Here is a 119,704-nt window from a genome sequence, read left to right as displayed (position 1 = left end):
AGCAGGACTTTTTATGTCACCCAATAACCCAGAAGATGAGTCTCTCCCTCTGGAGATTATTGGATAGACTCAAAACTTTTTTTGGTATTTTGCCCAGCAACATTGCTGACTATCCAAAATCCAGAGTACACACACACACACACACACACACACACACCAAATATTTCTGGCATAGCATCTCAGCCAAACTTATGAATGCAAACACACAAAGCCCCCTCATTCTATACAGCCAGATACTGCAACCCACAGAGAACATTTGAAGAACACTTTGGCTGAAATCCAGTCTCCTGACAGCTGAGTCTCTTTGAGAGTGCCATGAGCCTTGTCATAAGCACAGTCCTTGACTGACAGATGTAAAAGAGCAGCGCAAAGTAGCCTAGCAGAACATTTGACATTGTTCAGTTAGTTAAAAAAAAATTACTGGTGAAACAATGATCCTTCAGCAGATGAGCAACAAACTATGCGTCACAAAAGATGCACTTGGAAAATAAAGCTACCATGTGGATGCCAGTGCTCCATAGGCCCTCCATTCCACTGTCAAACAGTTCTTAGTATCAGAAAGTTCTCCCTGATGTTTAGTCAGATTCCCTTTCTTGTAACTTGAAGTCATTGATTTGGGTCCTACCCTCTGGAGCAAGAGAAAACAAGCAAGACCCTTGATCATCTTGGTTGCCCTCCTCTGCACATGTTCCAGCTTTTCAATATCCTTCTTAAATTGTGGCACCCAGAACTGGACACAGTACTCCAGGTATTGTCTGCCCAAGGCAGAATAGTGAGACTATTACTTTTGGTCTACTAAAGTCCCTAGATCCTTTTCACAGGTGTTCCCCAGCTTATAGTTGCGCAGCTGGTTATTCTTGAAAAAGTGCAGAACCTTACAAAATGAATGGCAATAGGGATAAATGTAAGCTTGGGCCCAGTTCTCTAATCTGTTAAGGTCATATTGAATCCTAATTCTGCATTCCGTGGCATTAGCTACCCCTCTCAGTTTGGTGTCATCTGCCAATTCGATGAGCAGCTCCTCAAATTCAACCACATGCCAGCAAACTCAGGTTCTGCATTTATAGTTGATTGGGAGGCCGTACACAGCATACCTGTTTCCCCGCAAAATCAGAATTTTTGCAGTAAGGAAAGTGACAAGAAAATGCCCTGGAAAGTGTGGAACAACACTTGCTTTGATGGAATTTCATCTGATCTCCCTGCAAACAAACAAGAAATGCTCACTGAATAGTCAACCTTGCCTGATCTCCCTGCAAACAAAACAGGATGAGAATGTTCAATAAACAGATTGCCAGGAAGTGACCTCACTCCCAGTTTTCTGATTTTCTTTTTCAAATGACACTCAACATAGCAATCAACCCTGCTCAACTTTCATTGGAGGGGAGAGTGCTCTTTCCCCCCCTCTTTTTCTTTTTTGCATTTCTGCAAATTTGGGAGTTCCCCTGAGCATGCTGATACTCTCATCTTATTTCTCAGTGATCTGTTATGGCTGCAGTACTGTTATGGCTGCAGTGCACTCATCACCTGAGTCCACTTTTAAGAGAGTGATGCTCCTTATCCGGCTTCCAGCTTAAACTGTTTTGTGGCAGCCCACCAGTATCAGAGATGGAGCTTTAAGACTGGCACACCATGTTTCCCAACTGAGAATCAAAGGCTCTTCTACCTGAACAAGGAGTAACATCCCTCCACAAAGCAGTCTCTGTGTTGCTATGAGATAGCACATTCCCTGTGGGGATTGGGAAACACTTGGCTTTGTCTTCCCTCCATGAAAGCCAGGGAGCATTACCTCATGGTATTTCGAGGAACCCTAAATATGCTATTCCTGTGACAGTATGACATACAAAAATAAACTGCTTCGTTGTTATAAAGAAGCATTAATTCATCCAGCTCTCCCCCGCCCTGCTGAAAAGGACGGCAGAAACTGAAGCAGCCCGTTTGTTAAATATCACACTCCTTACTGTACCTGGATTGGGGATTGTTCATCTTTCTGTGCATTGCATATTCATGAATTATGCACATGTATCTCTTATGTACATGTGACTTTGCTTATGTGCTATTTATTATTCATAAGCACCATATTTTAGATTTGAATGTAAATACTGTATGATCTTTGAGTTCTGACTGGTCCTGCGTGTCTCAAATCTTCACAAACACATATTTTAAAAGCATGGAGGAACATGTTTACTTAAGACTGAAATATTTTATTTGAGTCACCCTCCAAGGATCTTAGGGGAGGGTTCCCCCCTCCCCTCTTTTTGTCCTCGTAACAACCCTGGGAGGCAGGTGATGCTGGGAGATTGTCACTGACTCAACATCACACATTCATGGATGAGTGGGGATTCGGAAACAGGCCTCCCCAGGCCAGGTCTGGCACTAAATGCTATGCTGCCCAGACTCTTTAAAAACAAACACAACACCACTTCTCCCACATTCCCCACTCCATGATTTCTATGCCCAGAGATTTAATGTCAGATTTGCAAAATAACAAGAGCATTCTAAGTTTTCTGGGCATGAGCAATTGTTCTCATGCAGATGCTGCCATTACTGCAAAAAATGCAAGAAAATACAGACACTGGATTTTTGTTTTATTTGTGGTAGCTGTGCAACCCCATGCCTAATTCACTAAATCACAATAGGTCTCATTTCAGGTAACACAAATAAGAATACTGAATCACTGGGAAGCATTGGCAGAAAATTAAGTGTCCCTTGCACCTATTCCTGCCTTCACACACACACACACACACACACACACACACACACCCCACTATAGCTTACTGGTAGTGGCAGAACATGTGATTTGTATGCAGAAGATCCCAGGTTCAATCCCGGGTGTCTGCAAGTAGGGCTTGGGGAAAACTCTTGCCTGGAAAGTTACCACCAGTCAGTGTTGACAGTACTGAGCTATATGGACTCTGGTTTGACTTGGTATAAGGCAGCTTCCTGTGTTCCTACATTAAGAGGTAGGAGCATGTGAAATTCCCATAATACAGTGGTACCTCTGGATGTGAATGGGATCCGTTCCGGAGCCCCGTTCGCATCCTGAAGCGAACGCAACCCGCGTCCGCGTGCGTGCACGTTATGTCATTTTGAGCGTCTGCGCATGCGCGAGTGGCGAAACCTGGAAGTCACGTGCTCTGTTACTTCCAGGTCGCCACAGAGCGCAACCCGAAAATACTCATCCTGAAGCTACTTCAACCCGAGGTATGACTGTAATCCTCTTCAATCAAGAGTTTTAAGGCAGGTTCTTGAGCTGATAAACTGCTACACAATCTCCACTTGTCTGGCTCCCTGCCCTGGCTTGTTTTCTCCAGACTCCACAATGGGTTCATCTGTACTAGGACAGGATAGCAAACAGAAATCTTCTGAAGATGTAGGGTTGACTAATGGTGAAATAGAAACTTGTTTCCCCCCACAGACAGGGGCCAACAGATGCAGCAAGTGAAGATGGTTGGAATATAACCTAACTGTTCTGTAAAAAGTCTTGTTCTAGGAGCTGCTGCCTTCAAATATGAAATAACTAGGGAAAGGACCTTATGACTTATGGTATACCAGCTGTGGAACCCTCTCCCTAAAACTACTCAGCTGGTGCCTAGTTTGCTAATTTTTTTGGCACCAAGAGGTGGAGACAATTTGCCTGTTTGCAGATGATTGCTTTGATTCTTGCTCTGTCTGCTTTTGTCAGCTGCTTACACTGCTGTTTTTGATTTTAATTTGAATATTAATTGTTGAATTTTAAATGTTTATTGCTAGCATCCTTGGAACCTTTTGCTGAAACGTGGGATTGAAATATTTTAAATAAAGGGAAGAAGTGTTGCTGGAAAGAAAAGCAGTAATGATTTTGCAACATAGCTCTCCAAACAGCTGTTTCTCATGCTCTGGGTTAGGCGCATTTTAAAAATTCCAGCACCCTGTGATTTCATCGGTGTATGTGTTAATCAAGATATAAATATACGTGGGGGGAATGCTTCTAAAATAAACAATCTCTGTAAAGCTGCCACTGTATGCAAATGAGATGCTAATCAGAGCTGCTGTGATAAGGTAATGTCATTGCAAATGGTCTTATTTACACTACAGAACAGAACCATTAAGCAAAATCCAAATAAGAGCTTTAGGATGAAAACTGCATTCAGGCCCTAACCTGAATGAAAATGGCATTTCGATTTCTGCTCTGTCTCTTGATTTAGATTCCAAAGAGTTTACTCTTTACCTCAGCTGTGGGGTGGCTGCTCATTCTCCATCTTCAAACTCTTGACAGAGGTGAGAGAACAGATATGACTGGGAGGGACAGACAGGTAGACATCACCAAGCAGAGATTCAGCAGATAGAATGGCTTGTTCTGAACCTGCAAATTCTCTAATTTGGCCCTGAGCATTTGGAAATCACGAGTCAGGTATAAAACAAAGCAGACTCCAAGACGGGGGACGGGGGACGGACTAAGGTCATTTCAAACACAATATATTTCCCTACATGGAAAGCACAGCATGTATGCAAAACAAAATATATGAAGCAATAAGAAAAGTTTTGCTGCATCAGACATAAAGCCCCTCTAGTCCAGCATTCTGGGTGATACCAACATCATAACAGAATAAACCCATTAAAACCAATGGATTTATCCACTGATTTCAATGTACAGTCGTACCTCGGAAGTCAAACACCTTGCGACTCAAACATTTTGGCTTCTGAATGCAGGAAACCTGGAAGTGAGTGTTCCAGTTTGCGAACATTCTTAGGGACCCAAATGTCCAACGTGGGTTCCACAGGTTCCGATTGGCTGCAGGAGCTAGCTTCCTGCAGCCAATCGGAAGCTGTGCCTTGGTTTCTGAATTTTTTGGAAGTCGAACAGACTTCTGGAACCGATTCCGTTCAACTTCTGAGGTACGACTATATTTCAAATTGGTTTTCACATTGTTTGCACAGCAGCCAATCAGCTGCCCATGGGAAGACCACAAAGACTTGAGTCATTAGTCCTCTGCTGCTGTTGTTCCCCAGTAAATGTTACTCTAAGGCATGATGACTTTGATCAGGAAGTACTGTAGTATATAGGCATTATGATTAGCCGCTACTGATAGCCTTATCCTTCATAAATTTGTCTAATCCCCTTTAATTTAACCAGCTATCCCAGTTGGTTGCCATCACATCATGTGGTACAATCCCCATAGTTTAACCATGCACAATGTGAAGGAGTACTTTATCAGGCTTTGGTGAAATGGAACTGCCTACTGTTGCTTTATTTTATTACTGCCCTGCACAACTGCACGAGGCTGAACATTTCAGTCTAGTTAAAAGCTTCCTGGTTGTGCTATATATTTGGAATTCCAGTTGGCATAAACTGATTGTTCCCGAAGTGAAAACAAGGTTTATGGGGTTTTTTTATAGAAAGGGTTGTGGTAAATCCTGATTAAAGAGCAACTCCAGCTTAAATTTTTACCCTCCAAACAGAATATTGCTTACAGTTTGTGGTAATTTCAGTCTTAAAGTTCCAGGCAAATCCACAACAATGAGATTTTTGTTGGTTTGTCCTGAGCTGCTACTTCTTGAAAATCAGCCCCTATGATGGCCAAAAACACACCTTGTAACAAAGCATTTTTATTTATACAAAGAGAATCTGTTTTGCTCAGGTTTTGCTACGGTTGGCCAATGTGAGGACAAACTAGGTGGGTCTTTGGCCTGCCATAGCAGGCTCTTATGTTCTTAAAGGGGGACTCCAGCAAATGGAAAATGGAAAAAAACTTTAGTCATTTCTCCTCTTGAGTTATCACATCCTAGTTAGACCTTTCTCTATCAGTTACAGCAGACACAGCTCTCTCTACTGCTCTGTTATAAAGAAGAATGTATTTGAACTCTGAAAACACAAGTGGCACTAAAGTAGCAAGCAATAACGTTGACAAAAATGAGAGTATTGGAAAATAATATCTCTAGGCTGCAAAAGGTATAAAGCAGCATTATGCATGATGGTGACCCTGAGGGGACTATAGTATTGCTAGTCAGCTCATGCTCAAATGCTATTAGGAAGTCAGCAAGTCTTTCCCGACTCAGTGGTGACACTGAATACATTTATATGGGTTTTAGTTTAAGCTGCTTTCTCCTACAACCACAAATCCAGGAAGGAATCGATATTGGTATTTCTGAAAAATATTCATTTGGCTCACTCTGAGCAATTCTGATCTGGAATAATGCTGAAATTTTTAGATACCAAGCAAGCATTGAAAACAACTGCAAGCAATTTTGTTGGTGTTCTGATGCAAAATAATAGGAGTACTGTACTCTTTTTTGCAGTTCAGATTTGAATGAAAATCGGCATACCTGAAAAGCAGAGCAAGAAAACCTGGTCTAAACTCCGAGAACCATTAACTTCAAAGTTTTAAAACTTTTAGAAACCTGCAGATTTTATTCTTAAAAGCCTTGGGAGTCTTGAATTGAACCACTCCCATGTGTTCTTTAATGTACCATTTTCATGAGTCAATATAGTATAATATTATGAAACTGCTCCCCAAATCTACCGCTATTATTCTGAACTGTAAGAGTCCAGACTCCATAATTTATATATTGGCTGTTGATTAGGTCAACTAACTTAGTGAGAGAGAACTGTTCCTTAAAAAGAAAATACTTCATTAAAATGCTTTCTGGCCATGTAATTGTTGTTTGAAGGAAAAAAGAGAGGTATAAAAAGGAGAATTTCTGGATCCGAAGATCCAAGTACTCTTTGCTGAGAGAACCTCAGCAGAGATATAAAATCAAAAAGTATGCAGCAAAGTAAAGCATGGAAAGTTAAAAATGGTTTACTTACAAACTCTCCAAAGGTCAGATTCATGCACTTTTCCATACAGCATTCAGAAAATGTAGCACAGGCAGTAACACTTGGCTTAGTTACTGTGATGAAAGTTCCTAAATTATTGGTATACAAACTCAATAGTGGCTTGTGAGAGTCATGTGGTGAAGATGGAGCAACCAGTTTAGCCTCTTCACATGCTGAGTTCATCAAGTAGACTCAGGGGGAACAAAGACTTGACTGCCTAGTCCCTCCCAAGGTGAGCTAAGCTTAGCAGGACAGCTTACTTTATGGTCTTAACCATTTCATGCATTAATTACACTTAAGCAGGTTGGTTATATCAGGCTGGTTACACCACAGTAATATGCAGATTACCTTAGACCACCAGTAAACCACAGAACACAAGCTGGTGAATGGAGGAAATCCCATTCCAGTCACTACTAGTCTGCATGGTTTTAAATAGCCACAGAAACCTAAGATCCCTGCACCAGGTGTGCATCTTCAGCTTGGTAGCTATCATCCTACTAATAGTCTTAGATACCACATTTGGAAGCAATCAATATGGAAGCAAGTCCTTATTAGGGCAAGACATTTAAAGGACTTTGGAATTTTTCTTAGAGACTAACAGAGCTACCTTAACTCTTGAAATGATCTAGTCTTATTTCACATGCTTCACAATTTCTGATCCTTTGGCACTTTCCCAATAATTTCACAAGTTTCTCTCTACAGTCCTGAGGACTAGAAATGGGATTCTCAGGATGCTAACAAGATTTTCAAAGGTATGTCATTAGAACTGGGCATAGTAATACTACTTCTTGCTTATATAGAACTGTAAAAGTGTTCTTCCAAGCTGCCCCCTGACTTAGTATGAAAACAATGTAAGGTAGCTCATTATCTTGATAAGGAAAAATGCAGCTGAGGATGACCTGCCTTACTTTAGGTCACCTAGAGCACTTCTAGACAACACCAACAATAAAAGTTTGATACTTTTATTATTTTCCTATAATTGTGCCTTACAGTTCCCAGATGAAGGACACAGTGCTTGTTTTCTCTACTCCTACCTCTACCAGCAGCCAACCCTGCTTCATCCTGCCCCTTCTCCCCAAGAAAAGCATATGGGATACAAAATAGGGTGGTAAATTTGTGATAGCTGCTTGTTACCCTCTCTGGGCTCAGCAGCCCTCATCCTTTCCTAGTGCTCACCGTGTGGTGGCACCGATGGGGTTCCCTCTGTAGCAAGTTGAGCCCTGCCTTAAAATCTCAGTGCCAAAGAAACTCTCAGTTCACAGATGTGAAAGGTTGGACAAATAGATCAGACCTAACTCAAATAATAAATTTAAAACCTTCTGGTACCAAGTTTACACAGAAACCCCTTCTATCCCACATGCACAGAAAATTTCCTTTGCAGAGAATTGTGTGCATTGCACATGTGTTTTCCTATCTAGGTTCTTGCATACTGTATTTCAAAGGAAGTCCTGGCTGGCAGCATGTTCTCACATGGTATGGTGTGGCTCTATTTTTATGCACGCAATTTCCTACATAGAAACAAGTGTATCAGTGTAATTATCAATGTGCTTATAATTCTTACACTTTAAAACATTTCCATGTGGGAATTAACACACTTCATAGACGGTGTCAATTGCTCACATGTAAATTTGGGATTCACTTCGGTTTCCAGAGTTTGTGTGTCTGATCAGCACCAGCATACACTCAAAGCATTCTGTTCTGTAGGGGATGTCTTTTTAAAAATGTTTGCTACTAGATTTGCCATTCTGTCTGTATGAATGTCCCAAGTATTTGGACATTAACAGGGAATTCTGTGGAATTTACTCCCAGTTAAATATTTTGACTGGGTAGTAGAATTTTGCCTCGAGTGCACATACATGTTAAATGCACATACATAAACACTAAGCTATTAAGTAGTCACATCCTGCCCTTTCAAATGCTGCAGGCAGCTGATGAGATTCAGTCTGAACTTTGTATATTTTGCTAGTAGCCAAAAGCAAAACAAACACGCAAAACCCAGACACGTTCTCTTTGCTTGCAAATCAATACTGGGCAGGCTATGACAGAGTAAACAGCAATCTATCAGAGCATCACTCGTGTAAAACACCTGGCCAAACGCAAAACAGAGCGACTGGAAAGGGACTCAGGTAGGGGTTCTTGGGGTGCAGATACAGTAAGGATCTTACAAGCGCACAAGAGCGTCCCCATTTCCACCCGTGAGGAGCTGGAGGAGGGCGCCCCTCAACACACGCGCGAGTCTCGCGTTGATCCTTTTCTTTTCTTTTCCTTAGACGGAAACTCTTTCCCCGGAGGAATTTCGTAGCGTGTGAAGCTGCCCTGGATGCGTGAGGAGGAGGAGCAACCACAACCCCCGGCAAGGCGGGAGGGGTGGACTTGGGTGCCGTCGGCGTCAATGAATGAAGGCGAGAGCGTCTCCGCAAGGCGGGATGAGGCGCCCCTAGTGTTTCCTCGGCGCTGCAAGCGGCCGGCTCGGGCTGCTCCGTCCCCTCCGCAATCCGAGCCGCGTCCCCTCCTCTTCTCCAGCCTGTGACCGAGCCGGGCCCAGCTCAGGGAGGAGGAGGAAAACAGGGAGCAGGAGGAGGAGCAGCCGCCGCCGGATGCGGCGAGGAAAGAGCTCCGGCTCCCCTACGCAGCGCTGCCGGCCACTCACCTGAGCGCGCCGCGGCGGGAGGAGGAGGAGCCGGCCAGGCTGCTGCCGCTGCCGCCGCGGTAATCCCGGCCCAGGGGGCGGCGGCGGGCGACCCAGAAGCCATGGCAAGGGCTCCGGGAGCCTAGAGGCGGGCCGCCTCAGCCTCGCTCCGAGGAGCCGCGCCGCAGAGGCCTGCGAGTCCAGGGCGGCAGCGGCGGGCTCGGCCATTCCCAGCTTGGCCCGGGCCGGCTCTGCAGCAGCGCCTCTCCCGCGCAAGATGTCCACCCGCACGCCGCTGCCCACCGTCAACGAGCGGGACACCGAGAACGTGAGTGCCGCCGCCGCCGCCAGTGCCTTGAGAGCCCTTCTACTCTGCCAGCCGGCGCGGGGCTCGCTCAGGCCGGAGTCGCCCTTCTTGGCCTCGGCCGGGCGGGTTTTATTTTGGGGGGGGGTTGAGAGGGAGAGCAGGAGGGGGCTTGGCGGCCACGGCTTCCCCGTCTCGCGTGGGTGAGGGACCACCTTGAGGTCTCGTTTTCCTTCCCCGCCTTCCTGGGGCACTTTAGGAACCAGGCAGGGGCTGAGGGCAGCCCCTTTCCTCTCGCCTCCCTTGCCCAGCCAGGCCTCCGCCGGGTGGCCCCTTGCGCGCCTTTGCCTGCACTGCAGCCACGCCTCAGTGGGATGCGCTCTCTCCTCCCCATGCCACACCCGGGGGCTGCTTTCTCCTTCTCCTGCTTTTCCGTTCCTTCCTTTATGCAAGGCACCCCCAAGCCAGCCCAGGCAAAGTGCCTTCTTTGCATGTCTAGTTTGCAGCCAGCCTGTCTCTTGTTTTCACACAGAGCTCTATCTGTGCTTTCAGGTAAACTTTCCACATGGCTTCCCTCTCCATAGGGCCGGCCTCCCCTCCCTGACTATACTCTCTTCTTCTTCTTCCTGCCCTGCCCTGCCTATTGCCAGGCTTGCATCCTTCCCTGGGCCCGGCCGGTGACCTCCAAAAGCCAGGCTGCTCTGTCAATCCATCACTCGGGGCAAGCGCAGGATCTGCCTTCACTTCCGCCTGCCCCTCGCCCCTGCTGGTGATGTCTGTGCACGAAAGCTTCTTCTGAACTTTGCTCCTTTTGTTCTGGTCTTTCTCCCTTAGATCCTTCTTTTTTATTTTATTTTTGGTGGTGTTGTCCTAGTGGACTTCCTTCTCGGTGGGGTGACTGGAGCTTAAGATAGCAGCCAGAGAAATTATAAAGCAGGGTGATTCTCTTCCAAGGGAAGGTTGTTATAGGAACAGTACAGAACAGGAAAATGAGAACGGAAAGCTTTGTAATGACCAGGGTTCAGTGCATGCAAGTGCCTTCAATTGCTCTCTATTTTGTAAATACAAGCATAACCCAGGATGAAAGATGTTGGGGCTTTGGGGTAGCGAAAACATGTCTGGAATGCCTATTTCACATGGTTAGTAGCAAAGGGAGACAGAAGGTTTAGACTCTGTAAAATCTGGCTTTATGTCTGCACGTGCTATTTCTGGTAGGCATGATTAATGGGAAGTGAACTGTGTGTGGGAGGGAAAAGACATATTTGTAGTGAAGTAATCTAACGGCCTGAATTGAAGCAGACTTTACTATGTTAATGTGAAATGGGATACAGTGTGAACAGGCCCATTGACTTCACTGGCGCTGTTGACAATGTTCACTTTTCTAAGCAAGCAGTGTTTATCCTTTCCTGGGGACACTGTGTCAGTGTCCTAGGCACTATTCACATACTCTGGTTTGGAGAGTTGGATTTAAGGTGAAAGTGTATGACAACGTGAGGAAGGAGACAAAAGGCAGATTATGAAAATCGTGGCTTCTGTGGATTGTGCAATTTCAGAGTTCCATAGTGCTATAATAAGAAATGCTGTCCAAAGAAACTGCATTGAAACATATTATAAATGATTATTATATCAATTCATGGAGTTTTTAAATGTAAGCTAAAAAGTGTACATTTTAGTATAGTGTAAATACATCACACACCTCCAATAATTCTCTCCCTATTAAGTTCTTATAGAAGAGATGTTTGAAAGATTTTTATAGGATATAGAGCTAACAATATGTCTTTATTTCCCCCTTGTAATTAGTGTGGGAAAGTTATTGGTGCAGGAGAGACATTCACCCCAGTAAAATGTGACCTTAAATGGGCTTTTTGAAATATCTTCTTTAATGGCGCCAGAATGTTTAGCAATGCTATCAATTTGTTTGAAGAGTGTTAAGAGGCTCTCTAATTAATGATCTTTTTATCGCTTCTTTTAAAAAAATCTTTGCCTAACACTCCCGTGAAGTGAAACTTTATTGGAATGTATAATGTGTAGGAATATTTTTAGGGAAAAATTCATTGGGAAGAACCCCCCCCCCCCATCTTTTAAAATTCTTTTTTAAACTCTGCAATGATGCATTGTGATTTAGGCCTTGGATGAATTTTTAAGGGAGTAAAAATGTGCTGTAGTTGCCAAGTTGCAACCAGAAAATATTGTCCTCCCTCCCATTATGCCTTTTGGAACAAATGGGTCTGAAATTGCCCCACAGCAGGCGGATCTGTTAAGGAAACAGGCATAATCACTTGGTTGTGACTTGACAATCCTTGGGTGAGTTGAATTTGTTTTGCTTTATTATTTTGCTACTCCGGCTGTTCATTTTTACAGTAGATAAATATGCAGGCATAGAGTCACTCAATTTATGCGATTCCCTTATCACATTGGATATAGAGCGGATTATAGGTCTATAGTGAGAAAGAGTGTGATTGTCTTACCCACTGCGCCCACCTTTTCTTATATTCACAGAGTGAGTCAGCAGGTGGTAGAATTACTGAATAGGCCAAGCAGTTGTTCCTAAAGTACATTTTCTCTTCATTTTTACTTTTTGTCTCTTTCAACTTGGCATTCTTTTTGAGTATTACTTTTCGTTTGTGCTAGATCTTTTTGCTGATGGGTTTTGGGATTTAGTGTATTTTTGGTTTCTATGGAAGCTGCCCAGAGTGGCTGGGGAGGCCCAGCCAGATGGGTGGGGTATAAATAATAAATTATTATTATTATTATTATTAAGAGCAAACCAAATTGTGTGCTGGAAGAGAATATTTCCATATGCCTGTACTCACTGCAGTTTCTTCTGCAAGGAAGAATGAAGGACCATTGTTTCTCTAGCCACAATGCTCTTAAATGCAACCCCTTCCAGAGGCAAAAATCTCTGTAAGTTCTAAAGAGGTGCTGTTTGTATTTAGGCTGAACATAATATTTTGGATTTTCAATCAAGCCTGTAATTGGAATAGGTTTTTTGCTCTGACACAGCATGTTTTGACATAATGTACTTGAGAAATTGAATTTTATTGCTTCAAAGTTTGAGCTGATAGTTTACATGCATAACAGTACTTTACAGTAACATCAGGTTTTGTTTGTTTGTTTTGGTAAAGCAAATAAAAGCACATAGATGTTTAGGCTTGTTCAAGTGAGCTTTCTTTGGAGTCCTATATCCAATTTAAAATGGGTTTCTTGAGTAGTTATACTTAACTGCATTATGGTAACTTGTAGGAACTATAAATAAAGAACCAGGCCTTGTGGAGAGGATATTGAAAAGAGGGAGAAAGTAGTTGGTATCTTAGGTTGCCTTAGGGAAAGAATATTGGGGAAGCAAAATAGTATTTGAGGATCACAAATAAGGATATGATTTGGGAAAAGTTCTTACAACATATATGTGCCAGCAGTACCAGAAGTCGCAATTTGTAGGCATTGAAGTAGTATTTGATTAGTGACCTAAAGCTAAGGTCTGGCTTTTGTGCCAAATGAATGTTCTACAGCTGTTATTATAAAACTACTTCCACAGACCGGGCCTGCTCTTAAGCTACTGGAGCTATGTGGCAGGAAATCACATTGGATGAACTATTAATGTGTTTCTTGCAGCAGTGCTGCCTACCTCCAGGTAAAGCAATAGCGGTATAGGGAACAATCACTTTGCAATCCATCTCATGTAATTTCCTGTATACAGACATGACTGGAGCAGTACAGATGGAGCCACAGGGAAGCAGCTGCCTCACTGTTTTGGTAATGTTAGAATGAGCCCTAGCAGATACACTTCTGGATTTTTTTGAAATAAGTTTTTTCCAGGCTTCAGAGCAACCAAGACATTGACAGATAGATGTATGGACACCCTTATGGGCAAAGGTTGGCATTCTGATACGTTATAGAACAAACAGTGGCATTTGATGGTGAATATCTTCTCTGGTGATGTTTGCAATCTTGATTTAATTGATTCTTCTTCTTCTCTAATTAACTCAGGATAACTGTGCTAGTTTACCCAACTGTCGCTCCATGATAACCAAAGTGGCAAGTACTGGCAAGGCAAAGTTGTTGAAGATGTTTAATGAAATGGAGATTGTTGTAGGATTTGGGCAAGGAATAATAACCACTAGAAATAGTGGCTGTTTATGCCAGTGATAAAATAATTAACTTTGTCAGATGACATGGTTGGGGCTAAACAGGTTTGAATGTGTTCTGGGTTCTCTCATTGGAGGTACAACTTCAGAAAGGGCCAGAGGAAGGCAGTGGCACAATTCCTGGTCACATTGCACTGAGTTTGTGTCCCAGTGGAATGAACCACTGAAGTGTTTTAAGTGGGATAGCTCAGTCAGTAGAGCATGAGACTCTTAGGGTTATGGCTTTGAGGCCCATGTTGGGCAAAAAGATTCCTACATTGCAGGGGGTTGGACTAGATGACCCTTGTGGTCCCTTCCAATTCTGTGATTCTCCAGAGTGCTACAATAGGGCAGTGGAATCACTATACAAAAGGAGTTGCTTTGCCCCAGCTGGTGCAGAAAGGAGTTTGTTCCAAGACAACTGTAAAGATCAGAAATGTCATAAACGATTGGCAGGGAGGTATTATCCTTTCAGACCTGTTATACACAGTTTTATGCCAAATTTTCTGAATTTCTCTAAAATGTAGAATAGAACATTATTCCTTTAGAAACTCCTTCATCATATTTTGTTAAATTGTTTCATGGCCAGGAGACTGTACAGTGGTACCTTGGGTTACAGACGCTTCAGGTTACAGACTCTTCAGGTTACAGACTCCGCTAACCCAGAAATAGTACCTCGGGTTAAGAACTTTGCTTCAGGATGAGAACAGAAATGGCGCGGTGGCGGTGCGGCGGCAGTGGGAGGCCCCATTAGTTAAAGTGGTATCCCAGGTTAAGAACAGCTTCAGGTTAAGAACGGACCTCCAGAACGAATTAAGTTCTTAATCTGAGGTACCGCTGTACATGTAATTTATATATAGCATGTAAATTTTGATCTAAAGTCTTACCATAAGCAAGGTTAACTGTCAGGGACTTTCAGGGCTCTGAAGAGTGTGGGGCAGAGGCAGAGGACCCAGGGGAGTATCTCAGGAAATGAAACCAGCAATTTATGGGGTTTGACACTGCCTGCAAGGCAGGAGCCAGAGCGGGGGGAGGAGGAAGAGTCAGGGTAGTCCAAGACAGAGGAAGGCACACAGGCTATGGCAGAAGAAGTAAAGAGGCTGCTCAGATGACAGATGCGTCTCCTAAAACCCCTCTGCCTCCTAAAACCAAGAGAAACTTGAAGCAGCAAGAACAACTACAACTTCTGTGCAGGAGAAGTCTCAGACTGTTGGTGCATCAGAGGAAGGTGTATAACCAGGCCAGGCGGAGGGGGCCTCGCTTTTGCTGCAGGGGGCAGTCGCCTAGTGGCTAGAGCAGACAAAGGCGAACTCGGTCCTCCAGATGTTTTGGCGCTACAACTCCCATCATCCCTAGCTAATAAGACCAGTGGTCAGGGATGATGGGAGTCCCAAAACATCTGGAGGGCTGAGTTTTCCTATGCCTGGGCTAGAGGCATGTGTGTGCGTGTGTCTCTGGAGCACTGCAGGAGTTGCTGTAAGTGCTTCTTCTGTACATAAAGACTTTGACAATCAGACACATGCTTGCCTTAGCTGGGGTGGGCCAGGACACTGACATATTGCTACTTAAGCAAGAGCATCTTAAGCCTTTGGATCTTCAATTTAACTTAAATTTGTTTGTCTCTATACTAGGATATTATTTCATGGTAGCTTTAAAAAAACTCATGATTTTTCTGCTATAGACATGGTGTACGTGGGAACAGTTTAGACTGAAAAATCTGCGCGTCTCAAGAATGACATCATATAAGACAGTTGGTAAAGCAGTTAGCTGTCAAAACAGGTAGGGATAGTAAACAAATCTCTTTTTTGAGGAAAGGACAAAGGTTTAATAATGGGTATGGTTAAAATGTAGAATAAAAGTTGAATGGCTATATTTATAAAGTTAATAATATCTAGCTTTGCTCCCGTGTAAGAAAGAATGGATCAGATATGAAGAGAGGAGTTGTGGGAGACAATTCTTTCTAAATATTTTCTTTCACTGCCTTGAGGAACATATGGCCTAGTTTTTAAGCATTCCAGGTTCAAAGTAGAATTGCTGTTTGCCAATAGATATAGAGTGGTTTGGTGATGGGTGATAGCATGTTTTTCCCTTGATATCCAAATGAATTGATCCAGACTAAATTTCTCTGAAACAACTGCTAGTTGGCTTGGGGCCAGGAATCCTTCTCTTTTCTGCAGTGAATAACTTGTTTTTACACAATAAAATACTTGTGATAAAAGCTCATCTGAATAAAGCTTATGATTGTTGGGAAACCTCATCTGGTAAGATTTTTTGTCTTGAAATTTTGAGTTTGAGTGAAGACTAAGAGTAATCTCATATAATTTCTGTGCTACCTTTTATTCCTCATTTAATTCAGGGAACTCCAGATTTGAAGAAATATCTGACAGTGAGTTCAGTTGTGTGTGGCAATCTACACAACTGGACATCTGTGTTGGGTATTGAGGTCACTTTGTGATGGATATAACATTTGGTGTTGGCATCTGTCTGTCTCTGGAGACAATAGATGAGTATGCCTTTGCAGGTAAAGTCAAACCGTTGGAAGATTACAACGCCTGCTGTGGCTGTAGAGACCACAGAGATACAGTGGTACCTCGGGTTATGTACTTAATTCATTCCGGAGGTCCGTACTTAACCTGAAACTGTTCTTAACCTGAAGCACCACTTTAGCTAATGGGGCCTCCTGCTGCTGCTGCGCCGCCGGAGCACGATTTCTGTTCTCATCCTAAAGCAAAGTTCTTAACCTGAAGCACTATTTCTGTGTTAGCGGAGTCTGTAACCTGAAGCGTATGTAACCCGAGGTACCACTGTACATGTTTAGTTGCAGCTGGGGCAGATGCACCATGGCATTTCTTCTCTCTGTGCTTCTCCCAGCAGTCATTCCTCCTCTGGCCACTGCTATGGATGCATGACCTGATTGGCTGTCTCCAGGCACCACAATTGTCTTCAAGAGATTCCCACATGGTGGGGTTGGCATTGCCAGCCTTCATGTCACGATTGCAGGTATCTTTGTAACACAGAGAGTTGGTCTGCCAGCGGGCTTAGTTCCTGAAGCCAGCTCCCTGTAAAGCACATCCTTGGGGATCCCGCCAGCTTTCATTCTGTGGCCATGACCAAGCCAGCATAGATGTCGCTGAGACAGGAGTGCAGACATGCTAAGACTGTGGGCTTGGGAGAGCACACCTTTGTTTGAGACTCTGTCCTGCCATGTGATGCCCAAAATCTTCCTGAGGCAGCACATGTGGAAGGCATTGAGGCGTCGCTTCTGGCAGTTGTAAGTTGCCGACAGATAGTGTACTCAGCATACAAGCCTGGTAAACCTTCTTCTTGGTACTAGATGTTAGCATCACATTCTCCCATACCCTTTTGGAGCAACATTGAGAAATACATATATAGTTTGTTGCAGATGAGATGGCGGGGCGGGGCAGGTTTCATTTGAAGACTGAACTTTAACCATAGAGTTGTAGCCCATTCTCACACATATTTTGTGTGACTACACAAGTTCACTTGAGAATGGGAGATATTGTGGCATTTTTGTTAACACTTCTACAGTGATGGATGGCTTCGGGATATGTTAAGTTAAAAATATTAGTGTGTAATGAGGTTTCTCATTTTTATTTGAACTCATTTCCCCCCTCATGAGATTAGCTGCTATTTTGCTGGAAATAAATTAAAATGCTTTAAAATGCAGTAAACATACCTTCTGGAAGTAAGCATTCCTTCTTTAATTTGTCTTCTGACATAACTGAGGTTTGGGAAGGTATATGCCAATCCTGTATTTATCTGACAAATTACATATAATTTAAGCTGCTAATGGTTTCAGCTCTCTACTTACTTGAGTGTGCCATTTATCTAAACATACATGCATTTCATTATCTGAGTGATACTGAATTAGGCTGTCAAGACATACTGGACACTGATATTCTCAAAGGCATATGGAAGAGTTTCTGTGTTGCCGAAAATATTTATCATAAAAAACCATGCTATCATAAAAATAGCTTTCATGGTGGCTTACAAAATTTTAGAAAGAAACAAAATACAAGAAATGGGAAGGAACACCATCATAAAACAAAATGTAAAATCTTGGGAGGATAAAAAGGTCTTTGCCTGGCACTGGGTAGATAGTATCATGGGTGCCAGGCAAGCTTCTAGTTCCAAAAATGGAGTGTCATAGCTAAAAATCCATCCCAAATTGCCACATGCCTCAGCTCAGATAGCAGCATACCCAGAGGAGAACTTTGGCATCTGATCTCAGTAAATGAGCAGGTAAAAGGAGTGATAGGCATTCCTTTGATTCCAGGTTGTGGCAGAAATGGTTCTGAGTGCTCAAGTTGGAAGAGAAGAAGAATGGAACTGCCTGCTCAAGATACATGCTTGTGTAAAGCCAATTATTTTCTGTGGCTCATGGAAAGGAAGGACCAGGAGAAATAGTGCTGTTGGTTGCAGAGGGTTTTGTTTAAATCAATTAACACACAATCCAGTAGTCCAGTCAGAGCCTATAATTGCTGGCCTTCTCCCCTTGATTTTTGTGCACTTCCAGTTTCCTCATCTGTGTTGCACTGACGTAACTCTTCTCTGTTGTGCTATATTTCTGGGCATCCAGCCTCTACTATATTCAGTGGTGAAGTTTCTGTGCGTGGATCCCCATATTGGATGCTATAATTGTATTCTACAAATGTATTCATATTTCTCCCTTTGCTTTTATAAAACTTCGATGGGTGGGGAGTTCAAATTCTGAAAAGCTTTAAATAAGAGCTCAGAATAAATAATTCAAATGAAACATTAAATGAAAAAATCGTTTCATTTAGTTCAGAATGTCCTTTTTCTTGTTGGATCTTGAATTTCCTTGGTACCACACGAGAGCAACTCTTTATACAGCACACAAAATATACAGATAGACAGCACTTTAATACTTATGCTTAGCATAATCATACTGATTTCCTGATTTCATTCCTTGGGGTATCAATATTGATTATACATTTTGTTAAATAAAATAAACTAGTGCATGCTGTTTGTTTTTAGCTGCATCTAAGCAACTTACCTCTCCATCAACAACTGATGTAACTTTGTGTCTAAGAGTTTGAGATGAAATTTTGCTAGATGACTTTAGCAAGTCTCTGTTATCAGCTTTGTATCAGCTTCCTATCTGCAATATGTAGGAATATTATTGCTGGATTGTCTTACAGAAATATGTTGTAAAGAATGCTCAGTCCTGAGCTACATGCCGTGGGGGGGTGTGGGAACTACCAAACTACATCCCTCCTCTCTCAATGTATAGTACAGGGTGTGTTTGTGTTTGTAGAAATGTGACAGTGACATCATGTTAGTGTTTTACAGGTCTGCTTAATTGGCTGCCACTTGTAGGGGCAGGGAAAACATGAATGTGATGTCATCTCATACTTTTTCCATCTGCACATTATGGGGGAGACATGAATCCGTTCTCTTTAAGACATTTATGTACAAGCACCAAACCAGGAGATTCCTGAAATCACCCCTCCCCTCCGAAATCTGCAGTGAAACTGGGTTGTCTCTTGTTATCTTCATGCTTTCTGGTTGGAAGTAGCAGGTAATGGTTGAATTGTGAAGCTGGATTAAATCTTTTGTAATTCAACAGATATTACTAGGGTATTTGGGTATCCTTTTCTCACTTTAAATCTACTTCATTAAGAGCAGATAGAGCCTTCTGTGTGAGATATTTCTGATAATGAAATGCATAGATTGCTGTAACATGAGTGTGTATAGCTGCAGAGCAGCATTTTTTTGTCCATTGGGAGATAAGACTGCTTCCATAGTATTGCCCTCCTGCAATGTCTTTTTATTGTTTATATGTAGGAGGGGTGAATGTAATTTCAGAATTTACAATCTTTCCAGGCACAATAACTACCTGAAGGTCATTTCTGATAAGGCTGGAAAATTAAGAAATCATTTTATAAAATTGGCTTTTTTCATGGTTTATGAACAAAGCAGTATTGAAGTGTTGGAAGTGAAACAAAATGGTTTTGCACTGTGCATTAGAATATGTTTGAACGATTGCTACTATTCTGTAGGTATGAGGCAGGCTATATTGCTATCATCTGCATAGGAAGTTGGTTAGGAATATTGGGATTTAAAAATATGCCTAGAAATATGCTCAGTGAGAGAATAGGAAATAAATTGCCTTGTTGTGTTAGTTTTGGTACATGATGTGTACACAACCACAACTACTTTGAAGTTGCATACTGATGAATACTGGAGTTGCAAACAACCTTAACTAGAAGAAAGCTGGGTTGTTGCTGTACCAGGCTGTCTTCTTATCTGACTTTTTCTGCCTCAAGGATGACTTGCTCTATAAGGCAGAAGGAACTTGGGAAACTTGGCATGTGGCCTGAGATGGCAGTGGTCCTTCTCAGTTAACAGCCACCAGAGCACCATGCTGTGTTTCCCAGATATTCAACACAGTGGGGAGTTTGGGTTTGCTACTTTCTCCCACTTCTTCTCTTGGCCTCTGAAGGCAGCCCTGTTTAGGGAAGTTTTATTCTGTTTTTAATGTTCTGTTGAAAGCCAAACAGCGTGGCTGGGGAAACCCAGCCAGTGTAGAAATAATATATTATTATTATTATTATTATTTTATTTTATTTTATTTTATTTTATTGATTGGCCAGGAACTACAGAAGGATGCTCTGTTAACTGGAATTAGTCTGTAAGGCAGACATTGGTCATGTTCGTCTGTGACTTAGGTCCAAGCTATCTGAAAGACCATATTCCCTCATATACACCAGCTTTGGTTTTGAGATTCAGGAGAGGCCCTTCTCTCAGTCCTGCCATTCTCACAAACATGCTTTGTAGGGGCACGGGAGAGTTGTATTGGCTGGGCATAATTATATGAAAATCGAATGTGTGAGAATTTTCTGTATGTATCTTCATAAACCTACAATGATAACTATTGCTTTGGAATTTATTTTTTGTTATGAAGAAAAGTCTCTCTGTTCCTTTGATGTGCAGTGTAGAGAAGCAGTAGCTGACTGTAAAACAAGTTCACATTGCTAATGAATCAAATAACTTTCCTCCCTCCTTTCAAGTGTTATCGTTCCGCAGCTTCTATAAAACTGTGTTTTGACCCAGATGCTATGCTTTATTGGGCTTTTTTTTCTTAAATTTAACTAGTCCTAGACTGATGTCTCTCTATGAAAGACTGGAAAGAGGAGGTGAACCAGGCTGCAGAGAATTCTGGCTGGAGTATAGGGTTGCTATCCTACCTACAAACTTCCCTTGCTCATGGATTGCAGCTAAGGATATCTACTACTACACCCATGGCATTGGTGTTGGCTCAAAACTGCTAATAAGAACTGGTTAGCAAAAACCGGGAAAACCACATATCAGCCACCCTCAGACATAAAGTTGAAAAAAGTACACAGGGAAGACAAGTAGAGCAAAAGAGTGCTTGCTCTGGCAGCACATGTACTGAAAGTGGAACGATACAGAGATTAGCACAATTGTTGTTGTTTAGCCGTTTAGTCGTGTCCGACTCTTTGTGACCCCATGGACCAGAGCACGCCAGGCATTCCTGTCTTCCACTGCCTCCCGCAGTTTGGTCAAACTCATGCTGGTAGCTTCGAGAACACTGTCCAACCATCTCGTCCTCTGTCGTCGCCTTCTCCTTGTGCCCTCAATCTTTCCCAACATCGGGGTCTTTTCCAGGGAGTCTTCTCTTCTCATGAGGTGGCCAAAGTATTGGAGCCTCAACTTCACAATCTGTCCTTCCAGTGAGCACTCAGGGCTGATTTCCTTAAGAATGGATAGGTTTGATCTTCTTGCAGTCCATGGGACTCTCAAGAGTCTCCTCCAGCACCATAATTCAAAAGCATCAATTCTTTGGCAATCAGCCTTCTTTATGGTCCAGCTCTCACTTCCATACATCACTACTGGGAAAACCAGTTAGCACATTAGCACAATTAGAGCAGCAGAAACCCACCTATGGAGGAGGGAGTCCGCATGATGTTGGACTCTTGATTCCCATCAACCCCAGCCAGAACAGCCAATGGTCAGAGATGATGGCAGTTGTAATCCAACAACATCCAGAGGGCTACAAGTTCTCCGAGCAATGCTGATGCAGGAAGCTCATCCACTTAGCACCCAGTTGTGTGGTATCCATTGTCTCTTGGAGGGCTTGCTGGGTGTGGAAGTCAAGGGTCCAGAGGGAAAAGAAAGAAGAAAAGACCTGGAAAAATTGCCTCTTAAAGTCTCCTGAACATGAACACCCCCCTTTTCTTATTGTCAGTTGAGCTGCCCGCTGTATGCACCACAGGAAATATGTAATAGAAACTAGCACTAAGATCTCTGCAGATTATTTGACTTAACGTTTTCTTCCCTCACATGGGCCAGTGCATCAACGATACCTGACATGCATCCCTGCTAGGAACACACCCTTTGAAAATGTATTGATCTAAGAAGATCGTATTGATCTAAGAAGATCCTAAGGCAACTGAGCAAGAGATGCCTGCGATGGTGGGAGTGGTAGAGGCCTTTGACAAGCAGCTTCACTTGATTGTTTCATGGGAAGAAGCTTGTGTAATCCAAGTGTGTGGCTGGATCTTAATTAACAAAGACTGCTGTGTCTCCCCAGGTTTTCAACTGGCAGAGAGCAGAAGGACTCCGGCTACTTCCTGGCTGCTTTTTAGCTTCTTGTTTGGACAAGACGGATGGGTCCTTAGGATGGGTGGTGGGTGCACCACCATTTTCCCCCCATTTAGTATCCATCTCATGAAAATGTACCTTTCTGTAGAGGAAGACTATGCACTTTCTACTGATCTAAAGGGGATATGTCAGAGAGATTTTGGATGCAAGCTGATGGTAGGCCAGACAACCATGAAATCCCAGAGCCAGTACTACTATGACCAGTGGGAAGAAAGGCAGGTTCATTTGCCTGTAAAGTTGTGGGGATTTTTGCTTCCTGCACATCTTTCATTAAAAAAAAAGTTCTTAGACCTTATGGCTATGAAGAAGTGTAGTGTGACCCAGGACCACCTACAAGTTTTATACTTTTTTACAACCTAATGTACTGTGTCCATACCTTTTTTAGTTTTGGGAGTTTTATTTCCCCCCCCCCCCCCCATTGTATTGGATGTTGTGTTGTAATAGTGTTTGCTTTCTTGGGAGGATAATATCTAGAAAGGCAGCTTATTAATGCTTGAAATAAAACAAATGAAAATAAAAACCCCAGAGCCAACAGGCTTTTGCTATTTTGCAGTACAAATCAGTGGTATCCTTGGGATTTGGTGGATCTGAAAATGTACCCAGCTGACCAAACTAGTCTGTCTATCTTTATGGACTTGCCACATTCTTTGACAGATATTATTATTAATATTGTTTGTTTGTTTGTTTATTTCTGGCAGAGTTGTTTGCCTGTATTATCTAACTTATTGGTATCATTTACTAGTTAGAATATTGCTGATAACCTATTTCTTGGTTTCCTCTGTATGTCTGTCTGCCAGTGACTAAAAATAGCCCTGGCTCCAATTACTTGTAGACAGTTGTTGAATCTAAGACTTTTTTCTTTTATTAGGTCATGTGCTATTAAGTTGTTGTTAATCTGGGGCCATTTTTAGTTAGATCATAACATGAACCCCATGATCGATATTTTTAAGGTTGCTTCTACCAAATCATTTCTACATATTTTCTACTATATATTTAAAGTTTTGTATTGTAGAGATTGCAATTTCGGGTGAACAGATTAATAAGAGCTTTGCTCCAGACTACTGGATACTATTGATGGTATATTAAGTGCAACAGACTCAACTAATTAATGCATATGGGCAGTTACCTATGGAGTGAACATTTTAAAAATCTGTGCTGTACCTAAGAGGTAGAGGAGTTAATGCAAGTGAATGTGTCCTTGATTTGACAGTGAAGGAGCAAAGAGCCAACTTCACTAGTCTACTCTAATTTAACTCTTTACAACTTACTGGTAATAAGCAAATACTCATCAAAAACTACAGTAAAACCCCTTGCCCTTCAAAACATACTTTTCTGTTGAATATGTGTTTTCAGAATGGCTTCCCCAAGATGAACTGTTGTTGCTCTGGCTTATTGAGAGCCTGAGACATATTTCAGCTTCTTTTTGGTTTTGGTTTTTCTTGCAAGTTTCCAGTGTAATCAGAGTTGGCCTAATAAGTTTTTCTGCTTGGGGTGGGGCAGCAAATGACATTCCTCAACCGTTGTCGAGGTACATAGTACCCAAAGTCAAGTTTATTTGGCACCTGAGAGAGAAAACCACACAAGTGCTGTTTCTCCTCTGTGGTAGTAAAATGATCTAATAAATACAATAGCCGGCAATTTTCATGACTCTTCCTGATGGTAGTAGGACTGGCCGTAATTATCATTCACAGGAATGTATCTAACAAAGTACTGTAGACAGCTGTATTTTCTGGACAGAGAACCATGCGCAAATATGCCTGTTCTAAAGACATTGTCATCTTGATAATCTGAGTTGTTGCTACAGCAGCAGTTAACTCTGTGATAAAGCACTTGACTGCTAAAATAACTTTTCCCATCTTGTACCTACCTATGCAGCGTTTTGGGTCATTAGTGCCGTGTCATCAGCAGTCATTTTTACTTATTTATTTCAAAATATTTATATACCTCAAAGTCGTTTACAAAAAGAGCAAACAATGAAATTATCAGTAAGATAGATAAGATAATTTATTACGGTCAAAGACCAGCTCTGAAATTATCAGTCAAAAACACTTTAAAAATCAGTATTGAAAATATTTTTTAAAAAAAATCTATAATCAACAGGAAGCTTAACAGAATAAAACATATGAAAACTTGGATAGGCTTCCCTAAACATAAATGTTTTTACCAGGCATGAAAGACACTGTGGTCATCTACCAAACCTGTACTATGGCACAAATGCTGGTGGAGAAACTTGCATGTTTCATTAAAGGCCTTTGGGAGGGGGGCATGGAATCCGAAGTACTTACTTTGACACAATCCTACATGTATGTAGGATTATAGTAGTGATACAGCTGATCACCATACAGTGGTGCCCCGCAAGACGAATGCCTCGCAAGACGGAAAACCTGCTAGACGAAAGGGTTTTCCGTTTTCAATGCGCTTCGCAGGACGAATTTCCCTATGGGCTTGCTTCGCAAGACGAAAATGTCTTGCGAGTCTTGAGATTTTTTTTTCGCTTCCCCCTCCCCTTTTTCTAAGCCGCTAAGCCTTTAATAGCCTTTTAGCAGCTAATCTGCTAAGCCGCTAAGCCTTTAATAGCTGCTAAACCGCTAATAGCGCTAATCCGCTAAGCCGCTAATAGGGTTGCTTCGCAAGACGAAAAAACCGCTAGACGAAGATACTCGCGGAACGGATTAATTTCGTCTTGCGAGGCACCACTGTACTTACATTCTGCTACTTTACATACAAAGCCCTAAGTAGCTACGGACCAGGTTACTTGACAAACTGTGTAAGGCCACTGTAGTCAGCTAATGGAGCCCAAGTCAGTTTTGCCATGGTCTGATGGTTATCTTCATGGAGTCAGGCTTTTTCACTGGTGGCACCAGTGTTATGGAATGCCCTCCTTGCTGAAATACAAGATGCCCCATCAATGCTGGCCTTCTAGTGGCTCCTGAAGACACACTCGTTTAGACAAGCATTCCCCCCAACCACACTTTGGGTTTTATTTTTTGTTTTGTAAACTTTGGTTAATTCAGTTGTTTGGTTAATTCAGTGGAATTGACTGAAAACAAATAAGCATCTGATTTCCTTAATAAATATCTTATTACAGAAGCAAATAGTTTTACCTTCCCCTGTAACTTGTGGCGGACTATCTTGCTTGATATAGCCGTTTGGAAATACAGTGGTACCTCGGGTTAAGTACGTAATTCGTTCTGGAGGTCCGTTCTTAACCTGAAGCACCACTTTAGCTAATGGGGCCTCCAGCTGCCGCTGCACCACCAAAGCACAATTTCTGTTCTCATCCTGAAGCAAAGTTCTTAACCCAAGGTACTATTTCTGGGTTAGTGGCGTCTGTAACCTGAAGCGTATGTAACCTGAAGCATATGCAACCCGAGGTACCACTGTAGTTACTCATACAAGCACTTTTCTGTACTGCACCTACTTTTTTGTGGTTTTGTGATACATTATAGCCTGGATTGAATAGGCTGGCCTATCATGGGCTGGTTGATTGCACGGTACTTGCAAACAGAGGGTTGGGGTAAATATTGGTCCTTTCCACTATTATGCCAAAGCTGTATTACAGAATCAATTATGTTTCATACTGACAGTGTTAAGTTATACTAGCAGCTATTTTCACATTTGTTTGGGAGAAGGATACTCTGTCCTACTGGTAAGAAATATCCCCCACTGTTTCTAATTAAGTGAAATGTAAGCTATGGATCTTTCAGGATAGGATTTCTATGATCAAATGTGAAGACTGCCTATTTAGTACTAGCATTTTCTTGATCATGCCTAATTGTTTTTAGTGTGGTCATAGTTTACTTACATACCACACGTCCCCCGATTTGTTCTCAAAAGTGATTTACAAAAAAAAGCTAACAATAATACAGTATCCATAATACATAATTAAAATTATAATATCACTACAACACTAAAAGTTTAATAATTAACAATTTGTTTAAAATATATCAAATAAAATTAAATATGCACAAAGCTTCCAAAAGGCTCGTTTATAGCTACAAATACTCCTAGAACTAATTGCAGTAAGTAGTAACTAGTAATCCCCCCTCCCTTTTGCATATAGACTGAAAAGACACAGTTCCTCTGTCAGCAGCTTCCTTATGAAGACTCCTGGAGCAGGAGGAAGCAACTATCCTCTGATGGCAAACATCATCACCCTCTCCCCGCTGCATGAAGTACATATTTATACATTGATATGGGATGCATTGCCATCCTCTCCTTTGTCTAGGAGAGAGAATAACAACGGGTTTTGTTTTTAAGAGTGAATTGCGCCATTAACTTTATGACATTCAAGTCTCCTGTTCCTTTTTAGAAAGATTTATGCTTATCAGGTAAGCTTGAGTTGTCATATTTTTTCCTTGTGCCATTGTTTTGAATTGAAATTCTACCCTTCAGGTTGAATAGATTCTTTGTTTTATGGTGCATAAAATTATAGGAAGGGTCAGTAAATAACTAGATCCCTGCTCTTAGGCTGACCACCTGCAGTTGTAGGTCTGACCCAGGCCTTTCCTTGTGGCAGCCTGTCACTTTAAGATCACCCAGTCTCTATCTAGACCTCCATCATCTGCAAGTGGGCAAGTCATGACTCCCTTCAGCCTCTGTTTAATACACAAACTGCAGAATGGGTTAAGTTGTGACAGAGAGATGACAAATCCACATAGCCCATCTTCCACTTTCCAAAAGGTATCAAGCCCTGTCTCTAACTAAGCATCACTCATAAATCGAGGCCCACATGGGTCAATGGTTGAAAACTGACTGTTGCCTATTATTCAGTTTCCCTCTTCTTCCAGCTGACTGTCGATGTTTATCCACTACACATGAGATGACTCAAAGCCTGTTTGTAAGTAGCTGCTATAAGATAGACTTGAACTAAACCCTTTACTTTCTTGAACACTTTACCGAAACACATTCTGCCTCTTCCATTTGTCCTCTTGCTTTTTATTCTTAATAAACTTCATAAAACTGGCTGTTTGGGACTTGTTTGCATTTCTGCCAGACTGAAAGAGATTTTCCCTTTACAGTGGTACCTCTAGTTGTGGACTTAAGCTGTTTGCACCCTGAAAAGTCCGCAACTAGAGCGCCCCTTCTGCGCATGTGCGTGGCATGATTAAGTGCTTCTGCATGTGCCCGAAGCCCACAGATAGCTTCTGCGCTGGCGTCGAACCTGGAAGTAAACACTTCCAGGTTTGCCATGCTCATAAGTTGAAAGTCCGTAACAAGAGCGGAACGCAATATGAGGTATGACTACATGCATAGACCATTTAGTCCATTCTACTTGCAGTATAAGTGGGGTTTGATCGAGAAAAGCAAGCTATCATTGGCTACTGCGAAGTCCAAATAAGCTGAATGCTCCCTCTGTGAACCCTCATAAGTATTTGCCTTGTACCTGCTGGTCTCACTTCCATTTGGAGTAGAGGGAATATGGTGGCAGTCTATCTGAGGTTCCCTTGCATGGTTGAACTACCTAGACTGGCAGTTGTGGAAGGAACAAAGTAAAAGGTCCCCCTTCCATTACAGTAGGTAGTGTAATTTCAGCTGCTTTTTTATCCTTTCATTGTGAAGAACAAGTATACGTGGTCTGTTTTGACTTGCATCTTAAAAAAACGTTATATGGAAACAACATGTTGTATAAGTTGCACTCTTGATATTTTTTTACAAGGATGGAAATCTGTTATATTGGGACAAAACTGAAGTGCATCAGATTAAAACCAGGGTCAAAGTTAGGATGTGAACTCAAGTGCAAGATTTTAGTATTCTGATATAAATCTTAATTGTGCAGCAAGGTTATCTTGTCATAGCACAAGTTCAAATGCACATGTGCTTTTCTGGTTTCTCCTATTTTAATTGCATCATAAAACATGCAACATGATCCACATAAAGCTAAAATGTTCTGAAGTAGTTGCAGTTATTGTAGAAGTGTTCATCAATTATTTAAGTCCATTAAAATCCGGAAGAAGATATTGTCCTGTGTTCTGATGGGAAAGCCTATTGTATATGTTTCTATATAGTAATCGCCATGCCGGTCCATTGTATCATTTTCCAATGGCTTGTGGGAGAGGACAATGAGATGAGGGCATCACAGTCTGATTCATTGGGTTGCAGGTGCACCAGCCCCCTCTTCTTCCCTGGTTTTGTGTTATGAGATAGGGTTCCAAGGACTAGTTAACTTTCCATGCTATCAGCAGAGTCATATGAAAGAATCATGACAATTGCATTCCAAGTTTATTTCCTTCCTCCAAAGTAGAGGACCGAAAGTGACAAGACAGCAGTATTCAGGGCTGCTGTTGCTGCTGAGTATGAAAGAGCCAGAAGTTGCACGCCAGGCAGGGCAGAGCCACCATGCCAGCTTTCCTGATGGTGCATCAATGTTGATTACTAGGAGGGAGGGGTGGCGTTGTGAGGAGGCTGACAGTAAGCTAGCATGCTGGGTTTGCCCTACTCAGCAAGGTGTTTCCGTCACCAGTATGTTCATGGTACCAGGAGAAGCAAGCGAGTCACTGTGGTGTGGGTTCTCCGATACCCAAGCGAACATGTTTGAATGAGATGACCGCTTGAGGAAAACTGTACTGGCATCATGGTTACTTCTCCATGCGATTATTTCCTTCAAATATAGCTGAGCAGGGTGGGAGCAGCTGTAAAATAGCAGTTGACATAAAACTGCTGGTAGCCTACGGGTCAGGCCTGGGTTGAGTGCTGGTGGCATGTTTCCAGTTCAGCCGACTTCATCCCTCTCTGTGCAAGGGAAGCCAATTCAACCAGAGCCTAATGAGTATCCTGACAATTGTCTAGGACCATCTACTTATGCCACTGTGCTGTAAACAATGCCTTGATTCTGTATTACATTGAGTCAGCAAATCCTCCAGAGTTTTGGAATCCTGCTGGCTTTGGTTCTGTCAGGGTCTGTGCAGGAGCTAGCCAACTGGGTCTACCATATACAACAATAATATAATTAGATCATTAGCTTTTTACAACAGTGGTGTTTATGTAACAACCTACATTTAATTGCATTTTTCCAGGTTCGTACAGAGCATTAAAGGCCAAACATGTCCTGCTGGTATATATATTGGTCCTCACATTAGTTGAGAATTCCTCAGTTGTCATAGTTGCTTGTAACAACCTTAATTTGGTCAATTGTTCCTAGGCTAGAGCAATTTTTAAAATATATATTTCTTGCCTGCACTCCATCACATTATAAAATAAATAAAAGAATCACAACCACACATATTTCCAGTTCCAAAGCATTTGCACCAGAATTTAGTAGCTAAGGTGATTGGGCTCCTGGAATTTTTCCAATGCTTAGAATTGATGTGCTAACAAATTTCATTAAAAATGTATATATAATCTTATCTGGTATTAAAAACCAGTGTGGTAGTAGTTTCAAATGTTTAGCTTTGGTGGGGAAGGCGCTATTGTGTGGGGGTGAGCACCATCTTTGGCAAGTTCAGTACAGTAATAGTAACTTTTGCCATTTTTAGGGACATATGCCGCATGCTTTGAATGCAGTGCCATTGTGGCACTAGAAAATACCTGCAGGAGGTGATTAGAGGCCACATGAGAGAACATTCAAGTGGTATAATTCCTGTACTAAGTTGGGGGAATCTCATGTAAATGGTTTTTCTCCCTCTGCGTGCAGTAATTACCTTAGTCTGGTTTTACTCCATCTGTCCTGATTTGCTGTTTATAAATGGGCTTCTTTCCAATATTTCTGTTGCTGTAGCTTTTTTTCTTTTTTGCTTAATATTTGTTTGCTTAGTGGTGTAGTATTTGCTTTTGTATCTGTTTTACATATGAGACTATGCAATCTCCCTTAAAAATAAAGCAAACCGCCACCCCCATCTCATTATATCCTTAGTAGTCAATTCCTGCGAATTTGATACTTTGGTGGGGGGGGCGGGGCAACCTGTGAATATCAAGGAAAATTCAGATCATCATGATATTAACTGAGAAATCAGGTTTCAGGGTATGTAGCCAAGTAAATGTGTTGTGCTCTGGGAAATAGCTGAGGATGACATAACAGGCCCAATACACTGGGGTCACAGCACCTTTGTCCAGCTAGGAAGCTTTGTTCTTTCAGCTGTGTCCTTTGTTTCAGCCTCATTTCTTTTCATACGTGAACAGCTTTCATTGACTTATACAAAATAAATGGACTCCAGTAGACAAGTCTGGAGGGAAGAATCTACTTCCTGCTGAAGAAACCACAGTTGCAACCACAGTTGTCAGTGGCAAGTTTTAAGCTGCATGCAAATGGTGTTCCCATGTGTGGCCCTTTCTTGCATATACATGATTTGATGATATTCAGCCCTTTGGGAATAATGAAGCATTGCAGTTTGGGGTACCATAGTATATAGTGGTGAGGAAGAACCCTGTCCTACCCTATTTGCTGCTAGCTGGCTCAGGTTCCACTGACAAGGGCTTTGCAGTGGTGCACAGAGGTACCCTGTTGACCTGCTTACAGGTGTGTGTGATGTGGCAATGGTGTCCAAACTTTTTTCAAAGAGGGCCAGATTTGATGAAGTGAAGGGCCATGAGGGCCAACCAAAGTTAACCTTTTTTAAGGATTGAAGTTGAGGCTTTTTTAGGATTGAAGTTGTTGAGGTTTTTTTTTTAGGATTTTACCCCAGGAAGTAAACTGCCATGGGGGCTGAATTAAACCGACTGGCGGGCAAGATTAGGCCCCTGAAACAGATTTTGGACACACTTGCTTTACGGCTGTCATAATGATTGGTATTTAGCAAGTTACACAGTACAGTGGTACCTCGGGTTAAGTACTTAATTCGTTCTGGAGGTCTGTACTTAACCTGAAACTGTTCTTAACCTGAAGCACCACTTTAGCTAATGGGGCCTCCTGCTGCTGCCGCGTTGCCGGAGCCCGATTTCTGTTCTTACCCTGAAGCAAAGTTCTTAACCTGAAGCACTATATCTGGGTTAGCGGAGTCTGTAACCTGAAGCGTATGTAACCCGAGGTACCACTGTAATGTCTTGCCTTAGTCCTAGCTCCCTAAAGTTATCCAGAACCTCCCAACGGTTCCCAACACTGGTTTTGGTGGATTGCTTCTGTGTAAATGAAACTTCATCTTTTTTAGAATATATTCACAAATTATTTGGAGGCTTTTGTAGATACAGTACCTTTAAGTAAACATGAGTTTATCATCTATAACTGCTAGAACAGACGTGACTGGTATTCAGCGTGAAGGCTTTCACTTTGTGATCTTTCTGGCTTTTAGCAGTGGAGGTTTTCAGGTGGGTTCTTTGGTGCAGCACCTCTAAACTAAGTGACCATATCCAACTTTGAAAAGTTGTTTTTGAGTAGGTATATTATCTGAAGTTTTCAGTGAGGTGAAAGCTCACTTCTCCATGGGAAAGACCATGCTTTTGATACTTAATATCACCAAGATATCAGAATGACAGTGTTACTGTATTTTACTGACAGTTACTTAAAGCCTGTCTTCACATAGAATATTTGAATTACATATCAGTACGTTTATTTTGCCTTTTGAGTAACTTTAAGGGTATGAATAAGGAGACTTCCAGTTTGTGCTGTACTAGCGTTGAGCAGCCTGCCAAAGAGATCCTCATTTTATTCTCCTGTCCTCCTACACAATAAAACAAGCTTAGGTTTTTCCAAATTAGGAAATTTCATGACTCACACACTTTCACTGTATAAGCAGCAATCGCTGTTCCCAGTTCCCACATCCTTGCAGACAAATAAGGGACAAAATAGTTCTCCCCTTTATTTAAAGAGGAAGACAATCCTTTTGGGTGGTGGGTTGTGGTGTTGTTTTTGGAATTAAAACAGACTCTCTCTCTCTCTCTCTCTCTCTCTCTCTCTCTCTCTCACACACACACACACACACACACACACACACACGGTGTTTTAAACCAAATTTAATTCTCTTCTAGTGGCATTCCAAATCATGATCCCAGTCTGACACCTTTAATTTAGCAGGAGTTATTCAGGTCTTCAATTTTTTTTTTTTTGAAAAATCAAGCTCTTTCCATTGCATCATACCAAATGTATATTTTGACTGAGTGCCTTTTATCTGATGAACTTCCTGAATTCCCTTCTTGCTTGGGTGAAACTTGTCAGACATCACTTTATTAGGTCGTTTATTCTGTGCTATAAACTGTCTGATGACTTAGGTTGAATATGAAATTACCTCAGCTGCAGTTGCCTTAGAGTACAATCCTATACATGTCTACTCAAAAGTAAGTTACTTATTTCAGTGGGCTTACTACCAGGAAACTTGAAATTGGATTGTAGTCATAGTGTCTGTGTTTTCACATACCATATGCAAAGGATAGAAATCTATTTTGTAATTGAACTTTTAATTTTTTAAAAAAATAATATTTATTGAGAATTTTAAGATTACAAAGAAACAAAGGAAAAAAGAAGGAAAAAACAAGTAGCATTTAAACAATACGAATCAATAAAAAAAAGGTCAAAAAGAGAAAAAAACAAAACACACAATACATCAAAAACAAAAAGCAAAAATAGACAAAAAATTTAAAAAACAAATCCAATATTCCCAAATCATTAACTGTCATTACCTTGTTTCATCGACCTCCTCACACCTCCCTTTTTTGTATTCTAGTTGTTAATTATCTCAGCAAATCCTTTCCATCTTTCATAATATTCTGTCATTAAATTACCTTAATCTATTTTAACCTTATCTTACCATAAAAGGCCCTAAAACTTAAAACTTAAATCTTATTTATACCAAATTCTCTTAACCATGACATATTCTTACATAATTCTTATTAACATTTCTGCTAAAGCCAAATAATTTCATTCCAACATTTTTCTAATACTCTTTACTTTTACAAGATTTTCCTAAATAGTTTGTTTAAAACTTTCTTCCAATCTTCATCCAACGTCTCTTTCTCCTGGTCTCGGGTTTTGTCAGTCCTTTCTATCCCATCCATCTAGTCCATCAACCTGGTAACCTTATATCCGAGGCCCTTGGATCTCTTCCATGTCCCATCCGCAGATCTTCATATTTATACCTGTGCTTTACTTTGTCTTCTGCTCCTTTCACTCGGGGAGACTCCAGCTTGACAATGTTTTTGTCCCTTCTCGACAGATCAGCCCCTTTTCCAAAGTCAACACTGAACTCCATATGGTATTTAAAAGCATGTTTCAAAGCCCCTCCAAAGTTAAGGGCCCGCACAACTCCGAATGCCTCCCGGCCCAAAGCCAGACTTGAAAGGTCAAAACATCCCTGCATAGGGGGGGTCTATCCAGCCCCCCGTCTCCAAGCCAAACAGAACTCTGTCTCTCCAAATCTGGCTTTCTCCAGGTTCATTCGTCAAGTCCAACAACTCATGTTCCTGCTGGGCCACAGTTCCCTCCATCTGTGCCTCACTAGGTCCAGCAACAACCTCCTCCCTCATCTGATCTGTCAAGGCACACTCCTGAGTTATTTCCTGAGTGGGTTCTAAATAAGTACCCACTGCCTGTCCAAACTTTCCGATCCCAACAGTCATCAAATCCATCTTCTCATGTAACTGTTCCAATAAAGCACTTGTCTTACAAAAGGCCAACACCAGAGCCTTCAAGTACATTCTTGCTGAAGGTCAGAGTCTGTTCCCACGATCTTAATCTATTGCAGCTGCAAAACTCCCCAGTTCGAAATTAATAACAGTTTCACAAGCTCCCTCTAGGGGAAAAAGCTTCTATTTGTATCCATCTCTCTCTCTCTCTCTTTTTAAAGCAAATCTAACAACAAAGTTTCCTTTTTCAGATATTTTGTCAATATTTTATTCCTTTTAGATGCGAAGGGGAACAATGGAATCAATATGTTTCTCTTCTTTTAACTAGCTGTCAAAAACGTTTGTCTATAGTCAATGAACTTCCCGAAGATGTCTGTCCTGACACCCCACTCCCAGGTTCAGGACGGTGGAGAATTGCTTTTCTTTACTTGTCTTCTGCAAGTTTAATCAGTCCAGAAAAAGTTCCCCCCTCTTCTCCTGCTTCCAATGGGGGTTCAGTAATTTTAAATGATGAAAATTGATCCTTTACAAACGATTTTCTAAGCTCTAGCTTGCCATGTCTTTGCTTCAATCTATTTACAAAAAGCGGAAGGCAGACTTCCTGTTTATACCTTTCCGCTTCAGTGCCAAATTAAAGGAAATTTCTTATTCCAATTTTCCGTTCTACTCACGGACAGTTATTTAGGCTCCAATTGTCCACAGGAAAAAGTCAGCGCTCTCCAGCAACAGCAATGTGGCTTCACTCCGTGAAAGAAGCGGTCGATTCAAGGCACCGCGCCACTCACCCCACGTCGCTCCGGAACCCCGAAATCGGGTTTCCCCGCGAGTAGGGGGGGCGCAAAGGTACCGGCCGAATCCCACGTCCACAGGCTTCTCCCGCCTGTGGTTTTTGATGGGTCTCCGCCTCGCCGTGGCGGTTCAGACCCTGTTTTCCACAGAGCGGATTCCTCCCGATTGGAGGAAATCCGCCATTGCCAGAGGCGCCAACCCGGAAGTTGTAATTGAACTTTTAAGTGGCAAAATTGACTTGTTTAAGTTAACATTAGCTTTGTGAATGAAAGTGTAACACAAGAATGGGATGCCACTGAGAGAGCTGCTATTTTGCAGGTGGTGATTTTGACCATAACAGTCAACAGTCAACTGTGTTTCTCCATGTGTCCCAACCCTCTGAAACAGTTTGGGGTGTGATCAAAAGGGCCACAGTATGGGAGCAAGGAAGGGAGAATCTCATTGCATGATCAAAATCTATTCCACACATAGATGGGCACAGTTGAAATGATTGTTGCCCATTATGGTTGAAATCCTCACCTGCAAAATCTACTTGTATGACATTGGATATAATACAGTATTTATATTAATCTAATACTTGTAACTGATAAGAATAGCCAGAAAAACAGGACTTCGAAGACATGGAGTGTACTATCTTTTACATTGTGATCAAAGTATCTTCATCTTTTAGTAAATGATAAATGAAGATTGTCTGACTTACTGGGCAGTACACACATAGTGGTAGGTATTCTGTTGTGTCCATCTACAAATGGAGCAAACTTCTGCTTGTGCACGCAATAGGACTCCCATTCCTCCTCTTTACAGTCCTCCCTGAGGACTGCAGGAGGAGCAGAGAAAGAAGAAGTAACATTGTGCAATCGGAAGTCCACTTTCAAGATGGTGGATATCACACCAGGAGTAGATTGTGGTAATGTCCTCTTTCCCCAACCTCCCCCCTCCTGAGTGTGCATTCCCCCCATAGATCTTAACCACTGTTTAAGCACTGCAACAGTACAGTCGTCCCTTGGTTTTCGAGCAGCTTTCTTCTCGAACATATTGGCTCCTGAATGCCGCAAACCCGGAAGTGACTGTTCTGGTTTGTGAACTATTTTTGGAAGCCAGACGTCCGATGGGACTTCTGCAACTTCCAGTTGGCTGCAGGAGCTTCCTGCAGCCAATCAGAAGCCATGCTTTGGTGCCCGAACATTTTGGAAGTTGAACGGAATCCATTCCAAAAGGTACGACTGTAATGAAATTATATGTGGTTAAAGATAACCTTGTAACCAGGCTTTGTTTAGTCTGATTTTAAATCATGGGTAGCAGAGGACCTGGTGCTGAGATTCCTCAATCTCATTTTTTTAGCCCAGGGCAATCAAAATAGGATTCCCCATGTACCATTGTATGATGCCTATATATCTTTGGTCAGTGTTATTCTGTCTGTCTGAGAAGTCAAAAACAAAAAAGCATGGTCTTTTTGATTATTGTGTTTTACATAAAGCAGAAGGCTTTCACTTTGACAAGTTTTATTTATATTCTTCCAGGAAACTGTTACTTGAATAATCTCTGGCTTTGTACTCAGCAAGCAAAAAGCATGGTTCTACATGACTGCTTTTGCATATGTACTCTCTCCAAAACAAATCTAATCTTGAATGTCTTGCAAATGAGGACATGGGGTTCACTAGGACAAATCTGGCAGCAGAATCAAAACTCTGGTATTTCTTTCATTTTACTGAGATCTTAGCTGCCAAAACATTAGTATAGCAGCTGTACTAATGAATAGCATTAGTAATTGGGGTGGGGGGGGGAGTGTTTGGTTTTGATATGGAATGCTAGAACACATAACTTAGATCAGTGGTCTTCAACTTAGTAAAAATCCAGGGCTCACCTTTAACCTAAACATTTCTTATTTTTCCATTTCTTGTTTTTTTTTTAACCATATATTTATGTGGTGGTAGGATAATTCCATAGTGACCAACATAACCTTTACAATCTTTTTTACATAATATTTTTCTTTTAGCGAATATTATTTGATTTCCATTTACCCTTTTTTTTTGTTTTTTTGTTAACTGGGTTGATCTTCCCTGCAAAAATATTCAAGAAGTATGCCACTGAGAGTTTAAACAACTTTCTTTTTATTGTTTTAACAGACATGACAAACACTAAAGTTTTGCAACCTCAATTATTTATCTGAAACTTAGACAATTCTATCCTCTGAAACCATGAATATTTTTTCTGTCTGCAGCAATATACATATACAGCTAATGTTTCATAGATGAGTGTCAAAATTACGTAAACTTTGGGTAAGCTGGGTTTTCTGGCAAATTAATTGTGACCAATGTAACGTGAAAATTCATTAATAGGCACTTACAAATAACTACCTCCAAAGCAAAACCCTGTGCATATTGCACTTTACTCTGTATTCACAAATTACAGATCAGCACCATGTCCATATGTGAAGTTGTAATGCCAACAGGAATTTACACTTGGCTATAGCAACACTCCAATTATTCTCCCCCCAAAAGGTTGAGAAATTGGCTAACAATTTCTCAACCTTTGCAGTAACTGAGTTGCCAGCTGTTTCAGTTTCCATACTTTCTGGCAGGATTACCCTTAGGGACATCATTCTGTCAAACAAAAAGACAGAATGAAATATATATTCATACATTTTGAAATATATGAGAAATTCATTTACACTTTATGTTCAAGACTCTTCAATCTTTTACAGGGTTGTATTGTTATCCAGAGGCAGATTTAGGACCAATGTGCAGAATTAGGGCACTGTGCTGCTGAGGGTCCCCCAATTTAGTAGTGTACATTGTTACCTGAGAGGATACCTTTGAAACATGACTACCAATAATGAATTGCTATTGTTGAATTCTAGTGTTTCAGTTAGTTGCATTGTTTCCAGTCTTCATTTCTCCTACTCTCCAATTAAAATCAGTGAAGTCTGGTCCCTTAGGGCAATCTGGACTTAAATCCTACCAAGTGAAATGTCAAACAATTAAAAATCTCAAAGCCATACTCTTCCCTTGTCCTACAATCCTTCCAAAATCCATTTTAATTTAGACAGACTCTGGGAGACATTTCTTTCAACTGGCCAATCAGTTTTCTGCAGCACTCAGCCAATTTCAATCCAGAAGTATTTCTGTCAACATGAGGTCCTACCCGTCTCCTGGTAGAAAAACAGTGTGATAGTAAATCTGTATATTAATGGAGCTGCTGACTCTTAGCCCTGGTTGTACAGGTTTCACCTCCTTACTGTTGTCACATTGTCAGTCCAGCCACATTAGCAGGTATACTTTTCCGTTAGACCCAGGAGCCGATACATCTGTTCTGAGTAAATTCAAAGCTGTTTGCTTAGAAGCCACACCTACACAGAAGTAAAGCTCAGACCCCAGCTCCTTTGATTAGCCTTGCATCTTTCCCTGTTTGCGTGAATGAGCTCCACTAGATATTAAAATGACTGTATAAAAGGTCTTTTGACCTTTTCTCTCCCCTTCTCCAGTGTCTCTGCTAAAAGAAATGGATAAGTTTAATGTGAACGATCAATACACAAACTATATATTGTACTCCGTAGGATTAATTGTCGCTATCGAGCCCTTACTACCTGACAAAAGCTTCATAGATTGCCTCTTCCAACAGGAGATCGATAATATATATTTGTCCATGTGACAAGGTGCAACATGTTACATTTGGTTGTATGGTAAGCTCAAATGCATAGAATGTGTGCGTTTGCCCTGCCAAAGGTGTGAAGGAAGTACCATACAAATAGTTGATTTGCATAAGCACAGAGCAAATACCATATGGAATGCTGCCATGGGAAGCATTAACAAGTAGCCTCAATAAGTGGACTATGGCATACAAAGGCAGCATAAGAAAAGACAGACAATTGAATAAGTCTGGCAGGGAGCATGCTTTCTTGTGCAAATAGAGGTTTCTGTGCTGTTTCAGAAATTTATTTTAGGTGGTGAATTAGCCAGATATATTTCTGCATTAAACTTTCTATACCACCTTTCCAAAACAATTCTCCCAAGGCAATTCAGAAACTAATTAAAGCAATTTAAAAAATAAAATAAAGAAAAAACCCCTGAGAGGAGCAGTGTGTACATAGAGGCAAAGATGCAACAGAAAGCCTGCACAGCCAATAGTTTGGAGCTAAGAAGCAGGATGCTGTAAAGGTTAAGGCAGAAGAAGCAAAAAAACCTAAAAGTCTAGTGAAGTAAAGCTTGGACTTGGTCCAGAAGATCTCAGAGCCCAGGGAGTGTCAAGGGAGCAGGGTCTTCGCAAGCTGGGTATGCTAGGTTCATGCCATTTGAAAGATTTAAAGGATGGAACGAGCCTGTTGAATTGAACCTAGAAACAAACTGGCAGCCTAAAGAACATGTAACACTGGCCATACCATTTTGCACAGCTGTTGCTTCCAGACAGTCTTGAAGGACAACACCCAGACAAGAAATGACTGTGATTGATCTGCATGCTTTCTAAGGAATTATTAAACATTGCCAAGGTCTTAGATTTCCAGATGCAGCTGGCCTATTAGATGCAGCTGATAAACATTGCACCTGACCTCATCTGCACTTAAGCTTCCAGGTCAATCATTCAATTATCCCGGGGAGAAAGACAATGAGCCTGAGCTTGTTCCTAATCTCACATTTGGGTTCTACCCTAGGGGCAAAGTAGTGGTTGAGCAGGTCTTCCAGATACCCCTCTTAACCAATTTCTTGTTTCTACAGCTTTTTGGAGGGGTTAACTTATAATGCTCAAAACTATGCAGTACTTGCTAAAAAGGAAATGCTGGAGCATTGTAGTATACCTTTTTAGTTACTGATGTGAAGATAGTAACACATCACCTCAAAAAAATGCTGAAGGAATTGGTGGTTCTTCTGTAATGGGCAATTTATGCTCTCATAATCCATGTAATGGCAGGTCCTCTGTTTCAATATCCACACAGGAAAGATGTGAGCTAGAATTCCAGAGGAGGGGCAGACTTTGGTCTTTCAAATTTCAGCGGTGCCCTGTGCAAGGCCAAAATTCTGCACCTTGCATTACCCTAAACCCACCTCTGGCCAGAGTACAAGCTTTTAAACATGAAATATGTTTTGTAAAATATACGTGTCCTCATAGTATTCCATTTGGAAAACCTGAATTATTGGACTGGATTGGTAAGTACAATTTTCTTTCTCAGATTTTGATTGTGAAGGATAAATGTGGAATTTACATCCCTGGGTAGGAGAGACGACCAACAGAAGTCCAACAAAATAAGTGGCTGTTAGTTACTGGTACAAAGTAATGGATTTGATACCCTATAATGTTTCAAGCTCTTGCTGTCCTTCAAGATGAACCTCAAGGTGAATCAGTCCATTAAGCCCAGAGATGTAAGTGCTTGCAAAGATTAGGTTTCCCATCCTCAAACATTACCAGTCATAATTCTTTTTATTGGTACATTATAAAACTTATTTGAGTATCTTTCTCAATACATAACAGTAAATTACTAATTTTAAAACAACTTCTCCATAGGGCTACAATTGGAGATTGTAATCTGATCCCCTTTGACTTTTCTTTATCTAACATTTCTTGCTCAAATGCAGGCTTAGATAATTATTGTGTGCCTTTCACAGTCCAAGAATTAAAACACACACACACGAACACAAAACTGATGAATGAATTACGACATCAGCAACACCTCTTCTGTAGGCTAAAGCAAATTAAATCTTATCTAGAGTTAACACCATACTTGAATGCCTCCAAAAGAGTAAGTATAAAATAAAATGACCAAGAGCTCAGGGCAACCCCTTAATCTTTTTATGCTGGACTTAAATTTTCGTAGCTGTCAAAGCCAAGCTCAGTATAAACTGTTCATTTCCTGAAAGAACAGTCACACAGCACTAAAGGGTTGTAAGATATGGGGGGGGGGGGGGATGTGCCTCATACATTTATCTAGTTGGTAACGTAACAGGTATGGATAACATCCTCCATTTACCTTTGCCCATAAATACAAAATATTTGAACCCCCGTTTCATATGGCCAATGGCATTGCAGATAAAAGCTGTAAAATATTTCCTGAAGGCATGACAGTGAGAGCTAGAGATATAATGACAAATAAGCCACATTTGTGAAATTTGTATCCCATCGCTTGAAACAAAGCTTGTCTCTCTTCCCCATCCCTTTCTTTTGAGCAGCTGTTTTCCTCTACTAGGGTGAAGTAGAGGATATGGCATTCCAGTATGGTTTAGGCAATGATGCATGTATTTTGGGAGATGGGAGGGAAATCAAATGGGGTCGGTGATGGGTGGGAGGGAAATCAATCCAGAAAGTTATGTTAAGTGAACCGGACTTCAGAAAGCCATAATATGCAAAAGAGGTCTGTTTAGCTACTTCAGTTCTTCTGCTTTCCTGCTTCTATCTCTGTGGACAAGCACTTCAGATGCTGAGTGCACATTTCTGCAGCTCAGAATATAAGAAAGCCTTATGAGAGAGAACTGGCTACCCTCAAGTTCTTATATTTATTTTATTTATTTATAAAAATATTTATATACCGCTGTATCATAAAATTATTTCACAATGGTTCATAGAATCATAGAATCATAGAGTTGGAAGAGACCACAAGGACCATCGAGTCCAACCCCATCAGAGCACTCCTGACATATGGTTGTCAAGCCTCTGCTTAAAGACCTCCAAAGAAGGAGACTCCACCACACTCCTTGGCAGCAAATTCCACTGTCGAACAGCTCTTACTGTCAGGAAGTTCTTCCTAATGTTTAGGTGGAATCTTCTTTCTTGTAGTTTGGATCCATTGCTCCGTGTCCGCTTCTCTGGAGCAGCAGAAAACAACCTTTCTCCCTCCTCTATGTGACATCCTTTTATATATTTGAACATGGCTATCATATCACCCCTTAACCTCCTCTTCTCCAGGCTAAATATGCCCAGCTCCCTTAGCCGTTCCTCATAAGGCATCGTTTCCAGGCCTTTGACCATTTTGGTTGCCCTCCTCTGGACACGTTCCAGTTTGTCAGTGTCCTTCTTGAACTGTGGTGCCCAGAACTGGACACAGTACTCCAGGTGAGGTCTGACCAGAGCAGAATACAGTGGCACTATTACTTCCCTTGATCTAGATGCTATACTCCTATTGATGCAGCCCAGAATTGCATTGGCTTTTTTAGCTGCCGCGTCACACTGTTGGCTCATGTCAAGTTTGTGGTCAACCAAGACTCCTAGATCCTTTTCACATGTACTGCTCTCAAGCCAGGTGTCACCCATCTTGTATTTGTGCCTCTCATTTTTTTTGCCCAAGTGCAATACTTTACATTTCTCCCTGTTAAAATTCATCTTGTTTGTTTTTGCCCAGTTCTCTAATCTGTCAAGGTCGTTTTGAAGTGTGATCCTGTCCTCTGGGGTGTTAGCCACCCCTCCCAGTTTGGTGTCATCTGCAAATTTGATCAGGATGCCCTTGAGTCCATCATCCAAGTCGTTGATAAAGATGTTGAATAAGACCGGGCCCAAGGTTCACAACAGCATCCTGTACTGTAGGCTTGGGCAATGTGTCGATACATCACTGAGGAACGGTATCAGGGCCAAAGCGCGGTGGCGGCTTCACTCGGCGGTCTATCGCGAGTAAAACCACCACCGCTCCTGAGTCGCTCTGTCACCAGAGCCCAGCGTGCTGAAGGAGAAACAAGCTGCAGCTGGGCACTGGTGACAGAGGGACTCAGGAGGAGTGGTGTTTTCACTCACAATATACCCCCAGGTGAAACCGCCATCACACTTTGGCCATCATATAACTGAGGGAGAAACATTGGCCAAGGCCAATGTAGCTTGTTCCTCCCTTGGCTGCCCACGCAGGCAGGCAGCTTGTTTAAACTTCTCTATTGAGGGGCACATGGCTGCCAACTCCTAAGCAGAAGAGTCTGACGGAGTCCTGACCCCACCTGTGACTTATGCGAGGCAGAGGCGGGGTGGGGGCTCCATTACACTTCTCCGTTGAGGGGCAGGCAGTGTGCACCCACACTCTTCAACGGAGAAAGAGGTAGCCACCCCCCACCCATGCCAAGGCAGTGGTGGATAATAATGCACCGTGTATAAGGTACAGAATTCTGTCACTTTATTCATTTATTTAACAAATTTGCATGCTATCCTTCATTATAAACATTTTCAGGGTAGTTTGTGTCAGTAAAACAGAACAAATAAAACCTACAAGAACATTGCAGAACTGAAACAGCTGGCTAGACTACCACCGTTGTTAAGTCTGTGAGAACTAAAAGGTCTTTGTCTACCACCAAAACGATACCAAAGCGGATACCAGGCAACTCTCCCTTGGGGGGGGGGGAGAATTGCCTAAATGGGAAATGAGAACAATTTCCCTCCCATCCTTTAGGAAATCTTCACAGTCTATGATTCTCTTGAAAGCTGGTGCACACATTCACAAATCATCCTGTCCTGGTATCAGTAGTTCCAAAGTACTTAAAAGACCGCCTATCTTCTTAAGTTGGTGGCATTTTTATTTTTTTTGTATTTACTTTATTTCTTGTAAATCTCTCTGGATATGATTAGTGATATAAAATTCCTATACTAAAAAAAAGCTGCATTATTTTTTTTTCTTAAGCGATGAAGCTTTAGGAAAACCAAATCCATTTTTACTCTCTTGGGGCTGTAGGCAGGCTGTTGTTAACCACAGCATGGCCTTGGAAAATAGGTTGTAACTGATGCGGCTCCTGCATGTACTTTGCAATTACTTTAAGGTTACCAGATTTTTCTCAATGAATCCGGGGACACTTTTCAACTTCAGTAGGAATGATAGGATTTTGTATGGGGACTGATTTGTAAATCCGGGGACTGTCCCCGGGAAACGGGGACATCTGGTGCCTTAAATTACATGTCCTTTTTCAGTGCATTTGTTATACTCTATGGTTACCACTGATAGTTGTATTTATGTCTATTTTGTTGGAAAAAAGATTAGGGGAAAATACAACTGATTTTATAACTTTTAAGGATTGCTAAAATATTTAAAAGCCCTAATATATTTATAGTTAGGGGCTTGTGAAAAATGCTTGCTAATGTTTAGCTGTTTTGCTGTTTGTTTGTTTGTTTGTTTGTTTGTTTGTTTGTTTGTTTGCTTGCTTGCTTGCTTGCTTGCTTGCTTGCTTGTTTTCTCCCTCATTGGGCCAGTCTGTAACTTCCTGAGTTTGCAAAAAGGGTTCAAGGAGTATTACATTGAAATTAAGAAAGTGCCTCACTTCCCAGCTGCAATTGAAAGAACAAAGATCAAATTTTAAATAAAGCAAAAGTTAATGAGTAAAATTATTTACTTGAATTTACTTGAATTAGCAATGGACATGCAGTACATTGATACATAATGGAACCAAGGAAGGGACTAGAGGGAAGTCAATTTGTTTTGTTTTGTTTTTGTGTTATTGTTATTGTTGTTATTTTAATTTTTTGTTATCTTTGGAAAATTAATAAATTGTTTTAAAAAAGAAAGAATTTACTTGAGTTGATCACACTGTTCTGTTTTGTACATTTCAAATATAGGCCAAGTATGAAAGCAGACAGAAAACTTAGGGTTGTAGTAAACTAAGAACTACTTAGAACAGAAGCATTGAACGTAATTAACCTATGTTAGTCATTTTCACTTACTTCAGTAAGTCTCCTCAGGGTAGAACTAGCATTGCATACCACTCTAAGATTGAAATTTTTGTCATCTATAGAGCATTTTTGATTGTTTGTTAACACTTGCAACTATATTGTGAGGTGGGTCTTCCTATTCCCATTTAACATTTGTTTTATAATTCATTAATCCTAAATAGATTAATATTGCTCTGTTGTTTACTCTTATAGCACACATCTGTTGACGGATATACTGAGCCCCATGTCCAGCCCACAAAATCAAGTAGCAGACAAAACATACCCCGTTGCAGAAACTCAATCACGTCTACAAATGAAGACCATCCTCACATTGGGAATTACCGCTTACTAAAAACAATAGGAAAAGGAAATTTTGCTAAAGTGAAGCTGGCTAGACATGTTCTTACTGGTAGAGAGGTAAGCTGTTTGTCTTTTTTTGCTTGGTAACAGTAGCCTGTGTTGCCTTATTCACACTTGTCTGTCTGCAATGAACATGCTTATTCTCTAGCTCTGTGATTGAATATGTAACAGGCTTTTCTTAGAGCCAAATGAGACATCAGGGCAGCAGACGAGTGGGCAGAATTACGTGTACTACTAAATCTCTTTGAAGAGGTAGGTTTGGAATTGAGATATTTTAAGATACAACAAGAGCATTTGAAGAGTAGGATTCCCCCGAAACAGCTGTCTTTCTTGCGGTGGGATGGTAAGATCGGAAGTAAACCCCACCAAAAGAAAAAAGTTTTCTAAATGCTTTTTAAAAAAACTTCTCTTCCCCATCCATGCTGCCTTGAACCCCCCTATTTTATAGGAGATCAGAAGGTCCTGGGGTTGGATACTGTTCCTGTCCCATCTAGTTGTGCCCTGATCAAAAGATAAACCATATTTGTGTGGAGACAAGAGTGGACAGGGGTTTGGAGTGGAAATCTTCTCTGAAAGCTCTAACTTTACTTATAGAAATGAAAATGTTTAGTTGAAATTCAAAATATTCTGAAATCTCTTAATTTCCCTGCTTCCAAACGCTAATAATAGAAAAAGGGAAATCACCACCTGTGGCCATAGGAAGCGATGCTTCCCTGCCCCACTCCTCTGCTGCTGGCTGGAATACAACACTGATTGCAGATTACTGACATTGCCAGCACAAGAAACCTCTGTAAATAGATTGTATTGGACAGAGTGGATAGAACAAATTGCTCTGAGAACATTTAATGTGGATGGCCCTGTGTATTCAGTATAATCAGGTTAACTTCTTACAAGTACACATATTTTTCGCACCATAAGACGCACCTAGTTTTTAGAAGAGGAAAGCAAGAAAAAAAATACAGAGTGTGTGAGGGAGAAAGATCCCCCTCCGTGCTGGCTCCTGGCTGCTCTCATGCAAGTCACAGAGCCCCTCGGATGGAGGGAACTCGAAAGAGTGTTCCAAAGCCCTCTTCCCTCGCCTCGCCTCTTCCCACCCCCTCGCGTGGGTGCCACCATTAGGACGCTTGCACGGGCGGCGTGCCACACCCCCGCCGCTCCAGAAACCAAAGTCCCCAGCTCTGCCACTGCCAGCGACCACACATTCGCTCCATAAGATGCACAGACACTTCCCCTTACTTTTTAGAGGGAAACAGTGTGTCTTATGGAGCAAAAAATATGGTAATACCAAACATTGCCTGACACCGTGAAGCCCCTTAAACATGTTCATAGGCCCACTATTTTCTTGGAATTGTCATTGTTTCAAGGAGCTTAATTTCATTGTTTTTGTCTGACTGTTTGCTAGTGTTCTGTGTAAAATACTGCTTGTATTTTAAACTTTAAAAACTGTAAACCTCTACACTGACTTCATTTGTTTGCAATTCTAAGCTGTGATTTAGAGTTAGGTGAACAAGATTCAAGCTTATGCTCACCCCTCCTCTGTTTCAATTGCTTTTGCTTTCATTTGCAATTATCCACAGTTGCATGTGATTAGTTAACCACAGTTTAGAGCAGCATCTGAACCCTAAATTGCATTTAACTGGTTTCTTTAAACAAGCCAGCTTTCTAAGCCACAGTTTGAGGTTTGCTGCGTTTGCATGTAACACTAAGCCAAACTATAACTTAGTGAAAACAGCTGAACTCTCAGGGAAGAGGTTGCAGCCACTCTTTATCCTTCTTGGTCCTTTTAGAATTTAGCTTAGTGTGTTCCTTGAACGCAGAACTTGTGGATTAAGTTCCCACCTGCTGAAGGACCAGGCAGGATCAAAGTGGATGTAAACTCCTCTCTGGTAGCCAGTGCATTCATGCAGTCCCAGTAGTTTGCCTACTTATAACCTGCAAACCAGGCCACTGGCTTATTTCAGTAAACCATAGTTAAGGTTAATCACAGTTTGTCTTGGTTCAGAAGTAACACTAAGCTGCAGTTAGCTAAAAACAAGCTAAAGTTTCTCATCGCCTTGAAACAGCACAAGAGGGGAACAGAAAGTAAATGTGTCACTAAACTATAGTTTAGTGCTGTGTCCAAAGAAAGCCAATGTCTGCCTAAAAATACTCACCTGTTGGTACCTTCAAAAGAGTGATTTCTTTATATCCCTAGGTTGCTGTGAAAATAATAGACAAAACCCAACTAAATCCTACCAGCCTACAAAAGGTAAGATGCTTCTTTGAAAAGGTTAAATATGTTGTCACTTCAATAAATTGGCCCATGTGATTTAAAAATAAAAATATTTTTATTCTTCCTCATAAAGAAATACCACTGTTTTTGCCTTTACAGGACAATTGAATTGCTCTGAAGTTTTTATGCCCTGAATCCTTGGTCAGTTAGTTACATTGAGCTAGAGAGATGCTTTTCGTTCCAGATGTGAGGAGGGGGCCACACTAACATGACCTTCCTTCTGAAATATTCGAAGCATGTCCTATGCAGTGGAGCTGATCCATATGTTCAGTTGGTGCACCCAAAAGCTTTCTGTGTGGAGCAGCCATAAAACACATACAATTTTAAGCAGCCTCCAAAGTAGCTCCCATATTAGTCCAGGTTCAGCTTTAATCAAGTCACTCACCTCTAGTCCCATGTAGGAACTGTCTGAGGTGATGCTGGTGCATATTTTCTTGGCATAAGTGAACTGATATTCCTGAAATAAATAAGTTACATTTCTTACTTCTTTAGCCAACCAAGATCTCATAATGGATTTGGGCAGTATTGTATGTTGGAAAGGAGAATTAAGTCCCACTAAGATCTAGAACTCTAAAATATTGGTAGTTATACTTCTGTAGATTTGGAGTGATGTCACTTTCTTGAAGAAAAGTGTCCTGTGGGTTGAAGAAAAGTATGTTATATGTTTAAGCATTTTGTGAAGTATATTCGTTTTAACCTTTCCTGAGAAATAAAGCAGTTATTCAGATCTCTTTCTCTGGATCTCCTTGCTGCAATCTTGAACATTCAGTCACTGGTTTGAGAAACTGGTTAAGAACAATTCCCTGCCAGACTTCAAATAGTGGTAGAATTTTCAGTAAGGTTTTGGGTGTAGTTTTTTTTAAAGTTTGGGCAGGGTCAAATTAGTTAAAGCCCAGAGAGTCTAAAGATTACTTACAATGGGCTAGATCCTGACTAAATTAGTTGAACTTAGTTTTCAGTGAAACGTTAGTCATCACCCGAAGCAGACCCCCTTTATTTCAATGGGAACTTAGTGCAATTAACCTAGTCTGGTTCTAATCCAGTATCTCTAGACAAGCAACTTACCACTGGTATTTCATAGACACTTATCTAAGTGTGAAACTACATCTTAAACATTTTTGAATTTTGCATTCTGCAGTTATCCTTAGAATGTGTAAAAAACACCCTAAGTAAAATAGTTCTCTATTTTTTACAGTTGTTCCGAGAAGTACGAATAATGAAGATTTTGAACCATCCTAATATTGGTAGGGATTTGACATTTGTTTTGCTGAATCATATTATTTTTTTCCTGTGTTTGCCTTTTCTTCTAACTTTGAAGAATCTCACTAGGTGACTTTTAGATTTGTGATCAAGGCCCTAATGCATATTAAAAAGACATCCACATTAGAGGAAGCCTAAATACAAAGCAGGCTGCTTCAGAGGTTTTGGGATCACTTGCTTTCAGGACCCTATGTGCCCCCACTTCAGATGACACATCAGTACTGAAATGAAGTGGGCTGCTTCAGAGGTATTCAGACATGCTCCAAAACAAAGCAGATTGTCTGTAGTCAAGTGGACTTGTCCCAAAACTGCATAGAACTTTCCAGCCTCTGCTTAAAAAAACCTCATCCTATCTCCTCTCAGTCTCCTCTTTTCCAGGCTAAACATATCCAACTCCCTCAAGTGTTCCTCATAAGGCTTGCTTTCCAGACCCTTGAGTATCTTGGTCACCCTCCTCTGCACCCATTCCAGCTTATCAGTATCCTTCATAAATTGTGGTGCCCAGAACTGGACACAGTCTGCTCAAGGCAGAATAAAGTGGGACTATTGCTTCCCTTAATTGGGACAATATACTTCTGTTGATGCAGCCTAGAATAGCATTAGCTTTTTTTTTTTTTTTTTTTTTTGCTGCTGCATCACACTGTTGACTCACAATGTTTTACTTCTAGGAAATAAGCTAGTTTATTGGAACTATGTAAATTCTCACCAAGCAGGGCCTGTGACTTGCATCATTCTCTGGTAACTTTCTGCAGGGCCAGTGACTCATCAGATTAGTTCTTTAGCCTTTCATGAAGTCCTGTTAACACACTCTTAGGGATGTCCTTAAGTGATTGTTTATCCTGTGTTTTCAAGCTGTGGTCTGACTTAATTTGGTTGTAGTGTTTTTTGAAAATGGGGCACTGATTTTTATCAAAATGGATTTTTAACATTGCTCTTTGTTAAATCGATACCACTTTGATAAGAAAAATTGAGGCCTGTGAATAAGAGCAGGTTTGCAAAGTGTGTAACTTTCCCTTTCTGCTTTAGTTTTCCCCACCTTTAGAGCCCCACTTTGTGATGACAATTCTTCTGGCTGAGGAAGGCAGAACAGTTTTGTTCCAGAGACAGTTATTGTTGCTGAATCGGCCAGAGGGCTTGTTGCATACAAGGTATACACATTGCTGCATACAGGGTATGCCCTTTTTTACTCCTTCCAGCTGAGTGTGCTGCCTTTCCAACATGCTTAGCTTTCGTTCACTTATTCTTAAACTATTGAACAACAATAATTTTGTTAATATATTTGATAGGCAGTGTCCTGGTTCTTAGTTGTTCTACTTTCGCATCTAGCATTTAACCTCTTGTATTCAGCGAAAACAAAATATGGCCAATTTCTAACTGGTTCTAGAGAAGTGGGTGGTTTTACTTCTACAAGTTTCATCTGTAGAGCCAAACTTTGACTCAGATTTCCATTAAATTGTGACATAGATAAGAAATAACATTTACCTGTTTTAAAATGTTCTTTATTGTTTGTGCTAAGGCAATTTGTTATCAACTTTTTATCTTGCAGTTAAATTATTTGAAGTTATTGAAACAGAGAAAACATTATACTTAGTTATGGAATATGCCAGTGGAGGTAAGCAAACATTCCATTCTACTTTTATGGGCTGATTTGAAATGTAGGAATTTGAAGATGGAAGTGGGGCTGGCATAACACCTCAGAGCTGTGATAAACTTTTGGTATCTATTGCATGACACTCAGCTGCATAAGAGCCATAGTTCCCATAGGACATAGTTATCTCTTTCGTTGATGTAGGCTGCTTTATAGTCTGTGTCCTTGAAAAGGACAGCCTAGTTCTCACCTACAGCAGATGAGTTGGTAGGTCTTTGACTGGACTAAAATACTTTAGAGTGCATCTGGAGACTTACACGACACCCCCCCCCCGACCCCTCAGAAAACCACAACCAGAAAGTATTCCTAGCACATAATGCAGAAGAGTTCTAACCTACTCCCTGACATGTTGGATTTCTATGTATAGGAAAGTTTTTCATTGAGGAATATTTCAGCATGTGACTTATTTTCTGCAGTGTGAAGTAGTATAGTCCACACAGGTTTACTGCCTAATTTTCTGTTGTGTGAGAAGTCAGCATGGATAAGCAGCACATCAGCTCAGTTTAAATAAAGCAGTTAAGCCTAATAGGTTTGGTGTCAAAGTTTGGTGCTGATAGAAAAGAAACTCTTCCAGGGAGCCCATATTTTGAAGTTCGAGTGGCAGAAGTTCTGCTAAGAATGAATTCTTCATTCTCAGGAAAGACAAGGCTGATATCCTACACTGGATGAGAAACTGAGTTATTAATCTGCACACAGTTTGGATTGTGTTTCTCCAGTAATCAGAGGGTTGGATGAGGAGCACTTTGTTTATTTATTTGTGGGTGGTCAGTCTAGTTAAAATAGTTCCCATTCATCTTTAAAGTCACAGTTATCCTTGTCCCGTAGCTTATATGTCAGTTTTGCCAGTTCTGCATAGTCCATCAATTTTTCTTGCCATGATTCTCTAGTTGGGGTTTCTTCAGTCTTCCATCCTTGTGCTATTAGAACTCTCACGGCTGTTGTCACATACATAAAGATGTTTTTCAGCTTTTTTGGCAGATCTTTCCCTAGAATCCCTAACAAAAATGCTTCAGGTTTTTTAACAAATGTTAAATGGAATATTTTCTTCAATTCGTTGTATATCATTTCCCAAAATTTTTTAATTACATTACAGTCCCACCACATATGATAAAATGTCCCCTCCTTTTCCTTACACTTCCAATATATATTTGAACTAGTTTTGTACATTTCCCCTAACTGCACTGATGTCATGTACCATCTGTACATCATCTTCATGTAATTCTCCTTCAATAGGGAACAATCTGTAAATTTTAAATCAGTTTTCCATAATTTTTCCCAAACTTCCATCATAATGTTGTGACTACATCTTGTGCCCATTTAATCATAACTGATTTTACCTCTTCATCTTTCGTCTCCCATTCTAATAGTATGCTGAATGCGGCCTTCAGTAATTTCACTTTCCCTTCGATCACTTCTGTTTGAAACCTAGATCTTGTATAACTGAATCCTTTCTTGCTGTCTTCTTTATGTGTTTCATATAGTTGTCAATAATGCAACCAACTCTGAAAGTCGTCTTTGATCTCATCGTAATCTCTTAATTTCCATTTTCCATCATGGTCCTTTAATAAATCAACATATGTGATCCATTTTCCTTTCTTTCCAAGTGGTTTGAGCAATAATGCTTCATGTGGTGAAAGCCACCACGGGGTCTTTTGTTCCAATAAGTCTTTTTATCTCTCCCATACTCTCATTAGTGATTTCCTGATTATATGGTTGTAAAAACTTCTATTCCCATATCTTTTTAACCAGTTCCATAGAGCTGAAAGTTACATTAAGCAGTATAGAGTACAATTTAGAAACTAATCCTTTTTCTCCTTTATCCATTGTGCTTAATAAATTTTCAAATTGTGTTAAAGTTTTCAGAGCTTGTGTTTTTACATGTTCTTTTATAATAAAACTATGAATTTGATTAAAATAAATCCAGTTTGTGTTAAGATTTAACCAGTTTAGTTTTCTTTGGTTATTGTACTGCTTATTGATAAGACCTATGTGCCTGGCCTTTCCTTCCAACAAGGAATAATCCAAATACTATTTTTATGAGTTGCTTAAGATATTTCTTGAACACACCTCAGGAAACAGATCCATGTCCATAAATTTGGTGGTGTTGGGAGGCCTAAAGCTTCACTTATAAGTTGTGTGGTAGTATAAGTCAGAAAGCAGCTTGGGAGGGTGCGGGGAAGCCAAAGGGGGAAAGCCCTCTTGCATTAGTCAGAGTCCTTGTGCTGGCTTCTGCTAAAGGAACGAGTTAGTTGACTGACAAGCACTTTGATTTGTCACCAGGGAAACCTGTGCAATATAATTCTGTTCCATTCTGCTTTAGGAGAAGTGTTTGACTACTTGGTGGCACATGGAAGAATGAAAGAGAAAGAGGCACGTGCAAAATTTAGACAGGTAAGAAAAAAGGTCTTATAAAGTGAACCTGAAATGCTGGCTTCAATAAAAAATACGTTTTAGTGTTGTGAACTAAGCGCAGGAAATGTAGATCCCGTTCCCACTAGGTATTAAGTGTGAAATGGCTGACTTGGTTCACTCATAATTTTACTAGGCATAATCTCTTCTTATCCAACAGTGGCCCTCTAATATTTTCCCTGTGCTTTTTTCATCTATTTGGGGACATCAAAAAAATCATTTATTTTTATTTTTTACAAAGGAACAGAACAGGAACACAGTGCCTACAGATGTAGATCTCTTTAGTACAGCTCTTTTATCTTTTTGCAGATGCCTGCTCTTTGACATGTACAGGGATGCTGCCGTCCTGCGTCAACCCTCCCAACTTCTGCACTTTTCTGTGGAATTTTGCTTAGGGAACTTAACAGCCATGAATGATTTGGGTCTCCTCTCCCATAATTCTTCTTTACCAAATCTTCAAAAACATTAAGTCATAAAAAAGAGCTTGATGGTAGGAAGGCTAGGACAAGTTGAAATTGCTTTAAGGAAGGTTGCAGTCATAGAATTATAGAGTTGGAGTCCACCCCTTTCTAATGCAGGCATCCTGCCCACAGCCATCCCTGGCTACTAACCTTTTGGTTAACAACTAGACCCATCTCCCTCAACCGTTGCTCGTAAGGCTTGTTTTACAGATTCATTATCAACTTGGTCGCCCTCCTCAGCACAGTTATGTGGGAGTAAGACCCTGAGCAAATATGCAGTAGTCTTGAAGGAGAAGGAAGGCAGACCAAGTCAGTCACAACACTGGCCATTAGAGATATAACCAACCATGAGGCACAGAGAAAGTTACAGTATACTGTAAAGGCTATATGGAGATAGGAAGGGGAATGCTACTGAAAATTAAACCAGGTCACTGACGGAGATACTTTTACTAGCACATCACTGATTATCAAGAGCCATGGGTAGGCAAACTAAGGCCCGGGGGCCTTCTAAATCCGGCCCGCAGACGGTCCAGGAATCAGCATGTTTTTACATGAGTAGAATGTGCCCTTTTATTTAAAATGCATCTCTGGGTTGTTTGTGGGGCATAGGAATTCGTTCATTCCCCCCCCAAAAAAATCTAGTCCGCCCCCCCAAGGTCTGAGGGACAGTGGACCGGCTCCCTGCTGAAAATGTTTGCAGATCCCTGGACTTCCGGGCTGGCGCCATCGCCGAATGGCGGACTCCCTCCGAGCTCCGGAGGGAGTCTGCTCGGCAGGGGCTGGGTCCTACCGCGCCGGCGACGCGGGGACCCTTAAAAACCACGGGCACGGAGCCCGTGGACATGGGTGACTCGGCTGGCACCATTAGCGCCCTCCCGACTCGTGAAGGAGCCTTTTTAAAGGCTTCGGATCGGGTGCCGGGGAGCGGCGTGGTGCTTTGAGTCCTCTGCTCTCCCTGCCGAGCGCAGCCGCATGCCATTCGACGGAGAGCGCTGACTTCTTCCATTGGAAATTTGGACTATTAACAACAACCCGTGAGTAAATGGGAAACCGGGTTCAAAAGGAGAAAAAAAAGGAATTTTTTTCGGATTAGGCACGAGCGGGGGCGATCTAAAAAGGAAGTCAATCCCCCCCCTATTGTAAACATTCCAAAACAAGGACTGGGTAACCAAGGTTGAAAGGGAAGTATACTCTTGATAAAAATCATTAATTCCACGATGGGAAATTATAAGAACTGTGCTGGAGGAGAAGAGTGGAGGGTGAGAAGGAAAATGCAACCCCCCCCCTGGGAACCGGGGCGATTCGCAGAGCCTGGTGAAGAGAGACGGAGACTTTGACAGCTGTCAAAGTAGCTGTCAAAGCTGGAGAATATAAAGAGGACTTTGTTATGAGGACTTTGCTGGTTAATTTTGTTACAATTTGCTGCAATATGGATACAAACTGTCGGAAAATAAGGAACAACAATTTGACTTTTGGATTAGAGGATACAAAGTTATTACAATCCCCCTAGAGGGGTTTCGGGACATTACAAGAACGGTCGTAAGTGGAAAAATACTCCGGGATTCGCACAGGACTTGTTATCTTCTGGGAAAGCTGCAAAACTGAAATAGTATTTTGTCTACAGAGGTATTTACATTAAAGGAGACAATAGAATTTTCTATTGAAGAAAGGAAGGGACTGGACGTAAGTTTTTGTTCCTGAATAACAAACCTCTGTAGAGATACCAGATTTCTGAATTAGAACGTTTTAGCAGCTGCACAGGACAAGAAACCTGAGAAAGTGAGGAATAAGAAGAACAAAGGACTGACTACGACACGGAAAGAACAAGGGGAGGAGTGGTAAAGATCAAGGAAATTAAAGGCCTCTGTTAGATTGGACGTTTGAAGTTAAATATTATTAAAATTAATAAATTAAAAGAAAACCGGCAAGATGGAATTGGGGAGAAATTTGGCCATGACTTGAGACCTACAGGCTGATAACATATAGACTGATGGACATGGGGAATTCAAACCGGGGAAGGGGGGGGGAGATTTGGAATCCAAAGGCTGTGTAATCATCTTTTGAATCTTTTTATATCTTTTATTTTCTATTTCTTTATATATCATACGTATGTCATTTTATTTTGATTGGACGTGTTTAAAAAAGGGAATTCGTGGAAGGATCTTGGGGAAAATCTTTTTTCTTTTCTTGTTAATGATGTGGGACGGTGGTAAGATTTGTACAATTCAATTTGGATAGTGGGTTAAACAAATTAAGCTTCAAATTGGGAGTGAGAGCTTGTAGAACCAAATTAATGAAAAGGGAATACAATTGGGAGGGGGAGGGGGGGAGTCCCAGAAAGTAGGTAATGAAAGTAAGGTTTCAAGTATCTTTTTTTTCTTTTTCTTTTTCTTTGTATTTCTATATTTCTGGAAACTTTAATAAATATGATATAAAAGCTGAAAATGTTTGCAGATCCCTGATCAAGAGAGCCTGACTAGCACCAAGTCCTCTGCTCTTCCTGGAGCAAAGGACAGTTTGGCAGGGAGGAGGAAGAAGAAGAAGAAGAAGAGTTTGGATTTGATATCCCGCCTTTCACTCCCTTTAAGGAGTCTCAAAGCGGCTAACATTCTCCTTTCCCTTCCTCCCCCACAACAAACACTCTGTGAGGTGAGTGGGGCTGAGAGACTTCTAAGAAGTGTGACTGGCCCAAGGTCACCCAGCAACTTCATGTAGAGGAGCAGAGACGCGAACCCGGTTCCCCAGATTACGAGACTACCGCTCTTAACCACTACACCACACTGGCTCTCTAGGAGAGAGGAAAAAGACAGCAACAGAAGCAACACAAGTTGCAATGTAGAAAAATGACAAGGAAGGATATTCAGCCACTGTCAGGAAAGAATTGAGCCTCCAAGAAGTAGAACAAGGAAGATCTGTATCTCTGGTGCGGGATGCGGATGGTGCTGTGGTCTGAACCACTGAGCCTCTTGGGCTTGCCAGTCAGAAGGTCGGCAGTTCGAATCCATGCAACGGGGTGAGCTCCTGTTGTGTTGTTGCAGCTTCTGCCAACCTAGCAGTTCGAAAGCATACCAGTACAAGTAGATAAATAGGTACCGCTGTGGCTGGAAGGTAAATGGTGTTTCTGTGCGCTCTGGCACTCATGCGCCAGTAGCGGTTTAGTCATGTGGACAAACGCCAGCTCCCTCTGCCTGAAGCGAGATAAGTGCTGCACCCCATAGTCATGTGGACTTAATTGTCCAGGGCTCCTTTACCTTACCTTTTACCTATCACTGGTGCCTTATTTTGCCTTCTCCCACCTGCTTTATTTGCTGCAAAAGAATGTCATTTTAATTATTTTGTGAAGGTGCATACCTAAAAATAAAAATTAAAATCTTCAGAAATTAGTCTCTTCTCTTTTCCCTACCCTCTACAGTCCTCCCTTTCCCATGTGGATGGTTTAAATGGGGAAATAATACTGTTTTATGTGGTGTATGGAACCAATCTTCAAATTCCACTTTATTGTGCAACAGCAGCACTTCAGCAGTGTTAAAGAGCTCTAGTGCAGAAAGGCCCGTTGCTTTAGTTCCTACGTATTTAAAGTATTAGAGCATGCTTTAGGAATATTTTCAGTGGGTTGAATCCAAAGGTCATTCTTTTGACTTTCAGGCAAGTTTGATTGTATTGCAAGTTTTTTTTCAGATCTTTGAAAACAATATGCCTTTTAATGCTTGTGTGTGTGCCATAATTTACTCTTGGGGAACCTGGGCAGCTTGTTCAGCACCAAGGAGAGCATTCAGAAGCACATAATGAGTTCAAAGACTGCAGCAATGCAACATATTTTGTTAATATTGCTTACAGTAAATAGGAATCTTTAAAATGTTATTTAAGTTCGACTTTTTTTGTCATAAACAAGACTCCTTCATTTTGATTCACATATTCACCCCAGTCCACTTGGTTGCAAAATTTAGGGGAGTACTTGCAGAATTGTTCTAGCACAAGGCAGTTGCGCCCCCCCCCCCATGAACTAATAATGGCTTTCAGGGGTTTGACTTTTTGCTTAGCAGGGGGTTGGGCTAGATGGATTTGGACTGCCACAGGGGGGCAAATTGTTAAAGCTCTTCCTATCCACCTTGTTCCAGGTTACCCACTGTGTTGGTAACTTGTGGAAAGTAAGCTTGCACTCAAGGGCTGACAAAGGAATAAACGTTGCATGTATTCTGACCCAACACCATGTTTCCAATACATTGTCTGGAGCTGGTGGGAGCTATTGTGGTGTAGCGGTGAAGAGGCTGAACCACTGAAGCAGGGATTCGCTGGGTGGAATCTTTCCTTTGCATATAACTCATTTGGTGGCTTTAGGCAAGCCATTCTTTCTCCATGTCCCACTTGCAATACAGGAAAATAGTGTAGCAACCTCATAAGGTTCCTTTAGAGGTTGCAAGAAGATAATAGAAGTGTAGCGTTTGATCTGCTTCACTATATAAATGTTAAGCATTCTTCTTGGAGTCGTTCTTAAATGTTCTCTTATTAACCAAATTTCTTATTTCAGATTGTGTCTGCTGTGCAGTACTGTCATCAAAAGTGCATCGTTCATCGTGATCTCAAGGTATGCTCCTTTTCCCATCCTTTAAGAACTCAAACTGTACGGAAGCAGAACAATTTATGTGCTCTTTCCGCCCACTTTGTAAGGTTGTAAAATATATAATAAATTGCTGCTTAGTCTCTCCCCATGTTTGTCAGGCATGTAAGTCATGAGTCCTTTCTTCCCCTGAAGAAAAGCAGGACTCACTGCCCAAATCTTCCTAGTTGCCAGTCCAAGGAAACTTTAACCGAACCCCGTTTTATTCAGTGCAGTCATCATGCTGCCTCTTCTCCTGACTGCCTAGGAGATTGGGAGTGCTGCACTGTAGCTTTATGCTGTTCCCTTCTCTTATTCTAAGCCATAACAATTCCTTTAGAGCAGGCCTGGCCAAACTCAGCCCTTCAGCTGTTTTGGGACTACAATTCCCTTCATCCCTGGCCACTGGTCCTGTTAGCTAGGGATGATGGGAGTTGTAGTCCCAAAACAGATGGAGGGCCAAGTTTGGCCATGCCTGCATTAGAATCATCATGCAGTCCCTCCCTCTTGATATGAATCCCCACCTCCCTTTAAGTTTTGGAGCTTATTTTCACTAGTATTACATTTGCACACATGTTTTTGCTAACCACATTAGCAAATCTGATTCTACTCATGATTGTGGATAATGGTTTGCAGCTATAAAATAGAAGCACCGTTGAGAGCCCTATCTTGATAACCAAGCGTGTGTGTATGTGAAGGCACATCTGTATGTGTTTCTTTGTAAAAAGTTCAGCAATGAAGAGTCTTCTGCTTTTTAACTTTCCACAATCTATATTTCCAATTCAAAAACCACTGTCTTGGCTGTCTTCATCTCTCACTGTACCATCATAGAGCATCTGGCTTCTTGGCCCTCTGTTCTGCTATATCTCCCCTTCTTCAGTTTATCCCAGAAAGTCACTACCAAATTCATTTTTCTCTTCCATCAAAGTGAACCTTAAGCACAGGCTCTGTGTTGTGCTCAGCGTCTGCTTCAAGCTCTCAGTGCTTTGAAAGCTGCTCATCACTCTGCCTTTGACTATGGGCCCATCTATGTGATCCTTTAGAGATAGAAGTCACAGTGAGTTATCCTGAGCGCAAATGCTTTTAATGATTAAGGAACAGTGAGATTCACTGAAAAAGCGTTAAGTGAGAAAATCTGAATCTGGAGGAGTGCACATTCTTAACATTGAAGAAGCAAACCTTTGGAGCCGACAGCAATCTTAAGGTATAATTGTTAAAGAAGATGGCATTAGACCTGATTGATTTTATGGAGTCAACTGGCTAAGGGGCAGGAAAGAGGAAAGACAAAAGAAAAACCTGGTTCTGTTTCATATAGGAATCACTATATGAGTTTTCATTTGTTTTGCCTGTGTCTTTTTAATTCCTAAACAGTCCAGTCATTATTTTAATTTCTCTTTTAGATTTTTCCATTCTCCAAAGATCCAGGGCAACATTATCTCTGTAGCTGTTTAGGTTACAATCTTATACACACATATTTGGGATTGAGGCTCATTAAGTTCAATGAAACTTATTTTGAGCAGACATGCATAGGATTGTGCACTGTGTCTGATATGTGTACACATGTCCCATTGATGGCAGCAGGTGTACTGTCGGCTAAATCTTACAAAATCTATACAAGATTTTAAAAATTCCTGCCCTCTTCTCATCATGAAAGGATGTATATTAGATCCCATCTTATATACAATTGCCGTTCCAGAACATTCTGCATTCTCAGTACTGGTGATTGCCTGTTATGCTGTAACATATAGCAAAACACAAAGCTCTGTAGAATGACTAGTTCTTCTCATAATGAAGTTATGGCGAACTGTTGTGTTGATACTTACCTTTAAAATTCTATTTTCATTTTTTCAGGCAGAAAACCTTCTTCTCGATGGAGATATGAACATTAAAATTGCAGATTTTGGTTTTAGCAATGAATTTACTATAGGCAACAAACTAGACACTTTTTGTGGAAGCCCCCCATATGCTGCCCCTGAACTTTTCCAAGGAAAGAAATATGATGGGCCAGAAGTGGATGTCTGGAGTCTCGGAGTCATTCTTTACACTCTAGTCAGTGGATCGTTGCCATTTGATGGTCAGAATTTAAAGGTACAGTTGAGATTTGAAATGGCTAAGTCTAGTCTTCAATTTTTCTGTCTCAATAGTAGATGTTCTTCTTTGTCTGGTTTTTCTAAAGGAACTGAGAGAACGGGTATTACGGGGGAAGTACCGGATACCATTCTATATGTCAACAGATTGTGAAAATCTACTGAAAAAACTACTTGTATTGAATCCCATCAAGAGAGGGAGCTTGGAAGTAAGTATTGTGATCTTCCCCCTCTTATGTATTTCATTGGAATAACTCAAAGCCTATAAGAAATAGGCTACTTCTACATTTCTCCAAATATGCTACCACAGGTTGCTTCACTGTTTTGGTTTTTTTAGTATCTTTTTTCTTGGTAAAATGGATTTTTTATGGATCCTAGTACGTTGTTAAATTAAAGCTTTTATTTTTTTAAAAAAAACTTCCCAATGAAAGCTGTTTTTCTGAAGGAAATAAATACAAGTTGGTGTATATCATATGTGATGATCAAACATGTAAGGTTTCATCCCAAGCTTATGGGACGCAGTAGCCAGTTTTTGCAAATAATACCAATCTAAATGCAGGTTGGTTAGTTAGTTCTACCAATTGACAGTCTTCTATGTGGGAATTTTGTAACATGTGCAGTAGACTTGTCAGGTGAGGTTCATTAAATTCATCATCGGATGACCCTGGATTCTAGTGATATGTGTCGGATAATGGGAGAGAGAGAGAAAAACTTATGTCTATCCACTGTTTCTGTGTATTATTTCACAATCCTAGATACATCTGTCACCCCTCTTGCCTGCCTTTTTGAAAATTAAGGAGCCCCAAATGTGAAAACTTTTCCACACAGGAGTTGCTCCAGTCCTTTGGTCACTAGTATAGCTGTAGTCAACAGGTGAAAAAAGAAGCTTTTTGATCAACCAAAACTGATGCTTCTGATTGGGCAGGTTTTTTTTTTAATTATCTTATTTTAATGCAAGAACTTAGGAAAGCTATAGGTGGCATGCACCTTCTTAGAATATCAGTTTCCTCGTCTCTCTTTCGTAGAAGAGAATGCCTCTTCCAATATGGAGCCTGCTAGAAAAGTGCGTGCATTATCTTTAAAAAAGAGCTGTTTTCTGTAGTAATCGTTTTCACAGATGAAAATTTGGGAGGTTGTGATTAACTACAAATTTGTGTAATTGTTTGACTAAGATTTCTTTAATCTGGTGAAAGCTCTCATAATATACTTAGGCTTAGAATTTCAGTAACGTGACATAATAATGGTCCGACAAAATGAACAGCATATGATTAAACAGCTAAATTTGGGATTGGAGCAAAGCACAAATAACAAAGATCATGTTAAACTGCCTGAAATGTGAATTATAAAATATTCTCAGATATTTATTGTTATGTATACAAAGATACAATATCCTGTTTAGTGTCTCAAACTATGAAATGCTGGTGTTTTTTATGTAGCCATGTAGTTGTATCACTCCTTTCCACAAAAAAATGAAATGAATGCTAAGTTAATTGTGCTTCTGCTGAAAACTGAAATGAATGCTAAGTTAATTGTGCTTCTGCTGAAAACAGTGTACTTGTCTGTTGTACTAATTTAACACGTAAATTTAGTGCATTTAGTGTAAGAAAGGGTAATTGTTCTTCAAAAACCAACGATTCATAAGTAATCTTGTTTTTATAGTAAAGACAGCTGAGTTTTAAAAGAAGCAGTTTCCACATGAGTACCTGGTTCCCATTTGCTATGATAGTCGATGAGCTGCATTTGAGGGAAAAATATTTTGGTTATGTATTAATTCCAGCAAGTTTAAGCAGCCAGTCACCTAGGCCTCTGGGCTTTGCATCCATGGAAGATTTACTGCTTGTTAAGGCCCAATAAAAGTACAGCAGATGATAAAATGGCTTGAGAAGTACAATGTGTATTAGTCATCGGTTGACCTTTCTTTCATCTTCATAGGTTTGCGTTTGCAGCTGAAGATGGTGTTCCACCAAATTAATCTCATATAATCACTTTCTGACATAGATCACTTGAGCACAAGCTGGGAGATATACCCCTGATCAGCTGTGACTCTGTACTGAATAATTTGGTGTCTGGTAGCTTGCCAGTGGAATGTGGGTATGAGTAATTTCTGCTTCACTGATGTGTAGCACTCATTGTTAGGCTCCTGTCTATATAGGATGGTGTAATTAGGATCACAGGAGGTCAACTCAAGGATGTTAATATTCACTTAACAAACTTCAAAATGGTTGAGTCCAAAGGATACTGCTGACTAAAAATGTAATACTAATGTTCGGGTCTCTGTAGTTTTGCTGTATTTTGTAACAGCATAGCACAGGCACAAAACTTGGCAGAAGAACAGTGCACAGAATCTGAGAATGCCAGATTTAAGGGTGTTCAGATTTCAACAAGTTTCTTACTTTTATAGGTTTAAATTGTGTGGCCAGTGTGTGGTGAGATCTCAGTGCACTATGCTGACTTTTCACCAGTATTTATAAATAGGTTGTGTTCATTTTCATGTTTAAATAGTGTTTTCTACTGATAATCCTCCTAGATAACAGTTTTGGGAACTTGGCCTTGTTATGCCCAGTAATGCTGTGTTAGTTCCCTCCTGCCCAGGTTAATACTGTCTCACTATTAACAGCCTTAGAAGAATTTTATGTTGCTGGTTCAAAAATGGGTTCTTGCCAGGACATTGTGTTCAAAGCAGAGTGCATGAATGCTATAGAAGAGAGGGACTGTCTCTGTCTTCCTGTGAAACACAGGGCAATTGTCTCAGGGGGTAAAAGGCCATTGCAGAATCACTGTTCAGTAATTGTGTGAAGTGCTGTGTTATTTATGGGTATTGTGTCAGATAAATGATTCTATCTGAGCCTTTGTCTGATCTTCTTAAGATGTGATTTTGACTGGCATTTGCTCATCTAAAATAGCACTAGAATGTTAAGTTTCGTGTCCTAATGAAATTTAATACATTTAGTTATAGGCTTTATCAGTGTTTTGATGTTTGCACAGTGAAACTATTTAGGACCATTTTGTAGCAATATACAGTTTCTGCAGTCTGTCTTTCACTAGCAACCTTTGCCAAACTAAAGTTGAAGAGACAGCACTGTATGCTTAATTCATATGTTGCCTAATGAGCATTAAGTTACCATGCACTTCGTATGCATTTTACCTTATACATTTTAAGAGGAGAATTAAAATACTCCTGAGTGATTTTTGAGAGCATAATATTGGAAAAGATTTCACACTTTGCTTTCAGTTAGGTCTGAATTCTTCAGCTGTGCACTTTTTCAGATGGAGTTTGGAATATTGCTACATATGTGGTCAGACAGAACATGGGTTCATTATATTTAAATTGTCCAGATGGCATTCTTCTTTAAAAAGGCAAAAAGTATGTCTGGCTTCCTTGTGTTCCAAAACTCAAAACTGTATTCTAATAGCAAAGGGTGAAATCCTTTTGATCTGTCTGATTTGTCCTCCAATGTAAGAGGAGAAGTTAGTTTCTCTGGTTCCTCCTGCACTAGTAGTGTCCATGCTATTTTGGAGGGTCTCTCAACCCTCTTGAACAGGGGACCACAGAGGGAAGGGAAAACTGGAGAAGATCAATTCCTTTTCTTAAGCTATGAAACTCGCTCCCAGATTGTCAGGGAACTGACATCGGAGCTAGAGGCGGAGGGGAGGCTCTCTAATGATGCTGGAGAAGGGCCCAGCAGGGAGAGAGGCAGCTCAGCAGATGGGGAAGCAAATCAGCGCAACACCAGGGATAAAGGGGGGCAGATGGGGGAATCGGCGAGAGGGCTCCAGGACTCTTCACCGGACACCAGCGGGGAGAGCACGGGTCCTCCGCTACCCACGCCCTCCCTGCGCAGAAGACTTCCGCGCAGGGAGAGTAGGAGATTGGGCGTCAAACAACTTTTATGTTGGAAAAGGTTTAAGAAACGCCCACTGACGGATTCTGCTAGCGACTGAGGCAGCCACGGAGTGAAGGGCTGTCCAGACAGAAAGGTTTAACAAGGCAACATAGCCAGGAGAGGCGGCAACTTACGCACGAGCAACCCATACTCATTACACAGATGAAGTAGTGATGGCCAAAAACTTTGATGGCTTTAAAATAGGATCTGACAAATTTGTGGCTATCTTGTCCCTCCAATCTGAGAGGCCGCATGCCTTTGAATACTGGTTGCTGGGAAGAGCGTGCTTACACTCAGGCCTTGGTTGCGGGCTACTCAGAGGAATACCATTTTGCCACTGTGAGAACAGGATGCTGTACCATTGGCCTGTTCCAGCAGGCTCTTCTTTTGCTGTGTTGTTTAACCACCACTGGATTAAAAGCCATTCCAGAAGTAGAACAGCAGCATTCAAAGAATAAGATAAGCATTGAATTTCACCCATAATCTTGAACATGAAGTTTGAGAAGGACACCCATTTTTGCTGTTGTAGAGAATCTATTATGGACATAGATGCTTCTTCAGAAACTTGAGCAAGGAAAGCGTATGTTTTAAAGTACTCAAGCATTGCAAGCTGATGCCTTCTGTGCGACCCACTAAAACAAAATCCTGAAGCATAGACATTAGCCAAAAGCAGGAGAACAAAAAGTGCTTCAGTGCTTCAAAGGGAAATTGGTCATGGGGGAGCGGGTGTGTGCACTCAAAGGTCACAGTCTGCAGAACCTCTGAACAGCTCATCCGTAAGGTGTCGCAGCACTTCTGCTTTTTGCTTGGGTATGAAAGAACAATGGCTTGTTGTAAAAATCCTTTCAAAATAGGAGCTGTCTCCTGAGAAGTGAAGCAGTTCCCAAAATAAGTCTTTCTTTCCTGTAGCCGAAATATCAGCAGCTTTCGCCCATTCATATGAATGTGAAGGAAAGGTAAATTGCAGGGGACAATTCTCCTTTAAGGAGAATTAAGCTGTTATATATGTTTGGTCCTTTTATGGATTCAGCATGAAAGCCCCAAAACGTATGTTTATTATTAATTCAACATTTGTAGATACAGATAGAAGCTAATAAAGTAGTTCAACGTACTTTAGATGGTCGTTTAAGTCTTCCATATTGTTAATATTTTTATGGATAATTTTAAAATATATTTTCAGTTGAAAGAATGGACAACCTAAAATAGTCTCTAGGCTGCAAAAATGGTACTATTGACTTGTTTGAGGTGAATTAATCATGAGTATAGAAAGCTGTTTTGTTCCGAGTCAAACTGGGTCCATCTCATTCAGAACTGGCTACATGAACTGGCAGCTGCTTTCTGTGTAGAGATGCTGGAGAATGAACTGGGGATCTTCTGCTTGCAAAGCATCCACACTATCGCTGGTCTTCCCCAAATTTATTTCTGTACATAATACATGGCTAACACTAACCCTTAGACCTGAGTTGTTCTTTGTTTTGTGCATTGGGGTTGAAGGGTCCAATTTAATTTTGGCAGTAGAAGTCATATGCCTTCAACCAAATTTGGATGGTACTCCAACTGTGGCTATTCTTGGAAAACAAGATTTGGCCATGGTTATCTGTGCTCTCCTAACATCTAGATCGGAGTACTATAATGTGTTTTTAAGAGGGCCTTTCTAAAGACTGTTTGGAAACTTCATTACTTCAGAACCCAGGGACAGATTTGTAGTGATAGTAGGGGAAATATTTTTTCAGTATTCCAAGATCTTAACCCGGCTACCATTTTATTTCTAGGCACATTTTCAAGTGCTTTAACCTATAAAATCCTAAACCACTTAGGGTCAGCAGAACTTTCCCCATGTTTTGTTTTATTTGCAAAATTTAAAGATCACCCTTCATCACATCATAGTGATCCAAAGGCAGTTTCCAGCATGTTAACAAAATATACAGACAACCATGGGAATATACGTTCATTAAAAATAATCGTTAAAAAAAATGAACAGTAAAATACAGCAGTGCAAGAAAATATAAAACTCAACAAGTGGAAATCACTGATTTACCCAGAATGCCTGGGAAAATAAGAAAGTGTTCACTTGACAGCACAGAGCTTGCAGAGCTTCCACCATCTATGCTTACCAGCAGAGAAGTGAGAATTTCCTTCCTCTCACCAGCTGATCACAGGGTATAGATAGGGTGGTTGGTATGGGAGAATGTGCTTCAACGAGTAACTGGGTCCTATATTATCCTGTCCAACTATTAAAACCATCTTCAGGGTTGCTGCTCAAGAGTAACCCTTACCCCAGCGGTGAGATGGGAAGCATCAAAGTATAGACCCTTCTTGTTAATAGGGCCTCCTTTATGTAACTCCCTGTCCATTTGTCCAGCACCCATTTTTATTTAACCAGCAGTTGAAGATGTCTTTTGCACACTGATTGGTCCCCACTGATTATTTTTCACTTATGCTTCAAAGCAGTTTTTATATTTTAAATAAATAAACATGCAGATTTCCCCACTAACTGGGTATTGATTTGGGAGTCGATAAAAAAATATATCCAATGATTCAGTTTTGCTCTGTTTTCTAGCAAATAATGAAGGACCGATGGATGAATGTTGGTCATGAAGAGGAAGAATTAAAGCCATATACTGAGCCTGAACCAGATTTTAATGACACCAAAAGAATAGGTAAGAATAGGTTACCCCAATTGTTCCAATCTATAGCTGTATTGTATTCTCCCTAGTCCCCTAGTCCAGTTCTTCATCTCTTTCACTGTGCGCTGCAGATTCATGGTTAACAGTAGAGAAAAATGCTTGTCAATGTTTTGCTAATTCTGTGGATTAGTTTGCCATGTACCCAGGTTTTTTTATATAGTGAATGTTGAACAGTTCCAATACAGTGGTGCCTCGCAAGACGAAATTAATTCGTTCTGCGAGTTTTTTCGTCTTGCGAGTTTTTTCGTCTTGCGAAGCACGGTTTCAATTTTTTCAAAAAAATCTTCAAAAACCTCAAAAAAGGCTACCACACCGCGTGCTATGAGTTGCTCCCCGAAGTCAAGTCGCAACTGCACCTCTTCAAGCAATGCACCCTGTATTACTGTAACGGTTTTAAGAAAAAGGAAACAAACTTGCAAGACGTTTCCGTCTTGCGAAGCAAGCCCATAGGGAAATTCGTCTCGCGAAGCAACTCAAAAAACCAAAAACTCTTTCGTCTTGCGAGTTTTTCGTCTTGAGAGGCATTCGTCTTGCAAGGTACCACTGTATATCTTCCTGAATTAGCCTCAGTTTACCTCTTTTTTTCTCTGCCACGTCATTAGTTCCAGTTCACATGCTATGGTATGGAGGATCAACAACATCCAGGAAGCTCCTAGTCTTATCCTCCTCTTCCTCTCACTTCCAGTAGGAAACAGTGGTTTGCATTTGCTCTCCTAACCAGAATTGGTGATAAAACACACTTTATAATAATTTTGGTGGGTTATTTATTTTTATTTAATAATTTTTATTAAGTTTCCATTTACCAAATTAAACATATCAAACCAATTAATCCAAATTATAACAATACACATCATATAATCCAATTATTTCCCAATTATAAATTTTTGTGGGGGGTACCCATGCTTCTTGATCGGCAGGAGTCCAATCCTCGAATATTTCTGCTGCTTTCATATTTACAATGATATTTTCAGTCCCTCTTCTCAGTCCTTGTCGTTACTCATTTTCCTTTTCATTCACCTCTGAGTTATCTCCGCAAGTGGGTTAACAAAACAGTTATTTATATTTCTGTGTGGATTCTGTATTGCTCTCTCGTGAATCACTCTCATCCAATAGTCCAGGCGTTTCCACTCGAGCGGGCAACCGCCATCTTGCCATTCCGATGAAATACAGTCTAAAAGCCCGCTCGTTAACTTTCCAGACCTGTTGCATCGTAAATTAGTCTTTTCCAGGAGGGCTGCCCCTTCCAGTTCACAATCCCATCCAGATAACAAATCTTCGGCTCGCCCTCCCTAAGACCAAACTCCCTGCAACAGATGTCTGTCCTTCTGTATCACATCTCAATTCTTTCTGCATCACAAAGAGAGCCTTTGTTTTTCCAAGTCCTTCACAGAATAAAACCTTTAAATTCATATTATTTTTCCCCACACAGCTCATTTTCTAACCCCATTTGCCAATTAGTTATTGTGACGGATCTTCTGAGGGGGAGGGTTATTAGCCAATCACATGAAACAAGAAATAAAAAGTCATTTCCTCCCCCTTTCCGTTCCGTTGCCTTCCACATACCAGCATGTCTGTAGTACTTTGATGTAATCTTCCGTCTCAATCTTCTTCCTTTCAGTGGCCAAATTATTAGCAGATAAAACCTCCTGCCTCTCTCAAAGCATGTGCGTTAGCTTTCTCCAAATTTTTCCTTTTAAGTAACGCAACTAGTTTCGCTCCTGGAAGCAGCTTTGGAGGAGTGCCAAGACCCGCCGAGGGTTATGCACCCAGTGCCTTGCACCCCCTCCTTCTTCCAAACTCGGGGGTGATTTATGGCAACCGCGGGTGAAAACTGCGTCTTTCCATTCCCTGGAGAGACGAGGGAGACTGATTTACTCCCCATAATCAGCCTCAAATTACCTCGTGCGAGCTGGATAGATGTTATTATCTGCCATCTTCCAAGGCGCCCCCAGCGGTCCCCCCCCCCCCCCCGGTTTGGTGGGTTATTTAATCCATTGGTAATGACAAACTATGTTTGGTGCTAAAAGGAAAATGAATTGAACCTGAATCTGCTAGCCCATATCAAATTCCTAATCATCTGGACCATGCTTGGAGGATTGGAATGTTTATGTAATCCAATCCCTCTCCCCTAAATCTCTTATTTCCTATCTTATGTAGATCTCAATTCTGTACAGTGGTACCTTGGTTCTCGTACTTAATCCATTCCGGGACTCCGTTCGACTCTCAAAACCGTTCGAAAACCAAGGTGTGGCTTCCAATTGCCTGCAGGAGCTTCCTGCACTCAAGCAGAAGCCACGTTGGACGTTTGGCTTCCAAAAAACGTTGACAAACTGGAACACTTACTTCCGGGTTTGCGGTGTTTGGGAGCTGATCTGTTCGGCAACTAAGCAGTTCGAGAACCAAGGTTTGACTGTATATGTTTAGGGTACAGACTCTGTTGCCATTACATAAATGTTAACTAGTAAAGGGTGATGGAACATGGCAAATTGTGAAAATGGTCTGTCGGGTGAATTGTTATATTTTAGAGAAAATTTGTGAACAGTGTTCTAGGTTCCCACTTTATTCTACTGTGATTACTCCCGTGGATTTTCACAAAACAATTCACAGTACATATACCTCTCAGATAATCTCTTAAGTAGAAGTTTTGTGGATGGAAAAAAATATATCAGAAGTTGTCTAATGACACGTTTTAAATATGTCTTGTCGATAATAAAATTGAGCTGTCTTGTTTTTGATAGATATAATGGTCACTATGGGTTTTGCAAGAGATGAAATTCACGACTCTTTAGTAAACCAAAAATATGACGAAGTCATGGCTACTTATCTGCTCCTGGGCAGAAAACCACCTGAGGTAATTTATAGTTTCTTATATTTATTTATCTGCTAGTTTTGAAGTTGTTTTCTATAGGGATTGAACACAGTGCTGAGACACGCTTATTGACAAGCATGTGTACTCTTTGGGTTGCTGAGTTTATGGAGTTTATGCATCAATAATTTTTGCTGGCATGGACTCATAAGCATGCATTTCACGTGTGTGTGGGGTCCCTGGAACGTAATCCCCGCATACGTTGGAAGTCACCTGAACTAAGAAAAGTGTGGGGGCCCAGGCAGGGCCCACCACTGATTCTTGCATTCCTGTGGCAGTGGTCAGCAGGGACTGGGTAGAGCAAGGTTGATCCAAGACATGAGCCATACAGACAAACCTGACTCCACTGTGTTACTTACGCTGGCCCCTCCCCCACTGTATGCATGCCAAGATAGGGCCAGTGTGGAAGCCCCTGTGCTCTGGGCTGGCATCATCCTTGTGCTGTTTCAGATGCCAGCTAAAAACATTTCCGTTTTGACAAGCCTACCCAGACACATGAACAAGTTGTGTATATCCATTTGTATATTTTGCTGAGTTAATCTATATGTTTGCAGCAATTCAGTATGCCTATTAAAAATGAGCCAAACAGTTAATTATAAAACGAAATAAACCAGCCAAGCCATTCCATCCAAAAACAAATAATTGTTTTGCTTTGGAATTCTTTGATTAAGTGGTTCATAAATCCTACTAAACGTTAGTAATAATAATTGAGGTGGGGAGCATGATTAAGATGGTAGTGACAGCATTTGTCTGCGGTGCCGGTTTTGTCGCCTGTCTTCCTGTTCCAATCTGTGCTTTCTCCCCACCCACCCCTGCACTCCATCTCTGCCAGTGAGCTTGAGGTTCCACCAAACACTTGGGTGTGGCCTGCCACGGTGGCATAGATTGCCAACCTGTGAATTACAGCAACAATTGTCAACTGGGTCGCATCTTTCACAAATGTCAGTTAATTCTGGGACTGGTTATATCTGTATAATGCATAACTAGGATTTTTATTTTAATAATAATAATAATTGTATACCGCCCTATACCTGTAGATTTCAGGGGGGTTCACGACATAAAATCATGACAAGTGATTGTGTATCCTTACATCTATTAGCATGTAGTTTGAGGAAATGTAGCTGCATCTTTCTTTCCCTTGATGCTTTTTCCCCTCCTTCTGTTACGAAAAAGTAGCCTTGGAGGAGGATGCCATAAAAAGTGGAAGGAGAGGCTGCCTCTCTGGCATTTACCCACTTAAAATTCTTCTGTCCATAATGAGGAAAGTGTCTTCTTCCTCTCTGCCAACTGCATTCCTGCTGCTAATGGCAGGCTCTGGGTTTGCTTTTCAGTGTAAAAAAGGAAAAGGGGGGAAAGGAATGGTGCCAAGGTGACTACAGAGAGTGCCCAGTCTGCATCCATGTGATAGCAAATGTTGTATTGAGTTTTTGACATTGGAAATAACTCTTGTCTCAAAAATAGAGATGCAAATGGCTTTGCTTTCTAAATTGTCACTTATCCTTGTAGTTTGAGGGGAGCGAGTCCCTGTCCAGCAGTAACCTGAGTCAAAGATCTCGACCCAGCAGTGACCTCAACAACAGTTCTATGCAATCTCCTGCTCACCTGAAGGTCCAGCGGAGCATATCAGCCAATCAGAAGCAACGTCGCTTCAGTGAACATGGTGGGGATGGCATTCAACCAAGTAAAGTAGCAAAATACAATTTTAAGCTGTGTGCCATGTTTTCTGGGCTTAGCAGTGCCACCTCTTTGTGCATTAGTTGTGCGCTGCTTCATATCATACCATGGTGCTTTTATCATGTGATCCTTCCATGGTAAATATAGTTTGGGTTAGTTGACAGATGTGTTAATTATCATTTGCATTTATTCTGGTGTCTGTAGCTATTTTAACTGTTTGCGTAATGGAAACTGCTCTGTATTTGTCATCATTGCTTTGAATCTAAAACGTGAGCTTGGATATCTGCAGTGCAGTAATTTTTTCAAGAAAGGTTAATTAGAAGATATGGATGGGTTTATTTCCATAGAGAGAACAGCCATATGCCTGAATAAAATTGCAAACCATTGGCCACAGCCCAGAAGACTGGTTCCCTGTGGGCAACTTGAGGCTTTCCTGCTTTTTGTATGGAAAGCAAACAATCTCTTATTCCTTTGTGCTTGTCGAACGTTGCTTTTCGGTAATGGAGATGACTATTTGCTTCTGATATTCTGGGTTGTGACTTAGGTACTGCAGTCTCAACAACACCGGACAAAAAAATATTCTGATTTGCTTTAAATGAGGGAGACAGTGTCCCAGTATAGAGAACCATGAATGATGTAGGGGCCAGAAACCACACTCAGGTGAACTGGGAGCAGCCAGAAACCCCTTCTCTCTTCACTTATCTTCCATAGCTGACTGATGCTAAAAGGAATTCCTTAGTGAAGTGTATCACACACCGATCATCTGCCCAGTGGAAGGAGAAATGTTTGAATGGAATCCGGGCATCCTCTGCTTTACTCTTACCTAGCAGCTAAGACTTCCCAGCCATGTCATAACCTTTGGTTTGCACCAATGCCAGCACCAGCAACACCTTGCAATCTGAGTGAAGGTGCAAATGTCTGTCTTTCGTTTGAGGAAAGGCTGAGCTATGGAACTCTTTGCCACAAGGAAAACTGTGTGGCAAATAATTTAGCAATTTCTGAAAATGGGTTAGATATGATTAGAAAGTGATGTCCTTCATTGCCAGCTGGTTATGCAAAACTCTGCCTCCATCTGCCTTGATTTTGCAACTGGATTTGATTGTAATGATTCCACTTTCACTGGGAAATTGGTTGGTTGTAATTGACAAATTATTGTATTATGGATGCACAAATGAGGTGGCAGCCCACTGTATCATTGAAGGCTTCTGAACGGAAGCTAGTTAAGTAACCTTAAAGTATGCCTCTAATGTTTTCAATGTGGATGGCATATTAGCAAGTTAACGGGGAACATATAGTAAACATTAAGCTTAAAGGTTTGTGAAATTATACAATCAAGGCACTGGTGACACATTTGTATTCAGGCAAATTCTTTGCACAATATCTCAGGTTCGTAAAGTGGCACCAGCATCTTATTTGAATTAGTTCCTTTGATGTTATTTTTAGTACCAGCGCAGACTGATTGAAGGTGATACAGAGAGCACCATCTCATTGATGTTACCTTTGTTTGACAGTTGGCCCAACGATTCCTCCCGCTGTCTCGTATTCAAAAAGAGCTCAGGCAAACAGTGTGGAGAGTGAACACAAAGAGGAATGGGACAAAGATGTGTCACGTAAACTGAGCAGCACTACAGTGGGGTCCAAAGGTGAAATGGCCGCAAGTCCACTGGTGGGCCCTGAAAGGAAAAAAGCGACTACTATTCCAAGTGTAAGAAAGATCTTTGCTCACTGACGAGGTCAAATGTTTTCTGTACCACGATAACAATTGTTGCTATTGTATTAACTACATGATTCTCTTCTGCAAATGGATTAAATGCTGGCATACACTAATAGAAATGGGCTCAGAAATCCAGTCCAGCATTTAAATACTTTTTTAAAAAACAGGAGTGGGGGTGAATAGTTGAGTGTGACAATTGGCTCCTGGGTTGCTGAAGGAAGGAACTTGCAGGTAATGTTGCATCCTGGCATTTTTCAGCTGGAGTGCCCTGTGGGTTGTTCCTTCACTGTGCTCATTGCCTCTCACTGCCCTGGTTGCTTCACTCTCGGAACTCATTGTCACCACTGCAGGCCTGCTTCTTCATTTTTTTAAAAAACCACCCACTTATATAATGAAACAGCAGCTTAACTGTTTAATATGTGAATGTTTGACTATCAAAATTGGTGTTCTTCCCTGTGAGGAAAGTTGATCCAAGGCAATTGGGAAATAATACTACAAGCTGTTTGCCAGGGGCTATACAAATTTGCATTTCCCTTCAGGACACTATATTCATTGTAGCTGCTAGTTCGGCTCTGGAAGTTCCCAATGCTTGAAAACCTGTTCTTCTCAGATAATACCTAAGCATTTCAGTCTGTAAACAGAGCTCTCTTTTCTTGGCCTTGCTCACATACGCTTGACTCAGTATCACTAGATGATATTGCTCTTGTGCCTAGTTCTCTAAGGTGGGGGAAATAGGATGGATGAGAACAGAAACAATGCCATAGTTCATACACTCTGTTAAGCAGCCTCATTGTAGTAGAGGTGAGAAAACAAGAATGGTTCTTGCTACCACCACAGTTACAGTGCATACAGATGCACATCTCCCCCACTTTTTTAAATGAGGGAGAGAATTGTGCAAGTTGTCTGTGCAAAAAGTCACATTGCACTCTACATTGTAGGCATGGTAGAAGTGCTTCTGCTTTCACACTTGCCCATCTGTTTATCTAAGTCAGGCATAGGCAAACTCGGCCCTCGAGGTGTTTTGGGACTACAACTCCCATCATCCCTATCTAAAAGGACCACTGGTCAGGGGTGATGGGAGTTGTAGTCCCAAAACATCTGGAGGGCTGAGTTTGCCTATGCCTGATCTAAGTTCATGGACCAGGTTTGTGCTTTGTGGCTTAAGGTCACAGTTCAAAGTGCACCTTGTTTATTTTTAGGAGGGAATACCAGCTCAAAAGCACCAACATGCTCTCCAGATTCCCATGAACTGAAAATGCACTTTGAGGATTTTGCACAAGACCTTTTTAAAAAGAGGAGATCTGGGTTGCTTATACTTTCTTGTTTTGTCTCCACACCCCCACCCACCCCAAGAGAGCTGTTGAAGGGGGGGGAGTACTATTTTTCATTTAAAATGCTGTTTTAACAAATCTTCAAACTGTTTTTGAATTAACGGGGCAGTAGAATAGCAATTTCAGGGCTCATCTGTGTGCAACAGCTGCTATGTTTTCTTCTTCAGAAAAATGGATTGTGTCTCTAGTCTATTGTTTGCTAAAATTGTGGCACATCAGAATAATCTGTTTTTTTATATCGTGTCTTTTAGCCTGTCTATTAAAACAGAAAATAAAGCAACGTTTTTACCAGTTAACGTAAATTAGAAAATACATGGCTAAATAACATGGGATGCCCAAATGCATCAAAGAATGTATACATATGCTAATGTGCTATATATTTAGGCATTCTTACTCTGTCATATATTTTTTAATAATAATTGTATTTCCCTGACTTTTCTAGAATAATGTGTTTTCTGGGACTGGCATGACACGAAGAAATACCTATGTCTGTGAACGCTCTACAGATCGCTATTCTGCCATTCAGAATGGGAAAGACAACAGGTACCGAACCTGTTTCATGCGGAAATTAAGATTTCATGTTGCTCTGGTACTTAAAGGAACATTTCATGTACATGTTCAACATAGTTTAGCAAGCCTTGGAAACAGAAACTCAGCCTAAGCAGGCCTTGCAGCTAGAGAGGGAAAAGGAAGCCCCCAGAGTTTAGGGCATCGCTGACCAGCCTATAACTGTCTTCTGCTATTAAATGTCTTCAGAAAAGTTGGGTATGTTTAGACTTGGGCAGGCATCTATCTTGTTTAGGCTGCTGTGTTCTGGTCCCTGCCCTGGATTGGCCAGAATGATAAGATGTCAAGCGAAATTCAATAGAGTTGTAGCCTGTTTCATTCTTCCCTGAGTGTCAGCTGTCATTGTGCCCCTTTCTCCTGCCTCAGGCAAAACTGAATGAATTTTATTATTTCGGTCACAGACCAGTTCCAGCTCACATACAATATCAAGGAAGTCATAAAGCACGATAGGGATACATTTGAATTTGCAATTAGGTATAACAGGGACAATACAGATATAGCAACAGTTAAAAAATATATAAATTAAAGCTTAGTCACTAACACTAACATATAACCTAAAATTATCATTTAAAACCTTAATCATTATGATGGCACAGCTTGATCCCTAAGTTTTATGGCAATTGCACGGAACTCAGGCAAAACTGTTTCTGAGGTTTTTAGACTTGTTAATTTTGCACATACCTAAAAATCTACATTGGTATCATGAAGGAGATGCTGGGAAGCAGCAACGAGAAAAATGATTGAATACTGAAATTATATAATTCCATTTGACCGTATTGTCCCTCTTGTTAAATAGCTGCTTTCTGTGCTCTTCCCAAGTTGATTATATTTGTATTGAAATACATGCTGTGGCTTGTTCTTCTCTCTGCACTTTGAAATTACTAGAGGATTCATTTAAAGTGCTACCAGTAGCCATTTAATCGGATACAATGGTTGAGATAATTCATCAAGACTAGCTGTGCAGATGAGTACAAAACATTTACTGTGATTGATCAGGAAAGCCAGTTGCAGTTGCTTTTCTTTATTTATGCAAATTGATAGGATTTGGTGAGAGATTAATTACTTTTTATTGAGGCATTCTGTGCTATTTTGATGAGTGGCCCAAAGTTCAAAATTCTTTTGCTGCCACCTATTTTCCCTTGAATAATAAATACTATTAATTTCTATTTTCTTTCTGCATTTGTTCCCAGCAAGTGCAGAAAGAGTAACACCAGTGAGCAAGTTCCTTTCATATGTTTTGATTTGGGTTAGGAATCCTGAAAGTGTCTGTCCGTTACCTGAATGGAGCCAAGGAAAAGCAATCTTAAGACATTTTTCAGTAGAAGCTGTTGTTGACCATGTCTTGGCTAAATCAGTTTTTTCTTACGGATCCAACAGTAGTTCAAAGGTTCCACATGCAACTACTTTACTAGAACATTTTATCTCAAGATATTCCTTTTCCTGCTTTCGTTTTTATGATGAAAGCCTAACAGAAATGTCTGCAAGCAGTACCTCCTCTACTGGCTCCGCTGTCTCTTCGGTAATATCAGCACGACCTCGACACCAGAAGTCCATGTCTGCCTCTGGCCACCCTATAAAAGTTACACTCCCAACTATCAAAGATGGCACTGAAGCTTATCGACCAAGGTATTTTTCAATATGTAGCATTTGTGTGGTACTTTGCAAGGTCAGATGTTCTACAAATGTGCATAACATAGGTGTTTAGGCACAACATCAGTAGTGCTAGGCTCTGCCAATCTACTGTATATTGTGATACTGAAGCCTTTAGCATCAATCACTTGAGCTTATGTGATGGTGTTGGAATATTCACAAACATTCTGACTGCTTTGGTGAACAAAACTATGATCATTCTAGTTCACCAGAAGCCAGCATTGTGCCCTCCCCACACCGTGTGGACTGCTACTCATGTTCCTTGACAAATGATCATGCCTGACTTAGGTTGATATGAGTTGTAGCCTACAACATCTGGAAGGCAGGATGTTGGCTGTCGGTGTGAGCGAAGGGCAAGTCAACAGTTTGTCTGGGTTGATGGTTCATAGTTGCCCAAGAGACAGGAGTAGCTTTCTAAAATCAGACTGAAAAATGGCCCTGTGAGGCAGGTAAGTGAAGAAGCAGGAAGTCAGAGGCAAGGCAGCTGAAGTAAGGATGCAAAGGAGCCCTTGAGAAACAAGAAGCTAAGGAATGGGTAGGCGAAAGAAAGAGGTGCTTGTTGCATTTTGTCTCATCCTTTCTGCAAGGAGCTAAGGAGTCCCCCACTCCCAGTTTTAGGACAACAGCAATACATTGAGTTCTTTCCACATTTTATCCTTCCAACAGTCCCTTGAGATAGATCAGGCTGTGAGATAGTGACCGGCCCTAGATCCTCTTAAAGGCTGAGTGGGAACTTGAACTTGGGTCTCCCAAGTCTTTGTCTAAGCTCTAACCCAGGCTTCCTCAAACTCAGCCCTCCAGATGTTTTGAGACTACACTTCCCATCATCCCTTACCACTGGTCCTCTTAGCTAGGGATCATGGGAGTTGAAGCCAAAAACATCGGGAGGGCCGAGTTTGAGGAAGCCTGCTCTAACCACTAAATAAGACTTTGGAGGTAGGAATTGTATTTTCTAGTTCTAGCCTCAAATCCTATCCATCTCATGCATATAAAACCAACTGTGTGTGTGTGTGTGTGTGTGTGTGTGTTTGTATTTAAGTGCACCACTTTATCATGACAAAAAATTTACTCACCAATATCAAATACCACTAAACCCTTTTCTCTTTCTTGCTTTTTCTTCTACTTCCATTTGGGCTCTTCCCATTGGAATGAAAAATCCCATGTAACCTCTGAAATAGCAGCAAGACCTGGTATATCTGTTGTAGAAGATGCATTTTCTCTTTCCCAAGCTTTTACTCTTTCTACAGACTATTTTGAATTAAAATATTCCTCTGTTCTTCATCTCTTTAGAGACTTTTTGTACATAAAAACGTACGGCACGTGTTATCCCAAGGAAGTGCATGTTGAGATGTGCTAGTCATATTGAAGGTTTCTCATGACTTGGCTCTTTCTATCTCCCTTTCTTTTCAAACGTACTTCTGGCTTTCCAGCAGTGCAACTCAAAGGGCACCTGCTGCTTCCCCATCCGCTCACAGTATTAGTACTAGCACTCCAGACCGAACCCGTTTTCCTCGAGGGAGTTCGAGCCGAAGCACTTTCCATGGTGAGCAGCTACGGGAGCGGCGCAACGCCACTTACAACGGGCCACCTGCCTCACCGTCACACGAAACAGGCACGTTTGCTCAAACTAGAAGGGGGACGTCAACTGGGATTATAAGCAAAATAACTTCCAAATTTGTCCGCAGGTTAGTACCCTCCATCATTTATATTTCCAGGTAACATGAAAGGTGCAGTGGAACGTTATATTGTTAGAAGCAAGCCTTGTAAGTGCCTGGATAAGCAACTGCTTGGAACCCCCTCATTTAAGCCGGTGTAAAATCAGATTATAGGATACAGTAATGGTGACAGCTTTCTGTATTCATGCCATTTTTAAAAAAATCAAAAACTTGCTGAATAAACTATACTGTTCAAATCCAATAGGTATGAAAAACTTGGATCTTTGGCTGAAAATGTTGACAGGCATCCTAGCACTTAAAGGCTGGTTCTAATGTCACTAGTTTCATACGTGGGTTTTCACTTGTGTGGAAAAAATGGTATGTGCACCATCATGTGCAGTGAGCATCATTTTTGGCATGTGGACACTTTAACATAAGAAGAGCCCTGTTTGACCAGACCAAAGACCCACCTAGTCTCACAGCCCACAAGCAGGACACAAGCAGCACACTCTCCATTTAGATTACCTCACAACTAGTATTTAGAAACATACCACCTTTAATGCTCTCATGACTAGTGGCTATTGATAGCTTTTTCCTCCACAAATCTGTCTAATTCCCTTTTAAAGCTGTCCAAGTTGATGGCCGTTTACTGCATCTTCAACTTGCAAACTCCTACGTTTGCTTATGTGCTATGTGAGGACGTGCTTTCTTTTGTCTCTCCTGGGTCTTCCAACATTCCGCTACATTGACTGACCCTGGATTCCAGTATTATAAGAGAGAGAGAAAGAAAAAAAACCCCTCTCCCTATCTATCATGTCCCACCTCACTCAACTTCTTTTCTAAACTAGAAAGTTGCAAAAGTTGCAACCTTTCTCTTGGGATGTTTTACAGCCTCGTCATAAATTTGATTGCCTTTTTTTGAACCTTTTGCAACTCTGCAATATAATAATAATAATAATAATAATAATAATAATAATAATAATAATATATTATTTGTACCCCGCCCATCTGGCTGGGTTTCCCCAGCCACTCTGGGCGGCTTCCACAAAGACCAAAAATACACTAATATGTCATACATTAAAAACTTCCCTGAACATGAATGAATGGGTGAATATCCTTCATGACATGCTGTGACTGAATTCTGAGAACATGCTGCAATTCTGGATTTCTCACTATGCACAAACGTAGCAAAATACACATGTGCTCTCTCTTTAATGTGACAATTTCCTACAGGGAAAGGGTGTAGGAAATTCATATTGCCTGGAGCAGCCCCAAGTATTTTTATTTATTTTTTTAAAAAACCAATTACCCCATTCATCTTGACCCATTCAACACTGTTTGTTTTGACGGTATCCATCTGCTGTTAGAACTAAAGATATTACTGATTTCAAAAGGACTCTAGTTTAACAGTTAAACATTTATTGATATTATAATCCAAAAACACAGCCTAACGTGTAACCTGTTGGGGGTACATTGGGGCCCATAATGTTAACTTAAAACAATTAGCTAGCATCTTAAGTTTAATTGTCATTTTGAAATGGCGTTTTCTGAATCCAGAGCCCCATAACTTGCTTTAAAATTGTGTATGGTAATGGTGAGGTTCACTAAAATCAGTAGGAGTTTTGCTAGTCACTTTGTTGCCCTGTGAACCTTATCAGTGGCATTTGAGAATAAGGCAGTTTCCAGTTCTGAAATTCTTTCCATGATTCTGTTAAATAGAGAACTCACTTGACAGCTCATCAGATTTCACACATTGTGGCACCACATGTGCAGATACTTGGAAAAAGTCATGTCATCTTTGTGTTCTTTAACAGCTGCATCTAATTTTAAGTTATGTTCACAGCTTGCATTAATATTGTCCCTTTTTAATTGAATATATTTAGAAATATATTTCACTTACAACTTAAAGTGTTCAGTAGTGTACAAATATGTGCTGGAATCAGAAGTACTTTTTTAAAAAAATGCTGTAATAAAGCGTATTTTATAAACGTGCAATCTAGCATATGATTGATACCTTAGAAATAATTATTTGCTGCTTGTTCTCAAAGTGTTCTGGTGAGTTTATGGAATGTTCTGTGTAAATCAGCCCTGCACAGTTTGTGACCCTCCAAGCTGAAAGCAGCCCACAAGAAGCATGATAAAACCCTCTTTTTAGTGCCTGCCTGGGATTGCAAAAGATGATAGTTGTCAAAAATGATGTGCCAAGACTTCTATTTTCTGACTTAGAAATACAGGGTTTACTGGTTCAGAATGGTCCTGTCAAATTCAAGGTGAGAATTATGATGCACGTATACTAGTTCTTCTCCAGCTTGGATTTTAAGCAGAGCTGGAGAAGAACTGTCTTCCTTGCACTCTGCTTAAACTGGCTGTTGCCAAAAAAATAAAATAAAAATAAAAATAAACTGGCTGTTGCCTGTGCTGGTCAGCAGCAGCAAGCAGAAGGGAGCCTGGCAAGCTGGTATACAGTGAGCCAAGCGCAAGTAGCCTGTGGGATGTGCAGTTTTCCCATAGGCCTGTTGACATTGCAGTGGGGAGGAGAATGGTGTGAAAGCTCATGGGGTTTTGTAAAGTCTAAATTCAAATTGGCTTAGAGATGAGCATGCTGATCCATTGTGAACAGCTCACCTGTTATTGGTGGCCTAGTACATAGCAGATGGGCTGCATATTGGTTAGGTGGGTCACATGCTACACAGGTCTGATATACTTGTGTATTTGATGTCATTTTAAATATTACGATGGACTATTGTGTGGGACGGGCTATACAACACTCTGCAGATGTTGCAAGAAGTGGTGTCTTTGAGCCCTTAAATAAGAGCTGTTAAAGCTGGGAGGTAGAAAATTTTAGTATGTTTTTTAGGTGGTATCCAATAGGCCTTAATTTGCAAATAACTAACACAATTGGCAAATGTGCTGCTGTGTTATGACTTAAGGGCATGGCAAAGCACACGGCTAAATGCTAATAGCGAACTGTTTGAGGCATCTTTGTGAGTAAGAACCCCTATCTGGAGAAGTTCCTTGCTGATTGCAGTGGTGGTCTCTCGCCATTAATACACAGTCGGGTGGGGAAAGGAAAAAATGGAGCTTACTCGCCGTATGGCTTCTGGCTTTTGAGTGTGGCTATTTTAAGCTTAAGGGGGGGAGGGGAGGGGCAATCTGAAGTTACCCAGCCAGGGTAAAAATAAACTGAAGTTTCATAGGGAGAAAGTAAACTGCAGCTTTGGAAAAACACTATTAAAAAAAAAAACTAGTAAATGATGGTTTCGTGCTATTTGCTCAAAAGTAATTTTAACTTTGTTCTGGATAACCGGTTTTCTTGACTCATTTTTTTTTAACCATTTATTAAAATCTTGACCTTAACTTTGTTTTGAGGGATCCAAGTGAAGGCGAAGCCAGTGGCAGAACTGACACCTCAAGGTGAGGAGCCACGATTAATACTTCGCTGCTAGGTCCCTTTGTGTTCAAAGCTTTATGATTCTGAAAGCCTTTAAACTAATATGTAAAACAGAGGAGTCTCTAAATAACTTGTCTTTTAAAAAATACTATGTATGAGTTAAATTCCCCATTTCTCTTTTAAATACTATTAAGTTTAAATAACTTTTTTTAAAAAACAAGCTATGATTCTGCAAGTTCTTAGACTTCAGCAAGTCCACTTTGGGAAACGGCTCCCTTCTAAGTGTTTGCAAGGTCACAGCTTAAAAAAAACCACAACTATGTATATTCAAGCATTATCTTTCATTGCGTAGTAAAATCATACATTGCCATTCTGAGAACTTTGCCAACTGCCTAATATGCACTTCTGCCATACGCCTCTGCTTTTTACAAATACTAAAATAAAAAAATGTGCTGGCAAATCCTTTGGGGTTAATAAGAGTATATGCATCCGAGAACCTCAGGCCCAGGGACTGAATGCGGCCCTCAATAACTAATTATTTGGCCCTCTAAACTCTCCCCAGGCTACACCTCCTCCTGGCCCTGCTTCGCACTCTTTTTGAGTGTGTTTGCTTGGCTGCAGTGTGTCCTCGAATTCCTTGAACTCTGATGACACCTAGATAGAGGATAGAGGGTCAGGAACTTAGCCTATTTTACAAAAAGTGAAATTTACTTTCCTATCGCTGCCCACTTTGGCCTCTGGCCCTTCTCCTGAATGTCGTGTGGTCCTTGGAAGGTTGCTTAGAAGGGAATGTAGCCTTTGGGCTGATAAAGCTTGCCCACTCATGGTATATATAAAACAAAAACAGACGGATGTTACTTTTAAAGATTGCTATATAACACACTCTGGAGATGTGGGAGTTAGCCTTGGACTGATGCCTTACTCGAATCCTGCTTGCAGGCTGCTTAGTTTGAACCAAGGACGCTACACACAAACACACACCGAGAGTCATAAATAAGTTGCCCCCATTCATCTGCTTCACAACAAGGGGTGTATCCTAGGAATGGTTGTGTGTGTGTTGGCTTTTATTCCATGGGCAATGTGCTGCCTGGCATGCAAACCCAAAGCTTGCTCCTCAGCACAGAGCTTGTGTCTGAAACTTCTCTTTAACGATCTGAGAAAACTTAGTGGGGAGGAGGGGTTCCTCTTGAAATTATCAAGAGGAAAGTGGTTTACATATCAGGAAGGGATAATCTACATGAATGCTATTATGCCTAGTATTAAATTGGCATTTTATACATTGAATATGTAAATCTCATTTTGCTGACCACTCCTTTGAGATGTCGTAGTCCATTTCTTCCCAGTATTGTATGCTGGAAAGACCATGAACCCTCATTCCTATACTTTTAGTAACTGATCCCTCCATCCTATCAACTTGTGTAGTAAGCTTCCGTAAAAGATGTTGTTACTGGAAGACCACATTACATTTTCATTATGCACATGTATGTATTGTTGTTGAAACTGCTGCTCGTGGTGATAGTGCTCGCTAGCAGTCACATTTTCCACTTGCTGGTGAAATTGTGGGCTCTGAATGAAAAGGAGTGTGTCATCCTGCTTAACTTTTGCAGGTGTTAAAGATTAAAATAGCATTGCCTAGTCCCCAGGGCGTATGTGTGTGAGCACACACATTCATGTGTGTGCACCACCACCACCCACTATCACTGGCAAGAAAGTTCCTAACTTCTTAGATGCTGAAAAATCTACTTGATAGAAAACTAAAGTTAAGTTCCAATGGTTGATCATTTTGCTGCCCTTTAGTCATGCATTGCAGGCTACAAAATGCTTCTGGAATGCACACAAGGATTGGAATTTGTTTCTGATTTTTCTTCTTACGGCAGCTCCTAGCCAAATATCCTTCCCTGAAATGCTTCTGGTTAGGGAGTGACTTTTCAGATGTAGGGTGGCCAGTGGACTTAGAAGCTCTGCAGAGGGTAACTAACTATGGACCACGTAAACATGATGTATTGTGTATAAGCAGTACATTTTGCGGTGATAAAATATTTCTCCTGTCACATTCCAGTTGATAGGCTGAAGCCACCACACTGCTCCTTGCTCCACAGCTTATTTCCTCACATGATGTTGGAAAGATCATAGGACTTTAAGATACTAAATGATGTCTAAACAGACATTGAATAATTCTCAGCAAGCATGGGACCCTTGAAGGCAGACAGTGTGTGATGAAGTTTTAGCTGAAAGAATAACTAATAATAATAATAATAAACATACTTTGCTAGGGCTATTATTCTGTGCACTCTTATTTGGGAGTAAGTCCTGTTGAACTCAGTTGACCTTAGTACTTAGTAAACATGCATATGATAGAACTGCCCAATTGTTTTCTTCCCCATTACACCACAAAACAATTTGCAGAAGATGCTGCCAAAACATTATGAAATACTTTATAATAGGAAGCAGTGTATTCCCTGTCAATGATTGGTTTGAATTCATAAATGTTCTGTATTGCACAGAAGGTAATGGCAGATATGACGGAGAGCCATGCTGCATATGACAGCGCATTTCTGCCACTGCCATCCTAACATTGTGCATCTTTGGGGTTGAATGGAGAGGAAACATTCTTTATGGATTTGTGTCCCTTGAGTGCCAACTTTTAAAGATAAACTAGTTATAATTATTTATAAAATTGGACAGTAGAAGGAAGCAACCCAGTTGTTGAAGAGATGCTCATATTATTAATTCTGTAGGTTGAGATATTATTGCTTGGAGGAGGCCTTCTAGGCAAGAATCACCCAAAATTAGTTCCCTTACTTTCTCAACTTCCAACTTTAAATTTGCAAAATAAGCTGTTATTGTAAAGGAGGGTAACATTTTTTAATTACTAATGAATGAAAGGTGGCTTCCTTTCTTCCCTGCTTTTGTCAGCATTCCTTGCCTTCTGTTTTGTGTGGCCTTTCAGTGTTTCGGTGATCTCCCTAAAGATGAGACCTTAAGAGAGCCTAACCAAGTTGATAGTTGAGAAACCTCTTTTCGTTGCTCCACTAAGCGAGGATAGTTTTGATCAAGAGCATTTTTTAATTGTCTGGTGCTTAAGTGTAATTCCCTAATTTGTCATTGGTATATAAATGATGTTTCCCTTTTCAGGAGCACTTCTGGAGAACCAAAAGACAGAGAAAAAGAAGATGGTAAAGATTCTAAGCCACGGTCTTTGAGGTTCACGTGGAGCATGAAGACCACAAGCTCCATGGACCCAAATGATATGATGAGAGAGATTCGAAAAGTGTTAGACGCTAACAATTGTGACTATGAACAAAAAGAGAGGTTCCTGCTCTTCTGTGTCCATGGCGATGCACGACAAGACAGCCTCGTCCAGTGGGAGATGGAAGTTTGTAAATTGCCACGCCTGTCGCTCAATGGAGTCCGCTTCAAGCGAATATCCGGGACTTCTATTGCCTTTAAAAACATTGCATCCAAAATAGCGAATGAGCTTAAGCTGTAAAGAGCAACAATGTTTCTGGGATCAGGGAAGAGTCTAGCTTACATTCTGAATGTACTGGTTATGCCTAACATGATTGGCTTGTGAAACCCCCCATGTAGAAATTGCCCCATTGCAATAAGGTTATACATAGTTATTCTGAATTGTAAAATTAAATTCAGTATGACCTATATTAAAAGGAAAAAAAACTGTAGCTGAAGAAGTTATGTTCACATGTACAGGTAAGTATATAGAGCATTTTGTTCATTTTATGTTCATAGAGTTGTATAATAAAAAAGAAGGCTTAAATGCAGATCTTGTATAGTTGTCTAGATATCAGCACAGAAGTGTGTTTGCTTTGAGTTAAGAAGTTCTTCCTGGTCATTATTTACATTTTTTGTGGTTTTTATAATTCTTACCTCTTACCATGCGTTTTTTAAAAACTACGTCCATAGTAGAAATGCACAAAAAAAATGTTTTCACAACTGTAGCATGAACAATTTTAGTTACTTTAAAACTGCATATAAAAATTGAATTAGTCAAGGACAGATTGGCTTTTGTTGTATACAAGATTTTTCCTGCTTCCCTTTCACTCTTAGCCTCCTTTATAGAACAGTGTTTATTTGGCAGAATAAAAAATAAAAATGCAACCATGTTTACAGTGTTGGCACTTACAGTGAAGAAAAGGGGGTTCTGAGTATGTTGGCCTCTGGCCCCTTGAAACTTGTTGGGGAACAGAAATCATGTCTTGATAACATTTTTTTAAAAAAAGTTTTGGGGAAGACTGAACTATTGCTCTTGTGACATGTGGTCAAATGTAGCAACAGAATAGAAGTACAGTTCATATTCATTCATCATGGAGTGAAATACTATTGTTCTCTGCCTTCATAAATCCCACTTTATGAAAATACATTGTTTCATAGCACAAGGTATTCTGAAATGTTGCCCAATTGTAAGAGCTAATAAATGACACCTCAGGAATTAAATGGTTTTTGGAATATTCCCCACCCCACCCCACTCTCCAGTACGTGCAGTTTCATATACTTTACAGCTGAACAAACATGGTTTATAACAATAGATTATTACTTACATGATTGTACAAATTTTGTTCTCATATATCTTGTTTGTGTTTCTAATATTTTGCCCACTTTCTTGTATTTATTCCACATCATTATGCCTGTAATGTGCAGCTGTGAGTAGGCATTTGCCTACGGAAGTAAAGAAAACTCCTTCATAATTGGTGATATATAAACTATGTAAAACCACTAGTACTTGGTACATTTTAATATTTGTTATTTTGTACTGAATTAATCATAGCGGTTGGTTGTGCAATGTTATTTAATGTCGTAATTACTGTAATTTCAACATACGGGCCCCATCCGCACACCCCTGTAAAGATTAGAAAAGTCATTCAAAATTGTCACTTTATTTAAAAAACAAAAATGAAAAAAAGAAGCTGTGGTAAACTCTGTAACCCGAAGTTAGAAGGCTGTAAGTGTAGCTAAATGTGCCATTTGAGAATGGATTTCTGACAGATGGACTTGACATGCTGTACTGTACTGTGATGTAGCTCTCCTGTAACAGTTCTGTTCTGAAATGAACGTGTATTGTTGCCTTAGAAGAAGAAAAAAGGATGGTGTTTTGGCAAGAAAGAACTGTACCCCTTTTTATCTGGTGTTCCTTTTTAAAATAATAATAATAATTTTTTTGATGCAAGTCATCCTAATTCACATTCACTGGTGCACTCTATTAAAAACTTACTTGAACGGTTCTCATACTACCTTCCCTTGTCTTTTGCTCTTTGTCGCTAATTGTGCCGGTTGGGTGGTTTGAGGCTCCATTGAGGAAGGGTTGCAAGGGGAGGTGGTGGTGAGTTGGTGGTTGCAGGTTTATAAAAGCGTTTAGATTTGTGTGTTTCTTTTATTTCCAAATAGTTTCTTAAAACCAACCCAAGTGCCTCCCCTCCCCAACCTTGGCCTTGTTTCTTTTTTTTGAGGGGGCATGGTTCAGTTTTAGAGGACCCCAGGTCCTAGCGTGAATTCATCCCAGATATGAACTTGGGGCTGTTTTTGTTGTTGTTGAGATTTTCCTTAGTATGCCCAGTTCCTAAGGCTCTGGATAGGTTATGAAACTTAAGAATGTAAACATTTTAATCATCTAAAAATCAAGTAAAATTGATGAATTCTCAAAACACTAAACAAATTATCTTAATCACTCACAAGCAGTTTAGCCATACCATTTAATGTCAGCCTTGCCAAAGAATTTTTATTATGTGCATCTTCCGCCAAAGGGTTTAGGGTAGCATACATGATTCCATTTTATCAGCACAGCGACTGTGAAATAGGGCTGGGCTAGGGTCTAGAGCTCCCTGGAAAGGACCCTGATGTTGGGAAAGATTGAGGGCACAAGGAGAAGGGGACGACAGAGGACGAGATGGTTGGACAGTGTTCTCGAAGCTACCAGCATGAGTTTGACTAAACTGCGGGAGGCTGTGGAAGACAGGAGTGCCTGGCGTGCTCTGGTCCATGGGATCACGAAGAGTCGGATGCAACTAAACAACTAAACAACAACAACAAAGGGTCTAGAGCAGGAACTGGGAAGCATTTTAAGCTTGAGGGCCACATTCCCTCCTGGACAACCATTTGGGGGCCACATGGCAGTGGTGAGTGAGACAAGAGGCAATAGTGGGCAAAGTAACAAATGTTACTGTAGGCCAGATTCTACACACACTCATGCACCCCTCTCTATCAATCTAGGCAAACAAGAAGCATCATCCCAGAGTTCAAGGGCACATTCCAGACTGGCAAAAAAACACTTGAGGTGTCAAGTAGGGCAGCTGAGGAGTGTGGCTGTGGAGTGTCAAGAGAGGCACATAGGCCTGAGGTTCCCCATCCCTGAACTAAGAGCACCCAGTGGCTTAGAAGGACTTTGCCATAAATGGTTGAGAATTTTCCCCTAAAAGTTTTTTATTCAGTGCAATTTACATCTTCTGTTTTCCTCTGAAGTAACAAGAATTGTAAGCATACTCTGCTTTTACATAAAAGCTTACACACTAAAGTTGGTTCATAGGCAAGTTGTGGTCATTCATGGATGGTGATAGATTGACCACAAATCGCCCATGCATAGGTGAGCTCAAGGTTGGATTACTGCATCATGAGGACTACCTTTGGGCTTGGTTCAGAGGCTGCACCTGGTGTGTGGCTAACAATCTGCTACTCAGCCAAGTCCAAGGTGTTTGTACTAAAGTGTAAGTTAATTAACTACTTGAGAAACCGCCTTAGCCCTTATATACCCTGCAGATCATTGCAGTTTGTGGGAGATTTTCTTCTGCAAATTCTGATGATCTCACAAGCCCGCTCCACAGTAACTCGGAAAAAGACTTTCATTGTCGCTGCCCCGTTCTGTGGAATAGCATTCCTGTCAAGATATGACAGGTACCTACTATCTGTGTTTTCCAGGGACTAAATGAAAATATTTTTCTTATGGGCTTTCCTAGCTGAATAAATGGGTCTTTGCTACAAGTGTATATTCTGTAGTGTTTTGTTTTAAATGTATCAACTGTTTTTTGTGTGTGTGTTTGTAACTTCTTTGCTGTTTTTATTGCCTTGAGATGATTTTGTAGAAGGCGATTAGTAAATTGTGATTAATAAGAATATAAAGATGGTAGCAAGTAAATGTTTATTTGCAACCATCAGGACACATGGCGTTTTGCAGAGTAGAAGACAGGCCTTTGCCCAGACAAACCTACAGCCTGAAATTTGACACAGGGAAAATGGAAAGGAGGGGCAAATGAAGAATATGTGATGGTTTCATTTTAACATGTGCTTAGGATGAGTTGGGGAAGGGCCATAGCTCTATGGTACAGTATCTGCTCTGTATGCAGAATGTCCCAATTTCAATCCCTGGCATCTCCAGGTAGGGTTGAGGAAAAACCACTGCCTGAAACCTGGATAGGCACTGCCAGACATAGAATCATAGAGTTGAATGCCCCCCCCCCCGCATCACCTAGTCCAACCCGTTGGAATGCAGGAATCTCAGCTAAAGCATCCATGACAGACGGCCATCCAACCTCTGCTTCAAAAACCTCCAGAGAGGGAGAGACCTCAAGCTCCAGGCAATGTAATTCTGAGGTTGATGAACCCATATTCTGATTCAGTATAAGGCAGTTTCCAGTGTTGTAATGAGCTGCAGATGGGAATGTGGGGATTCAACCAAAGGTGTCATGGAAAAAGTGGGTTTTGACTATGGATGTGAAGGAAGAGGTGTCTTGGGAGCCAGACATCATGCAGGTGTCTTGGGAGCCAGTTTCATGTGCTGGGTGGGTAGTTGTGGAGAGAGTGGATTTTGGGGGACGTTAAAACATCTGAGGATGATGGCGCTTGGAGGAAAGAAGATAATAGGCAGGGATATATCTGGATGTGGGTGGGATGTGAAGTGGGGAGCAAAGCAAAGGCAGTCTTTGAAAGTAATAACAAATTAATCTGCTGGAGCTGGGAGTGAGCAGGAACCTATTGTAGGAAATCAAGGAAGGCTGCAGGGGGCAGGTAAGCCACGCCTCACATAATTGATCAGAAGTCGTGTACACCATTTAAATGGCAATGCCCATCAACTTGCAGAGGGGCATCAAATATTTTACTGAGGGGGTCAAAAGGACCTTAGCTCCTAGGAGTTGGCTCCTATAAGGAAGAGTGTCATGTGGCCAGAATGAGGCTATTATTTTGGCGAAGTGCAGGATATACATGAGGCAACCAAGCTGAGACAAACACAGCTAGCCCAGCTAGACCTGCAATCAAAATAACTTAAGAGGCATGCTGCATCAGGCCAAAGATCCATATAGCTAAGTGTCTTCACATTGGCCAACCCAGTGCCTTACAGGAAGCCTATAGTCTAAAGCAGGCATGGCCAAACTTGGCTCTCCAGCCGTTTTGGGACTACAACTCCCATCATCCTAGCTAACAGGACCAGTGGTCAGGGATGATGGGAATTGTAGTCCCAAAACAACTGGAGGGCCAAGTTTGGCCATGCCTGGTCTAAAGGGTCTATCTGATTCTGCTTTTGGCTACATTCTTCCATGAGGTGGTACAGCTGTGAAGAGATTTGTTGAGTGCTAGATGATCTATGAATTTGATTCACAGGTTTGGTGATTTTCCTCTAGGGACTCTGCTGGCCAGCTGTGCCCTTTAATTATAATATATTTACAATGATAGATTCCCTTCCCAACCCCACCCCCAAAACCCCATGTTGCTAAACCAAATTCAGCCTCGGGATTAATGTACTTTTTTCTCACATAGAGTATTAGAAACCAGTAATGCAGAATAAAATGGGATTTTGGGGGTGGGGGAGAAAGATTAGATTCTTTATGACAGCTCCTGCTGGAGGAAAATGTATATAATTCCCAATATCTTAGTAATCAAAAGAACACTTCTAGTACAGAGCTCGGACAGTGAGGCATGGTAAAATTCTTAATTACTTGGGGAATTACTTTAGTAACGACATCAAATGAAAACAAGATAAGCTTATTAATGAATTCCGACCAAAGAGCTACTGAACTAAAGATGAAATAGCATAAAATAGGAGGAGGAAGTGATCATTGCATGTAACTGGTTTATGGATGTGTAGTGAAGTGTTTAGCGAAGATTAAGTACTGGAGGGTTTATATCATTAAACAAAAAAAAAATGATCTCGCCTCTCTTGCAGAGGCAATATGCCTGCAAACCTGGACTCACTTTAGAGTTTAGAATTCTGATCAATTTCTGGACCTGAATATGCTCAGAACCTACTTCTGGCTGTCCTGGTGAATGAGACAAGGTCAGGGCTAACAATGGAGACATGGGGGCCAGGCCACCACATGCATTATGTCAACTTGATTTCAAAGAATGCTTGCATAAGGCTTATGAATCATATGAGCATTAGAAGAGTCTCCTGGATCAGGCCAATAGCCCATCTAGTCCAGCATCTCACAGTGGCCAAGAACATGCTTATGGGCAGCCTGAAAGCAGGACCTCACCGCCACATCACTTGGAAAAGCAATGACAAACCTAGACAGCATCTTAAAAAGTAGAGACACCACCTTGCCAACAAAGGTCCGTATAGTAAAAGCTATGGTTTTCCCAGTAGTGATGTATGGAAGTGAGAGCTGGACCATAAAGAAGGCTGATCGCCGGAGAATTGATGCTTTTGAATTATGGTGCTGGAGGAGACTCTTGAGAGTCACATGGACTGCAAGAAGACCAAACCTATCCATTCTTAAGGAAATCAGCCCTGAGTGCTCACTGGAAGGACAGATCCTGAAGCTGAGGCTCCAATACTTTGGCCACCTCATGAGAAGACTCCCTGGAAAAGACCCTGATGTTGGGAAAGATTGAGGGCACAAGGAGAAGGGGATGACAGAGGACGAGATGGTTGGATGGTGTTCTCGAAGCTACCAGCATGAGTTTGACTAAACTGCGGGAGGCAGTGGAAGACAGGAGTGCCTGGTGTGCTCTGGTCCATGGGGTCACGAAGAGTCGGACACGACTAAATGACTAAACAACAACTATATATATATAATTACTGTTGAAAATGATATGTTAAAAAACTTTTATATGTGTGTGTGTGTGTGTGTGTGTGTGTGTGTGTGTGTGTGTTTTAACATATCATTTTCAACAGTAATTAAACTTACTTTTACATCTTATTCAATTTTTTTGACTTCCAGCAATCCTGTCTGAAAATTTTCCAATCTAATCTCTTAGTATGCATTTCTTATCTTCCCTATTACATTTCAAACTCATAACCAATAGCTCTATCTTTTTCTACTTTGCAACACTTCGTATATTTCTCCTTACAAAACTTATTGTAGTCCTACTAGCGTAATTTGTTGATTACAGTTGCTCTTCAAGTAATTCATATACTTCTTCCAATCTTCTGTAAATCTCTGGTCCCGCAGGTTTTGAATCCTTCCTGTCATTTTGTCCAATTCTGCATAGTCCATTAATTTTGTCTGCCGTTCTTCTTTCGTCGGAATTTCTTCTTGTTTCCATTTCTGGGCTAACAATACCCTTGCTGCAGTTGTTGCATATAAAAACAATTTAACATCTTGCCTATTAATGTCCTGACCTATAATACCAAGAAAAAATGCTTATGGTTTTTTAAAAAAATGTATATTTCAACATCTTTTTCATCTCAAGGCCTCACACTTTATTGGGTCTGGAAGCAGAAGATGACAGGGAAAACTTTTCCAAATCAACTGTCCCATCAGCTTTATAAATTTCCGAAGAAGCCAATGGATCAAATACCCCGGGGAGGAAATTGCCCTTCTCCTGAGGCAGCACTTTTTCCTTTTGTTTTAAGAGTTCAGTCGCACACAACGCCATTGTTTTCCCTGCCTGAGCCTACCGATCACGGCTATTGTGCGTCGGTATGTGAAGTGCCTGGTGCAACAGGAAGCCCTGGAAATGGGGGTGTGTGTGTGTTGTCAACAGCGCCGTTTGGCACAGGATGTTGGACTTCTTGGATCAGCTGCCAAGCCTCGGGAAGCGGACTCTCCCCGCCCGCTGCCCTTTTGTGGGGACACAGGGAGGGCAGGCTGCGGCCTTGGCGCTGGCGCCGCCTATGCGAAAGTGTCCCTTGAGCGCCACCTGTTACTTCTCTCCCGCCGGCCCCGCGCGCGGATCTCCTGCTGAGCGCTCGGCTGAGGGAAGGGAGCAAAGGTGCCTCAGGCTCTTCGCCACCTGCGGGCGCCATGACCGTCGGGGGGACCCGGAGAGCCAACTACCCCCGGCGGGGGCCTGCGGAGGACGAAATCTCTATCCTGGAAAAGGACGAGGAAGAAGAGGAGGAGGAGGAGGAGAGGAGGCAGACAGCCCCAAGCGGCCCCGCTGAGGAGGGGGAGTCCGGCTGCGCCTCCAAGAAAGTCGCCTTCGCCGTCCTCCCGGACAAGTACGAGCCTCTCGGCGGCGCGGGGGACGAGCAGCAGCCCAAAGCCGAGCGCAAGAGCAAGAAGCGCAGGAGGAAGCTCAAGAAATACGGCAAGGTAGGCGGCGAGGGCGGCGGGACGAGGGGCGCCTCAGCCGCTTCGGGCGCCCCGAAGCCCTGCGCGCTCGGCGGATCATCGCGCGCAGGTCCGTTATTCGGGGGTCGCTAGGCGAGTGTCTTGCCCAGCCTCAGCGCCCCGGCTATCGGATAGGATGAGGGAAGACTTCAGTCATATATAATAAAACAAATACAGTGGTACTTCGGGTTATGTACTTAATTCGTTCCGGAGGTCTGTTCCTAACCTGAAACTGCTCTTAACCTGAAGCACCACTTTAGCTAATGGGGCCTCCTGCTGCCGCCGCGCCGCCGTCGCACGATTTCTGTTCTCATCCTGAAGCAAAGTTCTTAACTCGAGGTACTATTTCTGGGTTAGCGGAGTCTGTAACCTGAAGCGTATGTAACCCGAGGTACCACTGTATTTAAAAAGAGCTGGGGGACTTCTGGACGCATCAGATTGTTGAACTGGCTCCACCACACTTCACTAGCACCTTGTTGTCAGAGTGGTAAAAAACTGGATCTCACCCAACCGCGACATAGGCACCTCGAGTTATGTTGCGGGAATGTGGGATACAGTGGTACCTCAGGTTACAGACGCTTCAGGTTACAGGCTCCGCTAACCCAGAAATAGTACCTCGGGTTAAGAACTTTGCTTCAGGATGAGAACAGAAATCGTGAGGAGGCGGTGCGGCGGCAGCAGGAGGCCCCATTAGCTAAAGTGGTACCTCAGGTTAAGAACAGTTTCAGGTTAAGAACGGACCTCCGGAACAAATTAAGTTCTTAACCCGAGGTACCTCTGTATTTGGTCTGAGTGGTGTGCAAGCAGAGCCGACCCATCCAGGAGGCTGGCTAAGTGAGGCAACCGCCTCAGGCACAGGAGCCAACTCCTAGGGGTGGAGGTCCCTTACCCCCCCAAAAAAAATATTTGAGGGTGCCAGGGCCCCCTAAGTTGATGGACATTGCCATTCACATGGTGTGCATGTGCCATGTCATACGATCAATTATATGGGGCCGGACTTACCTGGGCTCCCCCAATATTTTATTCAAGTTGGTACCCCTGGCCTCAGGTGGCAGGATCCACAGGGGCAGCAGATCCTGATGTAGATCTCTATTCCTCCTTTGTTCCTGATGCAGATCTTCACTCACCCCTTCTTCCCGGGTGGGCTTGGGTGTGAAAGCCCTTGTTTTTAGGGGCTAACCAGGCTGGGATAGCAGGCTTGTGGGTTTTTGAATGTCTGATGTAGATTTTTTCAATTTCGTTGTTCTGTATGGGACAATGACAATAAAGATTATCGTATCGTTTTCCTCAGGTGCCCAAATGTCTTGGGCTGGCCTTGTGCGCAAGGGTATATGCTTAACCTTTCTATTCAGATGACTCCTAGAGAACATGTAGAGGGTCTAGGATGGTGCTCAGTTCAGTTCTCTCAGCATTCGTAAGGTCTTCTGTACAATGATCCAAGACCGCCCTTTCTTACTTTCATAGCAACAGACCCAGTTGTTGACAACCTTGGGTGCATGTTCATTGCAAGTTTGAAGCCACCTGCTTTTGAAGGACTGTAGGATGTTGAAGTTGGACGGGATCTTGGAGGTCGTCTGGTTTGCTCAGTTCAGGGATTTGGGCATATCTGTCAACTTTCAGATTTGAAAATAAGGGATCAGCAGCCTCACCTGTCCCTGGGACAGTCTACAGGATATCTAACAATCCGGGATAGCAGCCGGAAATGGCGCTGGAATAAGGGAATTTCCCACAAAAAAAGGGAAGGTTGACAGCTATGGATTTGGGGAAGAATCATTCAAGAAACCATATGGTCAGAGTGGGGCTTTCCAGAGACAAAAAAGGATCTGGGTCAGTTTTGCTGTCTATTGCTCTAATTGGGAAAGATAATCTTGTAGCAGCTGTGAAACACTGGTTTTATATGGTTTTATAAAAGGAAATAAAAGAATGGACTATGAAGAGACTTTTTATGTTAAAATGAACACACAGAGAGGCCAGGTGTTTGTTTGTGGCTAAAAGATTTCCCAAACCCAGATTAAGTCATGCAAAATAACAGTCACTCTCTACGTTCGCTATCATAAAGTGAAGTGAAATTTCTTCCCTTGTCATGTTAAGGTTCCAGCACAACAGCCAGCCTGTGCAAAGAAAAAAATATTTTGACCCGAAGTCAAAAAGACAATAATGAGGGTGGTCAGAGGAGGGTGTTTCATTAACTATGTACCTCAGTGGAAAATACCGTCTTTTCTGTTATACTTCCATGGATGTAGGAGGGTCTCTGATGCTCATTTAAGAGCAAGGTCATGAGCGAGAGGGGGTTCTTAAGGTACTTCGTTGCTCTCCAGTTGTGATTGGATTCCAACTCTCATCAGCCCCAGTGTGGGCAGTGGTCAGGGATGAAAGCAGTTGTAACCCAACCATATCAGCAGAGCCACAGGTTCCCTACCCGTCTCTTAGGGCTTTGTAAGTTAAAACCAGCACTCCACATTGGAGTTGGATGAGGACTAAGTTAAGAATCCCATAATGGTTAAAAGAGGCAAATCTTCATCCATATATAGATTTCATCGAGTTGTATACAAAAATACAAATATCCATTCAACATTAAACCAAACAATAAAAACTGAGGCAAAAAATAAAAACATATGAAGAAATAAACCAGAAACTTATTCAACTGGCAAAAACACTATGGTAGATTTTCAATGGCTTGGCAGATAAAATAACTGCTCTATTTTGCACACTTCCTTTCAGGATGAAAAAGAAAACCTGCAAAGTACATGCTGTGGAAATTATTGAATCAAGTGCAACTATATAAAATTCCCTTTGGCAAGTCACTGTGATGAGACTTGGTTACAAATCTGAATTGGGTGGTTGTAGGTACAAAAGAGATAATAAAAAATGCAATGGTGTAGCAATTGTGTATCAATGAAAGATAGCCATAATTTCTCTTTGTTGGTGCTCCAGTGAAAATCTGGCACGATGTTTGACACAGTGGCATCCTGCATAAGAGCCATTTTCAATGTTCTCTAAAAATGTGGATTTATTAATTTTTTATGAAAAATCATTTAGCTTATTTCATTTTAAGTTTTGATCATTAAAAGCTTAGCTGCTTACTTACAGATGCCTGATTAATAAAACTGAATTCTTGTCCTCATAATTAATAACGGTTAATTTTGTTATAATTAATGCAGCAGCTGGTCTTAGATAGTTGACAGCAACACTGTTTAAAACAGTCGTGGGGCGGGAAATCTCTTTAAAGAAGAAAAGGGTCTAATAATAATAATAATAATAATGATAATAATAATAATAATAATAATTTATTATTTGTACCCCGCCCATCTGGCTGGGTTTCCCCAGCCACTCTGGGCGGCTTCCAGAGAAACCAAAAATACACTAAAATATCACACATTAAAAACTTCCCTGAACAGGGCTGCCTTCAGATGTCTTCTGAATGTCAGGTAGTTGTTTATCGCTTTGACATCTGATGGGAGGGTGTTCCACAGGGCGGGCGCCACTACCGAGAAGGCCTTCTGCCTGGTTCCCTGTAGCTTTGCTTCTCGCAATGAGGGAACCGCCAGAAGGCCCTCGGCGCTGGACCTCAGCGTCTGGGCAGAACGATGGGGGTGGAGACGCTCCTTCAGGTATACTGGGCCGAGGCCGTTTAGGGCTTTAAAGGTCAACACCAGCACTTTGAATTGTGCTCAGAAACGTACTGGGAGCCAATGTAGGTCTTTCAAGACTGGTGTTATGTGGTCTCGGCGGCCGCCCCCAGTCACCAGTCTAGCTGCCGCATTCTAGATTAGTTGTAGTTTCCGGGTCACCTTCAAAGGTAGCCCAACGTAGAGCGCACTGCAGTAGTGCAAGCGGGAGATAACTAGAGCATGCACCACTCTGGTGAAACAGTCCGCGGGCTAATAAATGCCTAAACCAAAATTCTTATGATAATCAAATTAATAGTAGTAATTTGATTCTTTACTTGCCCTTCATCAAATGGTCCCCGTGTGGGTCACAACAATATAAAAACACAATATTAAAATCTGTTAAAACAAATTACAATAAAAAGAATAGGGTGGATCCTATATATGCATGTGTGTATCAGGTGACAAGGTGGCAGACAAGAATGTTCATTTTCCTTGTAACTGTGCTATGCTGAATGCAATCAGTTGTTTAAATTTGTACACTAAAAGTTTATTGTTTTAAACTCCATTTTGTTTTAGTTATTTAGAAGATGTTGTATCACTTCCTTCACTAAAAACCAAACTCAAGTAGGGTCACAATCAGATAAAAACAATACAAAACTAGTCAATAAAACTATCTCAAGCCTGAATAGTAATATTTATTTATTTAATTATAAAATATGTATGCCTCTTCTCAAAACCTCTAATTGGTTTACTTCCTTTTGTTTGTTTGTTTTTTAATGATATTTATTACTTTTCGAACAGTTTCAACACAACACTACAAACAAACAAAAAAGAAAAAAGAACAATACAAATACAATACAAAAACACTGCATACAAAACAAAACAAAAACAAACAAAAACAATTTAAAAACACCTCAAACATTTTCAATATCTTATCTTTCATTCGCTTATTTCCAACGACCTCCTCTCACCTCCCTTTTTGTATTCCACTTCTATTAATTGTTTCAGCAATTCCTTTCCATCTTCCTCTGTTTTCTGTCCTATAATTATCTTAACACATTCTTGCCTTATTTTTTCCTTTAATTTTCTGTTAATCTATTTATACTTAATTCCTTATAACATTTCTACTAAAGCCATATAACTTCATTCCAACATTCTTCTAACATTCAATAATTTTACAATATTTCTATAAATAGTCTTTAAACTTTTTCCAGTCTTCTTCCCCTGACTCTTCTCCCTGGTCTCGGATCTTGCCAGTCATTTCCGCCAATTCCATATAGTCCATCAACTTCATCTGCCATTATCCAACACTTCAGTGCTTTCAAGAAGCAACCATTCTCTCAGCCAGCAAAAAGCAGATGGTTGACAACAAAGTTTAGGGGTCTGGCAGGGCAAGTCCACCTCCTTCTTTGGCATCCGTCAATATCTTAAATTTTACTCGAGGCTTCCTGCCCTGCCAAACAAATCTAGAGACGTCCCTCTGCCACCTCCTGAAACAATCCATCCCATCCAAAGCTTGCAATGTTTGAAACAAAAGCAACATCCCCGACAACACAGCAACCCTCATCCCCACCACAGCAACTCGGCCCAACAATAACAACTTCAGATTTGTCCATATTTCCAAATCCCCCTTCTCTTCAATCCAACGTCCTTCACAGTTATCCTTGAATAAATTCACATTTCTGGCGGTCATACTAACCCCCAAATACCTCTCTTTCTCAACCGATGTTAGTCCTGTCTCCTCCTGAAACTCTGTCAAGCTTTCCTTTTCCTCAGGTAGGGCTCTGATCCTCAAATTCATCTGTTTCTCTTTAAGTTCAATCATAACCAATGTCAGCTTATGTTCATCAAGTTGTCCTTGTATGAATGGGACTCTCTCTCTCTCCAGTTGTGTTGCTTTACATTCAGCAGCAAGGGTTTTCTCCTTGACTTCATCCGCAGTTTGCCGTGTCAAAGTAGATCCTGTATCAATTTCTGGATGGTTTCTGTATTGGTATTCACCTTTTGTCCCAGATTATTTAAACTTTCTGCCATTAAGTCTATTTTAATATTTGCAGCATCCACTTTCACATTTATCACGTCTGTTTTCTTGTGAAGCTGTTCCAGCGAATCGTTTATTTTCACTAATACGACCGCTAAGGCCTCTTCTGTCGACATTCCATGTGTTTTTTCCTTTCCATTTGCCATAACACTTAAGAGATTCAAGGTCAATCCCAGAGTCTCACAATTCTTTATCTTGCAGCTGGAAATTCCCCTAGCCCAGCTCCTGTAGAGCAACCAATTTCAAAAGCTTCCACTAGGGGAAAACAGTTTCTATTTGTATTAGTCAGTACTGTCCTCTTTTATACAATGTTCCAATAATCCAAAGTTAGTTTCAGTTTTCAGTTACTTTTAAAAAACAGCCGGAGACAGTAGAAACAATGTATTCTCTTGTTTAGCTACCTGTCAATGAACGTTCTAAACGCTGTCAATGAACATTCCAAAAGACATCGATCCTGCTAGCAGCCCGTTTCCAGGGTCTGAGCGGCGGTATTTTAACTCTCTTGACTCTCTCCTACAGGCATATTCAGTCCACCACTTCCCCGCCTCTTCTCCTGTCTCCAAAGGGGGGGTTTAGTTCTTTGCCGATGGAGATTTAGTCTTTTTACAAAAGGCTTTCCAAGACTTCAGCTTGCAGGCTCATTGCTTTAGTTTATTTACAAAAGGGGAGGCGGACTTCCTGTATTGAACCTCCCCGTTTCGATGCCAAATTAAACGTTTAAAAATCCAATTCCCCCACTTCAGCTCTACTCACGGGTAATTACTTTAGAGTCAAATTGTCCACAGGAAAAGGTCAGTGCTCTCCGGCAACAGCTATGCGGCTTCGCTCCGTGGAAGAAGCAGACAATTCGAAGCACCACGCCACTCACCCCACGTCGCTCCGGATCCCCGAAACCGGGTTTCCCTGTGAGTAGGGGAGGTGCAAAAGGTGCCTGCCGAATCCATGTTCACAGGCTTCTCCCGCCTGTGATTTTTACGGGTCTCCGCCTTGGTTTACTTCCTTTTGGAGGAAGGGCATGATTAGATAATTACATTATAATTCTCAGTAAAAGCAGAAGTTAAAGACAAGCTGGCCTAAACAATTGAAGTATACATAAAATCAGTGGTTTGAAATATACCTTTTTAAAACAGCCTGTTAAAATGCATTACAACCTTACATATGTGGGTGGGCTTGCCTAAGCCACAAATAATTTAGCAGGCACTAAAAACAATACAATGAAAGCACCTGCCTAATATCAATCGGCAAGGAGTTAAAAAATGTAAGTGCTGCTGAAAATTCAGTTCCCTACCAGTGCAGGACAAATATTTTGTGGTATAGTACTTGTAAAAGCGCTAGTTCCTCAAAGTGGTTGCATGGGCATATATAAGCTCATTTTGTATCTGTACCAGGTGGTTCAATATCTCAACACCCTTCGCATTTGTTAAGCTGGTGCCAATAGTTGAACCATGTTGGTGCCAATCATGCCTCGAGGGAAGAACATGGTGCCATCACTCAGAAGGCCCTGTCTCAAGCTAAAGCACCTAAGGTTTTGCTTAGTGATAGAGTGACAAGAAGGACCTTCCTGACAAATCTTAAATGCCCAGGCAGGACAATGCCAAGGGAGATGCTTCTTTAGATAACTGGGACCTAACTCATTCAGAGAAGCATTAAAACTTTGATTTGGGCTGTGTAGCATGTGGGTTGCCGCTGCATACTCTTCAGAAGCGGCATTGCATGATTCCAAACAACTGAAGCATTTTGCACCAGCTGCTGCCTCCAAACCATCTTCAAAGCCACATTGAGTGCATTGCTGTAATCTAGCCTGGAGGTTACCAGAGCATGGATTACTTTTTTTAGGACAGTGCTGATGATCTTAACTGCCCTAGAGCATACCAGTCCTGGTTTGCTTCTTATGATCATACCTTCAGCATTCTACCTTCAAGTGAGTCTCCTGATGCACATTCTCCTATACTACCCAGTATGGGTGAAATTTTCTCCTTGATCCCTGACCATGTACATGGTGCCATCTCTCTCTCTCTCTCTCTCTCTCTCTCTCTCTCTCTCTCTCTCCCCCTCCCTCCCCTCTCTCTGTTGTCTGTCTGTCTGCCCCACCCCTTCAACACCCTCCTCAAAATCCAAGTCTTTCTACAAGGCTTAAAAACCTCTTAATCCATCTCCCTGTATCAAAGTATTACGTGCGTAAACCTGCTTTTGCTCACACAAAAGCCCTAAACGGCCTCGGCCCAGTATACCTGAAAGAGCATCTCCACCCCCATCGTTCTGCCCGGACACTGAGGTCCAGCGCCGAGGGCCTTCTGGAGGTTCCCTCACTGCAAGAAGCAAAGCTACAGGGAACCAGGCAAAGGGCCTTCTCGGTAATGGCACCTACCCTGTGGAACGCCCTCCCACCAGATGTCAAAGGGAACAACAACTACCTGACATTTAGAAGACATTTGAAGGCAGCCCTGTTCAGGGGAGTTTTTAATGTGTGACATTTTAATGTATTTTTAATCTTTGTTGGAAGCTGCCCAGAGTGGCTGGGGAAACTCAGCCAGATGGGTGGGGTACAAATAATAAATTACTATAACTATAACTATTACTATTACATTTGCTTCTTTCTCCAAACCCCATTTTATCTCCCCTGTTGCCTATTTAGATTGCAAACTACTTGGGAAAAGGGCTCTGATCCCCCCCCCCCCGGAACTTTATGTAGACAGATAGGTGAGGCATAATACATCCCTCTGATTACAGTGCCCCGGGTGTGAATGCTGTTGTTTCTGTAGGCAAAACAGCACACATTAAACAAGAGGGGGTATCAGTGACTGGCTACTAACTCTGATGGCTGTGCTGTTAACTCCACTGGTGGAGGCAGCATACTTCTGAATTCTGGCAGCAGGGAAACAGCAGAAGATGGATAGTGTTGTGCCCAGGTGCTGCTTTTGGGCTTCCCATGGGCATCTGGTTGTAAGAGCAGGATGCTGCACTAGGTGGACATGGGCCACTGGCCTGATCCAGAAGAGGCCTCTTACCCTCTTAGCAGGTTTGAGGAAGTTCATAACCAGGTTTGAGAATTAAGTCTCTATATATCCTTAGATAAAAGGTGAAGGACACTCCTCCCTGCACAGAACCTAGTGAGGACTGAGAGTGCTGCTCAGTGGCTACAGAATGCTGGTTGGTTGACTGTTGTCTGTTGGGAGGGGACAAGGGGAAATTGAGTGGTTGGAATCCTGAAAAAAAGAGTGCAGCATTTTGTTGCAGGCTCCACTTAGAAGTACGTAATAACAACTTTACGTTCATGCGATCTTCTTTGGATAATGTGGCAGAAGGCTGCTCTTGCAGCACAAACAGAATTGTCTTTGAAAAAACAAATAACAAGTTAAATCCAGTGAAGGAGCCTGTTGGATTTCACCTCCCCCCTTTTTCCCTTTCCCTTTTAAGAAGAAACCAGTCCTATCTGAGCTGAAGCCAGCATTCCTGTAGATCAAAAGAGAGACCTGCCATTTCAGTCTGTAAAATACTCTAAGCTTATCCACGTGACAGATGCTTTGCATCTCTTTGTGCGACATTTCTTGGCTTGGCATCCTTACTTTGACAATGTTCCAATTAGCAAGAAGTGTGAGGTTCGTTTCCCACCCTCTGCAACAGAGACAAAGAGATAAAATAATAGACCTCCCTTCCGTTCTGTGTCCGACTGCATCAGCATTAACACTTTGCTGCTGGTTTACTGCAAGAGTTTTACCACTGAAAATACTACTCTTGCTGTTTGTTTGTTTGTTTGTTTGTTTGTTTGTTTGTTTATTAATTCATTATACGTATACCTGTCATTTTAAGAACATAGGAAGCTGCCTTATACTGAATCAAACCATTGGTCTATCTTGCTCAGTCTACAATGACTATCAGGGGCTCTCCAGGGTTTCAGCACTACCTGGGGATTGAACCTGCGAACTTCTACATGCTCTGCCATTGGAATTACCAGTCTTTCCCTCATACCAACCCTTTTCTGCAAGGAGGTCAAGGTGGCCAGTGTGGTGTAGTGGTTAGAATGTTGGACTAGGACCTGGGAAACCAGGGTTCAAATCCCCACTCAGCCAGGAAGCTCACTGGGTGACCTTTGGCCAGTCACTGTCTCCCAGCCTAATTTACCTCACAGGGTAGTTGTGAGGAGAGAATGGAGAGGTGGGGAGAGCCATGTATGTCACCTTGAACTCATTGGGATATAAATGACCCTTTCCCCTTTTATCCTTACAACAACCCTGTGAAGTAGGTTACTCTGTCCCAAGTGACTGGTCCAAGGTCATTCAGTCAGGGACAATGGCCATAGGTTCCCTATCCCTGGACAAAATAGTAAGCATCAGGTTGTCTGTGGAAATTTCATATATTGTATGGGTCAACTGAAAGGATGATTAGCTCACGTGTTGGTGCTGATAGTCTTGTATATGAGATTCAACATGCAGCAGTCATGTCACCTTTAAAGCACATTTGAAACACATTCTTTTCCTCAAAGAATTATGGGCATTGTAGTTTACCCCTCAAAGAGTTACAATTCCAGTAACCCTTAACAAAGTGCAGTGCCCAGAATTCTTTGAGGGGGCAAATGTGCTTCAAATGTGATTTAAAGGTATAATGTGTGTACACAGGGAGTTTGATGGCCATGATTTGTTGTCTGTGTCATTTGCTACAGGTTTCGGTGAGACTTTCACATCCCGCCTCTTAAATATTGCTTCATCATGTATAGGAAATGAACACAAAGGTCATGCTGTATGTTTGTGTTGGAAAGTACCTTGAACCCTGCTGAAATCAGGGCTCCATTGTTTTGGCCAAGGTCCAAGCATTTTATGACACAATCTCTGCTAGGCCCAATGAAACAAAAGAGGTGAAGTAATTTGGCCAAGGCTAGATAGAGGATGAGACAATTATGTCCTCTATGTGACCACCTCTGTTGGTGGCTTTCCAGCTTCATCTTTCTCTTCCTTGAACAGGAATTTATTCTGATCTTGCACCAATGACTTCATACAATTCTAAGCATTTGATAGGGAGTTGGCTGCACCAGTGCATTTTAAAGAGGTGTGATTGTGCAACTATTTGTAGGCCCTATCACAGAGATGAGGAACTCTGAACCTTCCAGATAATGTTGGATTACAACTCCCATCAGCCCAGCCAACATGGCCTGTGGTCAGGGATGATGGAATTTGTAGTCCAACAACTAGAGGGTCACAAGTTCAATCACTGCCCTGCCTTAAGTTTGCAGCTGCAGCAAGTTTTAGAATTACAGTGGTACCTCAGGTTAAGTACTTAATTCGTTCCGGAGGTCCGTACTTAACCTGAAACTGTTCTTAACCTGAAGCACCACTTTAGCTAATGGGGCCTCCCGCTGCTGCCGCACCGCCGGAGCACAATTCCTGTTCTCATCCTGAAGCAAAGTTCTTAACCTGAAGCACTATTTCTGGGTTAGCGGAGTCTGTAACCTGAAGCGTATGTAACTTGAAACGTATGTAACCCAAGGTACCACTGTAGTTTGGACCAAAGGGCCAAAATTTAGCCACTTCATAGAATTGAAGAGTTGGAAAGGACCCTGAGGGTCAACTATTTCAACTGCCTGCAATACAGGAATCTCAGCTAAAACATCCATGACAGATGGCCATCGAACCTCTTCTTAAAAACCTCCAATGAAGGAAAATCCACCACCTTCCAAGGGAGTCCATTCCACTGCCAAACAGCTCTTACCATCAGAAAGTTCTTCCCAACGTTTAGTTGGCATCTCATTGTTTATAACTTGAAGCCATTGGTTAGAGTCCAATCCTCCAGAGAAAGAGAAAGCAAGCTTGCTCCATCTTGCATGTGACAGCCATTTAGATATTTGAAGATAGCTATTATATCTCCTCTCAGTCTCCTCCTATCCAGGATAAACATATCCGACTCCAATTCCTCATAAGGTGACCTTGATAATCTTGGTAGCCCTCGTAGCACACATTCCAGCTTGTCAATATCCTTCTTAAATTGTGGTGCCCAGGACTGGACACAGTACCCCAGGAGTGGTATGCTCAAGGCGAAATGGAGCGGAACTATTACGCCCCTTGATGAGGACCCTATAGTTCTGTTCATGCAGCCTAGAATAGCATTAGCTTTTGATAATTAATGTGGTATCCTAGTGTTTTGAATGTATAGTGTTGATATGACCAAGCCTTTATTCAGACTCACTCAACAATCCACAACTAAGTTTTTCCTGAGTATGAACTGATGAACGAGCCCATGGTGATAGATAGCTGGTGTTGTGTAATCTAGTACTTGAGGCAATCTCAGTCTAAAGGAAATAGCTTGAATTCCAGGGAGTCTCATACACTCCTTCAGCACCAAGTATTTGCTGCAAAAACAGCATAGCAGCCTCCAGCTTCCAGTGAGGTTTTGTTTCATTTGTCTCAGCATGAATCTGGGGGAGCTGCCTTTTGTTCTTTTTAATGTCTTTTCAACCCTCTATTCCTTAAGGCTTGTTACTTATTATGTTATAAAATAAAGGCAACAACCTTACCTATCTAAATAAAGGTTTTTTTCAAAAAGGTGATAGTCATAGATTCACATAAAAAGAAAGTCTAAAGAGAGCAGTGCAACAACGATACCTAATAAAAAGTAGAACACAATTACAAAAAATTACAAAAAAAAAAACCCGACAAAATTTAAGTGAACACAAAGGTCACCAATATTCAAAAATATTGAATATTGCAAAGCTGATGACATTAGCTCCTAGCAAAACCAAACAAACCAAAGACCAGAAATTCCCCACTGATTTATTTTGGAAGCAGCTTCCGTAGGCAGTAACAGATGCCATGGTAGAGTGGTGGTACTCACCTGACCCCATGAGTTGTCAGGAGAAGGGGAGGAAGGTAGGGATGATGGCATAGTGCAAATGCACCAGTAGAGCCAATCTAGCACTCCTGCTGAAGGGTGGTGCAAGGCAGGTGGAAACAGTCATTCCCTGATGGCAAACATGGTCTCTCTCTCCCCTCACAGTTCTTCCTCTTCTCAGATTTTAATGGCGTTCTGAGGCGCTTGATGTGCCTTCCTAAAGGGGTGCAGGCAGTGTAAAGGAAGTGGTTTTGGTGAGAAGGAATTGGGGGTAGGTGGGGGATTGCATTGTATATTTTCTGTTTGGGTTTACATTATTTGTAAGCTGTCTTGAGAACCCTTTGAGGTATAAGGCAGGAAAGGAATGTCCGTATGTGTGCATATATATGTACGTAGGTTGGCCAATGAAAGTGATACCATATAGAGGAATTGCATGGAAAACAAAGCCTTGCATGAATGTGATAAATGCTGTCTCTGACCGCTTTCAAAAGTCACATTCAGATGAAATCAACATGGTATCCAGGACCAGCCCAAGGCATTTTGGCACCTGAGGCAAACCACAAAATAGTGCCCTGCTCCCCAGCAGAGTAGAATAGGTAAGTGGAGATCTGCATCAGAAACCAGGGGGAGGGGGATAAAAATCTATATCAGAACCTGCTGCTCCTGTGGATCCCTACACCTGAGATGATCGCCTCACCTGGTCTCACGTGTGAGCTGGCCTTTGTTACAAATGTATCCTGTTCCCTGCCCCAAGGAACTAAGGGGCTGCACCCCATACCATTAACCAGTAACTCTGTGTGGTAGTGTAGGCTGAGAGATGGTGACCAGCTCCACAGTGAGCTTCATGGCTAAGTAGGGATTCAAACCCTTGTCTCCCAGATCTGAGTACACAACTCTTTCTAGTACAGTGGTACCTCAGGTTAAGTACTTAATTCATTCCGGAGGTCCGTTCTTAACCTGAAACTGTTCTTAACCTGAAGCACCACTTTAGCTAATGGGGCCTCCTGCTGCTGCCGCGCCGCCGGAGCACAATTTCTGTTCTCATCCTGAAGCAAAGTTCTTAACACGAGGTACTATTTCTGGGTTAGCGGAGTCTGTAACCTGAAGCACATGTAACCTGAAGTGTATGTAACCCGAGGTACCACTGTACACTGCACTGGCTTTCCTATACCTTGTGACCAGAAAGCATTGTGAGAACAGAGCCTCACTCAAGTAATATTTTTTGAAGCTGAAAATAAATGTAAAAAAATCTGTGTGGTGTAATGGTTAGTGTTGGACCAGGACCTGGAAGATAGGGGTTCAAATTTCAACTCACTGGGTGACCTTGGGCCAGTCACAATCCCTCAGCCTAACCTACCTTACAGGGTTGTTGTGAGATTAAAATGGAGAGGTTGGGAGACCCATGTATGCCACCTTGAGGAAACTTGGGGTATATGTTGTCACTTTCTTGAGTATGTCCTGCTCTTCAGTAGTGTTCTCTGTTCTTTTCTTCTAGAATGTGGGCAAAGCACTGCAAAAAGGATGCCGTTATCTGGTACTCGGTCTGCAGGGATTAGCTAATGCCTACTCATCTCCTCTTGGAGTGGCTGTTTCAATAGCTACGGCGTTTCGTTAAGACTTGCAGCCTGCCACATTTGGGTTGAAGATGGAAGGAACGGTCGTTGAAGCACCTGGCCAAATTTCCCTTTCACTGAAACTTCGTCTTCAGAAATGTCTCCCAACTCTGCACCAAGAAAGAAAAAATAGATCAGATTGAACATTCGGGATGGCTCATTTGCTGCTCTGGACTTGAGTAGTTCTCTGATAAGTGCTTTGATCAAAAGAATGAGTAAGGCCAAAAGAACAAAACGTTGATTAGCTGGGCTAGCTTTAGAAATATAGTAATTGTGTGTCAACCACTCACCAGCAGGATTGGCCCAAGACATTTGGCCGCCTGAGGCAAGGATGGCACCCCACCTCCCATTCCATGTGCAAAATTCAACTGGATTGTCAGCTGAATGAACATTGGTGGCAGGACAGTGCCCCCCGCCACACATGAGGCCTGAGACGTATAGGGCAGACTATGCGACATGCACAACTCTGTCCTTCAACACCTCACCTCCATTCCTCACCCATTGAGGCAGCCACCTTTGCCTAACAGTGGTGACTGGTCTCCACTGGGACTGCTGGCGTGTAAGGCAGGAGGCCAACAGTAGGTGGAGCCAGACCCAATGACAGGCACAACCACGGTCAATGATAGGCAAAGTCAATTAATTCTAATTTTGTCCCTAAACTCCTCCTTGCTGAGTTCTGCACAGGAAACACTGAAGCTAAGGAGGAGGAAGCTGAAAGCCAGTTACATCCTTTGGACCAATTATAATTGAAAAAAAGGTAGGGAGATGGAGGTTGACTGAGGGTAAACTGAAGTTGGTGCGGTAGTGCCCCATTCAGCCCAATGGACCAGACTGTACTGCCGCCTATTAGTCGGGCTGGCCTTGACAAAAGCAAAATCTGTGGACAAAGAAAAGGACAGCATGTAGGAGGAAATGGAGGTAGAGTGACAGGTAAGGGAGACACAGGAAAGGAAAACAAAGAGAGGAAGTTTTCATAATTCTGGTCAGGCCTTAGTAAAGCTGCTGGTGTTCCACAGAGGCAGGAAAAGCTGCATCTATGGAATGTCTGTATCAGAGATTGGGAACTTCTGGATGTTGTTGGACTACAACTCCCATCATCCCTGACCACTGGCCATGCTGGATGGGAATTGGAGTCCAACAGCATCTGCAGAGCCACAGGTTACCCATCCCTGGTCTACATGTTAGAGCACGCAGGAGCAACAGCAGAAGCAGGCAAAGACCAGAAAAGATGGATGAAAAGGGGGAATTGGGAAGAGAAATTATTTGACAAAATAAGAACTTGAGGACATTATTGCATTGGACCCATCACGTAGCCAAGCATCTTGCAATCAGTTTCTCAGCTGGAGAATTGTGAGAGCTCTCTGGGTAGGGTTGCCAGGCCCTGGTAGTGCTTTTATCTCTCTTAAGGGAAGGGAATATTTCGGCAAGCCATGCCCACTTTCACCAGCCTCATGCCCACCATCACTGGCTGAAATGTGTTTTTGAGGGCAGATAATTAGTTTCATTTGCTTGGATAGAGGATAGAGGCAGGGGTGTGTGTATAAACTAGTCTGTGGTACAAAGGTAACATTTACATTCATTGCTCTGCCTGCTTTTGCCTCTGGCCCTGCCTACCACTGTCATGCAGCCCCCAGAAGGCTGCCCAGAAGAGCTGAATAATTTCCCCCACCACTGTGCTAATTTCACACCATGCGTACTTTTATAAACCGTCCGTTAAGAGTTTGGGTGTAATCTTCGATACCTCCCTTTCTATGGAGGCGCAGATTACAGCTATAACAAAGGCGGCATTTTTTCATCTCCGCCAAGCTAAGCAGTTGGCCCCTTATCTCTCTCGCCCTGACCTAGCCACTGTGATCCATGCGACGGTCACCTCCAGACTGGATTATTGTAACTCGCTCTACGTGGGGCTGCCCTTGAGACTGACCCAGAAACTCCAGCGGGTGCAGAATGCCGCGGCGAGACTCCTTATGGGGTCTTCGCTGCGAGATCACATTCATCCGGTACTATACCAGCTGCACTGGCTCCCGGTGGAGTACAGGATCAGGTTTAAGGTGCTGGTTTTAACCTTTAAAGCCCTATACGGCCTAGGACCCTCGTACCTACGGGACCGCCTCTCCTGGTATGCCCCACAGAGAAACCTACGGTCTGCAAATAATAACATCCTCAAGGTCCCAGGCCTCAGAGAGGTTAGGCTGGCCTCAACTAGAGCCAGGGCCTTCTCGGCTGCGGCTCCAATCTGGTGGAATGCTCTGTCACAAGAGACTAGGGCCCTGCGGGACTTGACATCTTTCCGCAGGGCCTGCAAGACAGAGTTGTTCCGCCAGGCCTTTGATCAGGGCGCAGCCTGACTCCCTCCTCTGGCAACCTGCACAGAACTTTGCTTAATTGGTTGCCATCAATTTGATTTAATTAATTTTTATAATGAAATATTTTTAGATTGTGTGATTATTTGATTATTTGATTGTTGTTAGCCGCCCTGAGCCCGGCTTCGGCTGGGGAGGGCGGGATATAAATAAAATTTATTATTATTATTATTATTATTAAAGGTGTGGGAAACCTTTGGCCCTTCAGATGTGGCAGAACTATGACTCCTATCAGCCTCAGCAAGCATGTCTCAATAGCTAAGCGTTTATGGGAGTTGTAGGTTGGCAGCATCAGGTTAGAACGTGAGACCATAAGATGATCCTGCGGGATCAGGCCATCCAGTTGTCACAGTGGCCAGCCAAGCTGCTTATGGGAAGCTCTCAAGCAAGACCTGAGCCCAAGAGTACTCTCGTCTCCTGTGGTCTCCAGCACTGGTATTTGGAAGCTTTACTGCCTCCAACTCTGGAGGTGGAGCACAGCTGCCATGGCTAGTATCCATCTATAGCCCTTTCATAGAATTAAGAATCTAATCCTCTTTCAAACCCATCTAAATTGGGCACTATGCGAGCAAGTGCCATAGTTTATGTGTTTATTTTTTAAAATACATACTGAATTTTCCAACATTAAGCTTCATTGTATGTCCATGAATTCTAGCATTATAAAAGAGGTTCCCCACACCTACTCTATTATGTCATTTCCCCACCACTACTCTGTGGTAGACTTTCATTCTTCTTCTGTATCACCTGCTTGACCTGTGACTGTAGGTCAGGGGTGAGGAATCTTCAGCCCACAGGCCGACTTAGACCTAGTTAGGCCTCCTCTCATGGCCCCAAGGCCATTTTGGCCAAGCCACACCCACCTGCCCTACCCTTGACTTCATATATGTCATCAGTTGTGGGGCAGATGAAGACCTGGCTCAGCTGAAAGGGGGTTTACAGGTACCACGGATGGGTGGTGCTTGCGAAGTCCTACTTGGGTCTTGTGAAGCACCTCACAAAATGATCCTGAAGACCCCTGCAGGCAAAAATGGGCCACCTGGTGCCATGATGTCAGATGATTCATAAGTGAGTGTCTCCCACCTGTCTGCCTGCAGAAGCTCCTAGGTTCACTCTCCAGCATCTCCAGGTGAGGCTGGGAAAGACTCCATGACTGAAACTTTGGAGAGCCACTACTAGTCAGTGTAAATAAATAATACCAAGCTGGATGAGCAGTTGGTCCATTTCAGTATAAGGTGGCTCCTTATGATCTGATTGTCCTGGGACCATGTGGCTTCTGACAGCATTGCAAATGACAGTTCTTGTTCTACTGGTGGTGCAGAGGGCCACCTTACATCCTCAATAGTCTAGGGCAGTTCATGTGGCACTCAAGGGCATTTTTGGCAGAGAAATCAGGGCAGGCATAGGAAGTAGCCCCAGCAACCTTGCTTTGCAGCTAGAATGCTACACCTAGGATTACAAAGCAGGTGGGAGTTGTGTAAGACATCTGTATGGCATGGAGAATTTTGCCCCATTTGTTGGGTACTAGATGTTGCCTTGGCACAGCTCTCTGTTTATCCTGCTCCAGTCAAAGCAGCTGTAGACAATCAAGCAGCCTGTGTGTATAGGACAGAAGTATCTGTCATGGTGTTTAATAAAACTCATCTTCCTGGAATGCCCTAGGCACCAAGAGTAAGAGATCAGATGAATATCTCACTGGAAAAAGCATTAAGCTGGCTTGCTGGGTTTAACCTTATGGATGGAAATCTCCGAAAGCTGCCATTTAAAGAATTATCTTGTCCAGTGTTGACAGAAGAATCAAGCCTTTGCATTCCCGAAATGATATATTTCTACCTAGATAATAGTTAATTTTGATACGTTTTATATATACCTTCTGAGCTTTACAGAATTCATTCAAGAATACTTGCTTTTTTAAAGAAATATGCTTTAAAGCTGGTTGTTATTTTGTTTTACTTAATATTAATGAACCTGCTAACAAGTAAGCTGGTGTACTAAGATAAATTAAATAGATTTAACCAGAGTGCAATTTGTGTGTAAACTGCTTTTGATTTTCCAAACATTCTCTACTATTAATCTTGTCTTGTGGACAAGACTGAACTTAACCTTCCAGGGGTCCTTTACCTTTACCTTACCTACTATTCATTCAGGACTGGTGTGCGAATAGCCCATAAGGTAAGATCTCTGTAACAACTTCTTATAAAGTGGGTTGTCTTCTGTGAATCACAATTATTTGTTCATTAATTTAGAACATTTTCACCTAGTTCTCCAGCTGAAAAAGGGGACGGGGAGGAAGAGGAAAGCAAGCAAACTCAGATACCGATTCTAGAAGTTACAAGCAAGATTCATACAATTATCAGCTTGAATGGAAACAGTTCTGAGGAAGCAAGGAGTCTCTTAGTAGAGCTGATGGAGAGACTTTGCTTCCCTCTCTGCTGTTGCTGGATGGCAGTCAAGAATGTAAATAGAGTGTGCTGGATGAGGCCAATGGACCATCTAGTCCAGCATCCTGTTCCCACAGTGGCCAGCTATAGGAAACCCTCAAGCAGGGCCTGGGGGCAAGAGCATCCCCACCCACCCTCACCCCCTAGTATCAAGAAGCATTACTGCCTCCAGTTGTGACTTAATTAGTACAGTTCTGGACTAATTAGTATACGCAGTTCATGATTTATATAAAGCACCTAAAATCCTGGGTACTGGACAAAAGTGAGGAAGAAGGAGATTCTTTACACAGATAAGGTTGTATAGTTGCCTGATTTTTGCTCCAGAAAAATCTCGTCTTCCATCGTTTTTAAATAAAGCAGGGATAGGGAATCTGTGGCCCTCCAGGTGTTATTGGACTACAACTCGATCACCTTCTGTGAACTCCATGGGAATTGGAGTCCAGCGACTTATGGAGGGTCAGAATTAAAGACTGTATCCCCCCCCCCCATGATGCTAAGGATATATTAGAAAACATGCTGTCTCAGTGTATGAATAGATGGTACACCCATGATCCAGAACATCTGTACCATTTAATATCATGGCTTAGTCCCAAAGAGAACAAGCAGCTTTTGCTTGATAAGGGTATTGAGAATCTTGTGTTGTAGATCCCTAGACCCCTTCACAGAACTGCATTTTCCAAAGTTAGCTATTAAGCCTATGGGTGTAGATACGCCAATGATATGGCACTGCTTATTTTATAGTTCTTGTGTTCTCTATCCCCTGCTGATTTCTGCAAGGTCCCAGGGCATTTTTATCAGAACTCTTGGCACCTTCGTAGTCCATCTAAGTTCCCCCATTACTGTTTGTATGTGGGGCTCCAGCATTACATTATAGCCAGTGGGCAGCTGTCACACTGAAATATGTTGATAGGAATAAATGGCAGGCTGTCAAAAATCTTAAAGGGAATCGATACAAGTAACACATTAAGGGGGGGGGGACTGTTGACACTATAACTCTTTTTATTTATTTATTTAAAGTTTGTAGATATAGTGGGAATAGTTTGGTTTCCTGGAGTTCTTCCCTGGTGAGGAAAAAAAACTATAATTGCAGTGAATACTTTCCTTGATGTGCCTGCTTTAAAATGTGCCTGCAAAAAAAAGGCATGATATAATGTGTAGTCATATCAGTCAGTACTAATCCTTTGCTAGTCAAAGTCCAAAGTCCGCTTTGAGAATGAGAAAGGTTTTAAGGATCACCATCCAGCTGCACTAAATTAAGAGCTTCAACACCAGTGTTTACACCAAAGAGAACACAGCATTTTTTTTGTTATTATTTATAACTTATACTTTAATATACAAATTCCTTCATAATCTTTACCTGTTAGATCACATTTTGCAGAACACCAGTGCCTTGTAAGTTTCTCTTCATCATCAAATTGCATGCTATATAAAATCTATAGGCTCGGGTCCAAAGGCACAAGATGCAGCAACTTTGCTAAAATTAAGATTGATTTGGTCAGTGTCTGAATGGGAAAGAGAGAGACTGCCTGGGAATCCCATGCAAGCAATCCTTAATTCAGCGAAAGGAAGGTGGGACAGATGGTGGGTTAAGGCATTCAACTGCACTATTGTAAAGAAATTCTCTGTTTGTTTGCCCAATGTTTATTCTGTTTGCCTTACACAAAATGAAGACTCTTGTCCCATAGAAACTGCTAGCGGTTTATGCCACGCAGCCAGCCCACTATTTGGAAAGGCTTCCCTTAGTCATGCTGTGTTAGTCCAGTTTCTGCATGGGCGAATTGAGGAACCTAAAATGCACATTTAAAAATGGGAACTTAGAAAGCAATCTCTGAGCTATTTGGACTCATAATTCCACCTAACTGGAAACATATGTTACACATAACAACCGTGTCCAGCTTGCATGCTTGGTCACAGAGGCACAGGCATTCCTATGAAAACTAGGATTCCTCCGTCGTAAGACTGTTCTTTAGTGCCCTCTACTGTGAAGAATTCAAATTCTCCTGAGAATAAGGAAAAGTTGTTTTTCAACAAGGCATTAAAAAGGAGACGCATTAGACACACACTTTGGAGCTACCATTAGACGGAGTGAGGCAGCTGTATCAGGAGCTGGTTGGGATATTGTGAAAGGGTAGCAAACTGTTAGTGACTTTATTATTGTTGTACAGTCCTTTTGCCACCAGGGAGGAGAGGGGGGAGAGTGCTTATAGGCTGTTCTGCCTTTTGTGCCAAAATCTCCTTAGGTACTATGCATCTTTACTTGATGTGTTTGCCATTTGCTATTCTGGCTCAGGCAGCCAAATGTCTCAGACCAGCCCCTATTTAATGGTCCTCTACATTAAAGGGACGCGGGTGGCGCTGTGGGTAAAACCTCAGTGCCTAGGACTTGCCGATCGTATGGTCGGCGGTTCGAATCCCCGCGGCGGGGTGAGCTCCCGTCTTTCGGTCCCAGCTCCTACCCACCTAGCAGTTTGAAAGCACCCCTAAGTGCAAGTAGATAAATAGGGACCGCTTTATAGCAGGAAGGTAAACGGTGTTTCCGTGTGCTGCGCTGGTGCTGGCTTGCCAGCTGCAGCTTCGTCATGCTGGCCACGTGACCCGGAAGTGTCTTCGGACGGCACCGGCTCACGGCCTCTGGAGCGAGATGAGCACGCAACCCCAGAGTCGGACACGACTGGCCTGTATGGGCAGGGGTACCTTTACCTTTACATTAAGTTTAAATTTTCCTTGGTGCATCTAACCCATTTTAGATCTCATGGCAACCAGGCGATGAACTTTTTTTGCAGTGGCACCCAACCTCTGAAAGCTCTCTCTTTCTCTGTGTCACACACAGAGACGCACACACACACGTGTGTGTGTAAGGCAGTTACCACCTGTGATGTTGTTTCAGCATCTGTTAAAGGCTGCTTTGTTCATTTAAGCATTCTGCTGTTTTTATTGCCAGCCTTGTTCTGATAATTTTTACTGAGGTTTATTGTACTTCTTTTATGTCTGCATTTTAATGTATTTGTTTTGTACTTTAGTAGTAGAAGAAGAAGAGTTTGGATTTGATATCCTGCTTTATCACTACCCTAAGGAGTCTCAAAGCGGCTACCAATCTCCTTTCCCTTCCTCCCCCACAACAAACACTCTGTGAGGTGAGTGAGGCTGAGAGACTTCAGAGAAGTGTGACTGGCACAAGGTCACCCAGCAGCTGCATGTGGAGGAGCGGGGAAGCGAACCCGGTTCACCAGATTACAAGTCCACCGCTCTTAACCACTACACCACACTGGCTCTCAGTAAGTAATAAGGGTTGCAATCCTAAATATTACTTACTAGGGTAAACTTGCATAGACTTGCAAGTGTGTCTTGTTGGTTTGATATGTTTTGTACACTACCCTGAGGTAGTTTTGATAATGAAGGACAGCATAAGAGCTGCTGCTGCTGATTTTATACCTGATAGAAGGTAGCAGACAAACCATTATGTAAGCTCAAACATTAGTATCATTGCTCCACTGATCAGTGGGAAAGTACATTTGTGTCCACAGGAACTGGGCTAGAATGCTAGCAAAACCAAGAAATTGAAGTGACTAGTTTTTGCATGGGCACCATACATTTAAAGCAGGTGGCAATTCTATGCAAGTTTACCCTAGTAAGTAATATTCAGGATTGCAACCCTTATTACTTACTGAGCCACTTAGGCTATAACCTTAAACACATCTACTGTACTGGGATTAGACTCCATTAGACACAATGTAACATACTTCTGCATAAACAAGAATTGGATTACACTACTTGTGATGTAAAACCAAGGTACTTTAAAGCTTAGAGGGTGTAGCAGTGCCTTTTTAGGATTTCCAGGCTAAACATCAGGAGCACTACAAATTACAGGAGTTATGTAAAGAAATTACATCTTATTTTAAGGTTGTAGGCAGAAATACAGAGACAGAGATTAAGCACAGGTCACAAAAGAAACAAAGCTGAACTAAACATTGGCTTCAAAACAGTAACTTCTATCACCATGTTCCAGGAATGTACATAGTCATTTATAATGTGACTCAGCAGATTGCTCTGTCATAATTCTAAGACGGCAGAGTGGGTGGAGTTTGGCAGGTAACCTGGTATGCCGAAAGAGCAGGTGAGAGATGAAAGATTTGGATGGGTGATGGCCTGGGAACATTGCAGAAGCTCCTGCAGCCAATCGGAAACCGTGGAAGCCCTGTTGGACGTTCGACTTCCAAAAATAGTTCGCAAACCAGAACAGTCACTTCCGGGTTTGCGGCATTCGGGAGCCAAAACGTTTGAGAATTAAACTGTTCGAAAACCATGGTACAACTGTACATTTGCACCAACTTGGAGTTCCATGACAGAAGAAAGGCAGGATATAAACATTTTTTAAAAAATGAACCAGGCTTCTCGTTTTAAAAAGAAAACGGAAGCCAGGGTGAGGCACATACCAGTAATTGTAAACAAGTTCTAGACTTTATTTCTCAGGAATGTTCTGGGTCAGTTGTTTAGACTTCTAAAGTCTGAACAATGTAAACTCATATTCTGCAGCTGGAATGGGGAATCTGTGGCTTTTCAAACGTTGTTGGATTACAACGCCTATCATCCCTGACCATTGGCCATGCTGGCCGGGGCTGAAGGGGAAATGGAGTCTGACATTTGGAGGCAACAATCATCCCTGATGATTCAGGTGCAAAAGACACACATTTAACAGGAAAGAACTCGGAGCCCCATAATTTGCTTGGAGGATCAGAACTGAACTGAGTGCACAATCTTTCCACATAACTTTTTTTAAATTTCCGCAATGTATTTTTTATGGTGATGGGGGAGTTATTTTGTCATTGCCATTTCTGAACAAGTGGGAGTCAGGAATCTTTGCTGCTCTACTGCAACTCACACCAAAATTCACCAGGAGATCCTGATCTTTGCAGGGTAGTACACAATGAAGTGACACCATCCCACACCTTGGGTTAGAACTTGACCCATGGCACAGTCACAAAGAGGTTGATCTTGATGTGAATAGGTTATCCTTCAGTGCAAACGCAGCCAGTAAAAGGTCTCCTGCTGCTTATTGGTCTCTCTGCAATTTTTGCACCACTAATTATGCATTCTTGAAAATAGGTGTACCTGGAAGGCGATTTCTTACTGAGAGAGACGACTGCAGATGAGACCCATTATCTTGCTGCTTTGCAAAATAGCTCTTTTCTTTCAGGCATTTATTATGAATGCCTCTATTTTTAAGCCTATCATTGGCTAGTTATTTGCTAGAATAATTCCGTCCTCTCCTTTAGCTACATTGCGATCACTTAAAGGGCATGACTCACCAAGCTTTCCCCCTGGAGAATATAAATGGTAGAGTAGATGTTTTCATCAACCTCCCTCCTGTTTGGGGGAAAAAATATGTTTATGTTCATTGTTATTTTCTTTAATTTCCTGCCACAGGTCCCCAAACAAAACAGAACAAAAACCTTCTAAAAATATAGCTCCCTGTCAAAAGGACAGCTATTATTAACATGGAATTGTCACCAACCCAACCTTATCTTCTGCTGTGTTAACTGTTAAGGTTTTCACCATGAGCATTATTAAGTTGGACTCTTAAGAATTACATTTCTAAATCTGAGATTTAACTAGAGACTCTTTGCTTCAATAGATTTGTATCTCAGGCAAATAAAAGGAATGCACTCTAGCTGTGTACTACTCCTTTTTAGTATTTTATTTTTATTTTTTGAGATTTCATGAGGCACTTAGCCAAGGCAAACTGAAGGTCAACAGCAGATGAACCAAAAGGCTTGTTGTATACTGCAAGCAGAAGGTAGGAATTTGCTATGCCCACACCAATAAATATGGCAATTAGGAATCTTTCTGTTCTGCTCTCCTGTGGTTTTGAGCTTGGCAGAATCACCTTTATGCTAACTGGACTCTGGCTGAGACCCAGAACCAAATATTCACAGTGGCCAACCAGATGCCTATGAGAAGCCCACAATCAGGACATGAGCACAACAGGACTCACCTGTTTATAATACCCAGCAACTGGTATTCAGAGACACCTACAGCCATCATTGATATAGTAGTCATTGATAGCTTTATCTTCCATGAATCTTAGACAAGGATGCAGGACTAGTTGGGCCTTTGGCCTGGTCCAGGAGGGTTCTTAAATTCTTAGAAACATAAAAGAAATACTGCCCTGCCTTCTCCAGCAGGAAACTTCTCAAGCTAAAAAGTTAAGATGCTTCAAAAGTGATCAATATCCTGCTGGAGGAAACATCTGAGCAAACGTTAATTACAAAAAGCAAAACTTCCACCTAGAAATGTTTGATTTGATTTAATTGATGCCCTTAGAGTTAGGGATCTGACTGCATCCACAATTAACACTTGGATATTGCTGTGGTGGCGATTTTTGCATTTCAAAGGAATCCTATAATTGCTTAGGGCTCCACCATGTGCTACAAAATCAGTGGCTACACTGCATGCATCCATAGTGCACTACATGCTAGTCTGTGAGAGCGAAACATCTTCTTTAAAGCACTTGTTGTTATTCTTGTTTTGGTTTATCTCTTCCTGTTGCTGCTCTGTTCATGGTGAATATAGTATTGCAAGTGTCAACAGAGTTAGACCAGAACTTTTGAGGCTCTACAATTCAGTGCTTAACACCATAGCCAGACACTGGAAAGACTTGTCAGGTGTGAACATGGACCACTGGTACCAAATCGTATGGGAAACAACCTTACTGGAAAAGCTAACCAACAGACTGAAACTGACACGGGGACAAATAGAAGAGGACACCTTCACCCCAGTATGAGTCCCCTTTATCACATACACAGCTTAACAGTCAACAACAAGAACCCACTGACAGCATATGAATCAATCCATCCACCCCCTCACAAATGCAAACAAACCCCACTGCAACCAACTACAGATAACCAACCACGCCTTGCCCCTCACCAATCCCTCTCATTACCAAGGAAAGGTAATAAGCAAGTAGAAAGAGAACCTACCCAGTTGACACTGACAACCCCCCTCCACATGTACACTATATAAAAAGAATATGTTTCCCCATCCCTCCCTCTTCTTCCCCGACCCCATACTGAATACAAAACTAATGTCTCATATCAAATCTAACTGATTTGCAGAAAAGACTCTACAACCTGAAAAGACAGACAATGCATGTACTTTTGTAAACTAAAAAAATCTTTATTTTATTTTTAAAAAACACCAATTCAGTGCTTGAATTGGTTGGAAAACAGATTCCAGTTTAGCTGAGGTTTTTTTTTTTTTAAAATTAATATTTATTTTCTGGGTTTCCATAAATTCAGGGTAGCTAATAAGTATTGAAAGCAGAAGTCTGCATACTCTCCCAGCAGCCACAGCTGAAGCCCCTGGAGATTATTGTTTGCTGACTGTGGCTTCGATTTGGCATAGGATGGGGAAGAGTTGGCTCAGAAACAAGACAGCACATGTGAAAAGGAGCTCAGGATTGTAGTCAATCGCAAGCTGAATGCGAGTCAGTACAGTGATGCAGGTGCGGGGGGAAAGTGAATACAATTTGGGGATGCATTCCTAGCCCAAATCATGAGAAGTTATAGTTCTGCTTTTATCTTGCACTGGTTTGACCTCTTCTGGAATACTTCAAACACTTCAAAGGATATAAACAATTATTACATAAAATAGGATACAGTGGTACCTCTGGTTACGAACTTCTTTCCAGAGGTCCATTCTTAACCTGAAACTGTTCTTAACCTGAGGTACTTTAGCTAATGGGGCTTTCCACTGCTGCTGCCACGCGATTTCTGTTCTCATCCTGAGGTAAAGTTCTTAACTCGAGGTACTACTTCTGGGTTAGTGGAGTCTGTAACCCAAAGTGTTTGTAACCCGAGGTACCACTGTATAGACAAATTGGAACAGGGTCAGAGGATGGAGACCAAAATGAGCAGCAGTATGGAAAAGCAGTCCTATGAGGGAAGGGTGAAGGAACAGCAGGGTATAATTAACATGCAGAAAAATACACTAAGGTGCTGGTGACCTTGATGAGAGATGATAGTACTTCACATTTCTGAAGGGCTGTCACACAGAGAGCCAACAACCTTTAGCTGTCAAGTTGTAATGTGATTCAGTATGCTACCTAAAGTTTGGCACCTCGTGTTCAGGATCCCCACCCCACATCCCACCAGGTCCTAGTGAATGCTAGAGCTAAAAATGCCCCCGTACCTTTAGCTACTCCATTAAGAGCTATGTTTTTCAAAAAACTACTTGCAGTGATTGGTTGAACAATGGATTTCTGTTTATATGCCTGGCACTTCACATGCATGCTTGCACTGGCATCAATACTGCAAGAAATGTGTGTTACGAGGGTCTGCCTTTTGCTGGATTCATACTTGTCTACAATGCAGAAGCAAGTCACAATTCCAGCAGTCACCATCTCCACAGTGAGAG

At 41.7% G+C, this 119,704-nt stretch overlaps 2 protein-coding genes across 8 annotated transcripts; both read left to right on the top strand.

The window, feature by feature from the left end:
- Positions 1–9,110: 9,110 nt before the first annotated feature.
- Positions 9,111–86,158, top strand: MARK1 (microtubule affinity regulating kinase 1). 6 transcript variants are annotated; one of them, XM_081000145.1, is made up of 18 exons: positions 9,167–9,753; positions 44,613–44,816; positions 46,954–47,007; positions 48,227–48,275; positions 49,838–49,903; positions 52,260–52,330; positions 57,338–57,394; positions 59,258–59,494; positions 59,583–59,702; positions 65,938–66,037; positions 68,803–68,915; positions 70,437–70,611; positions 72,116–72,309; positions 74,092–74,192; positions 75,681–75,842; positions 77,297–77,551; positions 80,891–80,935; positions 84,048–86,158. In XM_081000145.1, exons 1-18 carry the CDS (start codon positions 9,703–9,705, stop codon positions 84,400–84,402), a joined length of 2,409 nt encoding a protein of 802 aa, XP_080856271.1. In that variant the 5' UTR covers positions 9,167–9,702; the 3' UTR covers positions 84,403–86,158. The 6 variants fall into 6 exon arrangements, 5 of the variants coding, with proteins under 5 accessions (XP_080856273.1, XP_080856271.1, XP_080856275.1 ...); XM_081000146.1 differs by having other exon boundaries at positions 9,172–9,753; positions 70,437–70,590; XM_081000147.1 differs by lacking the exon at positions 80,891–80,935 and having other exon boundaries at positions 9,166–9,753.
- Positions 86,159–91,565: 5,407 nt separating this feature from the next.
- Positions 91,566–108,193, top strand: LOC308474207 (required for drug-induced death protein 1). Of its 2 annotated transcripts, none has more exons than XM_081000343.1 (2): positions 91,566–92,389; positions 95,129–95,565. In XM_081000343.1, the coding sequence occupies exons 1-2, from the start codon at positions 92,099–92,101 to the stop codon at positions 95,171–95,173; spliced, it is 336 nt and encodes a 111-aa protein (XP_080856469.1). In that variant the 5' UTR covers positions 91,566–92,098; the 3' UTR covers positions 95,174–95,565. The 2 variants fall into 2 exon arrangements, with proteins under 2 accessions (XP_080856469.1, XP_080856468.1); XM_081000342.1 differs by lacking the exon at positions 95,129–95,565 and adding an exon at positions 106,374–108,193 and having other exon boundaries at positions 91,864–92,389.
- Positions 108,194–119,704: the final 11,511 nt, after the last annotated feature.

This window comes from Podarcis pityusensis, assembly GCF_964106645.2.
Source record: "Podarcis pityusensis genome assembly, chromosome: 3".
NCBI lineage: Eukaryota > Metazoa > Chordata > Lepidosauria > Squamata > Lacertidae > Podarcis > Podarcis pityusensis.
Note: the sequence above shows the minus strand (reverse complement) of the source record. Positions and strands in the feature narration are given on the sequence as shown.

Bases quoted from the DNA above. Each gene is read 5' to 3' on its own strand.
- MARK1 (XM_081000145.1), top strand. From the start codon at position 9,703: ATGTCCACCCGCACGCCGCTGCCCACCGTCAACGAGCGGGACACCGAG. The intron at 68,916-70,436 runs GTAATTTATAGT...TTATCCTTGTAG, and splicing joins TGGGCAGAAAACCACCTGAG to TTTGAGGGGAGCGAGTCCCT. The intron at 74,193-75,680 runs GTACCGAACCTG...TTATGATGAAAG, and splicing joins CAGAATGGGAAAGACAACAG to CCTAACAGAAATGTCTGCAA.
- LOC308474207 (XM_081000342.1), top strand. From the start codon at position 92,099: ATGACCGTCGGGGGGACCCGGAGAGCCAACTACCCCCGGCGGGGGCCT. The intron at 92,390-106,373 runs GTAGGCGGCGAG...CTTTTCTTCTAG, and splicing joins AGCTCAAGAAATACGGCAAG to AATGTGGGCAAAGCACTGCA.